Genomic DNA, 144,179 nt, shown 5'->3' on the forward strand with positions numbered 1-144,179 from the left:
GGTGACTGGGTTGTTGTTAAGAAACACATGAGGAAATCGTGTTTGGAGTCACGTTGGAAGGGGTCGTATCAAGTAATACTGACAACTACAACTGCTGTGAAATGTGCGGGAGTTCCAAACTGGATCCATGCCAGTCACACCAAGAAGGCGACGTGTCCAACTGATGAGGAACTTGAGTTGTCGAAAATAACAACTACAGAAAAGGAAGTCTCAGGGCCGGAGAGTAATCAAAGGGGAACTGAGACAGAAGGAGAGCCCGTTGAGGACGGCTTGGTCACTCCAGCAAGAGCTGAGACCCAGAGGGGTGACAGTGGGCCTATCTCAACTGAGGCACCAGGGGAACCTATGCAAAGAGAGGTTCTCCCAAAAGCAGACGGACACAGGCTTGAAGTTGAGCCCGTGACAGACCCAGAAGGCGAAGGGGAAGAGTCAGGAGAGAAGCAAAGCAGTCAGACTCCTCCTGAGCAAATTGCAGGTCCATCAAGAGAAGACACCATAGCACAAGAGGAGGGTGGAGAACAGCCACAAGAAAGACGAAAAGTCGGAACTGAAAGGAGATAAGTGGCCAGAACTGCAAACTGCAAAAGAGAAAGTAGTCGTCAGCGAAACGATAGAGGAGGAGGTAGATACCACAAGGAAGGAAGATTTGAGTGAAGGAGAAGTGCAGGGTGACCGCAAATTAAAAAGAAAGAGAATAGCAAACAGAAGATACGCGGGTCCTGAATGGGCTTATGCAGCATCAGCTGAGTGGCAACAAGAATTCTAGGCATTCTGTTTTGATCAAGAGATTCCAGGTCAATACTATGGTACCTGAAATTTACCACAGAAAAGAGAGATTGTGTTACATTTAAAGTAAAGCTGAAAAGCTGAGAGAAAAAGAGACTGATAAATTACCGGATGTGATGCTGTTAACCTGAATTGACCCGAGAAAAATGATTTTGACAAGCTGCTAACCTGATTTGACAAGTATCCTGGGAGTGAGTGAAATGCTATAAATACTTGCTAAAGAAAGACTTTGCTTGATAAAAAAAAAAAAAAGAGAAGAGCTTTAGACCTTCCTCAGTTGATTGTTTGCCTTTATATTGTTCTGCTTTCTGATTCTTTACAGATCATGATTAATACTAGAGATACTAATCAGAGGAGTAGGATTTGTAGATGGTTGAGTATTACTTTGGGTGTTGTGAGTGCGATAGTAATCATAGCTGTGATTGTGGGAATGCCGTTGGTGGATAAGAGTGAGACTAACAATGCTTCAATTCCTGAGCCTGCTACACTAACACCATGGGAGAGATTTGAACAGGATACAAAATATTTGCATGAGGAAACTAACACAAAAGGGGAACTATCTACTAATGTTTTCTATCGCTTGTTGAATGAGTATGTTGAAACAATGGATGCGAAGAATTGTTCTGTGTGTACGAAAATTCCTTTGTCAGTACAAGAAGGGGTTATCTATCATAGTTTGCCATTAACCTACGGGATAAGTTGTAGTTTGTTATTAACAAGGCTTTATGATCAAGAATATATTCAGTACTTCTATTCTAATGTAGATGTAGTGTTTTCTTTTGTGCCTATAAATGAATATTTGAGTAAGATAGCTAGAGATCATACTATAAAAATAGTTAGGGGTTTCTTTGAGCCTACACTGACATTTGGTACAGCTTATGCGCAATTGCAATAATCTAACCTGCTTACTAATGCTGTAGAAAAGAGCTTTTTAGATCACACTGAGGATAGAAGAAAAGCATTAAAGGAAAAGCTAGAAAAGGGATTAGAGAAACTAATGTTTGCAAATGATTATGCTTCTAGTGCAATAAAGACACAAGGCAAATTAGCTTTAGATGCATTACATGTGGGAAAGCTTTCTATATATAGGCCAAAATCTGACCATGACACTTTATTTGTGGGAACGAGTGAGTGCAGACATGTGTTTTTGTTTCAGAGTAAGTGGACGTTCATGTTAAATGGACAGGATCCAGCGATCCCAGGGATCTATTACATATGTGGACTTAATGCTTATTACCGTCTTCCAAAGGGATGGTATGGGACATGTTATTTGGGAATAGTTTTTCCAAAGATTTACCAATTTGATGACTTAAGGAAGTTTCCTAAAATGTCTGAATTACATCATACGAGACAGAAAAGAGAGACAGCGGCTGCTGTTGTGGATGATATATTTGGAGCAATAATTCCTTCAGTGGGAGTTATCTTGAATTCCATAAAGATTTGAAAGTTGTATACTATTGTGGATAACATGCTGACAAACTTCACAGAGGCTATACTCCTGCTGGATACTGAACTTGCTGCGGAGAGGGCTATGACTCTTCAAAACCGCCTTGCTTTAGACATTCTTTTAGCGAAAAGTGGCGGAGTCTGTAGGATGCTTCATGAGAGGCATTGTTGTGCCTATATACCCGATAATAGGAATAAGATTAGAAGTACGCTTACTAAGCTAACAAGAGATAGTACAGATTTGAAGGAGTTGAAAGAACCTGGAGTTTGGGAAAAGGTTGGAAAAGGGACTTGCTAAAGTGGGAAGTTGGTTTAGTAATATTTGGCATGGGATATTTGAAAAAATAATACAGGGAATATTGATTGTTTTATTCGGACTATGGTTATCATGTACAATTAGTAAAAGAATTAGAGAAAAATTGGCAAAACGCAATATGAGGAGGGAAGAAAAGAAAAGGGAGAAAATATTAAAAGCAAAATACGAAAGATCAAAAATGGGGGAACAAATTGAAATGAAGGAACTAAGAAAGTGAAAGAAAAGTAAAGAAAGGATTTGTGTGATGACAAGAGTCATCAGAGGAGGGATTGATGGAGTGTGATTAAAATCTAATAATTAACATGAGAAGCTTGCAATATAATGCTTAGTGAAATCGCATAGAAAATGTAAATGTTAACGCATGTGTATACAATGTGCCCATGGGGAGTGGCCATCATTGTATTAGATGATTAATGAAATTGACTAATAATGAAATATTAATGTACTAATGTATGAATTTGAATTAGTATTAAGAGTTATATGTATTAGAATTGCTAATTAATCACTAGGCCTTAGTTAGCATGAGTCGGGGCCTAGCTGCCCGGTTTCATATTAAATGTGTTTTTCTAACGTGCAATGTGCTAACTTGCTGAAGGACATGAAGCCGTACTTTTCCAGAAGTTAGAGGTGTGTGTGTAACCGTAGTAAATCTTCTCATGAGAACCCGACTTGCTCAAGGAGACATTCTTGTGGAGCGCAACAGTGTAATTCGCAACAGGTACAAGGTCATTTAGACTAGGGAAGACAATGGGACTACTGACTTGAGTAACAAATGTCACTTATTCCTCACCTGACATTCTACCTGTTGGAGGCGTCAAACCCAGGAACCAATAAACTACGTGAGAACTGTTATGGGGTGACAATCGTAATGAGGTGACCGATGGACTATTGGATGGAGACAATGATGCACCAAAACTTGACTAATTGGAAATTAGAGACTTGTTCGACAATTTTAATATAACCTCATCACCCGAGGATAAATCAGCTTTTCCCAGAGCCATTACATGCCAATTCCGGAGCCATTCTCTGCCATTTCGAGCTATTATATGCCATTCCTATGCCTCAGCCATTACGTGCCTTTGCTATGGCCTAGACACTTTGTTACTCTGCTTAAAGACTTTGCTGTTTGATTCTTCAAAACATCCTTACTTTGTCTAGCACGTTCTATACTTTTCCTCCTTATGAGGGAAGGTTACCTTATTATCTGTCCTGATGAACTTTGCTGTGTTTCCTGGCTGAGGGCGAATTAACTGATGTGTTGAGGACGAAGACTGACTCTGTATGCTGACTCATTACGGAGGGTAACTATATGATGATGAAATTGTAATTGTCTATTTGCCTTTTCTTTCTAGGTACCAACTGCTCTTGTGATAGAGACCATAGTTAGATGTTTTCTAAATTTGTGTTGCTAAATTGTTTCGCATGAAGCCCAACATGCTAATGCTAATTCGAGGGTAGTTAAGGAGTTCACTAAACGGACGCAAATAGACAAATGACTGAATCTATGCTTTGTTGAATAATGCGCTAATGATACTCTGCTAAGATTAATCCATGTTGACGTCGTGCTATGTTCTAAGGTTTATGATCTTTGCTTTGCTGAAATCGTATTCGAGTTGCCATATTATGACATTGTTGATGTGTTTTCTGGTTTTGAGACTAATAAACTTGCTAGTAGAATTGTAACCAATAGGGAATAAATATCATAAATCGTACAAAATTCTGTGTGGTTATTCATGACTGAAAGGTCATGGCGTGTTTCAAATTTGATTGATGTTATTGATTAATTATTAATTATTGATTAATTTGATTGATTTTCTATTGTGAATATTGATGGGGTTATTGATCTATTGATTGACATGTTGATTAGTTATCTCGTCGTAAGGAGACTTCAATCAGGGTCAAAAGATTAATCGGCCTAAAACGAGTCCCAGGGTGAATAAATTATCTAGATTGGGACGCGTTATCACGTCTCCCAGACTTAAAATCAGTTTTTGAAATAATCACTTAGACCATACTCCACATTTGCATGTACATTATGAAGGAGTGTGACGGAACAACATCGTGTGAGACTTATATTCAACAGTACCAGTCAAAACATGTCAGCAACATTACCCAGAAAATGTGCTTATTCAAGATGAATGAAACTCTGAGGAGATCAGCAAATGATTTCGAATTTTGAGCAGCCTCCTTTCTGCTAGGTCAAACTTAAAAAATAGCATGTTGTTTGAAAATAGGCACAAGACAAGCGTGTCCTCTCACCATTTCTATGTGTAAGCATCTCCCTCAGTTCTTCATGGTCACATGGATGAGTGAAATCAAAGACGTTCTGGCCAGTCAGATCAACTGTGGGAAAATATAAAAAAAATGTTTTACAGCTTTATGCCAAGGTAGCCAGAGTGTTTGTAAAAATGAAACACTTTCCCAGAACCTTGGTTTCCTCCCGTCAACTGTTTTGAATGGTGGCGCTAACAAATATGTTCTCAATGCCATATTTTATTCAGAACAGCATTTTAACGTCCAGGTGCGACAAGTGAAAAGCGGCTTGCAAAATTTCTTGCTCTCTGAAAGTTAGTCACAAGGCCATCCTGCATTGCGTGGACTTCAAAGAAAAAGTACATTTGCTTTCCTTCTAAACACTTCTGCAAAAGGACATGGTCAGTATCTGAAATAGCAACATAGGGAGCTGCGCAGGAGTATTTCCTTTCCTCTCCATTGGGCTTTTTCCCCTTAGTGCGCTTTATTCACTTGTTTATCAGTGAATAGCAGTGTGTTTTTTGTTTGTCCCAACTGGAATGCAACAGAATGTTTGGGAGACATAACGTGTAGTTGGGGAATCTAGGGATTGTGGTGTGGGACATACTTTGTATAGCATTTAAGGATGGCTGTCAACACAATTGGATGGGGGGACCAGCACAATGGAGTGTATTCAGATAGCAGACACGCCCGTCAAAATTATGGAGGCATAAATCAACTTATCATGCTCACCTGCATCTTATACTACGAAATCCTCTTCTCTAAACATACTAGCCATTTATCACTCTTCAATTTTTTCCTAATTATCACCAAAATGTCTGTTAGAATTTCTAGATTTTTTAAAAAGAAGTCAACCATCATAGAGCCCAATTCATAAAGGTTAACTTAGACTTATGTTCTAAATTTACACTAAAAGTTTAAGTTTACGACTTTGCAGCATTCACAAAGGTAAATTACGAGGATTATCTTTACATCCGCACTTTGGACGGATTTTTTGCACTCGGATGGATCATCCAAACTCGGGGCAGATCATCTGCATTCGTGGCAATCGGGCTGGAGGATGTAATCTTTCATACTGATGCACCTGTGTCAGTGCCTACCATCCCCCCACCCAGCTCCAGCTGAAACTCCTTAGCCCAACAGCCAATCCCAGCCTTGCTGCACACATAAAAGCAGAGCTGCCACAAACAAACCACTTCAGTCCTTCTAACATGTCGCTGAATGTGGTTTTTGGTTTGCCCCTTGCCACGCAACAGCAGGATTTGAGGAGAAGGAGGAGGAGAGTAGAGAGGATTTTCAGATGAAGGATAAACCTCTTTGGGATGTCCAGCCAAGATGTCAGGGCCAGATACCGTTTTCTCCCTGATGTCATCTTGGAGATGGTTTGTGAGTGGGTGCAGGATCTTGACTCTGTGACCTGCCACTCCCATGTCATACCAGCCTATGTCAAGATCCTAGCAGTTCTCTATTTTTTGCTATGGGGTAATTCCAGAGGGTCTCAGCTGGCCTTGTAGGCATCCTAGGCCACCTAGACCCAATATTTGTAACAGGTACTGCTCTGTATCAATAGGAGAGCCCATCTCCGTATCCAAATGCCCCATACACTGGCCAGAAGGTAAAAGGAAGCTAGGGATTTCTACCTCATGTCCCACTTCCCAAATGTCCTGGGTGCTATTGATTGCACTCATGTGGCTCTTCAGCCACCTCGCCACAATGCACACATCTTCTGCAACAGACAGTGCTTGTATTCTATCAACATGCAGGGTGTCTGTGATGCCAGTGGTAGCTTCATTGATGTGCATGCAGTGTTCCCAGGCAGTACCTATGATAGCTATGTATTCATCAAGTCACCTCTTGCCCGGCACATTGCAGCAGTAGAATCTGGCAACATGTGGCTACTGGGTAAGTACCAAGCACCACACAAGTATGATATGCATAATTGTTTTGTAATATACACAACCATTATACAACACTAACCCTCATGCCACATACATGCCCCCATCAGACATAGCATGTACCATTTCATACATCATGTGCTATACAGATGCAAGAGGGACATGAACAAATATTACTCCATTTCCCTCTTCTGTTGATGCTGCATATGCACTCTCCCCTCATCTCCTCATACCATACAGATGTACAACCACTGTACTTCCGCCGAGGTACAATAGGGCACACAGATGCATACAAGCCATCAATGAGCACAGTTTTGGTCTTCAGAAGTCAAGATTTAGATGTCTTGACTGTACATGGGGTGCTTTACTTCCGTCAAGTTGTGTGCAAGATTATAGTAGCCTGTTGTGTTCTGGACAACATAGCATTAAATAATGGCTTACACATACCTCTGGACCCTCATCTAGGTCTACATCTGGGCAACTGGGTCACTGTACAGAACAGAGGGCAGGGTATGCAGGTGTGAGACCACCTTGTTGACACATTTTTTACCTGATCAAACTGTTGTGTCGTGGCCCTCATGTGATTTGCAGTCTGTTGTCAATGATGATAGTTTAACTTTTAACACTCTGTCCACAAATTCCATCCTGAGACTACTTTGTAAACCATACATGTTGTCGGTAAACAACAGTCATTGACAAGAGTCAAAAGATTAGCAATGCAATAAGTTATGTGCACATGTCAGTGATGAGTGTGGACAACGTCTCCAAGGGCTCCAGTGACTCAGGGGATTAAATGTCAGTGCATGTGTGAGACTTCCCTGGGCAGTTTCACAAGAGGGGTCCGATTAACAGAGGGCCTCTGCCCTCTGGGGGGAGGTGCCACTTTAGGGGGTGGATTTCTGTACTCAAGGGGGAATTGCTGCAATGAGATTTCGTAGTTTAGTGATCCAGTCCCAAGTATGGAGACTCCCCCACATCTGGGGCGCCTCCGCCATGAGTATAGAGGCCCTTTGAGAATCAGGCCCTTGTATGTGTGTGTGATGCAAATCATGTGACAGTGTGTCATATGGTGGTCATATGTACACCATTTTATAAGTGGACCAGTGTAAAGACATGGATGGTCCATGCTTATAGCTGCCATGTTTGGCAGCTGCTCATGTGATGTGCCACTCTAGGCCTGTGGTAAAATATAATGGAAACTGGGACTTGTGTTCCTGTTTCACTGTGGAATGACAAAGATTACAAATCCCAGAATTCATCCTGATCATCTGGTCTGGATCAGCACATCATGAATAGACCTGGGAAACTAGGCAGGGCTGTGTGACTAGAAACAGTCTTCCTCATGAATCAGACTAAACAAACTGGTCACATTAAAAAATGTCTAGGCAGTTTGTATTGTGTGTAATGGATAATGCTTCATACATGCAGGTCTAATATACCCCTATGATGGTATGTTGCTGTCTCATGTTAATTTAACAGGTGCCTTGCAAGATATATGACTTGGAGTAGCTGCCACTGTCTGAGCTGGTAATTTTGTACTAACACACACCCTGCTGTAATGACATATCTAGGCCCATCACAGGTACATAGACATACTACTCTGTAACATGCAGTGAATAAACTCCATTGACTGTATTCTACAAAGTGCCTCAGGTGCGCAATGTGAATGTGCACCTGCTCTGTGCACTCCCAAGGCACTTCTATACCACAGAAAGGGCCGCAGATGCATGTGCTGCCCCTTCTGTAACACAGATAGCACTGGTGTACAAATAGGGGGTCATTATGACCCTGGCAGTCCTGCACCGCCACGCCGGTGATGGCGGCCAGACCGCCAACAGCGTGGCGGTGGAAGACTGCCAAATTATGAAAATGGAAGTGAACTGGCGGTATTGCAGCCAGTTTACCACCTGTACCACTGGGGGGTAGGACCGCCTGGCCAAAGGTGGAGCACCTTCGACCCGGCGGGCCACCTGACACCACCCACGGTATTGTGAGCATCCTTACCACCAGGGATTCCGTGGTGGCAGCCCTGCCACAGAATCCCTGGCGGTAACGATACTGGCGACAGGAATGCTCATTCCTGTCGCCACTGCAGTACTCCCCAACCCCCCCTCCATGTAGAACCATCCCCCCACCCCCGACCCCATCAGAAGACCCCCACCTCCTCAAGCAGTGACAGCCCCCGCCCCTGATCCCCATTCAGAACCCCTCCCCGATCCCCATTTAGAACCCCTCCTCCCCCTGTACATCCACGCAGGCACATACATACATGCACACATACACGCACACTCATTCACACACACACGTACACAAGGCCACCACACCCCCGCATACACAAATTCACGCATGCACGCATACACTTGCATACACACGCACACAAACACATACAACACCCCCCACCCCTCCTCCATTCACACAAACACACACCCCCATTCACGCACACAACACTCAACCCCTCCCTCACCCTTCCCTGTCGGTCAATCAAGTTACTTGGTGGTCACAGTGGTCACCAGCACCCTGCCAAGACAACACCGCCACACCTATTACTAAGTCGTGATAGGTGTGGTGGTGTTGTGTTGACTTGATGATGCCAGAGGAGCAACCTCCACTGCACCTCCAACCGCCAGTATGGCTGCTGGCGGTTCTATGCCCAATTTATGGTGGAGAGCCGCCAGCAGTCATAATATGGCGGTCTCATGACCCACATCACTGGCGGTCTTGTGGCTGGCGGGACTTCAACGGTCTACATTGTAGACCGCCAAAGTCATACTGAGGGCCTTAGTGACTGCATTATCACCAGCAGGTGTCCACTCATTAACATTGGGGCATAGCCCCATGAAAATGAGGGAATCCCTTTGTCACTGCGCCCATTCCATATATTAGATGTGGGTGCAGAGGCAAAGAAGCTGTCAGGTTGCGCACTGATGGTGAGCAACGTAAAAGGTGAGACACTGTCAGCGCATCCCCTAATGCCAGCCCTTTGTAGGGGAGAACGCTGATCCTACAGAACCGCAGACATACCTTTGCTGGCGGGTGTAGTCACTCACTGTACCTGCATGCAAGGTCATCTCTAACCCCCCTCAAACGTGCATGTGGGTTGACAACTGCACAGTGCTACACAAAGCGGCTTCTATAAGACTGATCTGTTTTACACTTGACTGTGCTTCCCTGGGGGCAGTGCAAGTTTGCGGCTGCCCTGGGGGCTGCACAATCAATGTCATAGGGTGCACATTCTCTGTTTGTACATGGCACACCTTTTTTAAGATCCACTGTGGCACAAATAGATAAACTATCTGTCCAATGTGTAATAAGGCCCCCAGTCTCATTGTGTGCAGCAGCACTCATCTGTTTCTATGGGCCCACACAATGCAGAGACAAGCACCCCCTCAATTAGTATGTTCATATCAGTTTCTTAGAATGTGTGGATGCCTTGTCCTCAGGTCCTGCAGCCATGTTAGGTGAGGTGGGTCCACAAGTGCAGCAGGATGGCAGAGGATCCTGCTTAGAGACTCCGGATTACCATAAAATGGATGTCTGCCCATCCTTGTTTCGAAGGGGGTTAAGAGTGCTGCTCCCTACTGATGAAGGACAAAATCCAGAAACACATATAGGGGCCTGACTCACAGTGGGCCCTCACACTTGGAATTCTCATTGTGGGAAATCTGCCCTGAGTACAATGACTGAGGGGCCTCTGCAACTAGTGCTGAGTCTTTTTGCATTGGGCATTTCCCCAAGAGGCTGGAGGGGTGGAGGCTGGTTCTGAAATGGTGCAGCAATATCGGCCCCCAGTAACAAAAACAGCAATCCTGCATAATACACTCACTCTTGTTAACAGCCTCCATGTGGGGGCTGGTCTGACAAATTTGTGGGCTGTTTTGGGTTCATAATCTGGCCCTGGTCATTTGAGAAACAGGACTTATTTGTCTAGTGATAAACAGCACTACCTACCTCAACTTTAGTGAAATACTACAGTCTACTTTGCTGTAAATGCCAAATTTGGACCACAAATGCAAAGGGTCAAACTGTGCTCGGATGTGATGTAGCTTGTACCTATACACTCTTCCCTTCCTGAATTGGTCTTCCTGACCTTTCACATGTTTCATATTTTACACTTCTTGGACCTTGTTTTCTGTCCCCAGTGCAGAATCTCCAAACCGAGTGCTGAGTCCACGCCTTGGTACAGAGAGTACACCCTGAGTGCGGATACTCTGCAAACAGGTGGAGATTCTGAATATGGGCCCAATTTGTTAAGACAGGAAATGACACAAAGGAAGTACAAGGCAGGCAGGTCATGACAGGAAGTTACAGGCAGCCATTTTATTGTCATTGTGAGTTATTCCCACCTCCACATAAGATTCTCTGCTATCCTGCTGTCCGTGTTTTTCCAAACTGCCCCAACATGGCTAAGGGACCTGATGTAATGGCATACCCCGTCAGTAAAGCCGAATTGGACATTTTAGCTGGGTGAGTGATTGAAAATTACCCTAATCTTTATGGAGGTCCAGAGGACCAGCTGAGCAATGCAGCGCATGCACCAACATTGTACAGTGCTGCAGTGCAGTGGGCGTGTACCATCGGTGGTCCAAAACATGCGCAAGCGCTGGGAGGACCTGAAATGCTGGGCCTGTCTCAAGGTCCAGAAATTATTGGGACAGTCCTCCCATCCCCATGTGCACAGGCCCTGCCTTATGTCACTGTACAAGGAGGGTCCTGAGGACAGCCTGCCCATCCCTCCAGGCCCAGCTGGAGAAGTTGGAGCAGCAGAGACCTGGTAAGTGCATGGCCTTCATTATGTGTCTGGTAGTATGATGTGAGTGGTAACAGAGCTGTACCATCATGTGTATACAGTCAAGGTTCACATAATCTGAGCAACTGCTGCAGTAGTCACAAGGCCAGTGCCTCATTGGATTCACTAACCATGTGCTTCCTGGGAATTGTAGTGTTCTGAACACTACTGGGGAAACAAGCCTCACACTTGCATTTGAATAAATAACTGTGATGCCAACACCATGACTGGTAAACCAAGGGCCTTATAACTGCTGTGTGCAATGCCAAATAAATGGCCCAGACAATGTCCAGTGTAGGGAGAAGTAGCTTCTAGGTGTGGAATGTTATACCATGCATATCTTTTGTGTTTTCCTTATATCTCCTTTCACATAATCTGGGCAACTTCTGCAGTAGTCATAAGGGCAATGCCTCATTAGAGCACATTGGATGCACTAGCCAGATTGCATCCTGGGACTTGTAGTGTTCTGATAACTACTGGGGAAATGAGCCTCACACATGCATTTGAATGAATAAATGCAATGTCAGCACAATGACTGGTGAACCACAGGCCTTATAACTGCTGTGTGCAATGCCTAAGGAATAGGTCAGACAATGACCAGTGTGTGTACAAGGAGCTTTTGAGTGTGGGATGCTGCATCATGCATGCTTGCTTTTTGTGTGTGTTTTATCAGTGTAAAATATTATTTCATGTGCCTTGGAGTAAAGGCTGACTTTAAGATACTTGTTTCCCACAAAATGGTACTAACATTTCCAAGACAACCCAAATGCACACATCTTGCCAACAGTGGCTCGTATGTCAATGTCTAGCTAACTGTACTAACTATGCACAAATGCCAACTAGTGTACAGCACCAACAAGCAGTCTTGACATGCCAAATGCGGCACTTGTCATGTATATTGTCTGATGTTGTCAGAGATAATCCAATACACAGATTCACATATTGGCAAAGGTCATATCCAAGGCCTGGTTTGTATATGTACACCCAATAAAGCATTTGTTTGGAATCAGACCATGCTACAGTTGACTTTCGATAGTCAGTGTAAACAGGGGTGGCTCCTACGTAATGGCAGAGGATCTTCGCACCACTGGCTAAGAGCCAGCAGCTAAAAAATAAAACAATATTTCATTATCGTTTTATTTTTCAGCTGCTGGCTCAGCCAGAATGTGCAGGGAGGGGCGGGCTGGGCCATCTAACGAGGGTGGGAGGAAGAGCAGTAGAGTGCACTAAGTGCACATGTCATTTCGGCCTGCGTCTTAGGCCGGCCAAACTTACATGCGCATTTAGATTTCTCCAACTTGGCTGTGCAACGCAGCCAGGTTGGAGAAACTACACAGACCCCAGTGCACTGTCTAAGAGGCAGACCAAGCCACTCAGACCAATCCTAGGCATAGCATGAGAGCAGCACCAGGATTGTGTAGGGGTGGCCTGTGCTGGTGCCCCAGGGACTGCAGGGACACCAGAAGAGCAGTGGACCAATGCGATTTCAGAACTATAGCTTTTTAAAAATTATTTGTGTTTCCACCACCCGTCGTTGCCCCCCTCCTTTCACATGTGCGGTAGTCGCCGCTGAGTGTAAGACTATCAAGACTGCACATTACAGGATGATCATAGATACTTGCTTAGCTGTGGACATATCCATCTAGGCTGTGTCCCATCTCCACTTGTAGACTGACATTTGAAGATGACTATGAAGCAAGGGCAGGAAACACTGTGCCTTATTCACAAAGGTAAACGTAAACATTTTATGAAAGTTTACAACAAACATTTTTGTTTATCTTTGTGATTAGGGCCCAATGATTGCAATAATGCTGAAAGTGAAGATTGGTCACTACAGAAGTGTATACTTTCCACAATTGTGATGAGTGTCAATGTGAGTTATATCAGGACAACACAGTGATAGTACACATGTATTTTGGCTCCAAGTCACATCTAATTTTTTAGTGAGATCTAAGAAGAACAAAGTCAACACTTGCTTTATGTACTTATGTGCCTTGCCCTGAATTGTACATCAACTACATAATGTTCTTACTTCTATTTCAGTGGACCAGGCTGGACAGGAACACCAGGGAGAGGACGATTGCCAGAGAAGGGCATCCTCAGTACGTCAGTGGGAACAGACTCTTTCATCCACCGAAGAGGAGAAGGGACCGGGTACTTCATCAGGCAGGGGAAATTAGCCCACCTGGAAAGATGCTACAGACCAGTTGGAGGCTGAGGACACTGTAGGGGAGGCACTGAACTGGACACCTCTGATTGGGGGGGTGGGATTTTAATTCTCCCCTTGACACACAAGACCAGGACACAGCTGAGGTATCCCCAGAGCAGGCCTATACATCATATGGGCCTGCCACCGACCCCTCCCTACCTCTTGAGGCCCCCATCCCATTGGAGCCCACGTCTACACCTCCTGCCACTAGTCTCCTCCAAGTGACTGCCCAGTTAACCTGAGGAACATTCTTGTCCCCGATACACCACACCCCTCATTTGCCACCCATACCCCTCCCTATCTTGTCACCCTTGTGGATGCATCCCAGGAAGGAATGGTGGCATCTGAGGGGGAGACAGGTGTGCCCTCCCAGACCCTACTGTGGATCCATGATGAACTGCATAGATCCCGAGAGAAACGTGCTCAAGACACCCTCAATGCCATCCTTGCTTCCATGGGTGCAGCCATTATACCTGCCTTGTTCCAGTGTCCATCCCGTACCTGCCTCCATGTGTTTCCCTGTCCATCAACCCACACTGTTTCCCTTGTACCCCTTGTACCACTAGGATGTTACAGTCCCGTGGGGTGTCTGGTCCTTCAGCGGCCAGTCAGGAGGACGCCACACAGGCAGAGGATCTGATCACTGTGCAGAAGGAGGATGACCAAGATGAGGAGTGACAGGACAATGTTTGGACACTGGACTTTTTTAACCCTTGTATATAGACTGATTTTCCTGGCTTTTCTTGATGTGTTTTATGCATTTTGTCCAACCCCCTCCAAGTCCCCTGCCCATTCTGCATGAAGACCATTATTTGATTTCTTTTTTCCCTTTCCAATGGACAGTAATATTAAGGTATAATTTTCCTCAATTTTATATAAAAAAAATATATTAATCACAACTCACTGTTTTGTGTAGTTAACTGTATTTGCTGGAATCAAAGTATCGAAGTATACGTCTGGAGTGGTTTATCTCAGCTTTCAACATAATACCTTTGTACACAGATGGTTCTAATAATAAACATGTCTTACCCATGATTACCAACACAAATATGGCCTACAACAACTTTAAGCAATTGACCATCATCATTATTACTCCCTCGATTTAAATGTGGAATATGTCTTTTATTTACATAGTTCTGTGAAAACATATCTTACAGTGCCCATGTGGGATCTCCCTTATGACTTGGACATGGGGTGGTGGTGCCTGTAGAGAGAGGAAGTACCTGGACAGGGAGTGGTAGTGCCTGTACGGAGGGGGTTACATGACTGTGCAATGGGGGATATGTGTTCCAGTTGAAGTCATGTCAGAATGTGGCATGGTGCAGGTAGATATGTTGGCTCCCCTCCATGTTTTGACTGTGAAGACTGATTTGGTACCAGTTTGAGTATGCCCTCCACCATCTTCATAGCCAATGTATAGTGTCTTGCACTCTCCTCCCTCTGTATGGCCATGATATCATTTAGCCTCTTTCTCATGTCTTGCCAAGATGTATCCAGCCTCTCCAATACCTGGGCCATTCTGTGGACCAACTGTGAGAGTTTGGGCATGTCCTCTAGTGAGTCTGACATCCCAGACAGTGTAGTCCCTATGACACAAATGTCCTGTCTCACATCAGACTGTTGTTAGAAGAAATCCTCCTCCCACTCTCCACCATAAACATCTGCAAGCGCTTTCTACCTGGGATGGCCTTGGATACGATTGTCTGGTCTACCAGCAGAGGGGTGGCAGGTAGAAGGTTGTGGGGAAGAAATTTGTGCCAAGGGTCTACCGCTCCTCATCAGGGTTGGTATGTACCTCAGATGTTGGAGAGAAGGCCTGGGAGGCACTATCAGGGTAGGAGTATGTAGGGGAACCAACACATCTGACCTGGATGTTAGGGCTGTGAGGATGTGGTGTATGTGTTGTGGTATGTGAGGAATGGGCAATCTTTTGGGGTGTAGTAGGAGGCACTATGCTGACCAGAGAGCAGGTGTAGGCTCAGATGGTATGCCACGTGGGCCAACAATAGTGGGCAGGAAAACAGCCTCAACATCCATTGAAAACAGGTTCTGCTCTTCATCCCCCTTCACTTCCTCATCCTCCTGCTGTACATTACTGACAAGGCAGCTTGGAAAAGAAATGGGTTCTCTCTTTAGATTGCCCATCACCTGCCACTGGTGCATGGTCCTTCCTCCTGACTCAAATCATTGTCCTCAGCACCTGTAAGACAGAGGTTGCAACAGGCTAAGGGGCATTTTAGGAGCCCCAGCGCCATTCTAATGCCACATTGGCATTATTTCTTTTACGCTAATGTGGCGTTAGAAGGCCAAAAACCCAGCGCCATATCTACAAAGTGCACAATGCACACATTGCGCCGCTTTGTAACCCTTTGTGTCACATTATGCCTGCACCAGGCATATTGTATGCAAAAGGGGCATTCCCCCATTGGGGGGGGCAAAACAAATGGTGCAAAGAAATCTAAGGGATTTCTTTGCATCATTTTATTAGCACTTTTAGGCCCATATTTATACTTCTTTAGCGCCGCTTTTTGACACAAAAGCGGGGCAAACTTACAAAATACAACAGTATTTTGTAAGTTTGCGCTGCTTTTGCGTCAAAAAGCAGCACAAATGCGGCGCTAAAAAGTAGAAATATGGGCCTAAACGTCTACTCACAGCAGGCATTAAAAGGAGGCTTCTATTGGTTACAAGATTTTTTACGATAATCCTGCAAAGCGCAAGTCCTGTAGTGAGTCTGACATGCCAGGCAGTGTAGTCCCTATGGCCCAAATGTCCTGCCTCACATCAGACTGCTGTTGGAAGAAATCCTCCTCCCACTCTCCACCATGAACATCTGCCAGCACAAGTCTACCTATATGGGGGCCAATATAAAGACTTAGGTGCCTACTGTACACATACATTTTGAGTCAGCCTTTCATTAGCCAACATGTTAGGATGAGGTATGCTTTCATGAGCCATATGCGAGCATATGGAGATGAGTGACACAACCCGTACATATAGCAGAGATCACCGTAGGCTGTGTAATTCTGGGCAACGTCACAAGGCCTACAATGATATGTGTGTTTCAGTTCACATTCTAGTTAACACGTGGTGCACAACATTTCCTAGTTCATTTCACAGGTTTGGCACTGTTTATGGATTCCATGTAATGTATCAATCAGTTGACTAATCACAAGGTAAGAGTTAGGACCCTCTTCTGTCCACATTTACATACCAGTTTGTGCTGATGGTATGGGTTGATGTGATTCATCACATTGCCTCCTTGATGGTGCAGGGACCTCTGCTCCAGTGTGTGACTATAATCTGACTTTAAGTGGCAACAAAATTGAAAGGTCATCAGACTCAACCAATGTATTTGAATTAGTGCAACCTGTCACATATTGACACAATTGGATCTACATGCCAACAGCAGTGGTAAGTGAATGAGGGACATTATTTATTGCCATTTATCAGTGTCACTGTTTGGGACTGAGGAACTGTAAGATGTCATTGCCATCACAAAGGATTTTGGGGCTTATAGTGCAATGGAATATATGAGACACATGAGGGTCTTACTCACCATGCAAATTGCACATACTTGGGACAACATTCATGGTCACATTTGTAGAGTATCACAGATATTGATATAAATGTCATTGTTAGTATCATGACATATTTACCTGGCACCACGTTGAGGTCATCACTCACAGGAATCCCATGGAGCAGGTAAGGGTTCATGGTGGGGAGGAAGACCCTCTCAAGTGGGGTGAGTTGGAGGCGGAGTCTAATGTGCACACCTGCAAGAGCTCTGGCCACCACTATTCTGCTGTATTTCTTATCCTGCCACATCTTTTTAATTTTTAATATTAGTGACAGTCCATATATCCTACCCCAATGTAGTGACAGATGTGGTCAACTTCAGCCATACGGCTGCCTTCTGTGAGGAATTGCTGTTGTAGGGGGGAAGACCATGTAGTCTTTTCTAGTTCCTCACTATGAATTTGAGGATCATGGTGCTTTCTCCTCAGTGTAATTTCTTTCTCCTGAGAACTAGCATGTCTTCAAAGCAATCAGAGCAGACAGGTGCAGTGCTGTTGTGGAGAAATACAGAGCCTTGAATGTGTGGTGCTGTTATCTGGTTTTTGGTGCAGGGTTGCAGGTGGTATTGATAGTGTGCAGGTGTGTGTGTGTAATTGCAATGATTACTGCTCGAGTGCAGGTAATCCACCCTGAGTGCGGATGATCCGCTAAAAATGCAGATAATCCAGCCCAAGTGCGGATGTAAAGATACTACTAGTAACTTACTGTTGTGACTACCAAAAAGTTGTAAACTTAGACTTTAGATCTAAACTCAGTCTAAGTGCCTCATTACGAGAGTGACAGTTCGAGGACCGCCACATTCACTATGACAGTCAGACCGCTGCACTCCGGGTGGTCCAACCACCCAATTATGACCCTGATGGGTGGACCCGACAGGCGACCGCCGTTGCCGCCGAGTACATTCCTGATGGGCTGACAGCAGTCTTAGTTGCAGTCAGCCAGGGCAACGCTACTCAGCACCACATGTCTGATTATAACCTTGTTCTCCACCAGCCTCTTCATGGCGGTTTCCCCACTATGAAAAGGCTGGCATAGAATAGGGCTCCTGCACTGCCCATGTCAAGCAGACTTTGTGCATTCCGATGGTGTAGGGGCCCCCTGCCCAACACCATCAGAAGTGCATAATGTCTGCTTTGTAGACAGTGCACATTCCAAGGGTGCCTGACGGCCCACTCTGTGCTGCGATATAGCACTCAGCCTCCTTAAGGGATCCTTTTGCTATATCATTGAACGGTTCCCGCCAGACTGACCGGCGGGAACGTGTATTGCAATGTTTCTGCTGGTCATCCGGGCAAGAACATTGTAATACACTTGGGGGGGGGTGTGGACATCACTGCCATGGCGGCGGCATCCTCCCTGTGAGTTTGGCGGTCCCGTGGTGGGACCAAAGGTTTCGTAATGAGGGGCTACGTTTATCTTTGTGAATCTGGTCCATAGTGGTAAAGATACAGGGAGAATAACACAAATATCGATTCAAAACTATCCTGTGATATGAATATCATGTCAAAAATATCAGAACCACCTGAATATTGTGGAACAGAATATTGAAGGTAAGAATATTGCTTTTATGGTATATAATATTGCTGTATTTAATATTGTTTACTTTAATATATTCGCACTGAATAACAACTTTAGGTGTTAGTATTGTTATTATCATTGTAATTAGTTTCTTAAAATATATTTTGTAATTTTTAATGTGTATTTTTTGTAATCTAATTAGTAAATTACAATGCAGTAACAAGTTGTTGACTTTGTAGGGGAAAAGGGGGAGGTTTATTAAATAGTAATACATTTATTTTATGTTAAATGCATTTTATTAATGATTAAATTGGTTATTATTTATGTTATGTCTTTATCTGCTTAACTGTTGTTATGTTTGTGAGCTTAATGTGTTACATTTTATGTATATTTTAAGTTTTTTAATTTTTGTTAGTAATTTATATTTTCATAGCAGTTGATGGTTTTTCTATTAATGTGTTATTGTACATTAAATATTAATGGAATAATATTTATGTGCTGTGTTTAATTGTTTGCAGCAGTTTATTGGGTTCCCATGGGAATAAGGTGGGAAGCTATTTTAGTAATAACAGGTTTTGAATGCATTGATACTGTTCATTAATTGTCAAAATGACAACTCATAATGTATATGTAATAATGTATATAATTTTGTTGTTCTATTTGAATAGTTTATTATTTATTGGTAGGTATTTTACCCATAATACTTGTAAATAAGTGATTTCCTAATTTTATTTGCTTAATTTAAGTAACATTTTCATTTAATTTTTATTCTTTTGCTTTATAGTTTTTTTGGTGTTTGTATATTTTTTGGTTGTGGGTAGGGAAGTAATTTGTTTTTAGGTCATTGAATGTTTTTATTATATTTATTTTATATTTTTAATTATTGTAATCCTATTTACTGTTGCTTGGAATGGAATGAGAATAGTAAACCCCTACTGTTGCTTAGAGAAGAGTGGAAATAGCAGATTTAACTCTCTGAAGACCAACACTCTCCCTAAGTTTTGTTAGACTGGAGTGGGAACTGTACATTTAACCTCTCCAAAGCCCAATACTTTCTGTATTGTTTCTTAGGTTGGAGATATAGTAAATTTAACCCCCCCCCTTCAAAGCCCAATGATTTTTGGCCAGGTATACAGATTTGAATGAAAATAGTAAATTTAACAACGTCAAAGTCAAACAGTTTTCCGAATGTTGCTTAAACTGGAGTGACAATACTAAATCGAAGTCTTCTGAAGTAAATCACTTTTCCTTCTGTTGCTTTTGTTGCGTGGGAATAATAAATGTTACCGCAAAGCTTTCCATACTGTTGCTTAACCTAGAAGGGAAACAGTAAATCTAACACCTTTGAAGTCCAGCACATTTCCTACTGTTGTTTAGACTGTAGTGAGAATTGTAAATGTAAATCCTCTGAAATCCAGAAATCTATCAAATATTGCATATATTGTAGGGTTGTCTCTTTGCACAAAAAGTGCAGCATATCACAGTTGGAGTTCCAGTTTCTCTTTCCTTTCCATGGATTTATTGAAAGGAACCTGCATTCATTTTGGACGGCCGGAGGTAGATGTAATTGAAGAAGTGTGGCATGCTGCTTCGATTTCCGCTGCCTAAAATGTTGGCTGCATCCTACATATACATATAAAGGTGAGTTCCTAGTGTGTCCCACTGCACGGATGCTCTTTGTTGCTGCACAGCTGCTGTTGGAGTGGGACCACATCCCCAGTAGCCATCAAGGAGCCTGTAGCCAGGAGGTGGGACTCTGGCCAATCTCTTGCTCTTAAGCGCCCAGTGTGTCCCACTTTGTGGGATGTACCTGGACACGTGTCCGGGCAAAGACGGGGCCAAGAGCAGGCCATCTGCACCCATCTGTGGCTGGCTGACACCGACGGAGCTTTTTGGTTTTGGCCTCAGCGATTCTTGTTACCCCATCACTGGGGAGCATAAATTAAATCTTACTTCTGGGGAAGTCGAGCATCCTTGTAATGGGCGTAACATTATGACACTCTTTCTGCATTGGGGGATATTACAGAGGAAATCAGCACTGTGGAGGGTGAACTTGGCCGTGGCACTCAAGTTTCTACACAGCCTGAGCTAGGAATTGATTCTGGTGCAGTTGCCAAAGACCTTGGTAGTTTGTTTGTCTCAATGGGTCCTCCCTTTTCTCATGGTTTCAAGGATTCTCATATTGGTCCCCCCCCCAGTTCTTCCAGTACTGCAGAAGGGCAAGCTACACTCAGCAGACATTTAGTTGCCCCCTCCATAACTGTCAGGAAAAATGTTCCACCCGGTCCTGTGAGCAAATTATATACCAAACATTCTTCCTGTGCTCTTCTAGCCTGCCCATTATCAATCAATCAATCAATCAATCAAGGATTTTTAGAGTGCACTACTTACCCGTTAGGGTCTCAAGGCGCCGGGGGGGAGTGCTACTGGTCGAAAAGCCAAGTCTTGAGGCGTTTCCTGAATGATAGAAGGTCTTGGGTCAAGCGGAAGTGGAGCGGAAGGGAGTTCCATTACACATGGACAATTGCAATGTAACAATTGACAGACTTATGGACAAATTGTCTGCAAGACTAGAATCTTTGATTGTCTCTACTTTCCAAACATGTGAACAAAGACTTGCTGTTCTAGAGGATACTATTAATAAGCTCATGGTCTCTTTAATGTTCCTTTGTCCAGTGAAACCAGTAAAGGGGAAGTCTCTTGTCTCTAAGCCTACTGTGCAGAGTACTAGTTCAGTGGTGGCTGCTGCATTGACCCAACCTGTGGGTACTCTGCCCCATTCTAGGGCACCTGGCCACCTCGAGCCCTGTCTTTTACCAGCTAGTCAGTCCATAAGTAGCTATGATCAGAGATTTTACTCTGTTTTGGGGTCACAGTCCACCGTACTCCTGGCTAATACCACCTTACATATCTCAAGCGTGCGTCCCAATGTAGCTCTCCCTCCTGCTACGGTGCCTGGCAGTAGTCCCATTGAGTCCCATAATAATGAGGGTTCTGTTTCAGAACTTCAGATATGGTGCCTAATAACCTTGGTCAGCCTCCTGCAGCTACTCCGTAAGTTATTATTTTGGCCAATGTTCCAACACTTGCCCTAATGTTGTGGAACATTTCTCACAGCTAAAAAACAAAGTTGTTCACTGGGTAAATAAGCAATTGGGGTGTGATATGTCTTTGTTTAGGCCTATTATGATGGCCAGGAGGGTACCTTGGGGAGGATGCCAACCAAAAACTTTGGGTCTCACTACGAGTTTGGCGGTCAGACCGCCAGACTGCCATGTTGGCATCCCAAAAAGACTGCCATGTTGGTGGTATAAAAGACCGCCCTATTATGAGTCACACAGGCAGGTCCACTAACGGCCAACCAAAAAAGGCAGACCGGCAGTGGCTCTGAGGCCCAGAAATAGGCGCTTTGAACTCCAACCCAGACAGCCTCCCAACCAACCACTGACCATATTACAAGTCCAAAGTCGAGGTGGAGGGTACCCATGGTAGTCAGCCAATTGTGGTCTGAACCAATTCAGTCTGCAGTCACCAAAGTAATCCACAACTGCACATTGGATGGATTTGAAAACAATTCAGCTGACACACATTGCCACACTCGACACTCCTGCAAAGGACACTATGAAACACACCCCTCCGCACACCACAAACCTCTGCATTGTCACAGCAAGACACAGCTAGAGTGCATACAAAATTTAACTCCATAGAATAGGCACCCCTTCACTTTTTACAAACATCACATACTGCACAAACTTTTGTCCAGGCACACCCTTTTGCACTGCCCCTCTTAAGTAAGTCACTGTCACCTTTCATAATTTTGTCCCACCATGGCACGTTTAAAAAATCCCTGTTTCGCTGATGAGGAGTTCAGAGTCATGGTGGATTAAATCAGAAGATTAGAGCCACAATTGTTCGGAGCCTAAGTCCAGCACACTCCTCTCAGCAGGAAAATCGAAATGTGGGACAGGATTGTTGACAGAGTGAATGTTGTAGGTACCTCCTTGTGCACATGGGAGGACATCAGGAAAATATGGAACAACCTCAGGGGCAAGATCCTTTCCCTGGTTTCCAGGCACCAGCTGAAGGCCAAGAAGACCGGCAGTGGCACTTCCACTCCCCCATTACAACTCTATCCCTGGGAGGAGAAGGTCTTGGCCATCCTGCATCCTGAGGGCTTGACGGGAATACATGGGGGAGTGGAGTCTGGTAAGTTAGACCAAGAACAATTTACCAAATTGCAAGGTCATGCATGCTCACTCTACAATCTTTGCCACCTTCACTGTCACTCTACTTACCAGCCCAGTGTCAACCTGTCCAAAGACTGCTGTCTGGCATCACACAATTGAAGTAGACTCACCTGGAGAACAACATCTGTGAATAGTGTGTGTGGTGCAGGGACTGACATGACTATACCTCCCAGCAGGCACCATTCTATAACTCCAAAAGGCAGACAAGTGTTTCATTCTCCAAAGACCTGTGTTTGTCAACTCCCAATTGACGTATACTCAGCTGGCAGGATAACATTTGTATTCTGTGTTTAGTACAGGGACTGACATGACTACAACTTCCAGAAGGCACTGTTACTGTTACTCCAAGCACCAGATGAGTGGTCACTTGCTCAAATACATCTGTTACTGAATTCTCAGTTGAAGTGTGCTTACTAGGGGGAGATTTAGGGAGCTGGCCTGGTCTATAGAGGGCACCACAGGTACTTACACCTTATACCAGGCCCAGTTATCCCTTATCAGTGAAAGGTAGTCAGTGTCTAGAAGCCAGGCTTTCTAGAGGTAGCTACAGGCAGAGCATCCAAGGCTGAACTAGGAGTCATGCAAAGTTCTTGCAATACCACTGTACTTACACACAAGAAAGGAAATACTCAGTGTTACCAAAAATAAAGATACTTTATTTTAGTAACACAAGGCCAACAATATCTTAGAGGCTATACTCCCTTCAGAGGAAAGTATTATACATAAAATATACACTAGTAACCAAAATCCGGTAAGTAAATAGTCATAAAATAGTGCAAATAGTGAAAGTCACAGTAGGCTTTAATGGGCCTAGGGACAACACAAACCATATACTAAAATAGTGGAATGCGAAAGTCAGTTTCACACCTAGGCAAGAGTGGTGTGTAGGGGGGTGTTGGGAGTGTAAGAAACCACCAAAGGTAAGTGAATTACCCCACCCCCAGAGCACAGGAAAACAGGAGTAAAGTACAGCCAGTTTCCTCAGAACACACTAGAAGTTGTGATAAAGAATTATGCAAAAACCAAGCAAGACTGCAAGACACCAACGATGGATTCCTAGACCTGAAGATCTGCAGAGAGAGGAGACCAAGTGCAAAAACAGCTGAAGAGTCCAGGAGTAACAGGACCCCCTGCTAACCTGGATGAAGTTGCAAAAGTGGATTTGCCGGTTAAAAGTAAAAGTCAGAAAAGCACCAAAGAAGACAGCTGTGGGTTCCTGCTTGGTGCAAGAGATGTCCCACGTCGAATGGATGGATGCAGGCTGATTTTCGTCATTGGATTCTGCCAACAAGCCTTGGCTCATGCAAAAGATGTATTAGGTGGCAAAAGGCACTACCTGGACCCAGGAGAGGCTTGAGGGTCTCAACTCAGACTGAGGAGACAGAGGGGGCTCTCAGCACTTCAGAGAGCCCTCACAAGACCAGGCAGCACCCACCGGAGTCCCAGGACACGGGGACAAAGGAGTTGCAAATTGTGGTCATTGCAGCCCTACACAAAGGGATCCCACGCCATCGGAGAACAACTCAGGGAGCTGAGGATCGCAGGATAGAGTGCTAGGGACCTGGGCTATGTTGTGCATGAAGGATTCCTTGGAGGAGTGCACAGAAGCCCTAGCAGCGGCAAAACATGCGATGCAGAGGGGTACTGTCTGGTTTGGGGAAGCAATCTCTTGCCTCCACCAAATTTGGGCAGTTGGACCTTTGGACAGCCTGTGTTACTTTGGTCTACCACCTGTGTTCCAGGATCCACGCTTGTCATCAGGAGAGGGGTTCCAGAGTACCGGTTGTTGCTGCAGAAGCAGGGAAGTGACTCCGTCACTCCACTGGAGATTCCTTCGGTCCTTCCAGTGCGGGATGAAGAGAGGCAGTCCTCGGAGTGTGCACGACCTGGAAACCGTTGCATATGCTGGCAGGAATAGAATTTACAGAGTTGCAGTAGCCAACGTGGCAGTCTGGATGCTTTGTTGCAGTTGTAGAGTTCCTGCAGCAGTTCTGCGTTGATCGGACGGTAGAAGGTGAGGCGTAAGTTGCAGAGGAGTCCTGCTGGAATCTTGCAAAACCGAATCTGAGGAAACACCTAGAGGGGAGACCCTAAATAGCCCTGAGAGGGGGATTGGTCCCCCTAACCAGGTAAGCACCTATCAGGAGGGGTCTCTGACGTCACCTGCTGGCACTGGCCACTCAGATGCTCCCAGAGTTCCCTGACCATCCTGAAAACAAGATGGCAGAACCCAGGGACACTCTGGGGGAGCTCTGGGCACCACCCCTCGGGTGGTGATGGATAGGGGAGTGGTCACTCCCTTTTCCTTTGTCCAGTTTCGCGCCAGAGCAGGGGCTGGGGGTCCCTCAAATGGTGTAGACTGGATTATGCAAAGAGGGCACCGTTTATGCCCTTCAACGCATTTCCAGAGGCTCTGGGAGGATACCCCTACCATGCCTGTAACGCCTATTTCCAAAGGGAGAGGGTGTAACACCCCTGTCCCAAGGGAAATGCTTTGTTCTGCCTTCCTGTGATTGGGCTGTCCAAGCCCCAGGAGGGCAGAAGCCTGTCTGTGAGGTGGCAGCAGCTGGGGCTGCAGTGGAAACATCAGAGAGCTGGTTTGGCAGTACTGGGGGTCCATGGTGGAGCCCCCAGGGTGCATGGAATTGGCTCCCCAATACCAGAATCAGATTGGGGGTACAATTTCTCAAACTTGTACAACTTACATGGCTATATTCGGGGTTACCATTGTGAAGCTACATAAATGTATTGACCTATATGTAGTGCATGCTTCTAATGGCATCACCGCACTCATGAAGTTTGGGAAATTGGTCCTGGACAATGAGGGGTACCTCTGCTAGTGCAGGGGTGCCCTCACACACAGTAACTTTGCACCTAGCCTTCAGGAACTGAAGGTTAGACATATAGGTGACTTATAAGTTACCTGGTGCAGTGAAAATGGCTGTGAAATAGTGCGTACACTATTTCACTCAGGCTGCAATGGCAGCCCTGAAGAAGTGTTTGAATGAGCTCCTTATAGGTGGCAAAAAAATGCTGCAGCCCATAAGGATCTCAAGGAACCCCAATGCCCTGAGTACCTAGGTACCATGTACTAGAGACTTATAAGGGGGTCCAGTATGCCAATTTGGAGTAAAATATGGGGTCACTAGACTATAGTGACAAATTTAGGAACAGAGAGAGCGTGAGCACTGGAGTTCTGGTTAGCAGGACTCCAGTGACACAGTTAAGCATACTAACAATACAGTAAAACATACTGACATATAGGTCACAAACTATAAGCACTGGGGTCCTGACTAGCAGGATCCCAGTGAGACAGTATAAACATAATGACACACAGGCAGAAATTGGGGGTAGCATGCCAATAAAGATGGTACTTTCCTACAGGAGAACATTGATTGAATGTGTGCACTAGAGTGAGTGACATGACTGCAACTCGCAGAAGGCCCTGTCTCTGTGACTACAAACACCAGCACAGCTTTCTCTTCTCCAAAGACCACTGTTTGTCAATTACAACATGAAGTTTACTCATCTGGGGGATAGCATTTATCAAATATTGGAGAGTAGTTATAGTGATAGGACTGCAACTCACAGCAGGCACTGTTCTTCCAACTTCAAACACCAGACCAATGTGATCCCCTCAAAGGACCCCTGTGTCCCAACTCTCTATTGAAGTGCACTCACCTGGGAGGAAACCATTTGTATAGTGTGTGCAGTACAGGAGTTACATGACTGCTAATGCCAGGAGGCCCTGTTTCTAGGAAACCAAACACCAAAACACTGTTCTCTCGTCCAAGGACCCCTGTGTCTTAACTCTCAATTTAAGTGTACTAACTTGTGAGGATACCATTTGTAAAGTGTGTGTAGTACGGGGAGTTACATGACTGCAACCCACAGGAGGGTCTCTAACTGTCACTCTAACCACCAGTTCGGTGTCCTCTCCTCAAAAGACACTTTTTTGGGAAATCACAAAATAAGTGTACTCAACTGGGACAATGAGATTTCTCAAGTGTATGAAGTAGGGGTAGTGACATGACTGCTAAGGCAATGAGGCTCCTACTCTCCAACTCCAGACACAAGCCCAGTGTACACTTGTCCAAATACTCTTGTTCGTCAACTCTCAAAGGAAGTTTACTCACCTGGGAGGACACCATTTGTCTATTGTTGGAAACTGGGGGAATGACCTGAATGCAACTCCCAGGAGGCACTGTTCATGTGACTCCAAATAGCAGGACAGTGGTCACTTGTCCAAAACCCCTTGCCTGATCACTCTCAAATGATGTTTACCCATCTGGGGGGGATCAAGATACAGAAAATGCTTAACTCAGAGATGTGACTGGCCACCTAGCTCTACATTGAACTGGTAAGACAGGATGAAACTATTGAGGGCAGGAAGGACAGCTCACCCAGTGTGCAACATAAATGATCAACAAGGCCTCAAGATGCATCAACAGAATGGTATTGCCTGCAGATACATTCACAATGAACTGACCAGATGATGACTCCTATCACATACACAACAACCCCCTGGTTCGGACTGCATAACAATCAACTCGGCCTCAAAATGGCCAAAGCCACATCCTGCCCAGCCACTGTAATGCCAGCACTGGTAGCAAGATGTAAATCTCTGCTCATCCTCCCAAGTGCTATAGAACTGCTAAATTCAGCAGCTGCAGGACTCAAGTGGAATTGACATGCTTCAAACATGTTAGCTCAATACAACCAATACCAGAGGTACCTGTCACAATAGGATAACCTGCAAGTCAAATATATACGGGTTTTGTAATATGTCACTGTAAACTTTTGGAGGTAGATGCCACAATACAACCAGTAACATTATGGGCCTGATTGCGATTTTGGCAGAGGGGATTACTCCATCCCAATTGTGACGGATATCCCGCCCACCGTATTACGAGTTTCATAGCATATAATGGACTCGTAATTCGGCGGGAGGGATATCGGTCACATTTGGGATAGAGTAATCCCCTCCGCCAAAGTCATAATCAGGCCCAATATCTTTCACATCAACAGGTCGAGCTGCCACTTGCCACACAGAGGTCACAGAAGAAATTGCCACTACCCCCATAGAGGAAGCCCTCAGTGATGACGACACTCCTGGACGTCTGGACGTGGAGGACAGTTCAGGCCCATCTGGACAACCTGGTCAGACCCCTACTGTGAGTCTCACTGTGCCCACATCAAGACCTCCTGGCTCAGTTGCCTCAAGCTCACAGGCTGCCATTCGCCCCCCAAACCTGTGTCCCTTGGACAGTGGGAACCATCTCATGCCCCCCAGTCAAGGATCCTGAGTCGCAGCACAACACCTAAGACAATGATGGTCCTGGAGCCAGTAGTAGGGGGGCACCCTGTGGCAATGGCACATGCCTGTGGTGGTATGGTTCATGGGAGGGATGTTGTGGGCCATCAGGGTGAGGCCATTGGGGATGCTCCTGGCCAGTTCACCATTAGCCAAGTTTTGGGGTTCTATCAGGAGTCCCAAGGAATGATGGGCCTGGAACTTTCTGAACCCGGGGAGATGAAGCAGCTGAAGAGGGACATCCACAGGGATATGCTTCAACAGTGGGAGGCCACCAATACCAACCTGGCCTCACTAACAGGGGTGTCGAGGGAAATTAGCAGTACCCTGATCAGGGATCGTCAGCAACACTCTTTATCAGTGCCAGCTGCTGGAAGAGAGGACCTCTCGGGGAAAGAACCCAACCCAGATACCCCAGCCTCTGTAGCAGCAGCTCCCCCACCACACAAGCAGGGATGTTCAGCTAAGAATCCAGGGGATGCAGATGGCCAGACACCGACCACTGCCAGCAACTGACCACTTCCTGAAGGAACTTCTTTGTGTGCCACATATTCACTCTGTTGACTGTTCTACAGCCACCTTCCATTTCCTATGGGAGGAGTACACTTGACTTTGGACTTACAATGCTGTGGCATCTAGTACAATGATTTCTTCCACCATGACTGAAACCTTCACTTTCCTGATCCGTCATGTCCCTTATTTCTATTCTATGCACAAATTCATACTAAATGCCACCTATCCCAAAGTTTGAGTCTGCTTGCTTCTGTTTCAATTGTTGCTATGTAGAGATGTAAGAACATGTGAAGAAATTGATGAAGACACAAGATACTAGTGCAAGGAGGGAAGTGTTACAGGTACAGTGCCCTGATAAAGCTTACAACCAACACACACAAACACATTGCTACAAGTGTCTGGTCACATGAAACATTTTATATCACTATACAGCATGTAGGCTGTTGAAATGTCTGGACTGTCATAGCAAAGAATGGTTGACTCATATTATGTCAAGGCACACATGCCAAGGTGAAGCCTGCCAGACCATTGAAGAAAGGGCCTTGTCAGACGTTGTCCTGTAAAATAGGTAAACAGAATAGTGGATGGTGTCACCAGCTTGAGCCTTATCACATACCACACAAAAGAATTCCAACATCACATAAACCAAGATACGGACAGAGGGAAGTACAACAGTCACTGATCACAGGTCCATCATTATCCAATTACCATGCATCTGGTGGTATGACACAAACATATATAAGAGTTGTGGCACGGGCACTGTGGCCTGCACTGATGAAACATATCTACAGCAACATACAGGCCACACAAGAATAGTGTTTAGCCCTTGTGAAGGGTGAATGCCTTGCTTGTAATTGATGACAACATTTTTCATGCCCACATGATCACGCACATGATGACCTTCCACCCAAACACTGTTCAAGCTGCCTTGGCACAGGTCTCATACACCCCAAATCTGTGAACTACACTACCTGGAACAATCTATGTCCATTTTGTTAGGAATGGGGTCTCTAGTTGGCAGTCTGTTTGCATCCTGTCCAAGTAGGGACCCTCGCTGTAGTTAGGATAAGGGAGATACCCACTCAGATAACCCCTGCTCACCCCCTTGGTAGCTTGGCACAAGCAGTCAGGCTTACCTCAGAAGAAATTTGTGAAGCATTTGCACATAACATATAGTAATAAATGAAGACACTACAAAAGGACACCACAACAGTTTTAGAAAAATAGTCAATATTCATCTATATAAAACAAGACCAAATACCATAAAAATACACCATACAGTGATAAATATATGAATTCTGCAAGATTTATAGCTCATTGAAGTCAATAGCTCCACCTTTGGGCTATCACAGGGTCGTGATCAAAAATATCCACAGTTCAGGCCAGCCGTGGCGTCACAGGCTAGCTATGGTGTAGGGAAGACCCACAAACAGTACCTTTGGAATTGCAGGGTGTCGTGATCCTCGCAGTAAGCTCCGGAGAGTGATGTCGCTGATGTTGCGTTGTCGATTCCAGAGTCGGTGCAGGAGTCATCAGGCACTTGAAGTCATATGCCTTGGGGATCGAACTCTGGGCTGATGAAGACAGGAGCGCTGGAGTGGATGGCGGCGGGGCTGTGCTGCAAAGCGGGACGACACAACATGCGGTGCCCACAGGTCACGGTGCAAGCAGCGGTTCAGTGACGGCATCTAGCGGCATCGGTGAGACCAGGGCTGTGGTGTGAAGTGGTGCGATGTGCGGTGTCACCAGGTCACAGTGCAGACAGCGGCGGCTTTGTTGCAGAAGTGCTGTCGTCGGTAGGCCGAAGCCAAAGGGACGGTGCTTCGTGACCCTCACGAGCAGTGTCCAGAGGCCATGGTGCAGGCAGGATGCCTGGTGACAACACTGGAGTCGATGATGCTGGTGTCGGTGGACCGGGGCTGCTGTGCGGCACGGGTAGGTGGTTTGTGTACCTCACAATCGGTGTCCACAGGCCACGATGCAGGCAGCGGCTCAGTGAAGTTGTCCGAGGATGGCATTGGCGAGACCAGGGTTGCGGTGCGAAGCGGGGCAATGCGACTCCGTGTGGCGTGGCAGCTCATGGTGCAGGCCAGTGGCTTAATTGGCGGCGGCACAGTGGTTGCTTCTCTTGAACAGCGCAAAACACAGTTCCCAGTGCTGCAGGTCGAGGAAACTGAAGTCTTTGGTGTCCCTCAGACTTCCAACAGGAAGTTCTACTCCAAGCCTGTGGAAAACTTTCTCAAGCAGGACACACAGCAAAGTTCACCCTTTGCACTCTTTTTAGACAGAAGTAGCAACTGGAGGCCAGTCCAGCAAAGCAACACAGCAAAAGGACAGTACTCCTCCTCCAGCTCTTCAGCTCTTCTCCTTGGCAGAGGTTCCTCTTGATTCCAAAAAGATTCTAAAAGTCTTGGGTTTTGGGCATTCTTCCCATACCCCGTTCTGCCTTTAAAGTTGCCAGACTTCAAAGCAAAGTCTCAAGTGTTTACAAGATCCTTCCTTTTCCAGGCCAGGCCCCAGATGCACACCAGGGGGTTGGAGACTGCATTGTGTGAGGGCAGGCACAGTCCTTTCAGGTGTAAGCTACCACTCCTCTCTCCACTCTAGCTCAGATGGCCCATCAGGGTATGCAGGCTACACCCCAGACCCCTTTGTGTCAATGTCTAGAGGGAATTCACAACAGCCTACTTTCTAAAAGTGGCTTTTTCAAATCCACAATCTAAAAACCAACTACACTAAAAGATGTATTTTTCAATTGTGAGTTCAGAGACCATAAATTCCTTATTTCTATCTGCCCTCAAAGGGAATCTGCACTTTAAAGTTATTTAAAGGCAGCCCCATGTACCTATGAGGGAGATAGACCTCACAACAGTGAAACCCGAGTTTGGCAGTATTTCACTGTTGGGACATGTATAACACACCAGTACATGTCCTACCTTTTAAATACACTGCACCTTGCCCATGGGGCTACCTCGGGCCCACTTTAGGGGTGCCTTACATGTACCAAAATGGAAGGTTTGGGCCTGGCAAGTGGGTACACTTGCCAGGTTGAATAGTCAGTTTAAAACTGCACATACAGACATTGTGGTAACAGGTCTGAGCCACGTTTAAAGGGCTACTTTTGTTGGTGGCGCAACTAGTGCTGCAGGCCCACTAGTAGCATTTGATTTACAGGCCCTTTGCACCTCTGGTGCACTTTACCAGGGACTTACCAACAAATCAAATCTGTCAATTACGGATAAACCAATCAACAGTACAATTTCCCTAGGGAGCACTTGCACTTTACCACTGATCAGCAGTAGTAAAGTGAGCAGAGACAACAAACCAGCAAAAACAGAGTCCAGTAAACCATAAAAGCAGGAGGTCAGAAGGCAAAAAGACAGGGGAGACACACCAAAAAGCTGCCAGGTCTAACACACTTCATATGTCAGAACTGCATCAGATACCTGCCAATGTCACAACTCTGAAATGCCCACATAAGGATGTCATGGTGAAGGTACCTGTAAAAGACAAAACAAAAAGTTTAGGCTTGAAAACATAGCTATTACATAAATCACATAGCAGGCATATGGAAAAGAAATTGCATTGCAATGAGACTGACACAAACACAGCAGTTACATCAAGGTGGGGATATGCCAAAGGCTAACTCTTCAAGCACCCTTTGGCTGAATATTGCAGAGTATCAGCTCCCTAGTTCTTTCCAAAACACTCAACTCCACACATTCTCACAACTAAGGTTCTTTGTACAGTCAGAGTCATTACATCACATTACGTACACTCATGAAAAGTAGCTATTGATGAGATCTTCCTGCAAGTCAGCTCCTTCTTCTTCACCACTGTCATCCTCACTTTGCATTTCATAAGTCTCTCCCATTGGCACAGCAGGCTCCCCGTCCTCTGGGGTGTATGAAATATTCCTCTGCAAGGTGATATTGTGGAGCATGCAGCATGCCACAGAGATATGACACACTTACCCAGTTGACTAGAGGAGAGTTCCATCTGTGTGGTCCAGACATCTAAATCTGGTCTTTAGGTGTCCAAAAGCCCGCTCCACTACCTGCTGTGTTCTTCCATGGGTCTCAATGAAGCAGACTTCCCCAAATGTCTTGGCTTCCTTAGTGGCGTCAAAAACTAAGGACAGTTTGGCTATGCGGATCTCCTGTTAAGGAAAGAAACATATATGCAACAAGTCACTCACTTCATGATTGGAGCACCAGACATTGCACAAACACAAACAGGACAAATGTGACATACCAACCAGCCAGGCCCTCTCTGGGTATATGTGACATCAGCTGGGGTATGGTGCTATTCTGCATAATGAAGAAATCATGGGATAAACCTGGATAACGGGCACACACATTTGAAATGTAAAGATCTGCAAAACAGACAACTTGCACATTGAAGGAATGGAAGTTCTTTCTGTAGCGATAGACTTGTTCATTGGAGTGCAGTGGGACCAAGCCAACATGTGTGCCATCAATGGCCTCCACCACATGTGGGATGCGTGCAAACCCATAAAACTCACCCTTCACAGGGGCTAAATCCTAATGTTGGGGAAACTGGATGTAGCTGTACAGGTGTTTCAACATGGCTGAGAGGACATCCTTCAACAGCATGCTGAACATAAGTGGGGACATGCCAGCTGATAGGGTCACGGTTTGTTGGAAGGACCCTGTGGCTAGGAAGTGCAATACTGACATGATTTGTATAATTGGTGGTATGCTAGTTGGATAACTAATAGCTGGCATCAGATCTGGCTCTAACTAACAACATAAGTCCACTATTGTTTGCCTATTCAGGTGTTAAAGAAGGATAATGTGGTGTTCTTCCATGGTCTGAAGGTCTGGCAGTGGACGATAGGCAGGAGGTTATCGCATCCTCCCTCTCCCTGGATACCTATATATGACAAGAAATCATTTCTAACATTAGTCATTGTGTCCACAGCAACATACATGATGCATGTCAATGATATCATGTGACAAGACATTTCTGAATGGATATACGTGGCAACCAGGACACGTCCCAGCTGCATATAATACAAGGGTCACATGTGACCCCCATGGTTTTCCACACATGTGTCCACAACATATATCTGGACCAAACTCAAAGATGTACAACACAATTGCCCCTTGAACAGTGACTGGATATCATTACCACCAAAATGACCATTGGCGGGGGTGGACTGTGCCCCACTGTTAAATGTCATCTGTGCCCTCCAACATACTACAATGGTGTTTGAGCAGTGAGACCTACATGACAGGACAGGTAAGCATGTTTGTGAGCTCAAAAAACATTTTTGGAGGTGTGATGCAGTTTCTAAAGCACAATACAGCATTTCAGGCCAACAAAATGGTAGCTGCCTGACCTACTCAACTGGACATTAGAAACCACTGACGACAACCGGTGGATGTCATCATGGTGGTAGGTGGTTGCAACCATGTTGGACACAGCCATAAGCTAACGATGTTGCCAGTGCCGGTCACGGGCCAATGGCTATGTCCGCCTGTGGTGATAACCGCGGACCTGGTGGACGTGACCACAGTGTTCTGCAAATTCACTCACTTGACTTCTGACACTGCTGCCTGCAACACCTCCACTACCTGAATGGCTGTCTATCACCTGTGGGAGCAATTATGCCATGTCCCGCAGGTGATAGCGCCACTGCCTTCTCTCTAGAGGAGCTGGAGAGGTTAGTGGACAGTTCAATGTTGCACCATAGGAGCAGGTAAGTACCTCGAGTGCACAGGTTTCTCTGTACTCCACAATCCTTTCCCTCCTCACAGGCTACAATGTGGCCATGTGTGCCAGTTTGACTTCTCATTTGCCTGATGTTGCAGTCTCTGTGGCATCAATGGGACATAGAATGTGCAGGTATTGGTGGCTCATGCCATATGCAAAGATCAGTCACATTGTGTTGTGTGATGTTTTTGGGGTCCTTGATCCTTCTTGTGTTGGATGCACATAACTAGGTGAGGAGACATTACTGCCATCTACTGACATAATTTCCCTCATGATTGTTGTAAATGTCAGATAACATGCATGTGCAAGACAGCATGAGCTGAGTATGCATGTTGTATGAGTCAGTTGAGAGTAATGTGAGCAATGTTTATGGTGCCACAGATATTTATTAGCACATCTATCCTTGCTAAACTGTTTTTTGGAAAGGATAAAATGAGTCACTCTGGCCTTCAGGTTGCCACACACACCACATGCCAAATAGCTGTTGGCTACATGATGTACTGTCATGCATACAATTGATGGGAATGGAATTTCATGTAGCTTCTGTCAGCTCAGCTTGCAGAGATCAGGGCCTGTCACATGTATCTGCCACTATGTGTCCTAGTCTAGGGTGGGGTAGAGTCACTGTGGCTCTGCAACTGTGGCACTGTGCCCACTCTCTGTACCCCAGCAGATCCTGTAATATGGCCAATGTGAGGCTCTGGTGGCATATTTTGTCCAGAATGCCTCATTCCTGTGATTAGATATGAATGGGTACACATCTGGCAGATCGCCCACTGCATGAAAAGGTGGGAGGACATGAGACGCTTGTACCGGAAGATTGCGGAGGTCCTGCTGGGGATGTCCTTCCAATGTGGGCGGGGTGCCTGTCAGACCATGACCCCCCCTAATGGCCCACATTCTGGCAGGGGCCTATCCGGAGCTTGATGGGCGTTTGAGGGCAGCACAGCAGCCAGAAGAGGGTAAGTACAGAGCATGTTCCTGCCTGTCACATTGTCAAGTGAATGACTTAGGTTCTGACAGCTCCCCCTAAGAATTAGGGATGAGCCACATCTCACACAGTAGATGAGTGATTGTGTAGACATTTCATGTGGTGCATATTGTTGTGCCTTGCATATTGGCCCAGGGACCTAGGACACAACTGGGTAGAATCCACAAACCACTTGCCCTACAGAGACGACATATGGCTGTGTACATTGATCAAACAACTACTGTTTGTTGTTGTAGTGTGTGCAATTTCCCTGCAACAGACCAATACTACTAATTGTTACAGGCCAAAGGTAAGTAGATGATGGATCACTGTCCTCAGTCATGTGTCTAGGTAAATGTGTATATAGGCGTCTGCTACCGAGATGATAGTTGTCTTCAGCGTATGATGGCTGCTAGTGCCTCTCTGCAGTCTGTAATGTGAAGAGTCCAACACACATGTGATAGAGCTTATATTGTCCTTTGGATGTAGCTATACCTTAGTAAGTGGGGGATGTTCATTGACATGATTTATGTGCCATCACTGTTGTCAACATTCCTTGTGTCTACATGTCAGCATGTGTCCTTTTCTCTTTAAAACAGCATGCGTAAGCTGCTGTTTCATGTATGGTCTAGCTATGTTGATGGGATGATGTCTATATTCCCTCAAATACATGTGCATTGCAAACTGTGTGTGGAATAGGACATTTTCAATGGGAGTTGATGGAAAGTGGATTATTGGTAAGGGCAGGTAAGTGACTGCACTTAGCAGTAGGCCACTAATCCCCACTTAGGTCCAGTTAAGTCTCAATAAATTAAACCCAGCTCAACCCTTGGTAGCTTGGCAACGAGCGACAAGGCTTAACTTAGGAGTCAAGTGTGTAAAGCATTTCGAAAATCACACCAGTAAATAAGTAAAACACAAAACACAATAAAAATAAAACGCAAAACATCAGTTTATAAAACTAGAGTATATGTTTATCTTTAAAATGACACCAAAATTATTAAAATTGGATAAGGGGAACCAGAGATATGAATTTTTAAGAAATAAATGTTTTCTAGTGCATAAAAGCATATAGGGGGTCATTCTGACCCTGGCGGTAAATACCGCCATGGCGGAGGTTGGCGGTAGCACCGCCAACAGGCTGGCGGTGCTCCGCCGGGCCTTCTGACCGCGGCGGTACAGCCGCGGCCAGAAGCGGAAAGCCGGCGGTGTACCTCCGACTTTCCGCTGCCCATGGGAATCCGCCATGGGGATTCTGACACCCCATACCGCCATCCTGTTCCTGGCGGTTCTCCCGCCAGGAACAGGATGGCAGTATGGGGTGTCGTGGGGCCCCTGGGGGCCCCTGCAGTGCCCATGCCAATGGCATGGGCACTGCAGGGGCCCCCGTAAGAGGGCCCCACAAAGAATTTCAGTGTCTGCTTTGCAGACACTGAAATTCGCGACGGGTGCAACTGCATCCGTCGCACCTTCCCACTCCGCCGGCTCCATTCTGAGCCGGCTTCCTCGTGGGAAGGGTGTTTCCCGCTGGGCTGGCGGGCGGACTTTCGGCGGTCGCCTGCCAGCCCAGTGGGAAACCCAGAATGACCGCCGCGGTCTTTTGACCGCGGTACGGTCTTCTGGCGGATCCCGCTTGGCGGGCGGCTACCGCCGCCCGCCAAGCTTAGAATCAGGGCCATAGTGCTTAAAGGGTTAAAAAAAAAAGGTCACACTGGACAATGCCAAAGTCCAGAGTTCAGGCCACCCACGATGTAACACTGTTACACTTACTTTCAGAAGTGTTCCACAGCACCAGCCATGGGTTCAGAGGCTTTGGTTTGCCTTTTGGGGTCTGGGACTACACCTCCCACAAGCGCACCTCTTCAATTTATAGTACAGTTTACAACAGTTGTTCCAAATGCCTCCAAACTTCTAGATCTTTTTCCAGGGGTCCTTTCTGGGTCCTTGAAGTGTCCACTACTTGATCAAAGGTTCCAGAAGCTCTGAGTTGCTCCTTAGGAGTTGGGACTACAATTCCCAGAATGCATCTGGCCAGAATCTTCAAATTGCTACTGGACGCTGGTCAGCTGGGCTCTGCTTGCAGGACTTTATGCAGGGGACTCTGGGCAGCTCCTTTGTACCTGTAGCTTACAGGGAGTCCACTCCTGGAGTTGCAGAAGCAAGGCAAAGTTTTTGTTCTTATTGAAGCCCAGAGTGTGCAGCTGGTGCATTCTTTGTGAGTGCGGTGTCCAGGTGCAGGCCAGGGGTCCAAGAGGGCAGTCCTTCTTCTGCAGTATCTTCTTCCAGCAGGGATCTGAGGTATGGGTGCAGCTCTGCCATTTTTATCCTTGTTCCTGGGGTGAAAAGCTGGAGGGGAGGGGGTGCCTGTCCAGTCAGAGGCAGGTCACTACCTCCTTGGATGACCACGTCCGGGGAAGAGTAGCAAAAATCAATCCCAGGTAGTAACATTCTTTAAAAATCCAACATGGCCGACACTGAAGTTTGGAGGTTATGGCCGGACTGAGCCCACCCACAGGTATGGCTAAAAATCCTTAACTCACCCCTCTCCTGCCCCCTCCTATTCTAATCAAGAGGGCACCTAATTGCCTGGGGTTGCAGGAAATGGTGGAGGTCCTGAGCTGCTTCAAATGTCCTTCCATCCTTTGAAGACCAGTGTGACTGCTCTCCCCGAATCTGTCCAATCAGAAAAGGGCACTACAGAGCTGAAGTTGACAACTTTCAGGTAGAGTTTTATAACTCTTTCCCTGAACTAGTTATATTAAATCCATCAATGACAAGTTGTGGGATTTACTATATCAATTAGTTTGATAGCAAACTCAAAATATCTGGCTCCTATAGAGACGCTATTAATTAAAATGAAGTCTCCCCATTTTAGCCTCTGGAGCCCTTTCACTACAGTGAGGTAAAAAACAAGTTTGGCTATTTTACGTCATTTGGGCTTATAAAGCGATTTTATACAGTCACTGCTTATAGTTACATGGCACCCAACCCTAGGGGCATTTGGGGCACACCTTAGGGATGACATATGTAAATATAAGGAAGTTTAATACTTGGAGGTACTTTTAATTCCAAACTCAAATTTGCATGTAACTTTAATTTAAAAGCAGCCAGCAAGGCAGGCCTGTCTTTAAAATGACCCTGGACACCTTAGCAGTGCACCTATAGGGACACTATCTATGCTGGGGTCCCTAAACCTACATGCCCCACCATATACTAGGGACTTATAGGTAGGTTGATACTGTCAATTATAATTAGCCTAATTTGCATACTTCTTTTACACAGAGCACACGGCCTGGGAATGGTTAGCAGTAGCCAGAGTTAGGAAAACACCAAAAGAGTAGGAAAATACCATCAAGAAGTAAAAATGGGGGCAAAAAGTAAGGGGAGCTCTGCAATCAGCCCCGTTTCTCACAGGGGTACATTTCCTGTTGTGCCACAGACAGGAGTGTGTCACCATTGTTTATTGGCTGGCACCTACCCTCACCCGTAATAGCATGTACAACTGCAGTAGCTGTGAGGGACATGACAGGTATACTTAGAGTTTAGAGACACAGGCCCATATTTATACTTTTTTAGCGCCGCATTTGCACCGCTTTTTAACGCAAAAGCGGCGCAAACTTACAAAAATACAATTGTACTTTGTAAGTTTGAGCTGCTTTTGCGTCAAAAAAATGACACAAATGCAGCGCTAAAAAAGTATAAATATGGGCCACAATGTGAATATCTATGCCCTTGATGTGTCATCATGTGCAAAATATCACTGCACAAGTGTAATGGGTAAGGTTTGTGACCTGACTGTTGGCCAGCATAATGGAGTGACTTGCAGTTATGTTGGAATCACTTGTGTGATCAGAGTTAGGAATATGGCTATTGTGATTGCACAAATGTAGCCATGCAACTGTAGCTGTCTGAGCTGTCTGAGATCCTGAATTTCCTATGGGCACGTGCTGACAGTTTAGATGGCATGCATGCAATGGTATGGTACATATATGGGCACTTAGGTGGAGTTTGTAGCTGGGGCCTACTTGATATCACGGTAATGTTTGCTAATCAGAGCTGTTGTTCAAGTGTGATCATGGACATGTGATGTGTCTCTTTGTATTTGCAGCATCAGCACCAGCAATTGAAGGAGACAGAGCACAGCCGAGTGGGGAAGCATCTTGCCAAGAGAACTCGGGCAAGACACCACCGACACAGAGGGACCCAGTGACCTCGAGGGCAAGGGGAGTGCCACGGGAGAGACCGGAACATCCTCATCATCATAGGATTCTTCCTCCAGTAACCACTGCGTAGTGGTGGCGGACCCATCGGGACATGTCCCTTTATCACCTTTGTCCACCTGTTGTGTCATCGCCCTTCCTATTCCTTTACACCCAGTTGGCCATGCCTACTCACCCAAGAGGGTGACGTCTCCTTTGCCACAGGCATCTCCGCTCCAGTCCCTGTTACCCCTGCTGCCCTCAGTGAGGAGGCTATTGACCACCTGAGAAGTATCTCTGTGGGTCAGTTAGCCAATGTGAATGCCATCCAGGGACTGGCAAGTCAACTACAACAAACAAATGCATTCCTGGAGGGCATTCATGGTGCAGTGGTTGGCCTACATAGATCTTTTCAGGCTTTGGCCTCCTCACTGACGGCAGCCAGTCATCCCCACCTTCCGTCTTCCCTCCACTTTCCTTTTCCCATTCCAAATTCCCACTTCCTCTACCTACCCAAATCACACAGACAAGAACAGCACACACCAACTCAAGCACCACAAAACACACTGGCACACAAGCAAACAACAGCCACTCATAGATACAGCAACAGTCACCACTTCCCCAGATTCCCCCATTATCACCAGTATTACACACACATCATTCAGCACACACAGGCACCACCACAACAGTCAGTGACACACTCACCACATCCAGCATACCCGCAGTCACCAGCCCAACAGGCACACATCCACTTCTCTATCCCCCAGCACCTCCACCTCACAGGCCTCCAAGACACACAAACGCTCTCACTCACCCACCCAACATACACCAATCAAACATACGCATACTTCCAAGAGGCACGCACCCCGCAACCATGACAACCACTCCCTCAACCTCCAAATCACAACCCCCTTCTGATGACCTTCCCCGTGTCCCTAAGAAACTTTATTTGTTTGATCTGGACCTTCCCCTGTTCCCTTTCCTTGTCCCAAACCCAAGAGGCCCCACCCACCTCCCAGCTCCAAGGCCTCCCCTGCCCCCTGAAAGCTCCCAGATGTCTCCCCCAAGATAAGACTACCCCTCCCAAAAGGCAGACCACCCCTCACAAACCCCCCTCCCAAATCCGATCCCCCTCAAGGATGATCCCTGAGGTGCATGCCTGCCTACTTGATGCTCCTTCCTGTGGAGGTTCCCTGGCTTTTAGGTGTCAAGTGCTGGCACAATACTGTGCTATGATGGGTAATGTATGGACCGGCAAATGGCCTTGGATTATTTGAATTGGGCTTTGAAATAAACCCAAACAATTGTCGTTTTTGGGGTACACACTTGTCTTGCAATTCCCGTTTTATCTTTATGTTGTTCCTGAGTAAATTATGTTGCGTGCCAACAGTTGTGTGTATTTCAGGCTGCTTGCTGATCCATTTGCTGTTGTTTGCAGTATCTAACTATGTGGGCAGTGATGGTGTCCCCCAAGACAAAGGTATATGTTGACTGTTTGGATATGTGGGTGTAAATGCAATGGTCGTGTCATAGCATTGTGTTCTGTTTGGTATGTTAAGTATTTCATCTTGTGTTATCCAATGTGAGCATGTATGGTGTTAGACTTGTCCCCCTGATAAGGACTATGTATTCATCTGATGTTTGTCAGCTTGAGTTTTGTTTGTGCAGAAATGGAGTGTGTTCAGTTTTTATACCTTTGTTTGCAATTGACTGTGCATGTATCCAATTAGCTGTGTGTACCTCACAGCTAGTTCCTGTAGAGGTATGTCCAATGAAGTTGCAGTTTTGTGTACTTTGTTGACTTGCACTGCCACAATGTGCAGATTGGCATGTCATTTGGGTCTAGTATTCTTTGTCCTGGAGATACCAGAGGGGCCAGTTCCTGTGCAATAGTTGTTTTATGGGTAGTTGCAAGGTGACATGTGTCCCTGTGCAACCTCCTTCCCTGAGTGCTTCTGCTGGCCCCATCCCTATTGTGCAGGTATTGTTTGCATAGTGATCTTTCTGTTTTATATTTGTCTCTCTGTCTACTGTGCATGCCATTGTCCTTCCACTGTGTTGAAATGTGTGTGATGTGTGTGTCCATTGCATGGCTGATTACTGGGAGTGTTGTTTGTATTCCATTCCACATCCATAGATGTGTGTTGAATGTGACAACAGTCTATGGCATGTGAGGAATGTGAGTATGTAAGTTGTATTTGTAGATGTGATGTTGGTGTGTTGGTATTGTGTGAGACAATGGTGTGTATTCTTCACTGTCACTGTACCTGAGATGGGCAGACATGTGTTTTTGTGTAGTATTGCAGTGCTGTGTGAGTGACCAAACCAAAAGGAGCGTATTGTGGCTATGAATGTGTCCTTCTTAATGTATGATTTTGACTGTGTACACAATGAGACGTGTACTTGGTGCCCGTTGAGTGACTCCCATATCATGTGGACAACGGTGCAACAATCTGTTGTTATGGTTAATCATGCAGGTATGTGTGTGTACTTATGGTGGGTTCACCCTCGGCAGCATGGATCTTGTGCACCTGAGATAAGCAGGAGCAGCGGCAGGATGTGTGTGATGGGCTCCATGGCAGCACTGGACGTGTGAGGCTACCTGCAGGTGAGTGTCTCCCTTTACAATATCCATTACTGCCTACTGGGACGTGGAGTATGAACCATCACGGTCACATGGGCGCTGTGCAACCTCATAATGTGTCTCACAACAACACGGAGTCTGCTGGCACGGTTGTGCAGCTTCGTGACCATGGTAGTCTGTGCTGCCTGGCGGTGTTGGCAGGACCGCAGCGGTCTTTGCTCCATAGGCCAGCTTGACTCGTAATCTGGCGGTCCAATCATCAACCCAACGGTGGTCAGACCAACCCCCCGCCACGGCGGTCAATAGACCGCCAAACCTGTAATGAGGCTTTTATATTTGATGTGTCATCGGCTGCCAAGCTTCTCCAAGATGTCTTTTGAAGTATCAAATGGCCTGTTGAGAATGCGTTCAACTACAGCAATCACACATTAGATTTTAGAGCTACACAAAATTAGCACAATAGAGCTCTCACACAAGTATGTTGTTTACTTTCTGATGCAGGTTTGACTTTGAATGCAGACAAGTGTGAGTTCCACAAAATGAAGCTAAACTTCTTTTGCCATATCTTTTCTGATGGGGGTATGACACCTGATCCTGCGAAAGTACAAGCACTGTCAAATGCTGATCATCCACAAGATGTTTGCATTATACGTTCATTTCTTGGCATGACCAGTTACTGTGATACATATGGGACTTTGCCACTGCCACAAGCCTATTATGAGAGTTGGCAAAGAATAATGTTTCATTTCAGTGGTCACAAGAATGTGAGAGACTTTTCAAGAGAATCAAGCATGCCATTGAAAATGCTGCTGAACTGCCATTCTTCAGTCTGAAGCTGTATACAGAGGTTGTTGTTGATGCCAGCCCAGTCAAATTAGGCACTATCCTTGCACAACACAATAGGCACCCACATGCTTGAAGGCACATTGTGGCATATGCTAGTAGAAATTTGTCCTAAAAAGAGAGTACTTACTAGCAACCTGAGAAGGCAAGTGGTATGGGCTTCTGAACATTTTCATGTCTTGCTCTATGGAAAGCAGTTTAAGCTGGTAACTGACCATCAAGCTTTACTGACTATCTTTGGCAATCCAAAAGCCAAGATGCCTCCTCGCATTGAACGATGGGGACTAAAATTGCAAAAGTATGATTATACCATTGTGCATCATTCAGGGAAGGATGAAAACCTTGCTGACTACTTCTCCAGACTGCCTACACAAGGTCAAGGTATGACATCCAAGACGGCTGACGCCTACATTAATTTCATTGTAAAATAAAATATGCCAGTTGCTATCTCATTAGCCCAGATTATCACTGCCATGAGCAGTCATGGAAGCGACACGCTCAACCTCTCACCAATGATGGTGAATATCAAAAATATAAAAATGTCATAGATGAACTGTCCATAATTCAGGAAGGAGTTACACTGTGCGGGTCAAGAATCCTGATTCCAGAGAGTCTGCAACAGAAAATAATTGAAGTGGCTCACAAAGGACATCAGGGTATCTTTGCCACAAAAAGAGCTCTCCAAGACTGAGTTTGGTTTCTGTATTTAGATGAGAGGGTTCGAAAAGAACTCAAGGCCTGTTGTCTATACAACTGCCTTTCTACACATGTTACTCACCATACTTTGAATATTTCAGAAACTCCTTAAGCATGGATTGGAGGGAATCGCTATCAACGTTTTCGCCAACTCGATAATGGATATCACCTGGTGGTGACTGTGGATGAACAATCACGCTTTCCATTAGTTGAAGATCTCTCATCCACAACTCGTGAACAAGTCATTGAGACACTAGCTGGCATCTTTGCAACATGGGGCTTTCAAGCCATTTTGAAGTCTGATAATGGTCCGGCTTCTAACAGTTGCAATTCAAAGAATTCCTGGAGCATCTGAAGATAAAGCATCAACAAGTACACTTTTGTGGCTACGTTAAAGAAAGCAGAACAGTGTGCAACTCTTGAGAAGCTCAGTTTGAAAACTGTATTAAATTCTACCCAACAAGCTTATTGTTCAACACCTCACTCAATCACAGGTGAAAGTACTGCAACTTTGATGTACAGGAGAGCAATGACAACCAACATACCTCAATGGACTAATAGGAGAGAAAGAAGTGAGAACATGATTTGTACAAAGGACTCGGTTAACAAGCAGAAAATGAAAGCATATGCGAACAAGAGGCGACATGCAAAGAATTTTAATTTTAAGAGAGGATATTTTGGGGGTCATTCTGACCCCGGCCGGCGGCGGTAGCCGCCGGCCTGGCTGGGACCGCCAGAAGACCGTCCCGCGGTCAAAAGACCGTCCCGCGGTCAAAAGACCGCGGCGGTAATTCTGGGTTTCCCACTGGGCTGGCTGGCGACCGCCAAAAGGCCGCCCGCCAGCCCAGTGGGAAACACCCTTCCACGAGGAATCCGGCTCCGAATGGAGCCGGCGGAGTGGAAGGTGTGCGACGGGTGCAGTAGCACCCGTCGCGAATTTCAGTGTCTGCTAAGCAGACACTGAAATTCAAAGTGGGGCCCTCTTACGGGGGCCCCTGCAGTGCCCATGCCATTGGCATGGGCACTGCAGGGGCCCCCAGGGGCCCCACGACACCCCTCACCGCCTTCCTGTTCCTGGCCGTCGAAACCGCCAGGAACAGGATGGCGGTGAGGGGGTCGGAATCCCCCATGGCGGCGCAGCAAGCTGCGCCGCCATGGAGGATTCCTCAGGGCAGCGGAAAACCGGCGGGAGACCGCCGGTTTTCCAGTTCTGACCACGGCCATACCGCCGCAGTCAGAATGCCCTCAGGAGCACCGCCAGCCTGTTGGCGGTGCTCCCGCCGACCCCGGCCCCGGCGGTCAAGGACCGCCGGGGTCGGAATGACCCCCTTAGTGATCACCCAACAGATGCAAAGAAGGAAATCTGATGCTCCATATGATGCTGAACCTTTCCACATGGTGTCTACCAAGGGACACATGGTGACTACCCAGCACACTGGGAAATCTGTTACCAGAGACTCTTTTCACTTAGGGCCTTTGAGTCATCGGTCTTCAAATTGAGATGGTGAAGGAAAGACTGAACCTGAGAACTCAGTGACTCATGTTATCTCTTTGACGTTGTCAAAAATCTCTGACACTGAAGATGACAAATCCCAGCTTTGCAGCCTTCAATATATATATATCAAACCAAGGCCCTTTCAGGGTTAGAGTGACACATAAATTATGCAAAAAACAAAGGAGAACTCTGGGAAGTTCCCAATTTTAGGTGGAGAGCTGCTCCAGTAAGGAGCACCTTGCAACACCAGCGACACTCTAGATTTGTTCACCTCAAATGTCTGCTTATCTAGCAAAGTTTTTAAGCATAGGATCAGCACAGTGCTATCCTCGCCAAGCTAGATAATGACAAAGTCTTTTGCCATTTATACAGCAAAATCTTTAAGCATAGGCTCAGCACAGTGCTATCCTCGCCGAGCTGTAAAATGACAAAAGCCATTTACCACTCCAGGCACAGTATTGCAGCTTTGGACTGATCAAATACCGTCCAAGCCAACCTGGAATGAGTAAAGCAACCCCTGACACGTGTTTCACTCTCATTAGAGCTCTTCAGAGGGGTATAGCTTTGTCCAGACACAAGGGAGCACCCAGTATACGTCAAACCAAGGCCCTTTCAGGGTTAGAGTGACACATAAATTATGCAAAAAACAAAGGAGAACTCTGGGAAGTTCCCAAATTTAGGTGGAGAGCTGCTCTAGTAAGGAGCACCCTGCAACACCAGCGACACTCTAGATTTGCTCACCTCAAATGTCTGCTTATCTAGCAAAGTTTTTAAGCATAGGATCAGCACAGCGCCATCCTCGCCGAGCTAGATAATGACAAAGTCTTTTGCCATTTATACAGCAAAATCTTTAAGCATAGGATCAGCACAGTGCTATCCTCGCCGAGCTGTACAATGACAAAAGCCATTTACCTGGAGTGGTGTATATATATATATACATATATATATATATGTGTGTGTGTGTGTGTGTGTGTGTGTGTGTGTGTGTGTGTATGTGTGTAAATATATATTTATATCTGACTATATCTATCTATGTATATATATATATATATACTTAGGTTAGGCTCATATTTTAAATGTAGAAAACCATAGAAATTCATCTGTTATAGCTAGAGTGCCCTAAGGTAACTATAACATGCACGCCATGCGCAGCTTTTGGTCAAAATTATACTGCAAATATTACATTGATATCAATGATGTTATCAAAAGTGTCATGAGTGCCTTGTTTGTGGGGTAATTAGCAGTGCATGGTGAGGGCACGAGTTATAGTTCCTTTAGGGCACGATTTATAGTTACTTGAGATAACTTTATCTATAACAGGTGAAATTCTTTGTGTTAGAAATGAGGTCTCTAGTTGGCAGAGGTATACACCCTTGTCCAAATAGGGACCACAGCCCTAGTCAGGGTAAGTCACACACAATCCAAATTATCCTGTGCCCCCCCTCTGGTAGCTTAGCACAGAGCAGTCAGGCTTAACTTGGAAGGCAATGTGTGAAGTATTTGTGCAATAAATCATACAATAACACAGTGAGAACACTACAAAAGGACACCACAGGTTTAGAAAAATATAAGATATTTATCTGATTAAATGCAGGTCAAAACGATCAAGATTTGATAAGTATGTGTTGAAAAATCACTTTTGCAATGATAAATAGATCCTTAAGTTCTTAAAAGCAACAACTGTCTCTTGCAAGCACAAAGTATCCTGGTTTGCGTCAAAATTACATGCTCGAAGACCACAGAGGAGGACATGCGTGGAAAACGAAGGGTGTGCGTCAGATTTCCGGGCGCCCACAGAAGATGCTTTGATTCCTTTCCACGCGGCAATGGCTTTGCGTTGTATTCCAGCAGGCAGGCCTGAATCTTCTTTGCGATGTGGGGTCTTTTGAGGCCCAGGGGCAATGCTTGGAAATCCTGCGTTGATCCTGTGGGCGATGCGTGGAAGTTTCTATCGCACAGTTGGTGCTGCATCGATTCTTCTCACAGGAAGTTGGGCTGCGTCGTTCTGGCTCGACGATGCGTCGAAGTTCCAGTCGCAACGCTGGCCCTGCGTTGGTCTCCACTCAGGGAACCGGGCTGCATCTTTCTAGGTCAGCGAAGCAGTGATTTTCTCACCGCTTGTCAGGCTGTGCATCGATTGTTGGCAGGCTGTGTGTCGATTTTCACTGCACAATGAGTTTCTTTGCAGAGATTAAGCATTTTTGGCCCTGAGAGAGCAGTCCAGGTGAGTCCTTTGGACAGCCAGGCAGCTTCTCTAGGCAGGTTGCAGGTTCTGGTGCAGAGTTTCTTTCTCAGGCAGTGTCTGAGTTGGTAGGGTCAGGTACCCAGTTAATATACCCAAATATGCCTTTGAAGTGGGGGAGACTCCAAAGCGTGTCTTAGAAGTGCACAAGGTCCCCTTTCAATGCAATCCTGTCTGCCAGGGTCCCAGTAGGGGGTTTGGCAGTCCATTGTGTGAGGGCAGGCCACTGTCCTTTGAAATGTAAGTGTCAGGCCCTCCACCCTTTCAGCCTAGGAAGACCCATTCAGTATGCAGATGTGTGCAGGTGTGACTGAGCATCCTGTGTTTGTGGTTGTCTGGGTGAAATGCACCAGAGATTTGTCAACCAGCCCAGCCCAGATGTGGATAGGAGACAGACTGTAAGGCACAGAAGGCTTTTAAGTGCAGAGAAATGCTCACTTTCTAAAAGTGGCGTTCCTTAAAATAGTAATAATAAATCCAACTTCACCAGTCAGTAGGATTTTGTATTTCGATTCTGGCCATACTAAATATGACCTGTTTACCCCTTTCTAATCAGAATCTACCACTCAAACAGTTTAGGAGGGTATCCCTAATGTTAGCCAATGAAAGGTGCAGGCTTCACAACAGAGGAAAACACATTTAGGAGTTTTCCACTAGCAGGACATATAAAATACACAGATATATGTCCTGCCTTTTACCTACACAGCACCCTTCCCTCTAGGCTACCTAGGGCCTACCTTAGGGGTGACTTATATGTAGAAAAAGGCAAGTTTAAGGCTTGGCAAGTACTTTTAAATCCCAAGTCGAAGTGGCAGTGGAACTGTACACACAGGCCTTGCAATAGAAGGCCTCAGACATGGTTAAGAGGCTACTTATGTGGGTGGCACAACCAGTGCTGTAGGCCCACTAGTAGCATTCAATCTAAAGGCCCTAGGCATATGTAGTGCACTTTTACTGGGGACTTACAAGTAGATCAAATATGCCAATTGGGTGTGGACCAATGTTACCATGTTTTAGGGAGCAATCATATGCACTTTAGCACTGATTAGCAGTGGTAAAGTGTGCAGAGTACTAAAGCCAGCAAAAAAGTGGAGGGAGTCAGGCAAAAGTTAGGGGTGACCACCCTAAGGCTGTCAGGTCTAACACTATGGTTTTGTAAATTTAAAATGTGAGTCTAACTATAATGTCCCTGTCACCTATATTTTTTTATGTGAATTTCTATGTTTTTTTAAAAATTCGATTTCCTAACTATAACTTCCTTGTAACCTTTTAACATTAATTAATTTTTATTACCATATGTTAATCTAACCACCACTGCAAACAGCCTCTGGCCAGGCCGTGCAGCCAACCCCTTGTAACCATCCAACTGTGCGTGGTGGAGTTGGCCACAGGGCCTGGCTTCTGGACAGACCCTGTGCTCAACCTTCCTAATCGCTCAACCCCACACTACGGATGGTCTTTGGCCATGCATAGTGGGAGTCGGTCGCAGGTCTGTGTGGCGCCCTTACCCAGCCATTTTCGGACACGGAGCTCCAGAAAAATGACCACAGACATACATACACTTGAACCCTCAACTTTCATTGTCCACATGAACGTTTAGTTCCTGGTGAGTCCTCTGCTTTTGTTGTCTTCTCCTACAAGGAGCAAATAAGTCCCCTGGCCCGGGTGCAGGCCCTAATGAGGTTTTTAAGTTCAGTGTAGCATATCTTAATGCGGTTTCTAGCCAGCCAATACCTCAGTTGTGCTCTCACTCGGTTACAGCACCTGTCTTCAAAAGTGGAAATCATGCTTATCCTAAGTGCTACTGACCTATTTCTTTGGTCTGTTCTGTGGTCGGGGTTTTCATCTGGGTAGTTTTGAATAGGCTAGTAAATTGGGCTTGTGAAAATAGTGGCATATCTGAGATCTAATCTGGGTTTTGGCCTAATCTAAGGACAGTTGACCAATGTCTCAATCTTTATCTTATCATCAACAAATATACAGTGCCAAAGCAAGATGCCCTATATTTTGCTTTTATGGATATGAACACCCCATTTGATAGTGTCAATAGAGAGAAAGTATGGAATATTATGCTGGAACCCAACCTAGTTTTACTCTTGCGTGACCTTCATTTTAATATGTCCACTTCTGTTCGATTTGTGTCACTTGGGGAATGCACCAAATACTTTAAATTAATTTGAGGTGTCCAGCGAGGCTATATCCTGGCCCTGTTCCTGTTTATCCTTTATATTAATAACTTACAAACGGTTCTCATCGAGGGTGGTTCAGATATGCCCAGGATCGGGAACCATTCAATCCCTGTGCTACTCTATGTAGACAACGCTGTCCTTATTTCTAGAACAGCATTGGTGCTGGATGATTTGCTCAACTCTTTTGAAGACTTTATGGAAAGCCTTGGCCTTAGTACTATTTTTTCAAAATCTCAGATTATGATGATTGGCCCCAGTATTACTAAATCAAGGACCAATTGGATACCTGGCAATCTTGTCAGCCGTGTCCCTACATTTCCCTATTTAGGTATTTTATTTGATTCACCCATGACCTGGTCTCGCTTGGTTACAAGTAGAAGTTCAATGCTCACTAGGAGTATTGCCTCTGTTTTGACTTCTCAAATAGATTCTGGCACAAATTCATCAAGGTCATGGTTGACATCTACAAAGCAAAGTGTGTCCCCATCACTGATAAGCAATATTTATGGTTATTCTAACCTCTCTGCTTTAATGGTTGTAGAGAATACATTTTGGAGAAGGCTTTTATGCCTTCTTCAAAGCTTTTTATTATCCACAAACAAATTGATCCAGGGTTTTTAGATGATATCTTGCAGATGAGGCCCCTTCTATGGTTATCGGTCTGAAAACATTTTAACCATCTTGTTCTTAAAGATTGTCCGGCTTTTGATCGTGTGACTAGCATACCTTGTTTAAACTACATAAAAGAAAGTTTTAGTAAGTTAGGTCGACCTGAAATTGTTAATAATCCCAAGTGAATAGCAACAGGTGATATTGTCTGGACTTAAGATATTGTGTCTCAGGCTGCTAGAGGCTGACCAATCAGGAAAGGGCACTACAAGGCTGAATTTGGTAACTTTTGGAAAGAGTTCTAAAACTTTTTCCCTGTACTTGTTATATTAATTAAATTCAGCATTGGCAATTTGTTGGATTTATTATACCATTTACTTTGATACCAGATTTGCTATATTTAGCTCATATCTATTGAAAATAAGGCTTTATTATTTTAAAATAAAGTCTCCCAATGTTAGCCTATGGAGCCCATTGTCTACAATGGGGAAAAACAAATTTGGCTGTTTTCCCCCACTAGGGCTTATACAATATCTTTTATAAGCCCTGTGGGCACCTGTGGCAGACTCTAGGGTGACATATATGCAGAAATAAAGTAGTTTGAGACTTTGGAAGAGCTTAAAATTCCAAAGTCGAATTTGAGGTTAATTTTGACTTAAAAGTAGCCAGCAAGGCAGGTCTGCCTTTACTATGACACCAGGGACCACAGCAGTGCACCCAGGCATACCTTATTTATCTTAGGTTCCCTAACCTACATGTCCTACCATATACTAGAGTCTTATAGGTAGGTTGTCAGAGCCATTTATAATTAGGTCTAATTTGCACACACCATTTTACACAGAGCACTGACACTGGGACTGGTTAGCAGTTCCCATGGCACAGTCAGAGTCAGTACCACCAGTATCAGTCAAACAGTTTTGGTGGGACCAGTGCAAAAAGGATGACTCTCCCACACATGTTGAATGGATGATTAGTGCACACTTGTGCGTGATAACATGTCTGCCACTCAACATATACCTGAGCAGATTTAATATCTGAAAGCATTAGGATGGATGAATGCATACACCATCGTCAGCATTTATGCTTAAAGACAAATTTCAACAGGAGAATTTATGTATAAACTTTCCTAATTGTGCACACAACATTTATACAACCTAATTATTACATCCAATATTTCCATTCTCAGTTATGTTGTATTCTACTCATAGTTCCCTGCCTATTATGGACATGTACATTGTATGTGGATCAATCCACCTATCATACTATAAAATACACCTACTCCGTACACCATAATGATGTACTATTTCTGGTATGGAAAGTGTTTGCACATGTAACCAACATCATATTGTTTCACATTTTTAGCAAAGTTAATGTAAGCCTAAATTATGCTCTAAAACTAAATATCATGTGCTACATAACATATAAATGTCATACACCAGTCTATTTCTTAACATCAGGATCAACATATTTTGTGTTTGTTTAAGGGTGTAGTGGCAATCTTCATATAATAGACATAAAAGCCATTGGAAGATATAGGTTACTGCTTGATAGGCGGAAGTTATGTTGTCATTATGAGCTCCATTTCTCTTTCAATTAAGTCACTTCATGTTTCAAAGCCTAATAATATTTGAAATCCCTACCAACTATACATTGGGCCTCTCTTCAGGAAATCTTAATTACACAGTTGCTATACTAGTGCGACCCAGAAGGCTAATCACAAATATAGTTGCCTTCATCTCTTCATTGGTCATAATCCATTCATATAGGTGTCATGGGGTTGTGCAAATTAGGACCACTAATCAATGCTAAAGTGTTTAAGTACTCTCCTTGAAACCTGCAAAAATAAGCTTATACACAATTGATACATATTTCAGAAATGAATTTCTATTAAAGTCAGTGTACATGTATCTAGACACTCTATAAATTAATTACAGTAGTGGTCCTTCAAAACTTATAAGGCCACCCACCACAGTAGAATGTTCAGCAATACCTGAGGCCTTCATGTCATGCCTGTGTTGACCCTTTCAATGTGAAACCTACTTGGCATATGTAACTTTTGCCAAAGCATAATCCTTCATTTTTTATGGATTTAAGTCACCCCTGAGGGAGAAAAGTAGCACGCTACAGCCCAGGGTGATGTATTATTAAAAGGTTGGACATGTAACAACCACATTATTGGATATTATCTGAAATATATGGAAATGTTACTCAATGAGAATTTACAATAAAATACAAGAGACAAGAGGTGTCTGGCAAAACAAGAAATGGTTTGTTTAATTAAACCTTACGAGCAGGGAGAGCAGTTACAGAATCAGGGTCTGAGGACTGTCTCTTCTGGTACATCAAACTCAAGCATGTTTTATACATTTCTCTGGGTGCAATAAAACCAAAAATGTTAACATTTGTCATGGAGTCATGGATAAAAATTCCAGATAAGGAATGCAGGTGGGTCTCTACCTGGTGTGTACACAATGTGGGCCAGCGAGTACGTGTCCAGATGTCCAGCCTGAGGGTTGCATGGCTACTGTATGTGCTGTGTGTGCTATTCCCGATTAGCTAAGTATACCTAACAACATGTAGCATCTAACTCTATGGTGCTTTGGGAATACATGTGTTCCTCTGGCCATGTGTGCTTTATTGGGGCCAATCTCCAGGGACCATTGTAGTGTTGCTGCCTATCTGTGGCATCTGAAATAAGGTCTCCTGTTTCTGTGTTTGGCTACCGGCTAAGTGTTAACCCACCTGTGACCTGTCAATCAATAACCTTCAGGCCTAGGTCTCAGATCCTGCATGACCATGAACCTACCTGCTGTGGTTGAGGGAGAGATCACGAAGGGGGAATCTAACAGTGGTGATGCGACCTCATTCATGTATAAAATGTATTGTTTGGGTATAAAAATGTCTTGTTGTGCATCGTTACTGATCAATCCAATATCAACCAATATCAACACAATGTGTATCAAAAAATGAAACATTATTAAAGATATTTAAAGATAACCATTTGTGTGAGTGGGTCTCTGAGTGGGTACGTGAATATCTGAGTGGGTCTGTGTATGGCTGCATGAGAGTCCGTGTGGGTGTGTTAGTAGCTGTGTGAGTTACTCCTCCAAAAAGTAACCTCACCTGTCCTTTCATCCAACAGGAGTCCACAGTTTTGCACAAAATATCTATCAAAGTGGAATTCTTTCTGCATCCTTGTGTAATTGTCTAGTAGATATTCTACACTACAGCTGGGTAATGGAGCACAAGGAATTGTCACCAGTAACCTTGTGTGTGTTTTGGCAATATGATTGTTCCTGGTAAATCTCTATCCAGAAATATATGATAACATGAATCCTCCTAAAGAGAGTATAAAGTAGTAAATCTCCACCAAACTAGGGTCCTTCCTCTTCACTATATGACTTAAGTGCTTCTTTGTTTGGTGGAGATGTCTTCATACTCCTCAGCATCAAGAGCGCCACACAAGAATTGACGGGTAATGCACTGGGAGGCTACTTGTTAGGCTCTCCATCAACCTGGCAAAATGCAGAAAGACCTTGGGATACTGCTAAGGTGGGTGGGCGGGACTAAATAGGCAAAGCTTCCAGGTGATTTGCACTTTTGCATACTCCTAGACACTTAAACGGAGAATCATGGCTCTGCTCTTACCAGGAGAGAACAAGAAAGAACCCACCCATCACAGTCACGTACAGATTGCACTCCTATAGATCAACAATGCATTCACCTACACAGTGGCTTTCAGACCATTTATCAATATGGACTCGCAGAGGAAATACACCTGCTTTGCCTTTGCCAAGCCCAGGAGTTAGGATCATCTGTCCTTTCCAGAAGTGGAGCTTCAACAGGGGCACTTGTTATGTTTATATTTGTAATGCGTCCTGTTGAGTTTTACTTCCAGTAAAATGAGCATTATGGACAGAATGGCCCAGGGACCCCATCATCAGTGGCCCGGCCTTAAAATATACACATTTTTAATAGAGGAGGGAGCCGATTTTGGTCCGAGGTGCCCTATCCCGTGGGTCCCAGCCATGTCTCCTAGGTACCCCCAGGGCACCTAGTGTGCAACAGAACCATGAGGGGAGCCTCAAGCCCCATGGTCCCAGCCAGCGCCCCGCCCCCTGTGGGAGCCGGCATTGCTATTGCATATAGGGATCTGCTAAGCATGCAGCTCCCAGTGTGCAAGAACAATAGTTATATCTCTTTTTCTGCCCACGTGTCTATGGGCAGGGAAACAGATGAAACCTCTGCTTCTAGAGGGTAAGAGCACTTTGACAGCTCCTGCCCGCTAGCACCAGAGTGCTTTCTTGGTGGGAGCTGGTGGTCTCCTGTACAGCAAAAGCAACATCTATATCCCAGGGGTGGGCACCCGGGACATAACAGGAGCCGGCCCAGTGGGTGGTGGTCCCTAAGGCTGTTATTGGCTCCAGGACGGGTTTCGCAACGTCCCCTCCTTCTTACAGAAACAAAGCCTCGATGAGGTTGAGGTCACAGGGGCATAGGTGGGTCCACGCCCCCCCAGCTCCATATTAAAATAAGAACCCTGCATAATTTTTACAATTAAAGCCCCAGGGAGGTAGTTGACCCAGGGGCCTGGGCTGTCCGTGAGGTCCCCGTAATAATTTGCATGAGAGGTGGTTTTCCCAGAGCATATAAAATGCCCTAGGACGGGAGCCCTCTGTGTCCCCCCTTTATTTTTTAAATATGTTTATATGCCACTGGCCAACTGTAAAGCTGCAGCCAAGCAACAGCAAACTGCTATGCCCCAGGGGTGGGCACCCCAGGACATAGCAGGAGCTTTCCCTGTGAGGTGGTGGTCCCCAGGGCCATCAATGGCTCCTTGAGGGGGGCCATGCAGCCCCCACTCCCAAGAAAATAGCCCCTGGGAGGTGGTGGTTTCCAGGGCTATGGGGATCAGAAACTGCCCCCCTTTCTATTTTGTAATATTTTCCCTGGGGAGGTGGTCGTCCCCGGGATATGGAAGAGGTTGTGAACCCCTCACACTGAATTTATTCCATGCCCCAGGATGTGGTGGTCCTAGGACTGTGGGAGGGCCATGTGGCCCCCCATTTCCAAATTGCTTAATGCCCTGGGAGTTGGTGTTCCCAGGGGCTGCTGGGAGCCACACAGCCCCTGCACACAATTTACTCATTGTCCCAGGAAGTGGAGGTCCCTAGATTTGCGGGGGGGCAATCGGCCCCCCCACTTCAATAAAATCTGTGCCCCGAGGAAGTGGTGGTACCTGGGTCTGTTGGGGGCTAGGTGGCCTCCCCACATTACGAATTACAATGCCCCCAGGACCGAAGCATGGGAGCCCGCGTTTCAATTTTGTTCATTTTTGCTGTTGATTTGTGACCCCATTGCGATTCTGCTACAAAATCTCTTAAAAGAAGTGTTTTTTTAGCCCTGCAGGGGTCCCACTGGGACCTCAGCACCAGAGCTAAGGGGTCAGGGTGTCCCTACCCTGGTCCCTTTCCTTTTTTTGCAATCTTTTTTCTGGGACTCGGCTCAACATGAGATCGGCAGGGGTCGAGAATCCTTCACATCCCTATTTATACAAATTTGGATTTTCTCTAATTTCTCAAAAACTACTGAATGGATTTACATTAAATAACATAAATGTTTCTTTCTGGACCAAGTGATGCCTTTCTGTCAAATTTGGTGTAATTCCATCCAGTGGTTTCGGGCTATCGCTGTTCAAAATCCCCTATGGAAAAATGAATGGGGAAAATGCATTTTGGGCCCCCCTTTTTTCTCGGCCCCTGCTTGACAGATCACACTGAAACTTTCCAGACAGCAGTTGACGTAGCTGGCAAATTATTTTGGAAAATTTCATGAAGATTAATAAAACAGCATCAAAGATATAGACAAGTAAGAAAGCGCTTTTTCCATAGAAACTGCTTAGATGGCACAAGCCAATTAGTTGCTTTTTAAACTATATATGTGAGAAAACTGGTCTGCTTGTAGAAGCCCCTTAACTTTTTCCCTCCATTTTTCATTTTTTGCTGGTGTTTTCCTGACTCTGATGGTGCCATGGGTAATGCTAACCAGTCCCAGGGCCTGTGCTCCTATTAAAATGAGTATGCAAATTAGTCTAATGATAATTGGCAGTATCAACCTACCTATACTTCCCTAGTATATGGTAAGGCATGTAGGTTTGGGGACCCCAGAATAGGCAGTGCCCTCCTAGGTGCACTGCTGAGGTGCCCAAGGTCCTTTGAAAGGCAGGACTGCCTTGCTGGCTGCTTTTAACTTAAAGTTACATGCAAATTCAACTGTGGAATTGAAAGTACTTTCAAAGTTATACTCTTATTGTTACATATAGACCACCCCTAAGGTGTGCCATTGGTGCCCACGGGGTTGGGTGCGATGTAACTATAAGCAGGAACCTTATAAAATATGTCTTATAAGCCCTGGTGAGGAAAAATAGCCACATTCGTTTTCCCTCATTGTAGTGAATAGGCTCCATAGGCTAAAATGGGGAGACTTTATTTTAATTAATAAAGTCTCCAAAGGAGCTAGATATTGCAAGTTTATAAATGCAACAGCTTGCCATTGTTGGATTTAATAAAACTAGTTCAGGGAAAATGTTTTAGAACTCTTCCTAAAAGTTATCAGTTTCAGCTCTGTAGAGCCCTTCTCTGATTGGCCAGCCTCTGGAAGCCAGGCCAGGCTGCCTTGATGACGCGTGAAGTGGCCTGGGCTGAACACAAAGGAAGTGCCTGGGGGAGGAGATCTGCCTCAGCAGATGGTGAAACAGGATGGGGGAGAGCAGCCAGATTGATCTTCAAAGGAGTGAAGGACATTTGGAGCAGCTCAGGACCTCCCCCATTTACTACAAACCCAGACAACCAGTTGTCCTCTCAATTAGATTAGGAGAGAGCAGGAGAGGGGTGTTATTTTAGCCACACCAGTGGGTGGGCTCAGCCAGACCTAAACTCCAAAATTCAGTTTCTGCCACTTTGGATTTTTAAGGAATGTTACTCCCCGGGATTGATTTTTGACACACTCCCCAGAAAGTGGTCATCCAAGGGGGTAGTGACCTGCCTTTGATTGGACAGTTAGCCCCCTCTGATTTTCACCTCAGGAGCAAGTATAAACATGGTAGAGCTGCACCCACCTCAGATCCCTACAAGGAACAAAGACAGAAGAAGGCCTGCACCTGGACACTCCACTATGAAGGACTGCACCAGCTGCACTCTTAGGCTTCACCACTACAAGGGCATTCCCTGTCTTCCACTGGTTCAAGAGGGACTCCCTGCTTGCTACAGGTGGAAAATAGCTAACCAGAGTCCCCTGCATCAAAACCTGAAGGGACTGACCAGCTGACCAGTGGCTAGTTGTCATTTTTGTATTTGAACCAGGCACATCCTAGGAGTTGGAGTCTTAACCCTCAAGGAGAAACTTAGAGCTTCTGGAAACTTGGGGTGGGCTGTGGACTCCTGAAGGACCTTCAAAGACCTTCTGGAAGAAGATCTAGAAGTGTTGAGAAGTTTGGAGAACTTTTGGAAAAAAGCTCCATAAAGGGACCGACCCGCCATGGTGAGTCAAACCGGCTCACCTCAACCGCGACCTGGCCTGATTTGCAGGTTTGTCCTGCTAAAAAGCTACGGAGTCCCAGACTTCCAGGATTTCACGGGGGCTCCTGGAAAGGTGATTCAATGACCTTGCATCAAAATCGGCTTGCTGTGGAGGGTTGAAACCCGTCAGACGGAAAAAGCTCCGTAAAAGTGACAAAGTCTGAACATAAAAAGTTGACCGGGAATTCCCACGTACAGTATCCGAGGAGGGCTCCAGGGACGTCGGACCAAGATTCAGCTTTGTTCCGGACGAATATTTCCATCCTAAAAAAATCATCTAAGTCCAAAGGTAGAATTCTTCACCGAGGTCTCCTGCGATGCGTATCTGAAGAGGGCTCCATGGAGGTCAGAATGGGATTGGTGTATTCACCCCACTGAAGAAAGTGTTCAAGAAAAAGACTAAGGTCCTCATTACGACTTTGGCAGTCTTTTCGGAAGACTGCCACGGAGGAGGCTGACAAAAGACCGCCATGTTGGCAGTAATCCGATCGCTGCAGTACGACTCACACCATGAAAACAGCCAAACTAAACCTGATTGACACCAACCTAAATGGAGTATGCTACACATGCCACAGACCACTACTTAACCTAATGCCATGCTGTGCAGCAACTGCCATAGTAATTGCTGAGAATCATGGCAAGCCACTGTATGCACACGATGAAGAGTTAACCAAACACATCTTCAATATGTAACTCCCCCTCTCACTCCATCCACAGGTACCCCTGCCAGTACCATCATGGAAAGGATACCAGAGACTGCCAGCCCACCACAGGATGAAGGTCCCAATCAGGACAACATGCCTAGATGTCTGGACACTGATGACCTTTCTGGCCCATCTGGGACACCAGGTCAGTCTACCACTCCCTGTCTCTCCCTGCCCACATCAATCACCCCCAACTCTGTGGCCTCAACATCATAGCTTACCCTTCATCCCCAACCCTGTGTCCCAAGGACAGATCAAACTATTGTGTGCCTCACAGTACAGGGACCAGAGCCGACCCCTAACATCCCAGACAATGAAGGTCCTGTAAACACTGGGATTGGGCACACCATGCCAGGGGCACAGGCACAGGGGGGCAGGGGGTTTGGCAGGGAAGCTGTGGGCCAGAAGATGGGGTCCCCAAGGGACTCTACTGACCACTCTACCACCTCGCAAGTCTGGGTAGCATACCAACAATCCCAGGACCGGGTGGGCCAGATCATAACCATGTTGGGGGAAAACAAAAGTCAGCAGAGGGAATACCACCAGGAGGTCATACAGCAGTGGCAGCCCCACAATGCCACCATGGCTTCCATTGCAGGGGTGCCGAGGGATATTAACACCACCCTGCATTATCCCTCCAACCACCGTCAGGCCTCTTCCACTAACAACATAACATCAGACCCATCCACATCAGTAGTACCCAGAGGAATGGAGGCCCTGCCAGGGGAACCACAGCCCTCAGGCACCCATCCCTCTGTAGCTGAAGAGCCCCCCCAGACGTGGATGTCCATCTAGATATCTGACTGCAGCAGATGCAAAGACCACACCCACTGCCAGGAAGTGACCCTTACCTGATTTATCTCCCTTGTGTGCCACTAAAAATACCCTATTGACCGTTCAATGGCATAACTCCATCTCCCCATAGGCAACTAGACAATGGACCTTTGCAACCAACAGCTGTACCACCTAATCTGATGATTCTGTCTACCATGACCCCACTCATCACCTCTTGGACAATGTTTGCACCATATATGTGTGTCAGAATTTCAATATATGCACAATTAACACCAATGGAACACAGCTACTGTATGTGTGTGCTCATTACAACATCAACAAAAGTCATGATTGTTATATGTGAGATGGCTATGCACCCCTACGTCCAACAAGCAGTGTAATGGACAGGAAAGAGAGGCATCCTCAGCAGGAGACACAGTACAACAGATATGGTCCAAAGAGTATCGTCAGCATGAAAACCTGCAAAAAGACAGTGGCAGAGAGTACCATTAGAATGGAAGGCATGGAGCCAAACAAAGCTCAAATGCAGCACATAGAGGTTGTCCCCCAGATACTACTATCTGGCATTCTTTTTGGGCTGAGTAGAAGAGGGCTCCTCCAGATAGGTCCAGACACCTGAATTTGGCTTTCAGGAGGCCAAATGTCCTTTCGATTACATGACTTGTCCTCCCGTGGCCTTCATTGAAACGGACTTTCCCATCCATGGCAGGGTACCTCACTGGTGTCAACAGCCAGGGAAATTTAGGATATCCAGAGTCAACTGTGTGAATAAATTGTAGGGCCAGTGACATGACAGCTACAGCGACAGGGAAGATTTTAATGACTGATGCAATAACAACGATCGATCCACAATGCATACATACCAAGGAGCTAAGCCCACTCTGTGTGTAGTCGTGCCATCATGTGTGGGGAATTGCTGTTCCTCAAAATGAAGGAGTCATAGACATATCCAGGAAACGTGGCTGTGATCTGTGGGATGTACTGGTCTGCCAGACACACTAGCTGAACATTAACGGGGTGGTAGTTCTTCCTGCTCCTATACACCTGTTAATTGGCACGGGGAGGCACCAGAGCTATATGGGTCCCATCAATGGCCCCTATCACATGAGGGCTGTGTCCCATTTCATGAAAGTCTTCCTTCACATAGGCCAAATCCACATGTTAGGGTAACCTGATGTAGCTGTCCATGTGTTTTAACAATGCAAACGGGACATCCTTCAACACTAGACTGAACATTGGCTGTGACATCCCTGCTGCCAAGCCCACTGTGTTCTGAAAGGAGCATATGGCAAGAAAGTATAGCAATGACAGTACTTGTACTGTGGGAGGGATGGCATAGGGATTGTGTATGGCTGGTAACAGGTCTGGCTCCAACTGTGTATGTAGATCCACCTGCATGGGTGGCAAAAAAACGATGGATTTTGGCCCTGATCTCTGTACTGGGGGTTAATGGTTGACATTGTTCAGCATTCCGTCCATCACTTGTTCTTTTTGCATTTGTTGCCCCAAGTGGGAAGGGTATGTCCAGACATGGGTCCCTTGCTCCCCATGCCACTGAAGTCAAGCTAACGTGGCTGATGAAGGGTGATACCCTGAAACCGGTCCTAGGATGCTTGTTTCCAGTCCAGGGAGGACCTGGCTTGGCAGTTTGGGCTCGACTGTTCCCATACGGAACAGGGTCAAGACTGATTTGCGTATGGCTGGGTCCAAACTGGAATGGCATGGGTGGCAAAAAAACTGTGGATTTAGGCCCACATCTCTGTACTGGGGGTGAATGTTTGACATTGTTCAGCATTCTGTCCATCACTTGTTCTTTTTGCATTTGATAGATCCATTATGGTCTGATGAATCAGACGATAGGTTTGTATGATATGCCTGTCATCCAGGGCTGCAAGGTCAACTAGTGGACGGTGCACTGGTAGTTCTCTCAATCTGTTCATGGCAGGATATCTAGGTAGAAAGGAGAGAATGTGCACTCAGAAATACACTTGACACGTATGGTAACCATGTCAAAAGCGTACACACCTAACACTGTTGGAGATGCATAGCACTGCTGTCATATACAAAAATGGGCATGCAGAAGTACTTTGGACACCAGCCTTGCAGCACAATGCTAAACCTGTCAATCGTTTAGGACACATGTGTGAGAGGAGGCCTCTTTTTGCATGGTTAGCCCCCACCTTTCGCCTGATGTTGATGTGTTCTAGAAGTTGGTAGTGCCCAGGGCCCCTGCTAACCAGGGGCCACATGTACGAAAATCCGGTTTTGCGACTCGCAAACTGCGATTCTTGGCGACTCGCAATTGGCGACTCGCAATTTGCGACTCGCAAAACCAGATCTACAAAAGTGTCAATGACACTGTCTGCGTTTCGCAATGGGGTCGCAAATGACCTACCTCATGAATATTCATGAGGTAGGTTGCAATTTGCGATCCCATTGGGAATGGCGGCACTCACAGGGATGGTGGCCTGCTGGTGTCAGCAGACCACCATGTCTGTGACTGCTTTTAAATAAAGCAGTATTTATTTTTTAATGCAGGCCATTTTCCTTAAAGGAAAATGGAATGCATTTCGAAAACCAAAATGAAAAGTTTTCTTTTCATTTTTTCAGAGCAGGCAGTGGTCTGTGGGACCACTGCCTGCTCTGAAAAAATTTTGTGCATGCATTCACAAAGGGGAAGGGGACCCAGGAGGACCCCTTCTCATTTGCGAATGGGTTAGCAATTGGTGCTAACTGCGATTGTTTTGCAACCGCATTAGCAGTCACAAAACAATCATACATACCATTTAGATTCGGTATTAGGAAGGGACGCCCTTGACACTCCCCTTCCTAATACCGAATCACAAAACCTAAACTGCGATTCAATAACAAGTTACCGAATCGCAGTTTGGGCTTTGTAAATCCCAAAAAGCATTTTTCTAGTCGCAAACGGGTCATATCTGCGAATCTGCCCATTTGCTACTAGAGAAATGCTTCGGACATCTGGCCCCAGGTTCCCTGGGACAGAGCTCTTTCCATAAATCTGTTGTGATGCTTGGCACAATTGGATACACTCTTACATATCACTGTAAGGCCCTAGTAAATGGGTACTCCAGTACCCAGGGTATGAGATAGTAGGAGTAGGACCCTGAGGGCAGCAGCACTGATTGTACCACCCTCTAGGGCCTTGTACCCAGATACCCCAGCACTGCCAGTGCAGGCTGAGTGTACTAGAGCAAACCTAAAAACTCAAACTCGACATGGCACACTTCCTATGTGCCCTGTCCACCCTACACTGCATATGTTAAGGGTAAGTAAGGCCTTACAGCCCTAAGATAGGGTGCACCATACTATATGTGAGGGCATAATTGCATGAGCAATATGCCCTCACTGTGTCCTTGCCACACCTGGGACATAGTGAGTGAACAGAGCAGCCATTTTAAGTACATGTGCTGGACACTGGTCAAACACGGGGTACCCAGCTACATGATGGCCACTATGTACCCTGGGTTGTTTGGTATCAAACAACTCATAATATTAAATCAAAACTGGTACCAGTGTTGGATTTAACCCTAAATGTACCTTGGAGGTCCCCCCTGCAAAAGCTAACCCTAACTGCCATGGTTGCTGACTTGTTTCATCCACCCCCCCCACACACTCCAGATGGCCAATATACAAACCTGGGGGAGAACCATGGCTTTCTGGTTTGTAAGACAATGCACTTCCTGGGTGGAGGAGCTAACACCCCCTCCTTCAGGAATGTGTAACACCCTGGCGGTGAGTTTCAAAGGGCTACTGCCCCTGAAACTTGAGCCACCAGGAATGCTGCTAGCAGCAGATGGCTTCCCCATTTGCAAACTCCCAATTTTGGTGGGAGCAAAGACGTGAATCCAGAAAAATAGGGTAGGAGGAGTGGCCTCACTGAGCATGCACCACCCCTAGGGGCTTGCAGGCGAAGTGGACCCTCCATCTCATATTCCTTCATGTTGGATGGTAGGAAGATATCCAATAGGGTTTAGTGAAGTGCCCCATCTGACAGGAAGTGGTCACTGTAGTGGGTGTAGCCACCGAAGAATAAGTGTCCCATTGGACACTGCCAGGTTCCTCCTAAAACGCCCACTAAATTCAGTATTTAGAATAGACCAATAGATTAAATTCATCTGGAAGAACAGAAGACAGCACCAAAGAACCCGACAGGATGAGAACAGAGGACCTGCTGCACCAGAAGAGGCTCCAAGACCCCTGCTTGTTGTACCAGAGTCCTGACAATGGCTTCTGCAGAGGAGCTGACCACCTGACCAACCTAAAAAAAAAGACCCCAGGGACCTCCCGGCTTTGCAAATTTCCCAAGAACTCCATTCTGAGTGGAGGAACCACTCAAGAAACCACAGGAACCTGCAAGTAACCTTCAAACTGGTGAGGGACACTTAAGCAACCTGGATGATATCTCTGCAACTGGAAGTCGCTGCGGGAGCCAATGACACACTAATGACAGCCCAGACGAGACCTGCAACTGTGCTGCATTTGGCAAAGCACTCTCCTGTGGCTGAGTTGTGGCAATACCCCAGGTACTTACCAGTGCACATCGGACATCACCAACAACAGCTCCCCCAGAGCTGCAACTGGACCAGGAGGAAGCCCCAGTCAAGGGATTTTAGTGACATCCCAGACCCCCCACCAGAGTGCCCGCAACATCCTGTGAGAACCCAAGTAGAAGATTTACCTCCAGCTCGAAAGGGTCCTTTTGCGCACAGCATCCAAGACCTCTAAAATGCCCTGCACATGGCCACCCTAAGTCTTGCATTGAAGGATTTGCTGTGTGCCCTGGGTCTCCAACCCCTTGTGCCCTCGACAGCCCAAGGGGACCCCCCAAGCACCCACTTTAAATTTGCAAATCAGCTCCTTTTCGAAGTGGCCCGTCCATGCAGCACTGTGCCTGTGCCAAGAGGTTTTCCAACACTGCTACCGCTGGAACCGGGAACCGCCCAAGGCTCTCTAGCTGGAACAGTGTGCTCACTGACCACTCCGCCCACCGTGCAAGAGAAGTGACTGGAAACCCAACTGTACGATTTTTAATGCATTTTTAAAGGTGACTATGTATTGCTTCCAATGGTGCGTAATTACACACAGAAAGACTAACTTTATATAAAACTCTGAAGTATTTTTATAAATTCTGGTCATGAGGTATTTATTGAGTATGTGTGGTGCATGATTGGATTTTTGAGTCCAGCAAATAATTAGCACATCTCCTGGATTAGCCTAACTGCTCGACCAGCTACCTTAAAAATTGGAGCATTAGGTGGTCTAATTTCTACCTCTGGAAACAAACATGTGGTTGTCTGGACCCCCTGCACAGTGTGCCTAGTTTTGCACACTACATAGAGGGCCAGCCTCCTACAACATGTCACATGTGTAATGTACCATATGTTGCAGACTGGGCTGTCATGCACTGATCATTACAAAAGTATTTGGATACATCAAAATCGTGCCACCACCTCTGTGCCACTGAGTCTCTAAGCAAGGCCATCAACAGATATACTGGTACATCACGTCCCTGTGTCATGCATCTCAGATGTGTCAGCACTACCATGATGGCATAACATGGGTTACTCCCCAATTTGTCCTAATATGTGTATGACACACTTATATTGACACATCAAAGCATGAGATATGCACAAAATGGCAGCCGTCTGTCCTCCAGCACTGGAAAGATGGAAGTGACTTAAGTCCTCCCGCCTATGTCATATTGGCGGTAGGCGGTGGCTACCGCAGTGTAACTTGTTCTTGGTTAACATTGCTGCCTATGGGGGATTGGGGCCAGTGGCGATGACCACTGGCGGTGACGGCCCTGTGCGTGGTGGCCGTGACCGCCAATTTCTGCAGCCTTGCTCACTTGACTCCTAGCACTGTTGCAAGCAAGACCTCCACGGCATGAGCTGCTGTGTACTGTCTCTGGGAGCCACCATGCCACGTCCTGCAGGAAATAGGGCCTTCACACCCAAAGAGCTAGAGAAGCTTGTGGATGGGGTCCTACCCCTGTATGAACAGCTATATGGGACACCAGAGGAACAGGTGAGCCCAATCCCATGGTCATGTGTGATAGGGGTGCATGTGACAGTGAATGGGGTAAGTGTACTGGTTAGGGAGTATAGATGCATGCAGAGGGCTGAAAGTGAAGGTGTGTGTGCAGATAGGATGGTTATGTGTGGGCACTTGGTGAGTCTGATGTGTATAGGCCCTTCCTGTTAGTAAAGTGCCAGTGTGCATGACTTTCTTCTTTTGTTTGCGTCATCCATGCAGGTGAACGCCCATCAGAAGAATGGGATCTGGCGAGCCATTGCTGAGGAAGTGCGGACCCTGGGGGTCCATAGCCGGTGGAGGACCCATTGTCACAAGCAGTGGGAGGACCTGAGATGCTGGGCCCGGAGGACTGCAGAGGCCTAGCTGGGGATGTGCTCCCAATGAGGGCGGGGTACCCATCCGACCTGGCCCACCTCATATCCCCCATTTTAGCGGTGACCTACCCTGAGGTGGATGGGCGTTTGAGAGCAACACAGCAGTGGTGAGTATGTATGGGATTAGCTGCCTCACTGTTGCTTATGTGAAAATGTAGTCAATGTACCATGTATGTAGACTTGGGGGGAACAGGTAGTAACCACTCGGCATGAGCATTAGTTGTAGATGTGTCTTGATGGTTTGCTGTCAGTGGATGTGTAGCTCCCATATCCAGTATTCTACGTATCTGTACTGTGGAGCTGGTCTAATCACATTGGCACATGTGACTCCATCCTGCCTTTACTATGGATGTGAGGTTGTGTACCACCCTATCCATTGAGTATGACCTGCTCCATCCATCTCCATTTGGGCATTTGTGGCTCTATGGTGTCAGTCCACTCCCATCTGTATGGCACACCTGTAAATGCAACTGTGTGACTCTTCTTTTATCATTGGGACAATAGAAATCAGGTACTGGTAATGGTTTTGACTCTATATGAGTTAGCTATTATGTTTTAACCACAGATATGGCTTGTGTATGAATGGACTAACTGCTTGACAGTTGCATCCCCAAATATTGGTGATCTGCTATCTATTGGTTTTGTGAATGTTGGTCAAGTAGGCTAATTTTAAATGTAGCATTGAAAAGGTTTGATTGCAAACATCATGCATTTCTAGTGCGTGACTTGTGGGAATGAAACCTTGAACATAATGGGATGGTACTAGAGGTGGTAAGTGCCTAGACAGACCTCGTCATTCACAATGTATAATGTTAATGCCATGTATGCCAATGCCCTAGCAAGTTCAGCGCTACTTATTGGCTACCTACATCATGTCCCAATTGTTTCTGGGGGGCACATCTGATGAAGTGTGAAAATGTCAGCTACCCTTAGCCTAGTTGAAGTAGATAATAAGGACAGTATTGGGTGTTGTATGACTAATGATGTTGATGTTAAATTAATGTTGTATTTCCTCTGCTGAGGCAGCCCATTGTAGTAGTGTGATGTGTTGTCAGTGCCAAGGTGGTGGTGTTGGACCATATACGCATATTGCACACATGTATTGACCGTCACAAATGTGTGTTGTCAGCACTTAGGTACAGGTATTTTCAAATCTGGAATGGTGTGATTGAGGGTGGTGTTATAATGCTGTAACGTCCTACTGGTGAAAATGTATGTGTGGTGGTTTTGTATGTGGACCATTATGTCATATGTGTGTTCCTGATGTTCATTAGTTGTGACACTGCACTCAGTGATTGGGTATGGATGTGTAATATGTGCAGTATGGGCCATTGTGGATGCACTTAAATGTATAATTAGTTGTGATATATATGTGCATGATGTCTGCAGATCTTCCTCTGTGATTGGGTTAGACTAATCACATTCCTGTACCCATTACTTGTATTGTACACATCAGATATCAGCTGTGTGGCTGTCTAACTTGTAGTGGCTTAAGCAGTTCTTAGGTACAAATTGTCATTATTGTACAGAGTGTTATGTCAGCCATGTAATGTGACAGGCAGATGCTGTGTACTGTGTGAGTATAGTAGTATTCACTGTCATGGATATCTCACAAAGGACATGGACTGATCAGCTGTTGTGACTGTACAGGCCCGATGTGCTTGGTGCAGTCAGCTCAACTTCCAGTGGGTGACAGGAGTATGGAGAGGTATGATGTGAATTCAGGGAGAAATGTGTACTTTATTCAGGGCATGATGTGCATGCACACATGGCTATGGTGGTGATCATGTGGATGACTCCAGTCGTGCAGACTTACAAGGATGTAGATGTAGGTGTGAGGGTTGGCATACATGGATGGGTAGTGGTGACATGTTGTGACATGATGTAGAACATGTGCTTTGGCATCTGAGATAGCCTAGGCAGGATATTTATTCTCACAGATGTGCATGTTTTCAAGTGTGTATGTGGGATATGTGTGAACCCTCTCTCTCCCTTCCCTCTCCTTCCCTCCTTGTCTCTCTGTATTTGTGTACATCAGCATCAGCAGGCAGAGGAGAAGGGGCACAGGCAAGTGGGGATGTTGAAGGCCACAAGACCCGGAGTGCTGTTACCAGCGACAGCGAAGGACCCAGTGGCACGGAGGGTGAAGGGAGTGCCACAAGGGAAATCAGATCATCTACTCATCTTCAGAATCCTCCTCCAGTGGACATTCCCTGGCAGTGGCAGACCCTTCTGGGACCACCCAAGCACTATCAATGTCCGCCCTCCCTGTAGCTCCCCACCCAGTTGCCCGTGCATGCTCACCCAAGAAGGTGGGCATTTCCTTCGTCGCAGGCACCTTTCTCCCTGCCCCAGTCAGCCCTGCTGCCCTCGGTGAGGAGGCTATTGACCTACTGAGGTCGATCTCTGTGGGTCATATGACCTTCCTGAATGCCACCCAGGAACTGGCAGCTCAAGTCCAGCAGAGCAATGCATTCCTGGAGGGGATTCACAGGGTACTGGTTGGCCTACAGAGATCCTTTAAGGTTCTGGCCTCCACCCTGATGGCAGCCAGTCACCCTTTGTCTACCGCCCCCCCACCTACCTCTTCTTAAACCCAAACCCTTCTTCCCAAACCCAGTCAAAGCACGCAGACACACAAGCATACATCCACCTTAACAGCCAAAAGTACCACTGACAAACACAAGCACCACAAGACCCACCACTGGCATGCACACAAAAAACACCCACCTGCAGACACACCAACATCCACTACCTGCACTGACTGCCCACCGCCCCCTCCTTCACAGCTACTACATCAGACACACCTGCAGGCACCACAACAACATTGACAGATCCAGCCACAACTCCTTTCTTACCCACGGTCAGCACAATAGCAGATCCACAGACATCCACCCCAGTCACTACAACCACCAACACACCCACATGCAGCACATCTACCATACCTGCAGACACCACCCCAACAGACAGTCACCCATCCAGCATGGCATCTCCCTGAACCTCCTCTCCCCTCCTCCCCAGACACATAAACGCCCACACTCACCAACCCAACAGACACCCAGCACCCACAAGCATTCCTCACACGCATTTGCACCCAAGACATCCACAACACCTCCTACAACCACTCCCTCTACCTCCACTCCCCAAACCTTTTTGCCATGACCGTCCCGTGTGTCTAAAAAGCATTTCCTCTCTGAGTTTTCCCTGTTCCCTACTCCTCTCCCACCCCATGATACCCCCAAATGGTCTGTGTCCCTCCCTTCTACCTCCAAGACCTCCCCTGCACCCCCTGCCCCTGCCAGGAAGTCAACCCCTCCCAAGCCCAAGGACCCCCTTCCCAAGCCCAAAGACCCTCCTCACAAACCCAAGCCCAAACACCCCCTCCACTCCCCTACCCATGAGGTACCTGCCTGCCCCCTTATGCCCCTACCCTGTGGAGATCATTTGGCAGTCAGGAGTCAAGTAGGGTCACACAGAGGTACCATTTATGCCTTTGGCACATTGGACATTGGAATGGCCAATGGCCTTATTGTATGTAGGCATTTATTTTCTTGCCTAAATAACTAATTTATGACATCTGGCCCAACCTGTTGTTGGACTTGATGATACCATACTTGCCTTGCCTTTCTTTCCACTTGGCTGCATTGTATTTGGTGCCTTTGGTTTGTTTGTGTGTGACGTGTGTGTGTTGGTTGTGCTAGCTGTAGTGTCTGGCCTGCATGTGTGTGTGTGGCCCTTCCATTTGCCTCGCTGTGATGGCTGTGTATTGTGTGTAGGATATGTTTGTGTTTGGTACATGCATGTATGTGGATTTATTGTGTATTGTTTGTGTTGAGATATGTGATGGTGGTGTTGTGTGCCCTGGTGTGGTTGTTGTGTGTGGTGATGGATATGTCAGATGCATAGTGTGTTGTGTTAGCGTGGTATGACATATGTTGTGTTGTATGGCTGCATGATTGTGTATCTTGGTTGTCAGGTGTTATTACGTGTTGTACTATGTATGTGGTGTCATGTCGAGGTGTGTACTGAAATTGGTTAATGAAGCGTTTGTGTTGTTACGGTTGTGGTCTTATTGTGTGATTTGATGCTGTTGTGTATTGCTGTGTTCAACTGTTCCGGTGCTGTGTTTCCATGAGATTTATTTACCCACAATGCTCTGCAAACTTCAAACTTTGCCCGAGACAACGCATTTTCCTTCCATTTCTGTGATATAAACTTTCAGAATCCACAGGCCTCTGCAATTCCTACTACACATCGTTACCCCACATGTTCCAGTAAAAGCCCTGCCTTACTTGCATGGCAGGGCCTAGTACCCGCAATGGAAACAGATCAAATAATGATCAATGGGAGTCCCCTGGCAATTGATATCTGGGAACGTGGATGAGGGGTAGGTGAATCAGCGCTGGAAAGCTCTAAAATATGATCCTGAGACCGGGCTGTCTACGTGCTCCAAAGAGCCCATTTCGTTATTTATTTCACGTTCAACCACACAAGTATGATCCACACATACAAAGAAGATAAGGTGTTTCTTGATAGGTCATGATGAAATGCCACATGATCCTACAGGACAGCAGAGGCATGAAACATGATGACCAATACCTACTGCTTCACATATTTCTAGGACCAGAGATTAGGTATTTGCAGTAGAAACTGGAATCATTATTTCTCCTAGTTTCTAAAATTTCTTTTAATCTCCACATAAATACTTTATCGCCTGTTAATCAGACTGCAGAGTCTATAGTCAATTTTAACCATCTTCAATACAAACTCTCTACATAGGCTTCGTAATCACTAATATATCCAGTCCTTTTTAGGCGAATCAAAAGATTCCAGCAAAGTGCCCCCGTAGGGTCTATTGGGCAGTGCAGTGCCAGTCCAACGAGGAGCAGGCCTGATGATTACGCATGACATCTTCAGTTGGGAGAGGGCTTTTGATTCTATGAGCAGACAGTCCTGGTGACATATGTTGTTCTTGGTCCTTAATATATTACACTGAAGCCATTGTCAGAACAGTATACCCTATTGAATTTGTTCTATTCTGCAGAATATTATATCCTGGACCATCTTAAATCTCAGTGTCCTCTCATTTCTGATTGATCTTGATTTGATACATTGTTGTAGCGGGAACAACTGCATTGTCTGCTCTAATTTTGACACTTACTGAAATGAATATTGTCCTTATACTAAACATGTGTAAATCATCATCATGCAAGATAGTGTGTTCTGCATCATTTTTCAATAACACTGAATATGATACATGTTGCTAATTGAGTTTAAAAGTGGATGTGTTGTGAATGTGACCTAGGACATTTGTTTGACTTATTACACTTACTCTGATTTTCATGGGCAATCAGGGGTGGGGGGTCAATGTGTTATATACATCAGTTCCCAAACGAGCACTGAAAAAAAATAGTCAAGACTCTATGTTTTTGCCACACACTCTGTGACAATGTGGGTTATGTTCTGTCCACCATAATGTGCAGTGTGGGGTATATAATGCGCTTCACAATCAGCTAACAGAATATCTACCACGTTCTGATGGCAAATAAAGGTGTCAAGCAGACCACAAGCAAGTTCATGATTTTCTCAAGTAGAGGAAAGAAATTGTACAGCTTCTTGCCTAGTGAGGTAGAGACCCATGGACGGTAGATATCCATGCACAGTAATTGAAAGTTTTAACTTCTAGCAGCTCCACCTCAGTCAATCTCCCAATACTTCACTTTGGTAGGGTACAACACAAAGCAAGTAGGAAAACACAGGGCTGGCTGAGCTGGGCACTGAGGACAGTAAACATAACTCTCCTGCCTCTTTCCTTGCTTGCTTGCTCTGGGGCAGGGGAGGCACGATATTCCCCCAGGGAAAATACACATTCCAAAAGATAAATGTGTGCCCAACTGGGGGTCACCCCGTATGTCAGGAGGACTAACCCCTGACAATGTAATTTTTTTTAAATAAAAAATATTGTGTTACTTCTTCTGGGAAAAACACTTTTTTTTTTTTTTTTGCCCCCAAGGGGGCTCGGCCTACTTACCAAGGGGGCTGACCCCCCTGAATAATTTCACTTATTACAAAAAATACTATTTACATCCCCTAAGGGCATTGTAAGAAATGGGGTCTTTGGTTGACAGTCAGGTTACCCCTGTTCAAGCAAGGACCCTCACTCTAGTCAGGGTAAAAGAGAATCACCCTCAGCTAACCCCTGCTTACCCCCTTGGTAACTTTGCAGAGCAGTAGGCTTAACTTCAGAGTGCTAGGTGTAAAGTATTTGTACCAACACACACAGTAACTTAATGAAAACACTACAAAATGACACAACACCAGTTTAGAAAAATAGGAAATATTTATCTAAACGTAACAAGACCAAAACGACAAAAATCCACAATACACAAGTCAAGTTATCAATAAAAATGCGAAAAGAGTCTTTAAGTAGTTTTAAACACACACTAGCGCTGCTAGAGTGAAAATGTACCTGGTGCGCGTCAAAAATACCTCGGCACGTGCGGGTGTGCATCAAAAATAACTCCTCGCGGCGGTATGTGAGTCGAAAATCCAGCCAAACGATGATCCAAAAATCCCGCAGCGCAGGTTGTGATCTCCCAGCCTCCGTCAGCGATGCTGCACATTGTTTCTCCTGCTCCGTGCGTCGATTCTTCGGTCGCGTTTCCTGTGAGCGTTGTTTTTCAGCTGCGGAGCCGGCGGCGCGTCGCTTTTTTAGCCGCAGATCGGATTTGCGTCAATCTTTTCCCCGCACAGCGCTCTGTGTGTGGATTTTCTTCTCTTTAAGCTACCAGCTTCTTGTTAGACCTGACATGCCTTAGGGTGGTCACCCCTAACTTTTTGCCTGCCTCCCTCCACTTTTTGGACCCTGTTTTGCTGGCTTTTAGACTCTGCGCACTTTACCACTGCTAACCAGTGCTAAAGTGCATATGCTCTCTTCCTTTTTAAACATGGTAACTCTGGCTCATACCTGATTGGACTATTTAATCTACTTATAAGTCCCTAGTAATGTGCACTACATGTGCCTAGGGCATGTAGATTAAATGCTACTAGTGGACCTGCAGCACTGGTTGTGCCACCCACTTAAGTAGCCCCCTTAACCTTGTCTCAGCCTTGCCATTGCAAGGCCTGTGTGTGCAGTTTCACTGCCACCTCGACTTGGCATTTAAAAGTACTTGCCAAGCCTAGAACTCCCCTTTTTCTACATATAAGTCACCCTTAATGTGGGCCCTAGGTAATCCCTAGGGCAGGGTGCTGTGTAGGTAAAAGGCAGGACATGTACCTGTGTAGTTATATGTCCTGGTAGTGTAAAACTCCTAAATTCGTTTTTACACTACTGTGAGGCCTGCTCCCTTCATAGGCTAACATTGGGGCTGCCCTCATACACTGTTGAAGTGGCAGCTGCTGATCGGAAAGGAGCAGGAAGGTCATATTTAGTATGGCCAGAATGGTAATACAAAATCCTGCTGACTGGTGAAGTCGGATTTAATATTACTATTCTAGAAATGCCACTTTTAGAAAGTGAGCATTTCTTTGCACTTAAATCTTTCTGTGCCTTACAATCCACGTCTGGCTGGGCTTGGTTGACAGCTCCTTGTGCATTCACTCAGACACACCCCAAACACAGGGTACTCAGCCTCACTTGCATACATCTGCATTTTGAATGGGTCTTCCTGGGCTGGGAGGGTGGAGGGCCTGCTCTCACACAAAGGACTGCCACACCCCCTACTGGGACCCTGGCAGACAGGATTGAACTGAAAGGGGACCTGGTGCACTTCTTAGCCACTCTTTGAAGTCTCCCCCACTTCAAAGGCACATTTGGGTATAAAACAGGGCCTCTGCCCTACCTCATCAGACACTTGCTGGAGAAGAAACCTGAACCAGAAACTACATCCTGCCAAGAAGAACTGCCTGGCTTCTCAAAGGACTCACCTGTCTGCTTTCTACAAAGGACTGCTGCCTTGCTGTTGCCCTGCTGCCTTGCTGAACTCTTGTCTGGCTGTGAAAGTGCTCTCCAAGGGCTTGGATAGAGCTTGCCTCCTGTTCCCTGAAGTCTCAGGACCAAAAAGACTTCTCTTTTTCACTTAGACGCTCCGTGCGCCGAAAATTTCGATGCACAGCTTGTTCCGCGGCGAGAAAAACGCTGCACACCGACGCCGATCGACGCGACGCTCTTGGGACGACCGAAAATCTGACGCACGGCTTCGCAAGGACAATGCCGCCCTACCTCTAGAGGAGAAATCGACGCGACGCCTGCCGTGAGATTGTAATTTTAACGCGCAGCCCCGCAGACCGACGTCTAGAGGAGAAATCGATGCGACGCCTGCCGTGAGATCGTAATTTTGACGCGCAGCCCCGCAGACCGACGCACAGCCAGAGAACAAGCAGGAAAATCCACGCACAGACCCGGGACATCTGGTAATCCCCGCGATCCACAGAAAGAGACTGTCCGCGCGCCGGAAAACGACGCACGACTTCCCCGCGTGGAAAATAACTACGCAAGTCCGTGTGTGCTGGGGAGAAATCAACGCACACATCCTTTTTCCACGCACCTCTTCCTCTGTGGCCCTCTGAGGAGATTTTTCTACTCTAAACCAGGTACTTGTGCTTAAAAGAGACTTTGTTTATATTCTAAAGACTTAAGACACTTTATATCACTTTTCAGTGATATCTCTACAATTTTCCATTGCAACTTTATTCTTTTTGACCTACAATTATCCTGATAAATATTATATATTTTTCTAAACACTGTGTGGTGTATTTTTGTGGTGCTATATGGCGGTATTGTATGATTTATTGCACAAATACTTTACACATTGCCTTCTAAGTTAAGCCTGACTGCTCGTGCCAAGCTACCAGAGGGTGGGCACATGATAATCTTGGATTGTGTGTGACTTACCCTGACTAGAGTTGGGGCTTTTGCTTGGATAGGGGGTAACCTGACTGACAACCAAAAACCCCATTTCTAACACTTCTCCTTTCAGGGTCCCAGGAACTGGATGGGCACCACAGGGCAGAGTAGGAGTCTCTCCAGAGACTCCAGGTGCTGGCAGAGAGAAGTCGTTGCTGTCCCTGAGACTTCAAACAACAGGAGGCAAGCTCTAGATCAAGCCCTTGGAGATTTTTTCTCAAGATGGAAGGCACACAAAGTCCAGTCTTTGCCCTCTTACTCTGGCAGAAACAGCAACTGCAGGATAGCTCCACAAATCACAGTCACTGGCAGGGCAGCTTTTCTTCCTCAGCTATTCAGCTCTTCTCCAGGCAGAGGTTCTCTTGGTTCCAGAAGTGTTTCTCAAGTCTGTGGTTTGGGTGCCCTTCTTATACACAATTTCTCCTTTGAAGTAGGCCTACTTCAAAGTAAAGTCTCTTTTGAATGTGAAATCCTTCCTTGCCCAGGCCAAGCCCCAGACACTCACCAGGGGGTCGAAGACTGCATTGTGTGAGGACAGGCACAGCCCTTTCAGGTGTAAGTGACCACTCCTCCCCTCCCTCCTATAACAGATGGCTCATCAGGATATGCAGGCTACACCCCAGCTCCCTTTGTGTCACTGTCTAGTGTGAGGTGCAACCAGCCCAACTGTCAAACTGACCCAGACAGGGAATCCACAAACAGGGAGAGTCACAGGAATTGTATAACCAAGAAAATGCCCACTTTCTAAAAGTGCCATTTTAAACACACAATCTTAAAATCAACTTTACTAAAAGATGTATATTTAAATTGTGCGCTCAGAGACCCCAAACTCCACATGTCCATCCGCTCCCAAAGGGAATCTACCCTTTAATCAGATTGAAAGGTAGCCCCCATGTTAACCTATGAGAATGACAGGCCTTGCAACAGTGAAAAACAAATTTAGCAATATTTCACTGTCAGGACATATAAAACACATTACTATGGTGGTCATTACAACCCTGGCGGACGGTGTTAAAGCGGTGGTAAGACCGCCAACAGGCCGGCGGTAAAAAAAATTGGAATTATGACCGTGGCGGAAACTGCCAACAAAGACAGCCACTTTAACACTCCGACCGCCACGGCGGTACAAACAAACAGCGCGGCGGTCACCGCCAACGGACAGGCGGAAGACAATGTACCGCCCACACTATTATGACAGGCCAATCCGCCACCTTTTCCGGGGCGGATTCACCGCGGATAAAAACACGGCGGAAACAGGAATCCCGAAGGTAAAACGCTCACCTCTACACACTCCACGAGGAACGAGAACACCATGGAACCGGAACTCCAAATTCTCCCTGCGATAGTCTTCCTGCTCCTCTACCAGGAGCACGAACGCCAGCGGCGAAGACCACAGTGAGTACTGCACCTACGACACAGGGGAGGGGGGAGGGAAAAACAGGGACACACACACGCAACACCCCCACCCTCACACACTACAACACACACACTAATACATCATGATACAATATAGTTACACCCCCCAAGCCTCCTGGAAGAATGCAAAGACCAAAGAAAATGAGTGTAACCATCGGAATATATTAAAAACAAGTAGGCAGAAATATATACATACACAATGTACAAAATATATACCAGGCATAGTAGTCCAGGTACTGCACAAAGAAAGTCCGTGGAACACTGGGACCACACGGTATGGGCGAGGCCCACACAAGATCCCTGACCATGACGGAGAGAACACTGCAGGGGCATCAGAGAGCAACAAAACAGGCACCTCAGGGGGAGGGAAAGGGGGGCACCTCAGGCGCTTGAGTGCACAATGCCAAATCCACGAGGGGGCCACATGCCCACTGTTCAATCCTGGGGAGTGCAAAGCCACAGTCTCACAAGTCTATACAGTGGGTGGTCTGCCCACTGTTCAATCCTGGGGAGTGCAAAGCCACAGTCTCACAAGTCTATACAGTGGGTGGTCTGCCCACTGTTCAATCCTGGGGAGTGCAAAGCCACAGTCTCTCAAGTGGATGACAGTCTCCACTGGTTCTGGAGGGGGACTGGTGCCCAGAGTGCTTCATCCTGTTAAGGACAGAGGTAGTGGATGACAGTCTCCACTGGTTCTGGAGGGGGACTGGTGCCCAGAGTGCTTCATCCTGTTAAGGACAGAGGTAGTGGATGGATCTCTCCACTGGTTCTGGAGGGGGACTGGTGCCCAGAGTGCATCATTCACCCCGTGACGGACCCAGTTGCGTCAGTGCCCCTGCCGCTCATGGACTACGGGTGCTTCAGATGGCGGTGCCCTGTTCAGCGGTGCTTCAGATGGCGGTGCCCTGTTCAGCGGTGCTTCAGTTATTACATCTGTGTGTGTCATGGTGTGCAATGGGTGGGTGACCGTGTACCCCAGTGCTTGCATTCCTGTGTGGGACCTTGTGTGATGATGGTTTAGGGGGTTGTATGGGTATGTGCAGTGGGCATGCTTTAGTGATGGGTGTCCATGCTTTGTTGTTGCATGCAGGGCTTGGTGTTGGGATGGGTGGTTTGTGATGTTGGGACATATGTGAGGAGTTGGGGTGCTGGGGGTGAGGGTGGGGGTATGTGCTGGCATGCAGGTAGGGTGGGGGGTGTAATAATTGAGATTTGACTTACCAGAGTCCATTCCTCCAGCTACTCCTGCGAGGCCCTCAGGATGCAGAATCGCCAAGACCTGCTCCTCCCATGTTGTTAGTTGTGGGGGAGGAGGTGGGGGTCCGCCGCCAGTCCGCTGAACCGCCAGGTGGTGTCTGGAGACCACGGAACGCACCTTCTCCCGTAGGTCGTTCCACCTCTTCCTGATGTCCTCCCGATTTCTTGGGTGCTGTCCCACTGCGTTTACCCTGTCCACGATTCTTCGCCATAGCTCCATCTTCCTTGCAATGGAGGTGTGCTGCACCTGTGATCCGAATAGCTGTGGCTCTACCCGGACGATTTCCTCCACCATGACCCTGAGCTCCTCCTCCGAGAACCTGGGGTGTCTTTGCCTTGCCATAGGGTGGTGTAGGTGATGTGTGGGGTGGAGTGTGTGGTGATAAGTGTGGTGATATGTAGTGGTGTGTTGTGTGAGGTGCGTGGAAGTTGTGTGGGTGATGGTGTTGTGTGCCTGTGGATGCTAGTTTGTTGATGGTGGTGTCTCTCTCTGGCCTTCTCTCTTTGATTCTGGTCGTGGGGGTTTGTGGGTGATGTGGGTGTGTGTTTTATATTGTAATGGGTGTGTGGGAGTGGTGTGTGTATGTGTATCAGGTGTGTGTATTTTGAATTGTCCAATGTGGCTGTGTTTTGTATATGTGTGTGTATTTTGAGCGCGGCGGTGTGTACCGTCAATGGAATACCGCGGTTTTAAGACCGCCGCGTGGATTCGTGTGTCGTGATAATGTGGGCGTATTTCTGTTGGCGTGATGGTGGAGGATTTGTTTTCGCCAGTTTATCACTGACCTTTGGTGTGGCGGACTTGTGTGGGTGTCTGAATTTTGGCGGATTCCGAAATGTGGGTCATAATAGCTGTGGGGGATTTCCGCCGCCACAGCGGTGTGTTGGCGGTCTTCTGCATGGCGGTAAGCGGCTTTTACCGCCAATGTTGTAATGAGGGCCTATATGTCCTACCTTAACCATACACTGCACCCGCCCTTTGGGGCTACCTAGGGCCTACCTCAGGGGTGTCTGACATGTAAGGAAAGGGAAGGTTTAGGCCTGGCAAGTGGGTACACTTGCCAAGTCGAATTTACAGTTAAAACTGCACACACAGACACTGCAGTGGCAGGTCTGAGACATGATTACAGAGCTACTTATGTGGGTGGCACAACCAGTGCTGCAGGCCCACTAGTAGCATTTGATTTACAGGCCCTGGGACCTCTAGTGCACTGTACTAGAGACTTACTAATAAATCAAATATGCCAATCATGGATAAGCCAATTACCAATACAATTTACACAGAGAGCATATGCACTTTATCACTGGTTAGCAGTGGTGAAGTGCTCAGAGTTAAAAAACCAACAGCAACAGGTCAGAAAAAATAGGAGGCAGGAGGCAAAAAGATTGGGGATGACCCTGCATAAGCAAAAAAGTCCAACAGGCATGATCGCAGCCCCAGGGGAAAAACATTTCTTTTTTTGCCAAGGAGGGTCAGCCCCTGTTAACCATGCAGGCTGACCACTCACCACTCCCCTCCACCACCAATCACTTTCCCTGATGGTCCAGAGGGTTTCAGCATGTCTGCCATACACAGCCAGGAAACTCTTTCAAGAAGGCCTCATTAGAAAGGAGATACTCTTCCCTTACCAATGAGACCTCCCTGAAGGCCTTTTTAGACTTTTTTCTCTACCAAAGCAGGGGAGAGCACTTACCTTGCTGCTTTCGCCACGCCGTTGGGGAATCTGTGACTCCGTACACCTCAGGGTGCACCAACGCCACAGATGGTTAGAAGAGGACTGACATGGAAGTGATTCTTCACCTCCCTCAGCCCTTTGAAAGAGGGGAAAAAAAAGATACTACAGTGCAAGATGGAAGATTCTTTTCAGCACTCCCCTTTTGTCCACCAATGGCTCACAGATGCACTAAAGGGGTTACTCAAGCTGTGTACCTGTTACTGTGGCGAGCCATTCAGCTGGCTGGCTGGGAACAGGCCTTCACCTGTGAGTATTTCCAACTCCTCAAGTGTGAAGCTAGTGGCCAAGTATCCAGTATTGTCTGCCATGACAGCTGGCAAATCAGCAAAATTTGTGGATGTCTGTACACTACAACGGCTAGGAGGCAAGTGAGAAACCGTTACAGAAATGCAGATGTCACTGTGATGTAGACATCCGTCATCGGGCACCTACACTATCCTCTGAATAGTCTCTTATCCATTGGTCTATTCTTACCTATGGGTCTGTATGTCATTGACAGATGAAACACCTAGCAGACCTACAAGTTCCGCCTGTCATGAGTGAAAAGTCAGGTAGTCACCATTTATAGGATGGAGCACGTGTAGCTTGCTACAAAGTTTGCCAAAACCTCTCAAATGGCTGTTTATGTGTTGGAAACACCATAAACAGCATGAATACTGCATTTATAATAGTAACATTTATGCATAAGGGTAGAAGTAGTTGACAATACACCTATATTGTATGCAGTTCAATGAAAACCTCCATCTGCAAATTTTAAATTAAAAAATAAGATTATACATAGTTGCCGTGTTTCCCTAGTCCACGCCTGATGCTCATTTGCAGTGCATGTTTCCTTGTTGCATTCTGAGAGTTGCAGTCTTCTTTATAAAAGTAGACTACAAGTTACAGATCGTATAAGATACATGTTATTTGTAAAAAGATCACACACTGATCAGAATACCTTCACATGTTGCTATGTGTTTATGCTAATGTGAGATGACACATCAATAACTGTATTAGTTTCCATAATGTATAGAGTGTATTGATTTGACATATATGTACATAATGATATTAGAAAGTAAATGTTTAATTTGATTTAAAAAATATTTTTCAGACACATCTTGATGGTGAAAATTATGGTAGTCCACCATTTTGCCACCACCAGATCTTTTCAATCACAGTAGAGGAAAGCAATGGGATGTCACAATCAACTTTCAGTTGTGTCCTACGGGAGTTCCTGATAGTGATGATGACCCACAGGAACAGCTTTATTCAATTGTCACAAAATGCAGAAGTAATCAACATTGTGAATGCTGAGTTATATGCATTGGGTTGCATGCCACATGTTGCTGATGCCATTGATGACACATTCTTTGCCTTGGTTCCACTGCACAACAGAGAACAATTGTACTGTAATAGAAAAAAATCTATTCTTTAAACATTCAATTTGTTTGTATTTCCGATATGTATATCACAATCTTCTGTGAGCGCTTCCCTGGATCCACTCCTAACTCATTTGTGCTATGCGATAGCAGCATACAACAGCAAATGCCACAACCTGGAAATCCGAAGGCCTAACTTGTTCGTAAATGCTATGTTTCAATGCATGTCAAAATGTAAAACTGTTGTTCTCTCAAAATTACAATCTCAAATATTCATCTTACATGTTTTTTTTTCCTTTAGGAGACTTAGGCCCATATTTATACTTTTGGCGCAAACTAGCACCGGCGCTGGTTTGCGTCAAAAATTTTACCGCCGGCTAAAAGCTTCATTCGCAATGTGTTGAAATATGCTATAAGCCCAAGATGATTGTTATATGTAATAAATCTCTTTATGAGCTCAATTACATAAATTTTTATTTTTGGTGAGCTACACCCTCAACATCTAAGGAAATAAAAATATTTTAGATGCATTTTCAATGATGGTGTCTGTGTACTTGCTTTATAACATTTGCCTCAATACATGTGTTTACTTACAGGAAATATTAATAACCCAACAAATAGCAGAACAAAAATGGTTTAAATGTATTGAAATATAAAATGTATTTTGAATAAAAAATGTTTTAACTAAGGTGTTAGAAGGTAATATGTAAGAAAACACAATATAAAGAAATAAGAAATACTATAACAATCACGAGCATGACAATGATGATAAATGAGATTTATAAGGGTAAAACCACAATTATTTATTGTCCTTGTCAAAATAGATGCTTCTATCAGGTGACAACTGTGTAGAAAAAAACTGATCCAAGAATGAATGGTACTGTTTTACAGAAGGAAATTAGGACTTCCACATTTTGGCTGTGGCTTTGGTGGGGTCCTCTCCCACTGGTCCAAATAAACAACCCCTCCTCAGGGATACTGATGGCTCCACTTTTGCAGGGTAAAGCTGAGCAAGCTGGCTCTTGAGGATGCAAGGCATCCCTTTCTGTGGAGGAGCCTGGTGAATTTTTGCCAGGTATTGAAGGTACATGAAACACTTAAAAGCTTATGGGAGTAATGCTTGAATGTGTCACACCACTGGCGACTGCTTGGGGCAGCATCCCAACCATCATTGTTTTACTCATCATGCAACCTCCATTTGGACCCAGTCATATGTAAATCAATCGTGCTCCTGATCCTCATGGGAACAGTTCACCCTGAACTACCAGGCCAGGTCCTCCTTGAACCTGAACACAAGCCACCCAGGACCAGCTTTGCCTTAGTGATGGGCTTATTAGCCAGGTACAGCTTGGTTAAAGTGACCCAGTGAGCAGCGGACCAATGTCTCAGCATACCCATGCCACTTAGGGTGAAACACACATTGTAGTGTAGTGGGTTGTTGGGTTTATAGGGGATAGGGTGGGAAGATGATTAAGTCATAATTAAGAATTCACTATTAATGGTCAAGTAAGTATGTGATTGATATTGACTTACTGATTACATGATCCTGAATACTGAATACTGAATACTGAATACCGAGTACTGAATACTGATTACATGTGCTTATATTTTACGTGCGGGTTACTACATTTGTGGGGGTGTAGGGTGGGAAGTTAATTAGTGTTAGAAAGTGGGCTATTGGTAAGGACAGCTAAGTACCTACACTTAGCAATAGGCCACCAACCCTAACTAGGTCCAGTCAAGGTCTCAATAAATTAATCCTGGCTCAACCCTTGGTAGCTTGGCCACCATTCGTTTGGCTTAGTTTAGGAGACAGGGGTGTAAAACATTTAATATCCACAAAACAGTAAATAAGTAAAAACTCGGCCAGAGTTTTACCTTCACACTTAGACAAATTTTGTAAGATTTGTCACCGGCCAGGACGAAGTTGAGGCCAACCTCGCTGGAGCCCTAATTGAATACACGTCACGGGAGGCCTCAGTCCAGGTTCCTAAGTTCAGACTTAAAAACTTTTTTAGAACAGAAATCTTTGTCCAAAACCAAGTTGAAAGTTGAAGTTGACCTTGATGGAGCCCTCCTCGGACACACTGCGCGGGAAGCCGGGGTCACAATTTTACCTTTGGACTTAGAAACTTTTTGGGAGCTTTTCTTTCCTAATGTTGGACGACCCTTCTCAGCAAGCCGATTTCGATGCAATATCATCAGGTTGCCCTTCCACAAGCCTCTGGTGCAATCCTGGAAGTCTGGGGCTCTCAAGCTTCTCAGCCGGATGACCCTGCAAGTCACGCCAGGTCGCGGTCGACGTTGGCTGACTTGATCCACATCGGGTCGGTCCACTTATAGAGCTTTTTTCCAAAGTTGCTCCACACTTCTCCAAACACCTGAAGTACTTTTAAGGTCCTTTAGGTGTCCACAACTCACACCAAGGACCAGAAGCTCTGAGTTGCTCCTTTAGGGTTCGGACTCCAACTCCCAGAATTCACATAGTTCAAATCCTTAAATAATCACTGGTCAGCTTGTCAGTTTCTGCAGGGCTTGAAGCAGGGGACTCTAAGTCAGCTCTTTTTTTTCCCTGTAGCTTACAGAAGCCAGGCAAAGTCCTATTCTTGGTGAAGCCCAAAGTGTGCAACCGATGCAGTCCTTCTGAGTGAAGCAGGGCAGTCCTTCTTCTTCTGTCTTGTTCCAGTAGGGATTTGAAGTGTGGGGCCCCTCTGCCGTATTTATCTTTGCTCCTGGGGTGGCAAGCAGTAGGGTGCTCCTGTTCAATCACATGTAGGCCACCACACTCTTGGGTGACCACCTTCTGGGAAGTATGGCAAAAATCAATCCCAGGGAACAACATTCCTCAAAAATCCAAGGTGGCAAAAATTCTATCTTAGAGTTTACATCTGGTTGAGTCCACTCACTATGTGGCTAGGTTTCCCTTAACACACCCCTTTCCAGCCGCCCTCTCTGAATCTAATCAGGAGGCACATAGCTGTCTGGGGCTGCAGGAAATGGGGGAGGTCCAGTTGCTGTCCCAAATGTCCAGTTTGGCTTCTCTCCCCCATCCTGTTCTATGACCTGCTGAGGCGGATCTCCTCCCACCAGATGCTTCCTTTGTTTCAGCCCAGGCCTCTTCACACCTCACCAAGGCAGCCTAGCTCAGGCTGCCAGAGGTTGACCATTCAGAGAAGGGCACTGCAGTGCTGAAGCTGGTAACTTTTAGCAAGATTTCAAAATCTCTTTCCCTGTTCAAGTTATATTCAATTCAACAGTGGCAGGTTATTGGATGTTTTATAACATTTAATTTGATACTAAATTTGCTATATTTAGTTCCTTCCTATGGAAAATAAGACTATATTATTTTAAAATAAAGTCTCTCCACGTTAGCCTATTCACTACAATGGGGAAAAAACAAATGTGTCTATTCTTCCCTCACCAGGGCTTATAAAACATCTTTTATAAAGTCCCTCCTTATAGTTACACTGCACCCAACCCTGGGGACACATAGGGCATACCTTAGGGGTATCCTATATATTAAAATAAGGTAGCTTAGGCAGGGACAGATCCTCCGCAATGGACGAGGAACATCGTCCCCCTGGCCAAGAGCCACCAGCAGAAAAATAAAGCAATATTTTAATATTGTTTCATTTTTCTGCTGCTGGCTCAGCAAGCAGGTGCATTGAGGGGTGGGGCTGGGCAGCAGGAGGTGGGATGGGGAGGAGGAGGGGGAGTGGAGTGCACTAAGTGTGCATGTGTGTTTGGCCAGCCGCCTTAGGCCTGCCAAACACACATGCCCACTCTGTAGCTCTTAGGCCGTCTTAGACCAACCAAATACACATGAGCACTATGCAAGTGGTTTTTTCCCTTTGTTTCCCTTGCCCCTATCGTCCCTCCCTCTCACCCCCCTTGACATTTGCGGCAGCTGCCACCAAGCTTAGAACTTTGGAAGTACTTTTAATTCCAAAGTCAAATTTGGCTTGGCCTGCTTTTAAAATGACATATGACCTATGATGTACTACCTATGCTGGGGCACCTAGACTTACATGCCCTACCCCATAACAGGGACCTATAGGTAGGTTGGTACAGCCAATTATAATTAGCCTAATTTGCATATACCATTTTCTTTAGAGCACAGGCCCTGGAACTCTTTAGCAGTGCCCAGGGCACCATCAGAGTCAGAAAAACACCAATATGAGTGAAAAATGGGTGCAAACAGTTAGGGGTCTACTGCAATCAGCTTGGTTTTCCCACAATTAGGTAATAATTAATTAGCAATGATTGTTCAGTTTATTATTGATTATTTAATTGATTATTATGTAAATTGTGAAATAATCATCATGCATTTTAGCTAAATATAAGGTGCAGGCAGCTGGGTTTTTAGGGATATATGGTGAAGGTTAATTAAGTAAAAATTAACAATTATTTATCAATGTATTAGTAATTACTGAATTGATTATTAATTATGTACATTATGTAATAGGGATTCATTTTAGCTATATCTTAGTTGTGGTTTACTAGGTTTCCAGGGGTATATGGTGGGAAGTCATTAAGTAATGAAGAAAAAAAATATGAATGTATAATTAAATATTTAAATGATTATAACAATAACTTTTATTCGGTATGAAAAAATTCATCCATTACAACAAATAATCACCAATACATTTGTTAAAAATAGCAATAAAACCATATATAATAAAAACACCCATCAAAAATATAAACATATAAAACCTCATTCATGGAAAACAGTAAAATAGAAAAATTAATTCTAAAAACTCAACATTATTACGCCAAGTAATAGCTCCCTTCAGGAATGATCCCAGGCCCTTCCATACCAATACATCTGAGGCCATTTGCAACCACATAAAAGCAGGACATTTAAATGATTAATAATTATCTAAATTGTGTAATAATTATATATGTTGGCTATATTTTAGGTGTGGGCAGCTGGGTTTGTAGGGAGGTTAATTGAGTAAAGCAATTACCAGTTAATTATTCATTAGTTAATTCATTTCTATATAATGGCTTTGAGAAGTAAGTACACAACATTTTTAATGACTATCACACTTGACTATGAGTGTGATATATATTATGAGGAAAGTGAAACATGACATATATCAAAATTATCCATAATGTTGTTTTATGGGATTTGTAGTCATTCACCACTAGAAGTGTAGATATAGGGGGTGATTCCAAGCTTGGCGGGCGGCGGGAGCCGCCCGCCAAGCGGGAACCGCCAGAAGACCGTACCGCGGTCAAAAGACCGCGGCGGTCATTCTGGGTTTCCCACTGGGCTGGCGGGCGACTGCCAAAAGGCCGCCCGCCAGCCCAGCGGGAAACACCCTTCCACGAGGAAGCCGGCTCCGAATGGAGCCGGCGGAGTGGAAGGGGTGCGACGGGTGCAGTAGCCCCCGTCGCGAATTTCAGTGTCTGCTAAGCAGACACTGAAATTCTAAGTGGGGCCCTCTTACGGGGGCCCCTGCAGTGCCCATGCCATGCAGGGGCCCCCAGAGGCCCCACGACACCTGTTCCCGCCAGCCTGGTTCTGGCGGTCAAAACCGCCAGAACCAGGCTGGCGGGAAGGGGGTCAGAATCCCCATGGCGGAGCTGACTGCAGCGCCGCCATGGAGGATTCTGCAGGCGGTTTCCCTTTTCTGACCGCGGCTTTACCGCCGCGGTCAGAATGGGCCTGGCTGCACCGCCAGCCTGTTGCCGGTGCATCCGCGGTCCCCTACCCTGGCGGTCTCGGACCGCCAGGGTAGGAATGACCCCCATAGTTTGGTACTGCTCTTTAACCACTTGTGGGCCACCGAGGTAATGGTTACGTCAGTGGCTGCGCCTCTCAGACGCCATGGACGTCCGATTACCCTGAGGGCCGTCCCCCCACCCCCCAAGTCAGGTTTGGAAGGGAAATCGCTTCCCCTTCCACCCCCTTCCCCCTCAGGGTTTTCCTTTCCCTCTATGTCTCTTTAAGCATTCCTGCTGCCCGATCACGAGGTGATCGGGCAGCAGGAATACCCATTAGACCCCAGGGAATTAGTGTCTGTATGTGTGTTATTTTTGTGTGGAATAGCGACCCCTTGGGTAAGGGTCACTCTCCTTTTGGGGGCATTGTATTTTTTACCATTTCTTCCCCCCATTCGGGGCAGATTGGCAGAAGCCACTAGAAACCATAGATTGTTTTTTTGCAGATTTGTTTGTGTTGGTGGCAAGGGTCGCCCCCAAGGGGTGAAAAGCACTAATGGGTAGTTCTGCCCCCCTTGGGCAAGGGTCGCCCCCAAGGGGTGAAAAGCACTAATGGGTAGTTCTGCCCCCCTTGTGGGCAGATCGGCCTATTTATTTTTAGGCCCATCTGCCCCAGGGGGGCAGAATCCACTTAGCACCAGGGATCATGTGTGTGCTTTGTGTGGAGGGGTGGCCCCTCGGGCAAGGGTCGCCCCCCAAAGGGGGCAATATAGTCTATGCCATTTCTGTCCCCTTGGGGGCAAATTGGCCTATTTGTTTAGGCCCTTATGCCCCCTGGGGGGCAGAAACCATGAAGACCCCAGGGATTTTTTCTTTCTTTTGATTTTTTTGTGTTGGGGGCACCCCCTTGGGCAAGGGTCACCCCCAAGGGCCAAAAAGCACTATTGGGCAGTTCTGCCCCCCTTGGGGGCTGATCGGCTTTTTTTTTTTTCGGCCCATCTGCCCCAAGGGGGGCAGAATCCACTTAGCACCAGGGATCATGTGTGTGCTTTGTGTGGGGGGGTGGCCCCTTAGGCAAGGGTCGCGCTCCAAATGGGATAATATATTCTATGGCATTTCTGCTTCCTTTGTGGGCAGATTGGCCTATTTTTTTAGGCCCATCTGCCCCCAAACAGAGAACACAAGACACAAGGGAAAATTAAAAAATGGTTGGTGGCGGGGTGTATGTCAACTGGCAAAGTATTTGCATTTATGATAACAACAGTTTATTTCTCCTTTTTGTTCTAGTTCAAAGCATTTGTTTCCTTTGCTGTGGCTTGTTGCAGTTTTGGCAGTGGTTGTCCTGCGGTTCGCATAGCTCCATGTTTTAGGTAAGTAAATAAATTTACTCCAAAGGACTATTGTTGCCATGCATGAATGACATGTTTGTAGGTGGTGTACTGAATGCAGGATTGTGTGTGAAATTGTCCTTAGATTTATGCACAATGATTATTGTGTTGTCTTATGTCTAATTTGTTTTTTTTCACTTTTTAGTGGGATATCATTGGTGATTGCTGTGGCTGTGCAGAGTAGTGCTACACTTTGTTTGTTACTTATCTTATACAGTGCTGGTTGTTGCTGGTGCATTTGCCCAGTTAATTTTTGTAGGAAGGATCATGGCTAGCCGTAGGATGACCGCTCAGTAGGTTGTTGGTGTGCTTTTTGAGTTGTCTTCTGACCATGATTATGAAACTTACTCTGCATCTGAGGCAGAGGAGGAAGTGCAAGATTCTGGAAGTGAATTTTCTGTCAGGGAGGAATCATCTGATGATGAAGCCACTCTCAGTGCTGATGAAGGGCCTGTTTTAGAGGAGGACACTGATGTGCCAATGGAGCAGCAGCCAGTGGCTGAAAGGCTTCCCATTGGAAGACCTGACATGTGGGTTGCACCAAACATGGAGCAGCCACAGTTGCGTGCGTTTACTGGTTTCCCAGGGTGTCGAGTTAATACGGAAAACTTTTTGCTTGTCAACATTTTTGAGTTGGTTATGGACACTATATTTTTGAAGAGATTGTTGAGCAGACTAATTTGTATGCAGAGAAGTATTTGAGGGACAACGCTGCCAGACTTAGGCCACACTCTAGAGCTAGCCAGTGGAGTCCCACAAATCTGGAAGAGTTGAAAAAGTTCTTGGGTTTAACTCTTTTGATGGGGCTGATAAGAAAGCCATCACTGTCATCATATTGGTCTACTAGTCCCTTGATGGCAACTGCTATATTTCCTGCAATCATCAGTCGTAACCGGTATGAGCTTCTTCTTCGGATGTTGCATTTTGTAGATAATGCTTTAGCCTTGCCACAAGATCACCCTGATTCTGACCGTCTTTTTAAGATTAGACCTGTCCTTGATCTTTTTCAGAGATCTATGTTCCAGGCAAAGAAATATTTCTAGATGAGTCTTTGGTCCTGTTTAAGGGTCGTTTGGTTTTTAAGGGTTGTTTGGTTTTTAAGCAGTAGATTCCTAGCAAGAGGGCATGGTATGGAATTAAGATGTATATGCTGTTTGAAAGTAGTACAGGATATGTTTATAGTTTCCAGGTCTACACTGGTAGGGATTCTAATATTGACCCCCCTGATTGTCCACCCACTTTTGGAGTTAGTGAGAAAATTGTTTGGGAACTTAATAGACGACTGTTTAACAAAAGTGACCATTTATATGTAGATAACTTCTCCACTGGAGTTCAGTTATTCAATGAGTTGTTCAGAGTGGACACTGTTGCTTGTGGCACAATCCGCTCTAATCGGAAAGGCTATCCAAGAGAGCTTGTCTGTAAAAAACCTGAGAAGGGACAGTGCAGTGCCTTGTGGAATGATGAGCTGCTAGCTCTGAAATTTGTAGACAGGAGGGATGTGTACATGTTAACTACCATCCATGATGAGAGTACTTCACCTGTGGCTGTTTGGGGTCAAGTTGATGAAGTGCGCAAACCTGTGAGCATTTTATACTATAATAGGCACATGGGTGGTGTTGATAGAGTAGATCAGAGGTTGGAACCTTACACTGCTGCTCGTAAGTCCTATGTTTGGTATAAGAAATTAGTGGTTCACCTGTTCTACTTGGCAACTTTAAATGCTTTTGTTGTGTTCAAGGATAGTTCTCCAGAGTCAAGGATGACATTTGTGAAATTTCAGTAGTATATCCTTGTGCTGGAACAGGCAAGAGTTCCTAGAGAAGCAGTGGTGGAGGATGTGGCTAGATTAAAGGATCATCACTTTGCTCAGTACATTCTTCCCACAGCCAAAAAAAGCTTTCCTGCTAAGAGATGTAGAGTCTGTGCTCGAAGAGGTACCAGGAAGGAGACTAGGATGTACTGCCCTGATTGTCCTTCAAAACCTGGGCTGTGTGTGGGTGGCTGTTTCAGTAGGTACCACACACAGAAGAATTATTGGGAAATACCGTGAGAGTAAAGTGCTGTTTTATATTTTCATATGTTCAGTTTCACGGTTGACATTACTGTCATGTATTCAGTTAGAGCTTTTTATGTTTGTAGTTTTGTACTTATTTATAATTAGTAGTTTATTTGTTGTTTAAAAACAAAAAAGTGATGGTGGTGTGCGTGGGGTGGCGTTTGGCTGGTGGTGTGCATGGGGTGGCGCTGGGCTGGAGGTGCGTGTGGGGTGGCGCTTGGCTGGCGGTGTGTGTGGGGTGGCGCTTGGCTGGCGGTGTGTGTGGCGTGGCGCTTGGCTGGTGGTGTGAGTGGGGTGGCGCTTGACTGGCAGTGTACGTAGGGTGAGGGTTGGCTGGTGGTGTATGTGGGGTGGCGCTTGGCTGGCAGTGTGAGTGGGGTGGCGCTTGGTTGCAGTGTGAGTGGGGTGGTGCTTGGCTGGCAGTGTGCGTGGAGTGGCGCTTGGCTGGCGGTGTAAATATTGACTTGCTGTTGGCTACTGCAACACACTGCCAGGCAAACGCCAGTCCACACACTCCCACCAGCTGGTGTGATTGCTATATCAGGCATGACGGCATAGGTAAGTGATGGACCCTTGAGTGGCGCTGTCTGTCGACCCGAGTGTTGTAATGTGCAGGGCCCGTGGCTGGCGGTGTGAATGGTCTTGTGCATGTCATATGAAAGGTGTGTGAATAGACCTTAAAGCTGTTGGTGCCTTGATGTGGCTTTACAGCTCACGAGCTTTGAGTCATTGGTTAAATTTTTTTGCCTTTCAGTTATTAACAGTGCATTTAATTTTTGTGAAATGTCTTGTTAATAAAATTTGATCTACTGAACCATCACTCACCTTCGTGCCAAATCAAACCAGTATGTGGGGTAAAAATAACAAAACCTGCTCTGCTGTAATCAGGCGTCGCAGCACACCCGTGACACGCTAGGTGTCTCGGGTGGGACCTCGATGATGAAGCATGCCAACAACTTTGGTTGGTGGGTGAGGGGTCTTTTTAACATAACCTAAGTGTGTTTCTTTTCACAATGTTAGTGTTTGGAACATCACATAAGTAGGTGGACACATCAATATGATGTATTGCAAAACTACCTGTGTTTTGGGGAGGCACCTATGTTTTTGGGTCCGGGTGCGGCCTTCATCTAGGGAAACCTACCAAACCCAGACATGTTTTAAAACTAGACACCCCAAGGAGGAGGTGTGGCATGCCTGGATCTCCCAACATTTTCTTACCCAGACTCTTCTGCAAACCTCAAAATTTGCTTAAAACAGCATATTTTCCTCACTTTTCTTTGTAGGATCACTGCTCCGGCACAAATTCCCTACCACCCAGCGTTTTCCTCAGTCTCCCAAGTAAAATGATACCTCACTTGTGTGGGTCCCCAAAGCAGAGTCAGCCTAAAAAGATGTATAAGATAAAAATATGTGCTTATCAACTCGCTGTGCTAACCCCTCAATCTCTACAGGTTATTGGCATTTTTATGTTGCAGGCACCTGGGCAACCCGCATAAGTGAGGTATAATTTTAATTAGGAGACTTGGGGGAACGCTGGGTGGAAGAAAATTTGTGGCTCCTCTCAGATACCAGAACTTTCTGTTACTGAAATGTGAGGAAAAAGTGTTTTTTTAGCCACATTTTGAGGTTTGCAAAGGATTCTGGGTAACAGAACCTGGTGAGAGCCCCCTAAGTCACCACATCTTGGATTCCCCTGGGTGTCTAGTTTTAAAAAATGCACAGGTTTGGTAGGTTTCCCTAGGTGCCGGCTGAACTAGAGGCCAAAGTTCACAGGTAGGCACTTTGCAAAAAAAGCTCTGTTTTCTTTGGGAAAATGTGATGTGTCCATGTTGTGTTTTGGGGCATTTCCAGCCGCGGGCACTAGGCCTACCTACACAAGTGAGATATAATTTTTATCGGGAGACCTGGGGGCACGCTGGGTGGAAGGAAATTTGCGACTCCTCTCAGATTCCAGAACTTTCTGTCACCGAAATGTGAAGAGAAAGTGTTTTTTTAGCCAAATGTTGATGTTTGCAAAGGATTCTGGGTAATAAAACCTGGTGAGAGCCCCACAAGTCACCCCATCTTGGATTCCCCTAGGTGTCTGGTTTTAAAAAATGCACAGGTTTGGTAGGTTTTCCTAGGTGCCGGCTGAGCTAGAGGCAAAAATCCACATGTAGGCAGTTTGCAAAAAACAGCTCTGTTTTATTTGGGAAAATGTGATGTGTCCACATCGTGTTTTGGGGCATTTCCTGTCGCGGGCACTAGGCCTACCCACACAAGTGAGGTATCATTTTTATAGGGAGACTTGGGGGCACACTGGGTGGAAGGAAATGTGTGGCTCCTCTCAGATTCCAGAACTTTCTGTCACCAAAATCTGAGGAAAAAGTGTTTTTTTAGCCACATTTTGAGGTTTGCCAAGGATTCTGGGTAACAGAGCCTGGTGAGAGCCCCACAACTCACCCCATCTTGGATTCCCCTTGGTGTCTCCTTTTAAAAAATGCACAGGTTTGGTAGGTTTCCCTGGGTGCCGGTTGAACTAAAGGCTAAAATCTACAGCAAGGCACTTTGCAAAAAAACACGTTGATTTTAATGTAAAAATGTGATGCTTCCATGTTGCCTTTCCTGTCGCGAGCATTAGGCCTTCCCATGCAAGTGAGGTACCATTTTTATCGGGAGTCTTGGGGGAACAAAGAATAGCAAAACAAGTGTTATTGCCTCTTGTCTTTCTCTTAATTTTTTCGTCCAAATGTAAGACAGTGTGTAAAAAAGATGTCTAATTGAGAAATGCCCTGTAATTCACATGCTAGTATGGGCACCCCGGAATTCAGGGATGTGCAAATAACCACTGCTTCTCAACACCTTATCTTGTGCCCATTTTGGAAATACAAAGTTTTTCTTGATACCTATTTTTCACTCTTTATATTTCAACAAATGAATTGCTGTATACCCGGTATAGAATGAAACCCCAGCAAGGTGCAGCTCATTTATTGGTTCTGGGTACCTTGGGTTCTTGATGAACCTACAAGTTCTATATATCTCCACAAACAGAAGGGTCCAGCAGATGTAACGGTATATTACTTTAAAAAATCTAACATCGGAGGAAAAGGTTACAGAGTAAAACATTGAGAAAAATGGCTGTTTTTTTCATCTCAATTTCATTATTTCTTTTATTTCAGCTGTTATTTTCTGTAGGAAACCCTTGTGGGATCTACACAAATTACCCCTTGCTCAATTTAGAATTTTGTCTACTTTTCAGAAATGTTTAGCTTTCTGGGATCCAGCATTGGTTTCACACCCATTTCTGTCCCTAACTGGAAGGAGGCTGAAAGCACAAATGTAAAAATTGGGTAAGTCCCAGTAAAATGCCAAAATTAGGTTGAAAAATTGGGTTTTCTGATTCAAGTCTGCCTGTTCCTGAAAGCTGGGAAGGTGGTGATTTTAGCACCGCAAACCCTTTGTTGATGCCATTTTCAGGGAAAAAATCACAAGCCTTCTTCTGCAGCCCTTTTTTTCCAATTTTTTGAAAAAAATGAAATTGTTGCTATATTTTGGCTAATTTCTTGGTCTCCTTCAGGGGAACTCACAAAGTCTGTGTACCTCTGGAGTTCCTAGGATGTTGGAAAAAAGGACACAAATTTGGCATGGGTAGCTTATGTGGACAAAAGTTATTAGGGCCTAAGCGCACTGCCCCAAACAGCCAAAAAAAGGCTTGGCACCTGAGGGGGAAAGGCCTGGCAGCGAAAGTGTTAAAATGACCCATGCTATAAATTAAGATGTCTTAGCAGCAAATTTACATTTCACAATATATTAATTACAACTGTCAAGGTGTTGGCCAACCCCATACAAAGAGAATTACATGCAGTATCTTAAGTTTAATGTAGGTGCAGCAAAATAATACTCACACATATTTAAATTTTAAATGTATTTATTGTGAACATATTAAATAAAATTGAATAGTTTGCCATGTCTGATTATACTGTTGTGGTAACTTCTTGAGTTGTGGGTATAGTTGCATGTGGGTAAGAGCCAGCTTTTTACTAATCTTTTGAAGTAGAGGTTCAATGGCTGCTTGAACAGATAAATATGTTCCTCCTATGTTTTCTTTTTTCGTACATATCGAAATTATGAGGCAAGGAGCCATTCTTAATCATAGGTTCCTTTATTGTATGTGTTTCTTGATTTTCTTCCTGATGAAGAGTGGTTGTTTGCCAGGTACTGCTTTATGTATTGTACAAAGTAACTAATGCAGTGCCCTCAAGGCAGGAGAGATGTGTTCTTGTGGCCTTACATGTAGGAGGAGTCTAGCTGCAGTGTTCTGAATTCTTTATAGTTTTCTCATACTTGACAAGATTGAAACCATGATGTAGATTATTTGTGTAGTACAGTTTTGAAAGGACAAGAGAAAAGGTAGCTTGAATCCTAGGTGCAGAAGGATGCATCACAATGTTTTCATAGTGAGAAACCTTGATTTCACTACTTTATTCACTTGTGGATCCATTGACAGTTTGGCGGCCATGGTAATTCTAAAGTTATTGTGCCTACTTAGATATTGTTTGATGTAGTTTGGCGGCCATGGTAATTCCAAAGTTTTTTACCTCCTTAGATTTTTTTTTATGTAGTCAGGCCAGGCACAGACAGGGTGTAGGTTTTCTAGTAGCCACAAATAAGTATCTCGGTGTTGGATGTATTCAATTTGAGGTGGCTCCATGTCATTCATTGGTTTTGATGTGATAATGTCCTTTGGGCTTTCCAATTTCAGAAGTATCTGTGTGTCATGCGCGGAGTTATAGCAGGTGATGTCAAACCCACTGATCAGACAGATCTGGTAGTGATTTGATGTAGATGTTAAAAAGCATGGGTGAGATGATTGAGCCTTGAGGGTCTCCTTCTTAAATGTTTTATGGTTAAGAAGAGAATGGAGGGGTATGTATAATATTTGTTCTATTGTGTATGTAGGATATGATCCAAATGAGAGCTGTGCCCTCTATTCCAGCTTCCTCAGGTCTTTGAATGTGTGTATAATGATCAACTGTGTCAAAGGCCGCTGAAAGGTCCAAGACAAAAAGGGCAGCAACTCTACTGCGGTCCATTATGATTTTCAAGATATCCCAGATAGAGATTAAGCCTGATTCACTGTCTCTTCCTGGATGAAAACCAGTATGAAAGCCAGAAACTATTGAACTATCATCAATGAATTGTTATATTTGGGTGAAAGCTACTCTTTTTATAGGTTTGCCAAGGAATGGTCCATTTTTTTAAAAGGGACGCATGTATGGCTTTTTTAGGTGTTCTGGGAAAACTCCTGTCATTACCAGTTGTTGATGAATATTTGGGATGGCAACTAAAGCTGATAGTAGGATATTTTTGAGGACTTGAGGTGAATAAGGGTCGAAAGGACAGCCAGCTGGCTTTCTAGCTTTGACAAGATCCAGAAATTCCGTTGGTCATAGTTCTTTGAAGGAGTATAGTTGCTGTCTTCACCTTTGTCTGGAGGATATTATTGGAAAAGGGTTAAGGCTTCTGTTTTTTTTTGTTATTTACGTAGGTATCCAACATATGTAGCTCAGATTTGTGATGGTTAGTCAGTTTGTCACAAAATTCTGGCAAAATATGATTGCTAGCTTCTGTGCATTTTTGCTTATGGAATTCATGAGTATTTTACAAAATTCTTTATTGGCACACTTTGCTTTGTGGATTTGGTTTGAATTGTATACTTTTTGTTTGCTTTTTTGGGTGTGACTTGTATATTTTGTTGTGTCTGTGTTGGCATATCTTGTCTTCAAGGTTATTGGATTAAGCAAGTTAAATTGAAGTTTAACATTTTGTTGTTTGATCTTTTTTAATTCTGTATTCATTCAAGGGATGTGTTTCCTTTTGTTATGCTTAGATGTCTGCAGAGGAATTAAGAAATCAAAAGCTCTCTGAAGCAACCCATGGAGTGCTTGTACTGAATTATGATAAACAGATCTGTGTTAGAGGTAAACAGATTTTTCAGTTCCTACAAATTCAGCTTGTTACATGGTGGGTATGAGGCTGAGAGTAAGATGGTTTAAGTTGTGGTGGGTTGGGCGATCCTGCGTTGGAAGGCAATGATGTAGTTATGTGAACATGTGACAGGAGTAATTATTTGCAGTGTGACTAGATTGTCAAAAAATATATCTAATGTGTGTCTAGCAATGTGTGTGGGTTTAGAAATGAGTTGCTGTAGGTTGTGTATGTAGGCCAATTAGGATACGTCACAAAAGAGACTCTTTAAATTCAGAATGCTGCCTTGATGACTAAATGAGCTTCCACTCTAGTCCACACTATTCCTGAAGTCTAAAATGAAGAACAAAGAAACAATTAAAATAGAAGGAGGACAGGATTGAGATGAAACAGAAAAACATCAGAAAAAAAGAAAGGGCTGTTATGTTTATAGGAAGAAAAGACAGAAAACAGTGAAGAAGGACAAAACAAGGGAACAGAGGAAGTGACAAAAAAGGTGGAGCTGGACCCCATGGAGGATTCAAAAAGCCTTCAGAGAGGAGAGATTGATAAGAGGAAGACGCGGAAAGACATATTGCGTGCCAAAAAGCTACCCAGTGGTGGAGCTCGAGGAGAGGAGACACAGTGTGGGAGAGCATAAACAGAAGAAACTTTTCACTGCTGTGACTGCCCAAGAGGTCCTTGTGCATCCCTAGAGTAGGTGTATTCTCAGGTACAGGGGTGGAGGCATAGGGAAAAACAGCTAATATAACAGAAAAGAGAACTCTCTAATGCATTGTATCAAAGCAAAGGGAAGTCTAAAAGAAAGGGAGTTGATTTTTCCCATTTGGGCTGTGTTTTTTTCTTTTTGGATGAAATGTTCTGAACTTGATTGTTTGCTTAGCTAGATTTTGAGTTTGCAAAGTAAGATGTGCTGAATATGACTCTCTGTATACAAGTCAGACACCAGATAGGCCAAAGCAGGATTTACAACTGAATCTACATCACAAGCAGAGAACAAGAATTAAAAGACAGTCACAAAACAAGGAGAGAAGAAAAGAACCAGAAATAAAGAAAGGGGTGAAGAACCAGAAAAAAGAAACATTAAAGAGGAAAGAAGTAGGGAAGAAAGGAGAGATTCATAATTAGCAGTAGATCACAACACTTACCTGTGCCTCTCCTCTTCTGAGGGCTCTGGGCGGAATTGCCAGCTCTCAACAGAAAAGAGAAGAGAGAGGAGAAACAATTAAAATCCACAATTAAAACCAAGGAGTTTCTACCCCACCAGAAGCCACTAATCTTGGAAAGAGGATAATACTGGTTCTTCAACCAATATAAGAACTGTGATCATATACGACAGAAGAAATAAATAAAATATCATACCTCTACAGTAAGTCAACAACTTTTTTGGACGGTTCAAAGATTACAGGATCGTTCTAGGGTGTGACATATTAGCTTTTTTAAACCATATGATGAGGTCACTAAGGATGCATAGGTTTGAGTATATAGTGAGAATGTTAGGGATTGTGTCTAACAGTGTGTCTGGGAATGTTCCATTACTAGATGGTGGTCTGTAGAGAAGGCCAAAGTAACATGTAAATATTGGTGGGGCTTGCATCTAATAGGGAGGGTCTCACAACCTTGTATTGAAACATACTCAACTATGGTATGATTTGTTGTTTCTTTGAATATGATGGCTAGGCTGTCTTCTCTTTTGCCCATGTTAGAACAGCTTCATGCAAAATTGGTGCTATATCTTTTCCCAGGCATGATTTTGTAATGAAAAGTAGGTCTGCCTGTGTGTGTCTCAATATGATAAAATGTGGTCCTTGTGGTGTATATGTAAAACGCATTGGCTGCCTGGTTTTATTCCATGAAGAAAATTGAAGAGCCTCTCTATCTTGATAGTGTCATGATGTATGGCTTTGAATTAAGCAATGGAATCAGAACTCAACCCCTAAGCCCTAGGCTCAATTCAAATCTTAGCAGCCAATCAGAACCCTTGCCTATCAACCAATCAGAGCACAAACCCTACGCCTTAGGCCCAATACAAACCCTAGCCCTAATAGCCACTCAGAACCATAGCCCTATCAACCAATCAGAACACAAATACTAAGCTGTAGGTTCAATTCAAATCTCAACAGCCAATCGGAACCCTCGCCTGTCAACCAATCAGAGCACAAACCCTAAGCCCTAGGCTCAATACAAACCCTAGCCCTAACAACCAATCAGAACCCTAGGTCTATCAACCAATCGGAACACAAATGCTAGTCCACAGAACCAACCAGAACCCTAGACCTATACACTAGGGGCATATTTATGAGCCCCTTGCACCACTGCTGCATCACTTTTTGTGACACAATGGAAGTGCAGTCCGTGGGACCATATCTATGAGGCCACAAAAAGCTACTTTATGTGGCTTTGAATGACCTCATAGATATGGAGCAAGGCAAGGCAACGCAAATCACTGCATTGCTTTCCTCTGTGCAAGGGAGGCATTCCATGGGCATTGGGATGGGTGTTCCCACATAACCGCCGGCTGATTTTTACCCATCCCCAGGTTTACCAACCCTGGTAAACCTGAGGATGCACCAAAACCTCACGCCTCCCCATGTGAGGCACAATGATGGGAAATATCTCTATTTCTCCTCATTTGTTTCCTCTCTCTGTGTGTTGGAAGGTGGGTCATTAGTTGTGTGGCCTGCACAAGTAACGAGTCCGCACACAACCGCTACTGGGAACCAAACACCCCATTGTAGCGCTTGACTCTCATAGGGTAGCGTTGCAGACCAGTCCAAGGCTTACTCAAGGGAGGTGGTGTGGGCTAGTAATCCCCATTCACAAGCACACAAGCATGACTCTCAATAAATGAATGTCCAGTCTGTGCTTTTTCTTTTGATAAATTAAAAGTACATTTATTATTCACACACACTACTCAATACTATGCAACAATCTACAAATATATACAAAGTGATAGAATCACTCTGGGCAAACATTATGTAATCTCTCAGGTCGCCTCAAGCAAAAATATAATCCAACAATCCACATGGCAAAACAATCCCAGTGCCCTCCTGGCAACATTGGAACATTTTGACAGTATTCAACAGTACAATGCAATGATGACACCTACATTTGTGATTAAATACTTCCATCTTGCCAATGCAATAACAACACCTACATTTGCAATTAAATACTGCCATTTTACCAAGAGATGGCTGTCAGTATCATTATTCAAATTAGCATAAGCAGGCAACATATGAGACGAAATTCTAGCATTATAATCATCAAGATTACTTTAAGATTACTTTTGGATTACTACTAATTAACCATAAAATAACAGTAGAATACATGGGGCCATATCAACCTATGGTAGGCATCCTTGCATAAACAGGAACAAAAGTTCACTGAAGCTTGTGCTTTAAATATCAATCCAACCCTTGAGGGGTTATCTCTCATGTGTCCCACCCTACCTAGGGTGGGGACACCAACAGATGTTGGGGGGAGGCTGCGCTGCTCCTGCAGCTCCCCCGGTCTCCTGGTACTCCTTTGGTGGTGGCCCCATCTCCCTGGGACCACAACAGGCATTTTGGGGGCTCAAATAGCAGCCCCCTGCCCTGCAAAGCATGCTGGGGCGGCTGCATAATTGATGAGCGTCTCTCCCGCTGCGCTGGGGAGAGCCTCTGTGCCCTTTTCCTCATGCCTTTCCTCCTGGGGGTGCCGGTCCCACCCGGACACCCCCGCACCACAGAGAGGATCCCTCGTTGGAGGGCGGCCCAGGGAGCCCACCCCTGGCTGCCCCCGCACGGCCAGCACCTCCGGGTGCTGCCGCAGGAGCCGGCCTGCTGCTGTGGAGTCTGCCCGCTCCAGCGGGCAGACACAGAGATGCTCGCGGCCGCTCGGGCCGCGTGGGGGGAGTGCAGCGGCACTCCCCCTTCCTCCTTGCGTCTTTGGGGCCCCGGGATAGAGTCAGGGGCCCCTCCTCTCTTTGGTGGGGAGCGCGACAGAGCTCCCCCAGGCCCTCTTCTGCTCGGGATGTGGTCCGGGGCCCCTGCTGGCCACTTTAACGGGGAGCGCAACGGCGCTCCCTGACTTCCGCTTCGGCTGGGGGTGGGCGACGGCGCACCCCCACTCCTGCCTTTTCACGGGGCCCCGGGATGAGGTCCGGGGCCCCATTTCACCATCTTCACGGGGAGCTTGTCTTTGCCGCCGGGGGCCCCGGGATGGGGTTCGGGGTCCCTTTCCACAGCGGCAGGGGGGTGCGCGATGGCGCGCCCCCCCCATTTGATAAGAAAAAATGAACCAGGCTTCATGGGGCCCCGGGATGGGGTCCGGGGCCCCTTCCTCTTCTGCAAGGAGGAGTGCGACGGCACCCCCCCTTGCTCCTCTTCCTCTTGGGCAGCCCCCAGGCCCTGGCCCACCCTGGGGGCACAGTCTCAAGCAGCTGTGGAGCTCCACACGCTTCGTAGCTGCTTTCCCGAAGGTCAAAGGTCACCATAATTTGTCCTGTGATATCTCGGGCCCCCAAGGGATGATTTTCATCATTCTTGTGTCGTTCCGCTCCTGGTGACAAGCCCTTGCCACCAGAAGCACTCTCCTTGGGCCTCCTGGCCTGGAAGGGTCCCAGATCATCAGGGAGCCAGTCCCACTGACTCCCTGTGCCAATCTTTCCTCTGGGTTCCCTCTTTTCCTTCTGGGCAGCGCGCTCTCCTTGCGCTAGCCCAGTCCTTCCCCCCAACTAGTCCTCTGGGGGGTAAGGGGGCCAGCTTGCCTGGCCCTGGCATTCGCCTCGCTGGCCTGGAATCCTTCAGGGGCAGAGTCCCTGCCCCAAGGGCAGTCAGGAGGTTCTTCCTTCCAGTTGTCCATGACGCCCGTCTGCAGTCCCAGTGTCCAGCAGTGAAGCACAGCCAAGAAAGCGAGCTCTCCCCTGAGCAGGACCTTTTAAGTGGGGGCAGAAGTGTCCAGCAGGTCTGCACCTCTGGCCTATCCAGATGTGCCACATCACTATCTTGCCCCCGTCCCCTCCTTCTTGCACAGTCTTCTGGGATAGCTCAAGATGGCATCCTCCAGGAGTTAGTTGCCACATGTGCTCTGAAAGTCTCAGCCCCTCCTCCCTGACGTTCCTCGCAGGGCTTCTCCAGCCTGCTCCTGGCACGGAATGACAGCTGGCTGATTGATGCTAGGCCCTGCTCCAGCAACTGGACAGAGCAGTAATTGGCCCTAATCCTGAGCTGACTCAGAGAAAGATGACATCCCTGGATGACCCATAAGTTGTACAACTATGCTCTTGTAACCTACTGCATCATTCTTTTCTTACAGGTTACAGTGTACTTTGGGGTGACTCTGGTCTCGGTGGACCCCAGAGAACTGGAGTTGCACCCTAGGCCCTCCTTTCCCATTGACATTCAATGGAGTATCCCCCCAATGCAAATATCTTAAGCACCCTGACATTGGCATTGAACTGGGAGACCCTACAGTGAAAAGACAGTAAGCACACTGACTCTCCCTCACATGTATACACCCCTCTCATGACACCTACTCCAGGTCACCACCCACTCTGCATAGTTCCTCCTGCACCAGGACTACCTAAGCGCAGTTCTTGGGCTGCGCACACTAGGAATCCTCCTCCCACAGCCCTCACATGGGTGCACATCCATGCGCACACATGATCACATGTAACCTGCCCGGGGCCTCCTGCCCTTGCTGCGCCACAGAAGCCTTTCCTTAGCACGGCGACACCATCGGTAAACACGCGCAGTCCATTTTACCATGTGTTTATTGTGCGGGAGTCACCTCATAGGAGGCTTCCTCACAGTAAACAGTCAAAAACCAGGTGGTCAAAAATCGAAAAATCAGGGCAGACCTGATGGTCAGAACCGTTCTCTAACACTGTGTGCGTTGGCTTCTGCAGCACACATGGAAATAATAAAAAATCTCTCAGGAGTGTTTTTTATGCAGGAAGGCTTCCCTTCCTGGACAAAAACAATCATGCATTTAATGCAGACACCCTTGTACCATGGTGCAAGGGTTCCTGAATTGGCGATAGGCAGCCCATTGTGCACCAGCACAGGGTGAAAGGACTGGAATGCAACGTATTCCTTAAATATGGTGCATTCTTTCCCTTTCCAAGTGACTCAGTGAAGCACACAAGGTGACTTGCTGCACTGCGCCACTTTTTTGTAAATATGGCCCTTATTGTATCCAACTTGCGCTACATTGCGAACAGCCGGAAATCGTGCCTATCTCCCAGTCAACCACTGTTTTTCAATAGCACTTTATGTTTTTTAGGTGCTATTGCATTGAAAATTTGATGTAATTTTGCTTATTACATCTTTCTCTCTTTATCTCTTTATCTAAAATAATTTGGCTATTTTATTGTGATGTTTTTTTTCATTTTAAAGTTGTTGGTGCTACTTGAGTTTAATACATTTCTCTGAAAAATTGGCTGTGGCTTGTGACACAGCTACAAGTGTCAAGTAGTTTCTCTGAGGTTTGTGTTCAAACCTAACAAGGATGCGTTAATTAATTTGGTAAAAGTCCTCCCTTCCCAAGTTAGCAATCCACTTTCCAACACTATTGTTCAGCTGTGTGATAGGACCTTGGCCAGCAATTACCATTCAGTTTTAAAGGGTAAAAATTAGAAATACCCCATTCCAGATTTAGAGGCAAATATTTGTTTTTGATTTGGAAAATATATTTTCAAGGCATTTTTTAACAAGCCATATATTTTCAATTTTGTGATCAGATGTCTGCACTGTGATTTCTGGGGGGGAGGAAAAAAGGAGATTTATCTAGTCTGCCGGATTTTACTTTTGTTGAGATGACGGCCCTGTGCAAGATGAGGGGGTTGAATCAGATATATGCTTTGAAAAGGTGAGATTATGAGAGAGCCATCACGGTGTAAGAAGAGGCACCATCAGGCACAGATCACCACAGAGGAAAATGAGGATGAAGTTGTTGCAGTACTGTTGCAAGAGGAGGATTTTCCCTGTGGACTAATTTCACCTCTTTTGTCCAGCCCTCTGAGCAGTATGTTTCTAGCAGCTGGCTTCTGTTGGAACTGGAGGTTCACAAGTGGGAACTGGTGTATAAAAAGACTGAGAGAGATTTGAAATAGAAATTGACCTGGATTCTAAGGAGGAAAGGCTGCCCTGGCTGCTGAAGAGAAAATGGATGCCCCTGAATTAATGAAACTGCCAGCTGAGGAGAAGAAGGCAGGCGCTGCTTTGGCTGTTGAAGACAAACAAGCAGAAGTGGGATCTTCCACTAGAAGAGGAAAGGTTGATCTAGGAGGCGGAGAAGGCCATGCTGGCCCAGAAGAGAGGTCAATGCCAGACAGATGTGAGAGCCTGAAGGAATTAGAGTGCAGTGAGGATGGTGGCAGGAACACTTAGGGGCAGATTTAAGAAAGGTGGTGCGGCACCCAATGCAGCGCCACCTTTCTTACACCCCTTAGCACCTCTCTACTGCCATGTGTGCGCCGTATTTAAAATACGGTGCACCATGGCGCAGAGTAGGGGGTAATAGCGTCATTTTCTTTACTTTATTGATGCACTGTTCAGGTTTAGCACCAACATTTTGGTGCTAACCCTGAACAGTACATTTGCATGCATTGCGCCACATTGTAAATCTGACACATCGATTTTGGCCTCATTGGGCCACATTAACGTAAAGAAAATTACGTTACTGTGGTGCAAGGAGGCACTAGGCTCTCTTAAATTTGGGCCTTAGGTACCCGTGAACAGTTATCAAGGCGTAATTCTACCTAATGTTCTTATGCCAAACCATTTGGCTGAGGAAGACACATATAAGTTGCTTTTGAGTGTGACTTATGAGGCTGTCTCGCAAAGGCACAAAGTATATATGAAGGCTTGTGGGGGGGGGTCCTTTGTAGAAGCATATGCTTGACTAGGAGAGGGGCACTCTTTTGAAACCAGAAGAGCCAGAGGAAGTTCAGTAGCAACACATGAAGGCCACCCTCATTCTCAAGTTTGGTTTCACTTCTGAAAAGTATAAAATAAGGTTTAGGTACCCCACAAAGTAGTCACAGACATTTTGTGAAGAGCTTATTGATGTCTCATTAAAGACAATGGAAAGTTCTGTGAAGAGCACAAAGGGAAGAGCCTTAAGGGGCTGTGTGATTTATTTATCCACGAGTACATTTTGAGGCATTGTTTTACACAGTGGTGCCAGCATTTGATTGATTCCGAGCTGATTTATCCCAGAATGATTGGAAAAGAGCCTGACCTTTGGCTAAGCACTAGAGTTACCAAAGAAGTACCCAGCTGATGGCCTCAAAAAGACTGAAAATGAAAAGCCCTTAGGGCCCCACACTTCTGACCACAGAAAAGACTCCCATTCCACATCAAAGAAACAGTAAATCATGAACCAGGGGGAAAAGAAGCCTTTTGAGTGAAACACACAATTTACCTCATACTGCTTCCTGCTACTATTTTTTTCTTCTTGTGAGGCTGGGGGCAAAGGAGAGAAAAAAGAGCACTGGATATCATCAAAACACCTTGTTACATGGCTTGGCTAAATCTGCACTGCAGGAACAATTCATGCATCAAAATGATTCGTATTCTTTTTTCGGCATTATTCTGAATTGTTACACGATTTGGAGCAAGATGCCTTTTTGCAGAATAGGGTTTCATCAAGGAGATATGAAACACAGGATGAATATTTATGGACTGGGACAACATTAAATAGACAGTTGCAGGATTCACAACGTGTTCAATGGTAAATGGACCAACAAACTTGCATTGCAACTAAGAATCTTTCTTTAAAAGAAAGATTTGAGTGTGTTACCAGACCTTTTAACCTACTCTTTACTTAGCTGCTTAAATTATTTTCTTATCAGCATATAGCTTATAAAAATCCTTTGCTTTCTCAAATGGTTTGTGTGCTGCCTACTGAATTTCTTGGAGTTTATTTAAATGTTATTGTACTGAAAGCAATGATCCAGAAAAGGGTAAATATAATGGTAAAATCCTTGGCTGCTGACCACTCATACAAAAGAAAGGTGACACGTCTGTTGCAGGAAGCTTAGTGTTGTTTTATGTTAATTATTACTCCTATTCTATTCTTGAATCGAGGCCGATGTCTCAAATATTATTCAACATACTGAGTCAAATGTTCGGTCAGTATGAGAATTAAATTATTCAACAACTTAACTAAGGTATATAGGCCCGTATTTATACTCCGTTTGCGCCGAATTAGCGTCGTTTTTTTCGACGCAAATTCGGCGCAAAACTAACGCCATATTTATACTTTGGCGTTAGACGCGTCTAGCGCCAAAGTATTGGCAAAGAGCGTCATTTTTTAGCGTGAACGCCTTCCTTGCGTTAATGAGATGCAAGGAAGGCGTTCCCGTCTAAAAAAATGACGGCGACGCAAATGCGTCGTATTTATACTCCTGGGCAAAAATCACGCCCGGGAGGTGGCGGGTCAAAAAACCCTGCATTTGCGCCACATTTTAACGCCTGGGTCAGGGTAGGCGTTAAGGGGCCTGTGGGCTCAAAATGAGCCCACAGGTGCCCTCCCCTGCCCCCAGGGACCCCCCCTGCCACCCCTGCCCACCCCAGGAGGACACCCAAGGATGGAGGGACCCACCCCAGGGACATTCAGGTAAGTTCACGTAAGTATAATTTTTGTTATTTTTCAATTTTTTTTGGGTGGCATAGGGGGGCCTTATTTGTGCCCCCCTACATGCCACTATGCCCAATGACCATGCCCAGGGGACATAAGTCCCCTGGGCATGGCCATTGGGCAAGGGGGCATGACTCCTGTCTTTACTAAGACAGGAGTCATTTAAATGGCGTCTGGGCGTCGAAAAAATGGCGCTAATCGGGTTAAGACGATTTTTTAGCGTCAACCCGACTTGCGCCATTTTAAGACGCCCTAGCGCCATTTTCCCCCTACGCCGGCGCTGCCTGGTCTACGTGTTTTTTTTCCACGCACACCAGGCAGCGCCGGTCTGATTGCGCCGTCTAACGCCATTCCATAAATACGGCGCCCGCATGGCGCTTCAGAATGGCGTTAGACGGCGCAAAATTTTTTGACGCTAAACTGCGTTAGCGCAGTTTAGCGTCAAAAAGTATAAATATGGGCCATAGTTGCTAAAACAAAGCAGACCAGAAGATGTAAACTGAGAACACCTGTCAGTTACCAAAACCTGTGGAATTCCATGCAAATAAATTATATGATGTGTTCAAATGTGTGCTAACACCTTACAAGAAGTTAATCCAAAGAAGTGCCCCAATTTTTTTAAATGATCAACAGCTGCCAGAATTACAGAACAATTTTGACTAATAGGCAATTTCACAATAATGTTCATGTATTCTGTATGACATGCCTAAGGTGGAACAGGCAAAGGTTTTAAAATGCCATAGGCAAAACTACCTTTCAACTGCAGCTAAGGTTTTTGCTATTCAAGTATGCTTGACATTTTTTGAATCAAGGTGCCACTTTACAGATTCTCTCCTCAATACAATTCATCTGTCTAACTTCCATCTTCTTTTTCTTCTTTTTCTCAAAGCCACGCTTCCTTGTCGTGAGAAAACCGGGCTTTTTGCAAATGTCCCTCATTTGTTGTCCCACTTTTGAATGATACTAGTGTTTTCTGACTCTGATTGGGCCCTTGGCTCTGCTAACCAGGTCCAGGCCATTGCTCTGATTAAAAAGATATATGGTAAGTAGGTATAATTACAATTGGTACTGACAATCTACCTGTAAGTTCCTAGTATATGGTAGGGCATGTGCGTTTAGAGGCCCAGTAGATTTATTGCACTTAAGTGTGCACTGCTGTGACCTGCTGTCGTTTTAAAAGTCATCCCTGATATACATTCTGCTTTTAAATTAACATTATATGCAAATTCGACTTTGGAATTAAAGGTACTTCCAAAGTCTTAAACTACCTTATTTTTAGGTGCCCCAAGGGTAGTGTGCACTATAATCATAAGCAGAGAATTATAAAAGTTGCTTGATAAGCCAGGGTGAGGGAAACACTGCCAATTGTGTTTTTACCAATTGTAGTACATTAGCTCCTTTAGTCTAACACAGGAAGGTTTTTATTTTAAAGTAATAAAATATTATTTTTCATAGGAGTGAGCAAAAAATATCATTCAATGTATCAAATTAATAGTTAGAATATATCCAACAACTTGCCAACAGGGAAAGAACTCTTTCCGATAGTTACCTAAAATCAGCCCTGTAGTAGCCTTTCCTGATTTGTCAGCCTTTGACAGGCTGAGCCAAGCTACCTTGATGAGGTGTGAAGTGGCCTGGGCTGAGACAAAGGAACCATCTGGTGGGAGAAGAACTAAAGCAGCAGATACCAGAGCAGGAAGGGGGCTAGTTGGCAAAACTGGTCTAAAAAGGAGGGAAAAACACTTGGGACAGAAACCAGACCTCACTCTTTTCCTGCATGTTGGAAACTGGATTATTGGTAAGGACAGGTAAGTACCTACACTTAGCAATAGATCTCAAACCCCCACTAGGTTCAGTAAGGTCTCAATAAATTAATCCCAACTGAACCCTGGGTAGCTTGCCAATGAGCAGTTAGGCTTAATTTAGGAGGCAGGTGTGTAAAGCATGTAAAAATCACAAAACAGCAAATAAGTTAAACACTAAACACAATAAAAATCCATCTCCATATTATAAAAATAGATTATATTTTTATCTTTAAAATGACATTAAAACAATTAAAATCCAATGTAGGGAAACAGAGATATGTTTTTTTAAAGATTAAAAGTAACTCTAGTGCTTAGAAGCAAATAGCGCTCAAAGGGTTTAAAAGGGTCACACTGGACAGGGACAAAGACGGTCATTATGAACATGCCGGTTTGGCCCGCCATGACGGCGTTGTCGGGTGAAACCACCAGCCGACATGGCGGGCCAAACCGCCACATAATGAACCCGGTGAGGGCCGCCATCGGCAGCCCATACTCACTGCCAGGATTCCTCCGTCAGGCAGCCTGGCAACGGGCGAAAACATTATCCGACAGGGCAGTGGTGCTAACCCTCGGATAATGTTTTCTCAGCCTGGCAGAAGGGGTGCACCGGGGCACCCCTGGGGGCCCTTGCACCGCCCATGCACTTGTCAAGGGCCCCGGTGAAGGGTCCCATCGCGCAGGGCACTGCAAGGCTCTTTATGCAGCCAACGGGGATCCGGGGACGCTGGCGGTCAGTGTTTTGACCGCCAGCATGAACACGGCGGTCATTACCGCCGTGTTCATAATGAGGGCCAAAGTCCAGAGTTCAGGCCACTCATGATGTAACACTGTTACACTTACTTTCAGAAGTGTTTCTCGATACAGGAAAGTGGGCCACAGCACAAGCCAAGAGTTCAGAGACTCTGGTTTGCCTCTTGGGGTCTGGGACTACAACTCCCACAATGCACCACTTCAACTTATGGGGCGGTTTACAACAGTTGCTCCAAATGTCTCCAAACTTCTAGATATTCTTCCTGAGGTCCTTTTTCGATCATTGAAGTGTCCGCAACTTGATCCAAGGTTCCAGAAGCTCTGAGTTGCTCCTTGGGAGTTGGGACTGCAATTCCCAGAATATATCTGGTCTGAATCATCAAATGGCCACTGGACGCTGGTCATCTGAGCTACACCTTGATGCAGGGGACTCTGTGCAGCTCCTTTGTATCTGTAGCTTACAGTGAGTCCACTCCTGGAGTTGCAGATGCAAGGCAAAGTCATTTCCTTGCTGAAGCCCAAAGTATGCAGCTGGTGCAGCCCTTGTGAATGCAGTGTCCAGGTGCAGGCCAGGGATCCAGCAGGGCAGTCCTTCTTTTCCAGTATCTTCTTCCAGCATGTCATATTTATCCTTGCTCCTGGGGTGGAAAGCATGGGATGTGGGGGAAATTGTCCAATCGCAATCAGGCCACCACCCTCTTGGATGACCACTTCCTAGGAAGTGTAGCAAAAATCAATCCTAGGGAGCAACATTCCTTAAAAATCCAAAATGGCAGAAATTCAATTTTGGAGGTTAGGCTGAGTCTGTCCACTGGTGTGGCAAAAATTCCTTAACACACCCCTCCCCTACCCTCTACTAATCTAATCAAGGGGGCACCTGGTTGTCTGGGTTTGCAGGAAATGGGTGAGGTAATGAGCTGCTCCAAATGTCCTTCTCTGCTTTGAAGTCCAGTTTGGCTGCTCTCCCCCTTGCTGTTTCACCATCTGCTGAGGCAGATCTCCTCCCCCAGGCACTTATTTTGCCCTCACCCCAGGCCACTTCACACCTCATCAAGGCAGCCTGAACAGTTTGCCAGAGGCTGACCAATCAGAGAAGGGCACTACAGAGCTGAAGTTGGCAATTTTCAGGTAGAGTTATAAAACTCTTTCCCTGAACTAGTTATATTAAATTCAACAATGGAAAGTTGTTGGATTTATTATAACAATAAGTTCGATACCAAACGTGACATATCTAGCTCATTTTAAGGCTCTATTAACTAAAATAAAGTCTCCCCATGTTAACCTACGGATCACATTCACACACAATGGGGGAAAATTAATGTGGCTATTTTTCCCTTGTTAGGGCTTATAAAACATCTTTTATAAGATCCCTGCTTATAGTTACACTGTACCCAAGCCTGGGGGCACCTAGGGCACAGGCATATATGTACAAATTAGGTACTTTAAGACTATGGAAGTACTTTAAATTACAAAGTTGAATTTGGGGTTAACTTTATGTTAAAAGCAGCCAGCAAGCCAGGCCTGTCTTTACAATGGTACTGGGCACCTTAGCAGTGCACCTATGGGTGTACTACCTATGCTGGAGTCCCTAAACCTACATGCCATATCATATAATAGGGACTTATAGGTAGGTCAATATAGCCAATTATATTTAGCCTAATTTGCATAATCATTTTGATCAGAGAACAGGCCCTGGAACTGTTTAGCAGTGCCCAGGGCAAAATCAGAGTCAGGAAGACACCAGCAAAAAGTGGAAAAATGGGGGCAAACCGTTAGGGGGCTTCTGCAATCAGCCCATTTTTCTCACACTGCACCACCAGCCGGATGGGAGTCCCTGTAATCAGATTAGGAGAGGGGCTGGAATGTAAGTGTAGTGAAAAGAAAGCCACACCTGTGGGTGGGCTTAGCCAACCCTGAACCTCCAGGAGAGATTTTCTCCAGCTTAATTTTTTTTAGGACCAGTGCTTTCTGGGGGTGAAATGTGCCACACTTCACAGGAAGTGGTCATCACTGAAGGTCGCAATCCACACCCCATTGGTCAGGGGTGACACCCTGCTTGCCAGCCGTCAAACCTGCACAAATGGAACAGCTGCCCAGCAACTCCTGCTGGAAGAAATCAGAAGAAAAAAATATTGTTCTACTGACCCCTGGTCTACACTAAGAAGGACTGCACCCACAAGGACTGCACCTTCTGCACACTCCGAGCTTCACCCCAAAAATGACTTTGCCTTGCTTCTAAAGATTCAACTCCCTGTAAGCAACAGATACAAAGGAGCTACCAAGAGTCCCCTGCATCAAGTCCCGCAAGAAGAGTCCAGCTGACCAGAGTCCTGTGGACTTTGAAGGATTTGACCAGGTGTATTGTGGGAATATAGTCCCAACTCCCAAGGAGCAACTCAGAGCTTCTGAAATTTTGGATCACGTTTGTGAACAGTTCAAGACACAAAAAGACCTTCTGGAACATCCAGAAGTTTGGAGTACTTTTGGAAAAAAAGCTCCATAAGGTAACCGACCCATCATCGAGAGCCAAGCTGATGACATTGAACCGTTACCCAGCCTGAATTTCTGGTTTCTGCCGCTGAAGCTCCAGAGCTTTATGCTGTTGACAAGACCTCCAGGAGCTGACCTGGTCATTGTGCTGAGCCAAGCCGCCATCATCAATCCACAAGCTTCCCTAAGGCAGAGCCCCACTTTACATTGAGAGAAAAAGCTCAGAAAAAAAGACTGTGGGCCTGATTTAGATGTTGGTGGAGGATAATACTTCATCACAAAAGTGACGGATATCCCGCTGCCGTTTTACAATGCCATTATATCCTATGCGAATCATAATACAGTGGACGGGATATCCGTCACATTAGTGACAGAGTATTACATCTGCTGCGATCTAAATCAGGCCCTAGTTCCAAAGGTAAAATTTTGACTGGGTCCCGGTCAGGTGCGACCAGATGGCCGCAGATGCCGCTTTTTGCTTTTGAGCACTAGAAAGTGTATATTTTGATTTAATCTTTAAAAATCGACATCTACCGTTCTCTACATTGGATTTTGTCCTTTTGGTGTCATTTTTATGATAGAAATTTTCCAGATTTGTATAAATTGGATTGTTTTTTGTGTGCTGTGTCATTCATATTTACTGTATTGTTCATAATAAATGGTTTACACACCTGTCTCGTAAGTTAAGCCTAACTGCTCATGGGCCAAGCTACCAAGTTACTCTTCATCCACTGGCACACAACAACAATACTTAATAAATGATTGTCTTGTAGTCAATCCATAAACATTGCCTCCTTAAATTTATGCATCAGAATGCTGTGTACTTCATAATCATTTTCAATCAATCAATCAATAATTTATAAAGCGCGCTATGTACCCGTTAGGGGTTCGAGGCGCTAGAGGTGGGGGGGTGGTGCTGCTATCGTTCGAAGAGCCATGTCTTGAGGAGTCTCCTGAAGGTGAGGAGGTCCTGGGTCTGGCGTAGTGAGGTTGGGAGTGCGTTCCAGGTCTTGGCGGCGAGGTAGGAGAAGGATCTGCCGCCAGAGGTCTTGCGCTGGATTCGGGGGACGATGGCGAGGGCAAGGTTGGCAGAGCGTAGTTGACGTGAGGGAACGTAGAAGTTGAGTCTGGTGTTCAGGTAGGTGGGTCCGGTGTCGTGTAGAGCCTTGTGTGCGTGGGTGAGGAGTTTAAAGGTGATCCTCTTGTCCACGGGGAGCCAGTGGAGGTCCCTCAGGTGAGGGGAGATGTGACATCGGCGGGGTATGTCGAGGATCAGGCGGGCGGATGCGTTCTGGATGCGTTGGAGTCATTTGATGTCTTTTGTTGGGATGCCTGTGTAGAGTGCGTTGCCGTAGTCGAGTCTGCTACTGACGAGGGCTTGGGTTACCGTCTTTCTGGTTCCTGTTGGAATCCACTTGAAGATCCTGCGGAGCATACGGAGGGTGTTAAAACAGGAGGATGAGACTGCGTTGACCTGTTTGGACATGGTGAGGGCGGAGTCGAGGATGAAGCCGAGATTTCATGCGTGGTTGGCTGGGGTGGGTGGAGGGCCCAGGGCGGTGGGCCACCACGAGTCTTTCCAGGCCGAGGGGGTGCGCCCGAGGATGAGGACTTCCGTCTTGTCGGAGTTAAGTTTTAGGCGGCTGTTGCTCATCCATTCGGCGATGGATTTCAGTCCCTCGTGAAGGTTGGCTTTGGCGGTGTGAGGATCTTTGGTCAGGGAGAGGACGAGCTGGGTGTCGTCGGCGTAGGAGAGGATGCTGAGGTTGTGCTGGCGGGCCAGTTGTGCGAGGGGGGCCATGTAGACGTTGAATAGCATTGGGCTTAGTGAGGAGCCTTGGGGGACGTCGCAGATGAGGTTGGTGGCTTTGGAGTGGAAAGGTGAGAGTCGGACCCTCTGGGTTCTGCCGGAGAGAAAGGAGGAGATCCAGTTGAGGGCTTTGTCTTGGATGCCGGCTTCGTGTAGATGGGTTAGTAGGGTGCAGTGGCAGACTGTATCGAAGGCGGCTGATAGGTCTAAGAGGATCAGGGCTGAGGTTTTGCCGTTGTCCATTTGTAGTCTGATGTCATCTGTGGCGGCGAGGAGTGCAGTCTCTGTGCTGTGGTTTCGTCTGAACCCGGATTGGGAGGGGTCTAGGATGGAGTTGTCTTCAAGGTAGTGGGCGAGCTGTGTGTTGACGATCTTCTCGATGACTTTTGCTGGGAAAGGGAGGAGGGAGATTGGTCGGAAGTTTTTGAGATCGTTGAGGCCAGCCTTAGGTTTCTTGAGGAGAGGTTGGATTTCTGCGTGCTTCCAGCTGTCTGGGAAGGTAGCGGTATTGAAGGAAAGGTTGATGATCTTGCGGAGTATGGGGGCGATGGCGACGTCGGCTTTGTTGAAAACGTGATGTGGGCAGGGGTCAGAAGGAGATCCTGAGTGGATGGAGTTCATGGTTTTTAGGGTTTTGGCGTCGTCTACTTGGGTCCAGGTGGTGATGTGGTCGGCATGGGAGGAGTTGTTGGGTGTGGGGTCTGGCGGAGGTGAGGTGTTGAAGCTGTCGTGGATGGCTGCGATTTTCTGGTAGAAGAAGGTGGAGAGATCGTTGCAGAGTTTCTGGGATGGAGGGATGTCGTTGACGTTGGCGTTGGGGTTGGAGAGTTCCTTCACGATGCTGAAGAGTTCCTTGCAGTCGTGAGCGTTGTTGTTAAGGGGTTCTGTGAAGTGGGAGCGCTTGGCGAGTCGGATCAGTTGGTGGTGTTTACGGTTGGCTTCCTTGAGGGTAGCAAGGTTCTCGGGTTTGCGCTGGAGGATCCATTTTTTCTTGAGTTTCTGGCAGGTGCGTTTGGAGGTGGTTAGTTCGTCTGTGAACCAGGCTGTTTTTTTCTTTTCTTGGTTGGCGGTGGGTCTCTTGAGTGGGGCTAGGATGTTGGCGCAGTTGAGGATCCATTGTTGGAGGTTGATGGCGGCGGAGTCCGGGTCGGTGGGGTAGGGTGGTGGCTTTTTGGCGAGGGTGTTGGTGAGTTGGTCTTCGGTGACTTTTCCCCAGCGGCGGTGAGGCGGCAGAGGGGTGCGGTGGTGTTCGGTGTTTTTCTTGAAGGAGAAATGGACGCAGTGATGGTCGGTCCAGTGGAGTTCGGAGGTGTGGCTGAAAGAGATGTGGTTGCTTGAAGTGAAGAGTGGGTCAAGGGTGTGGCCAGCGATGTGGGTGGGAGTGTTGACCAGTTGACGGAGTCCGAGGTTGGAGAGGTTGGTGGTCAGTGATGCTGTCTTGACGTCATTGTTGTTCTCCAGGTGGAAGTTTAGGTCTCCCAGGAGGATGTAGTCTGAAGAGGCGAGGGCGTGGGCGCTTGCGAGGTCGGAGACGGTGTCGCTGAAGAGGGCTCTTGGTCCTGGAGGACGGTATATGAGGGTTCCTCTGAGGGTAGTGTTGGGGTCCGTGTGAATCTGGAAGTGGAGGTGTTCGGCTGTTTTGAGGGTGTCGTCCGTGTGGGTATGGATCTTGAGGGTAGCTTTGTGGGCAATGGCTATTCCTCCGCCGATTCCATTGGTGCGATCTCTTCTGGTGATCTTGTAGCCGTCAGGGATGGCGAATGCGATGTCAGGGGCTGAGGAGTCGTTCCCCCAGGTATCGGTCAGGAAGGCTACGTCTGGGGCGGTGCTGTCGAGCAGGTCCCAGAGTTCGATGGCGTGCTTTCGGGCAGAGCGTGTGTTGAGGAGGATGCAGTGCAGGTGGCTTGTGTTGGTTGTTGCTGGCTTCGTTGTTCTGTTGCAGGTGAAGTTGCAGGTGCGGCAGGAAAAAGGTCCTTTGGTGTGCTTCGGGCTGGCCTGGAAGCACTCTGTGGAGGGGCAAGGGTTGAAGGCGAGGAGTTCGCTGGCCGAGTAACGAAGGCATGGGGCGCGGGTGGCGCGAGGACCAGGGGGGGTGGCGCTGGGCGCGGTCCAGGCGCGGACGGGCGCAGACGGGCTTGCCTCTGGCGTACATCCGGCGCGCCAGCGGCGCGGACGCACAGCGCCAGCCATTAAGAAGGGAGGGGGGAGGGAGGAGCAGCTGGGAGGCGGGAGGCGGGAGGGAGCGGCGAATGGGGGCGTGAGGGGGGCGGGGCCGCAGGGAGGCAGCGGCAGGGAGAGAACTGCAAGGGGGAGCGCCCAAGGGGAGAAAACAAGAAAAACAAGGCACAAAAAAGTCGGGCACAATTTGAAAAACAGTCACAAAAATACACTAATGGCACAAAATACAATCGGGGTACAGCAATCAGAGGGGCACAACGGGGGCAGATGCGCAGGAGGCAAGGCGCTTGAAAAAACAATAGAAAAGCACTTACAAGACGGCGAAAAGTGGCAAAGTCAGAAGGGGCACGACGGGGGCAGAAGCGCAAGGAGGCAAGGCGCTGAAAATATAGAAAAACACTTACAGGACGGCGGAAAGCGGCACACAGGTCAAGTGAAGCTTACTAGAGCCCACTAGACACCAGGGATGAGGCGCAGGAGGATGCCTGCGGGTGGAGGAGGGCCTCGAACACGCTAGCAGCAGCGTGGGCGGGGGTCAGAGGCAGGAGACAGCAGGTTGGTGCTGCGGACGTGGGGGGCGAGCTCTAGACCTAAGGCAGGTCAGAGGTCGCTCACTCGCGACGCGCAGCGCCAGCCATTAAGAAGGGAGGGGGGAGGGAGGAGCAGCTGGGAGGCGGGAGGCGGGAGGGAGCGGCGAATGGGGGCACGAGGGGGGCGGGCCGCAGGGAGGCAGCAGCAGGGAGAGAACTGCAAGGGGGAGCGCCCAAGGGGCGAAAACAAGAAAAACAAGGCACAAAAAAGTCGGGCACAATTTGAAAAACAGTCACAAAAATACACTAATGGCACAAAATACAATCGGGGTACAGCAATCAGAGGGGCACAACGGGGGCAGATGCGCAGGAGGCAAGGCGCTTGAAAAAACAATAGAAAAGCACTTACAGGACGGCGAAAAGTGGCACAATCAGAAGGGGCACGACGGGGCAGAAGCGCAAGGAGGCAAGGCGCTGAAAATATAGAAAAACACTTACAGGACGGCGGAAAGCGGCACACGGGTCAAGTGAAGCTTACTAGAGCCCACTAGACACCAGGGATGAGGCGCAGGAGGATGCCTGCGGGTGGAGGAGGGCCTCGAACACGCTAGCAGCAGCGTGGGCGGGGGTCAGAGGAAGGAGACAGCAGGTTGGTGCTGCGGACGTGGGGGGCGAGCTCTAGACCTAAGGCAGGTCAGAGGTCGCTCACTCGCGACGCGCAGCGCCAGCCATTAAGAAGGGAGGGAGGAGCAGCTGGGAGGCGGGAGGCGGGAGGGAGCGGCGAATGGGGGCGCGAGGGGGGCGGGGCCGCAGGGAGGCAGCGGCAGGGAGAGAACTGCAAGGGGGAGCGCCCAAGGGGCGAAAACAAGAAAAACAAGGCACAAAAAAGTCAGGCACAATTTGAAAAACAGTCACAAAAATACACTAATGGCACAAAATACAATCGGGGTACAGCAATCAGAGGGGCACAACTGGGGCAGATGCGCAGGAGGCAAGGCGCTTGAAAAAACAATAGAAAAGCACTTACAGGACGGCGAAAAGTGGCACAATCAGAAGGGGCACGACGGGGGCAGAAGCGCAAGGAGGCAAGTCGCTGAAAATATAGAAAAACACTTACAGGACGGCGGAAAGCGGCACACGGGTCAAGTGAAGCTTACTAGAGCCCACTAGACACCAGGGATGAGGCGCAGGAGGATGCCTGCGGGTGGAGGAGGGCCTCGAACACGCTAGCAGCAGCGTGGGCGGAGGTCAGAGGCAGGAGACAGCAGGTTGGTGCTGCGGACGTGGGGGGCGAGCTCTAGACCTAAGGCAGGTCAGAGGTTGCTCACTCACGACGCGCAGCGCCAGCCATTAAGAAGGGAGGGGGGAGGGAGGAGCAGCTGGGAGGCGGGAGGGAGCGGCGAATGGGGGCGCGAGGGGGGCGGGGGCGCAGCGAGGCAGCGGGAGGGAGAGAACTGCCAGGGGGAGCGCCCAAGGGGCGAAAACAAGAAAAACAAGGCACAAAAAAGTCGGGCACAATTTGAAAAATAGTCACAAAAATACACTAATGGCACAAAATACAATTGGGGTACAGCAATCAGAGGGGCACAACGGGGCAGATGCGCAGGAGGCAAGGCGCTTGAAAAAACAATAGAAAAGCACTTACAGGACGGTGAAAAGTGGCACAATCAGAAGGGGCACGACGGGGGCAGAAGCGCAAGGAGGCAAGGTGCTGAAAATATAGAAAAACACTTACAGGACTGCGGAAAGCGGCACACGGGTCAAGTGAAGCTTACTAGAGCCCACTAGACACCAGGGATGAGGCGCAGGAGTATGCCTGCGGGTGGAGGAGGGCCTCAAACACGCTACCAGCAGCGTGGGCGGGGGTCAGAGGCAGGAGACAGCAGGTTGGTGCTGCGGACGTGGGAGGCGAGCTCTAGACCTAAGGCAGGTCAGAGGTCGCTCACTCGCGACGCGCAGCGCCAGCCATTAAGAAGGGAGGGGGGAGGAAGGAGCAGCTGGGAGGCGGGAGGCGGGAGGGAGCGGCGAATGGGGGCGCGAGGGGGGCGGGCCGCAGGGAGGCAGCGGCAGGGAGAGAACTGCAAGGGGGAGCGCCCAAGGGGCGAAAACAAGAAAAACAAGGCACAAAAAAGTCAGGCACAATTTGAAAAACAGTCACAAAAATACACTAATGGCACAAAATACAATCGGGGTACAGCAATCAGAGGGGCACAACGGGGGCAGATGCGCAGGAGGCAAGGCGCTTGAAAAAACAATAGAAAAGCACTTACAGGACGGCGAAAAGTGGCACAATCAGAAGGGGCACGATGGGGGCAGAAGCGCAAGGAGGCAAGGCGCTGAAAATGTAGAAAAACACTTACAGGACGGCGGAAAGCGGCACACGGGTCAAGTGAAGCTTACTAGAGCCCACTAGACACCAGGGATGAGGCGCAGGAGGATGCCTGCGGGTGGAGGAGGGCCTCGAACACGCTAGCAGCAGCGTGGGCGGGGGTCAGAGGCAGGAGACAGCAGGTTGGTGCTGCGGACGTGGGGGGCGAGCTCTAGACCTAAGGCAGGTCAGAGGTCGCTCACTCGCGACGCGCAGCGCCAGCCATTAAGAAGGGAGGGGGAGGGAGGAGCAGCTGGGAGGCGGGAGGCGGGAGGGCACGGCGAATGGGGGCGCGAGGGGGGCAGGGCCGCAGGGAGGCAGCAGCAGGGAGAGAACTGCAAGGGGGAGCGCCCAAGGGGCGAAAACAAGAAAAACAAGGCACAAAAAGTTGGGCACAATTTGAAAAACAGTCACAAAAATACACTAATGGCACAAAATACAATCGGGGTACAGCAATCAGAGGGGCACAACGGGGGCAGATGCACAGGAGGCAAGGCGCTTGAAAAAACAATAGAAAAGCACTTACAGGACGGCGAAAAGTGGCACAATCAGAAGGGGCACGACGGGGGCAGAAGCGCAAGGAGGCAAGGCGCTGAAAATATAGAAAAACACTTACAGGATGGCGGAAAGCGGCACCCGGGTCAAGTGAAGCTTACTAGAGCCCACTAGACACCAGGGAAGAGGCGCAGGAGGATGCCTGCGGGTGGAGGAGGGCCTCGAACACGCTAGCAGCATCGTGGGCAAGGGTCAGAGGCAGGAGACAGCAGGTTGGTGCTGCGGACGTGGGGGGCGAGCTCTAGACCTAAGGCAGGTCAGAGGTCGCTCACTCGCGACGCGCAGTGCCAGCCATTAAGAAGGGAGGGGGGAGGGAGGAGCAGCTGGGAGGCGGGAGGCGGGAGGGAGCGGCGAATGGTGGTACGAGGGGGGCAGGGAGGCAGCGGCACGGAGAGAACTGCCAGGGGGAGCGCCCAAGGGGCGAAAACAAGAAAAACAAGGCACAAAAAAGTCGGGCACAATTTGAAAAACAGTCACAAAAATACACTAATGGCACAAAATACAATCGGGGTACAGCAATCAGAGGGGCACAATGGGGGCAGATGCGCAGGAGGCAAGGCGCTTGAAAAAACAATAGAAAAGCACTTACAGGACGGCGAAAAGTGGCACAATCAGAAGGTGCACGACGGGGGCAGAAGCTCAAGGAGGCAAGGCGCTGAGAATATAGAAAAACACTTACAGGACGGCGGAAAGCGGCACACGGGTCAAGTGAAGCTTACTAGAGCCCACTAGACACCAGGGATGAGGCGCAGGAGGATGCCTGCGTGTGGAGGAGGGCCTCGAACATACTAGCAGCAGCGAGGGTGGGGGTCAGAGGCAGGAGACAGCAGGTTGGTGCTGCGGACGTGGGAGGCGAGCTATAGACCTAAGGCAGGTCAGAGGTCGCTCACTCGCGACGGGCAGCGCCAGCCATTAAGAAGGGAGGGGGGAGTGAGGAGCAGCTGGGAGGCGGGAGGTGGGAGGGAGCGGCGAAAGGGGGCACGAGGGGGGCGGGGCGCAGGGAGGCAGCGGAAGGGAGAGAACTGCAAGGGGGAGCGCCCAAGGGGCGAAAACAAGAAAAACAAGGCACAAAAAAGTCGGGCACAATTTGAAAAACAGTCACAAAAATACAGTAATGGCACAAAATACAATCGGGGTACAGCAATCAGAGGGGGACAACGGGACAGATGCGCAGGAGGCAAGGCGCTTGAAAAAACAATAGAAAAGCACTTACAGGACGGCGAAAAGTGGCACAATCAGAAGGGGCACGACGGGGGCAGAAGCGCAAGGAGGCAAGGCGCTGAAAATATAGAAAAACACTTACAGGATGGCGGAAAGCGGCACACCGGTCAAGTGAAGCTTACTAGAGCCCACTAGACACCAGGGATGAGGCGCAGGAGGATGCCTGCGGGTGGAGGAGGGCCTCGAACACGCTAGCAGCAGCGTGGGCGGGGGTCAGAGGCAGGAGACAGCAGGTTGGTGCTGCAGACGTTGGGGGCGAGCTCTAGACCTAAGGCAGGTCAGAGGTCGCTCACTCGCGACGCGCAGCGCCAGCCATTAAGAAGGGAGTGGGGAGGGAGGAGCAGCTCGGAGGCGGGAGGCGGGAGGGAGCGGCGAATGGGGGCGCGAGGGGGGCGGGCCGCAGGGAGGCAGCGGCAGGGAGAGAACTGCAAGGGGGAGCGCCCAAGGGGCGAAAACAAGAAAAACAAGGCACAAAAAAGTCGGGCACAATTTGAAAAACAGTCACAAAAATACACTAATGGCACAAAATACAATCGGGTTACAGCAATCAGAGGGGCACAACGGGGGCAGATGCGCAGGAGGCAAGGCGCTTGAAAAAACAATAGAAAAGCACTTACAGGACGGCGAAAAGTGGCATAATCAGAAGGGGCACGACGGGGGCAGAAGCGCAAGGAGGCAAGGCGCTGAAAATATAGAAAAACACTTACAGGATGGCGGAAAGCGGCACACAGGTCAAGTGAAGCTTACTAGAGCCCACTAGACACCAGGGATGAGGCGCAGGAGGATGCCTGCGGGTGGAGGAGGGACTCGAACACGCTAGCAGCAGCGTGGGCGGGGGTCAGAGGCAGGAGACAGCAGGTTAGTGCTGTGGACGTGGGGGGCGAGCTCTAGACCTAAGGCAGGTCAGAGGTCGCTCACTCGCGACGCGCAGCGCCAGCTATTAAGAAGGGAGGGGGGAGGGAGGAGCAGCTGGGAGGCGGGAGGCGGGAGTGAGCGGCGAATGGGGGCGCGAGGGGGGCGGGGGCGCAGGGAGGCAGTGGCAGGGAGCGCCCAAGGGGCGAAAACAAGAAAAACAAGGCACAAAAACGTCGGGCACAATTTGAAAAACAGTCACAAAAATACACTAATGGCACAAAATACAATCGGGGTACAGCAATCAGAGGGGCACAACGGGGGCAGATGTGCAGGAGGCAAGGCGCTTGAAAAACAATAGAAAAGCACTTACAGGACGGCGAAAAGTGGCACAATCACAAGGGGCACGACGGGGGCAGAAGCGCAAGGAGGCAAAGCGCTGAAAATATAGAAAAACACTTACAGGACGGCGGAAAGCGGCACACGGGTCAAGTGAAGCTTACTAGAGCCCACTAGACACCAGGGATGAGGCGCAGGAGGATGCCTGCGGGTGGAGGAGGGCCTCGAACACGCTAGCAGCAGCATGGGTGGGGGTCAGAGGCAGGAGACAGCAGGTTGGTGCTGCGGACGTGGGGGGCGAGCTCTAGACCTAAGGCAGGTCAGAGGTCGCTCACTCGCGACGCGCAGCGCCAGCCATTAAGAAGGGAGGGGGAGGGAGGAGCAGCTGGGAGGCGGGAGGGCACGGCGAATGGGGGCGCGAGGGGGGCAGGGCCGCAGGGAGGCAGCAGCAGGGAGAGAACTGCAAGGGGGAGCGCCCAAGGGGCGAAAACAAGAAAAACAAGGCACAAAAAGTTGGGCACAATTTGAAAAACAGTCACAAAAATACACTAATGGCACAAAATACAATCGGGGTACAGCAATCAGAGGGGCACAACGGGGGCAGATGCACAGGAGGCAAGGCGCTTGAAAAAACAATAGAAAAGCACTTACAGGACGGCGAAAAGTGGCACAATCAGAAGGGGCACGACGGGGGCAGAAGCGCAAGGAGGCAAGGCGCTGAAAATATAGAAAAACACTTACAGGATGGCGGAAAACGCCACACGGGTCAAGTGAAGCTTACTAGAGCCCACTAGACACCAGGGATGAGGCGCAGGAGGATGCCTGCGGGTGGAGGAGGGCCTCGAACACGCTAGCAGCATCGTGGGCAAGGGTCAGAGGCAGGAGACAGCAGGTTGGTGCTGCGGACGTGGGGGGCGAGCTCTAGACCTAAGGCAGGTCAGAGGTCGCTCACTCGCGACGCGCAGCGCCAGCCATTAAGAAGGGAGGGGGGAGGGAGGAGCAGCTGGGAGGCGGGAGACGGGAGGGAGCAGCGAATGGGGGTACGAGTGGGGCAGGGAGGCAGCGGCAGGGAGAGAACTGCCAGGGGGAGCGCCCAAGGGGCGAAAACAAGAAAAACAAGGCACAAAAAAGTCGGGCACAATTTGAAAAACAGTCACAAAAATACACTAATGGCACAAAATACAATCGGGGTACAGCAATCAGAGGGGCACAATGGGGGCAGATGCGCAGGAGGCAAGGCGCTTGAAAAAACAATAGAAAAGCACTTACAGGACGGTGAAAAGTGGCACAATCAGAAGGTGCACGACGGGGGCAGAAGCTCAAGGAGGCAAGGCGCTGAAAATATAGAAAAACACTTACAGGACGGCGGAAAGCGGCACACGGGTCAAGTGAAGCTTACTAGAGCCCACTAGACACCAGGGATGAGGCGCAGGAGGATGCCTGCGGGTGGAGGAGGGCCTCGAACATACTAGCAGCAGCGTGGGTGGGGGTCAGAGGCAGGAGACAGCAGGTTGGTGCTGCGGACATGGGAGGCGAGCTCTAGACCTAAGGCAGGTCAGAGGTCGCTCACTCGCGACGGGCAGCGCCAGCCATTAAGAAGGGAGGGGGGAGGGAGGAGCAGCTGGGAGGCGGGAGGCGGGAGGGAGCGGCGAAAGGGGGCACGAGGGGGGCGGGGCGCAGGGAGGCAGCGGAAGGGAGAGAACTGCAAGGGGGAGCGCCCAAGGGGCGAAAACAAGGCACAAAAAAGTCGGGCACAATTTGAAAAACAGTCACAAAAATACACTAATGGCACAAAATACAATCGGGGTACAGCAATCAGAGGGGGACAACGGGGCAGCTGCGCAGGAGGCAAGGCGCTTGAAAAAACAATAGAAAAGCACTTACAGGACGGCGAAAAGTGGCACAATCAGAAGGGGCACGACGGGGGCAGAAGCGCAAGGAGGCAAGGCGCTGAAAATATAGAAAAACACTTACAGGATGGCGGAAAGCGGCACACCGGTCAAGTGAAGCTTACTAGAGCCCACTAGACACCAGGGATGAGGCGCAGGAGGATGCCTGCGGGTGGAGGAGGGCCTCGAACACGCTAGCAGCAGCCTGGGCGGGGGTCAGAGGCGGGAGACAGCAGGTTGGTGCTGCAGACGTTGGGGGCGAGCTCTAGACCTAAGGCAGGTCAGAGGTCGCTCACTCGCGACGCGCAGCGCCAGCCATTAAGAAGGGAGTGGGGAGGGAGGAGCAGCTCGGAGGCGGGACGCGGGAGGGAGCGGCGAATGGGGGCGCGAGGGGGGCGGGCCGCAGGGAGGCAGCGGCAGGGAGAGAACTGCAAGGGGGAGCGCCCAAGGGGCGAAAACAAGAAAAACAAGGCACAAAAAAGTCGGGCACAATTTGAAAAACAGTCACAAAAATACACTAATGGCACAAAATACAATCGGGTTACAGCAATCAGAGGGGCACAACGGGGGCAGATGCGCAGGAGGCAAGGCGCTTGAAAAAACAATAGAAAAGCACTTACAGGACGGCGAAAAGTGGCATAATCAGAAGGGGCACGACGGGGGCAGAAGCGCAAGGAGGCAAGGCGCTGAAAATATAGAAAAACACTTACAGGATGGCGGAAAGCGGCACACAGGTCAAGTGAAGCTTACTAGAGCCCACTAGACACCAGGGATGAGGCGCAGGAGGATGCCTGCGGGTGGAGGAGGGCCTCGAACACGCTAGCAGCAGCGTGGGCGGGGGTCAGAGGCAGGAGACAGCAGGTTAGTGCTGTGGACGTGGGGGGCGAGCTCTAGACCTAAGGCAGGTCAGAGGTCGCTCACTCGCGACGCGCAGCGCCAGCTATTAAGAAGGGAGGGGGGAGGGAGGAGCAGCTGGGAGGCGGGAGGCGGGAGTGAGCGGCGAATGGGGGCGCGAGGGGGGCGGGGGCGCAGGGAGGCAGTGGCAGGGAGCGCCCAAGGGGCGAAAACAAGAAAAACAAGGCACAAAAAAGTCGGGCACAATTTGAAAAACAGTCACAAAAATACACTAATGGCACAAAATACAATCGGGGTACAGCAATCAGAGGGGCACAACGGGGGCAGATGTGCAGGAGGCAAGGCGCTTGAAAAACAATAGAAAAGCACTTACAGGACGGCGAAAAGTGGCACAATCACAAGGGGCACGACGGGGGCAGAAGCGCAAGGAGGCAAAGCGCTGAAAATATAGAAAAACACTTACAGGACGGCGGAAAGCGGCACACGGGTCAAGTGAAGCTTACTAGAGCCCACTAGACACCAGGGATGAGGCGCAGGAGGATGCCTGCGGGTGGAGGAGGGCCTCGAACACGCTAGCAGCAGCGTGGGCGGGGGTCAGAGGCAGGAGACAGCAGGTTGGTGCTGCGGACGTGGGGGGCGAGCTCTAGACCTAAGGCAGGTCAGAGGTCGCTCACTCGCGACGCGCAGCGCCAGCCATTAAGAAGGGAGGGGGAGGGAGGAGCAGCTGGGAGGCGGGAGGGCACGGCGAATGGGGGCGCGAGGGGGGCAGGGCCGCAGGGAGGCAGCAGCAGGGAGAGAACTGCAAGGGGGAGCGCCCAAGGGGCGAAAACAAGAAAAACAAGGCACAAAAAGTTGGGCACAATTTGAAAAACAGTCACAAAAATACACTAATGGCACAAAATACAATCGGGGTACAGCAATCAGAGGGGCACAACGGGGGCAGATGCACAGGAGGCAAGGCGCTTGAAAAAACAATAGAAAAGCACTTACAGGACGGCGAAAAGTGGCACAATCAGAAGGGGCACGACGGGGGCAGAAGCGCAAGGAGGCAAGGCGCTGAAAATATAGAAAAACACTTACAGGATGGCGGAAAGCGGCACACGGGTCAAGTGAAGCTTACTAGAGCCCACTAGACACCAGGGATGAGGCGCAGGAGGATGCCTGCGGGTGGAGGAGGGCCTCGAACACGCTAGCAGCATCGTGGGCAAGGGTCAGAGGCAGGAGACAGCAGGTTGGTGCTGCGGACGTGGGGGGCGAGCTCTAGACCTAAGGCAGGTCAGAGGTCGCTCACTCGCGACGCGCAGCGCCAGCCATTAAGAAGGGAGTGGGGAGGGAGGAGCAGCTCGGAGGCGGGAGGCGGGAGGGAGCGGCGAATGGGGGTGCGAGGGGGGCGGGCCGCAGGGAGGCAGCGGCAGGGAGAGAACTGCAAGGGGGAGCGCCCAAGGGGCGAAAACAAGAAAAACAAGGCACAAAAAAGTCGGGCACAATTTGAAAAACAGTCACAAAAATACACTAATGGCACAAAATACAATCGGGTTACAGCAATCAGAGGGGCACAACGGGGGCAGATGCGCAGGAGGCAAGGCGCTTGAAAAAACAATAGAAAAGCACTTACAGGACGGCGAAAAGTGGCATAATCAGAAGGGGCACGACGGGGGCAGAAGCGCAAGGAGGCAAGGCGCTGAAAATATAGAAAAACACTTACAGGATGGCGGAAAGCGGCACACAGGTCAAGTGAAGCTTACTAGAGCCCACTAGACACCAGGGATGAGGCGCAGGAGGATGCCTGCGGGTGGAGGAGGGACTCGAACACGCTAGCAGCAGCGTGGGCGGGGGTCAGAGGCAGGAGACAGCAGGTTAGTGCTGTGGACGTGGGGGGCGAGCTCTAGACCTAAGGCAGGTCAGAGGTCGCTCACTCGCGACGCGCAGCGCCAGCTATTAAGAAGGGAGGGGGGAGGGAGGAGCAGCTGGGAGGCGGGAGGCGGGAGTGAGCGGCGAATGGGGGCGCGAGGGGGGCGGGGGCGCAGGGAGGCAGTGGCAGGGAGCGCCCAAGGGGCGAAAACAAGAAAAACAAGGCACAAAAAAGTCGGGCACAATTTGAAAAACAGTCACAAAAATACACTAATGGCACAAAATACAATCGGGGTACAGCAATCAGAGGGGCACAACGGGGGCAGATGTGCAGGAGGCAAGGCGCTTGAAAAACAATAGAAAAGCACTTACAGGACGGCGAAAAGTGGCACAATCACAAGGGGCACGACGGGGGCAGAAGCGCAAGGAGGCAAAGCGCTGAAAATATAGAAAAACACTTACAGGACGGCGGAAAGCGGCACACGGGTCAAGTGAAGCTTACTAGAGCCCACTAGACACCAGGGATGAGGCGCAGGAGGATGCCTGCGGGTGGAGGAGGGCCTCGAACACGCTAGCAGCAGCGTGGGCGGGGGTCAGAGGCAGGAGACAGCAGGTTGGTGCTGCGGACGTGGGGGGCGAGCTCTAGACCTAAGGCAGGTCAGAGGTCGCTCACTCGCGACGCGCAGCGCCAGCCATTAAGAAGGGAGGGGGAGGGAGGAGCAGCTGGGAGGCGGGAGGGCACGGCGAATGGGGGCGCGAGGGGGGCAGGGCCGCAGGGAGGCAGCAGCAGGGAGAGAACTGCAAGGGGGAGCGCCCAAGGGGCGAAAACAAGAAAAACAAGGCACAAAAAGTTGGGCACAATTTGAAAAACAGTCACAAAAATACACTAATGGCACAAAATACAATCGGGGTACAGCAATCAGAGGGGCACAACGGGGGCAGATGCACAGGAGGCAAGGCGCTTGAAAAAACAATAGAAAAGCACTTACAGGACGGCGAAAAGTGGCACAATCAGAAGGGGCACGACGGGGGCAGAAGCGCAAGGAGGCAAGGCGCTGAAAATATAGAAAAACACTTACAGGATGGCGGAAAACGCCACACGGGTCAAGTGAAGCTTACTAGAGCCCACTAGACACCAGGGATGAGGCGCAGGAGGATGCCTGCGGGTGGAGGAGGGCCTCGAACACGCTAGCAGCATCGTGGGCAAGGGTCAGAGGCAGGAGACAGCAGGTTGGTGCTGCGGACGTGGGGGGCGAGCTCTAGACCTAAGGCAGGTCAGAGGTCGCTCACTCGCGACGCGCAGCGCCAGCCATTAAGAAGGGAGGGGGGAGGGAGGAGCAGCTGGGAGGCGGGAGACGGGAGGGAGCGGCGAATGGGGGTACGAGGGGGGCAGGGAGGCAGCGGCAGGGAGAGAACTGCCAGGGGGAGCGCCCAAGGGGCGAAAACAAGAAAAACAAGGCACAAAAAAGTCGGGCACAATTTGAAAAACAGTCACAAAAATACACTAATGGCACAAAATACAATCGGGGTACAGCAATCAGAGGGGCACAATGGGGGCAGATGCGCAGGAGGCAAGGCGCTTGAAAAAACAATAGAAAAGCACTTACAGGACGGCGAAAAGTGGCACAATCAGAAGGTGCACGACGGGGGCAGAAGCTCAAGGAGGCAAGGCGCTGAAAATATAGAAAAACACTTACAGGACGGCGGAAAGCGGCACACGGGTCAAGTGAAGCTTACTAGAGCCCACTAGACACCAGGGATGAGGCGCAGGAGGATGCCTGCGGGTGGAGGAGGGCCTCGAACATACTAGCAGCAGCGTGGGTGGGGGTCAGAGGCAGGAGACAGCAGGTTGGTGCTGCGGACGTGGGAGGCGAGCTCTAGACCTAAGGCAGGTCAGAGGTCGCTCACTCGCGACGGGCAGCGCCAGCCATTAAGAAGGGAGGGGGGAGGGAGGAGCAGCTGGGAGGCGGGAGGGAGCGGCGAAAGGGGGCACGAGGGGGGCGGGGGCGCAGGGAAGCAGCGGAAGGGAGAGAACTGCAAGGGGGAGCGCCCAAGGGGCGAAAACAAGAAAAACAAGGCACAAAAAAGTTGGGCACAATTTGAAAAACAGTCACAAAAATACACTAATGGCACAAAATACAATCGGGGTACAGCAATCAGAGGGGGACAACGGGGCAGATGCGCAGGAGGCAAGGCGCTTGAAAAAACAATAGAAAAGCACTTACAGGACGGCGAAAAGTGGCACAATCAGAAGGGGCACGACGGGGGCAGAAGCGCAAGGAGGCAAGGCGCTGAAAATATAGAAAAACACTTACAGGATGGCGGAAAGCGGCACACCGGTCAAGTGAAGCTTACTAGAGCCCACTAGACACCAGGGATGAGGCGCAGGAGGATGCCTGCGGGTGGAGGAGGGCCTCGAACACGCTAGCAGCAGCGTGGGCGGGGGTCAGAGGCAGGAGACAGAAGGTTGGTGCTGCAGACGTTGGGGGCGAGCTCTAGACCTAAGGCAGGTCAGAGGTCGCTCACTCGCGACGCTCAGCGCCAGCCATTAAGAAGGGAGTGGGGAGGGAGGAGCAGCTCGGAGGCGGGAGGCGGGAGGGAGCGGCGAATGGGGGTGCGAGGGGGGCGGGCCGCAGGGAGGCAGCGGCAGGGAGAGAACTGCAAGGGGGAGCGCCCAAGGGGCGAAAACAAGAAAAACAAGGCACAAAAAAGTCGGGCACAATTTGAAAAACAGTCACAAAAATACACTAATGGCACAAAATACAATCGGGTTACAGCAATCAGAGGGGCACAACGGGGGCAGATGCGCAGGAGGCAAGGCGCTTGAAAAAACAATAGAAAAGCACTTACAGGACGGCGAAAAGTGGCATAATCAGAAGGGGCACGACGGGGGCAGAAGCGCAAGGAGGCAAGGCGCTGAAAATATAGAAAAACACTTACAGGATGGCGGAAAGCGGCACACAGGTCAATTGAAGCTTACTAGAGCCCACTAGACACCAGGGATGAGGCGCAGGAGGATGCCTGCGGGTGGAGGAGGGCCTCGAACACGCTAGCAGCAGCGTGGGCGGGGGTCAGAGGCAGGAGACAGCAGGTTAGTGCTGTGGACGTGGGGGGCGAGCTCTAGACCTAAGGCAGGTCAGAGGTCGCTCACTCGCGACGCGCAGCGCCAGCTATTAAGAAGGGAGGGGGGAGGGAGGAGCAGCTGGGAGGCGGGAGGCGGGAGTGAGCGGCGAATGGGGGCGCGAGGGGGGCGGGGGCGCAGGGAGGCAGTGGCAGGGAGCGCCCAAGGGGCGAAAACAAGAAAAACAAGGCACAAAAAAGTCGGGCACAATTTGAAAAACAGTCACAAAAATACACTAATGGCACAAAATACAATCGGGGTACAGCAATCAGAGGGGCACAACGGGGGCAGATGTGCAGGAGGCAAGGCGCTTGAAAAACAATAGAAAAGCACTTACAGGATGGCGAAAAGTGGCACAATCACAAGGGGCACGACGGGGGCAGAAGCGCAAGGAGGCAAAGCGCTGAAAATATAGAAAAACACTTACAGGACGGCGGAAAGCGGCACACGGGTCAAGTGAAGCTTACTAGAGCCCACTAGACACCAGGGATGAGGCGCAGGAGGATGCCTGCGGGTGGAGGAGGGCCTCGAACACGCTAGCAGCAGCGTGGGCGGGGGTCAGAGGCAGGAGACAGCAGGTTGGTGCTGCAGACGTGGGGGGCGAGCTCTAGACCTAAGGCAGGTCAGAGGTCGCTCACTCGCGACGCGCAGCGCCAGCCATTAAGAAGGGAGGGCGAGGGAGGAGCAGCTGGGAGGCGGGAGGGCACGGCGAATGGGGGCGCGAGGGGGGCAGGGCCGCAGGGAGGCAGCAGCAGGGAGAGAACTGCAAGGGGGAGCGCCCAAGGGGCGAAAACAAGAAAAACAAGGCACAAAAAGTTGGGCACAATTTGAAAAACAGTCACAAAAATACACTAATGGCACAAAATACAATCGGGGTACAGCAATCAGAGGGGCACAACGGGGGCAGATGCACAGGAGGCAAGGCGCTTGAAAAAACAATAGAAAAGCACTTACAGGACGGCGAAAAGTGGCACAATCAGAAGGGGCACGACGGGGGCAGAAGCGCAAGGAGGCAAGGCGCTGAAAATATAGAAAAACACTTACAGGATGGCGGAAAGCGGCACACGGGTCAAGTGAAGCTTACTAGAGCCCACTAGACACCAGGGATGAGGCGCAGGAGGATGCCTGCGGGTGGAGGAGGGCCTCGAACACGCTAGCAGCATCGTGGGCAAGGGTCAGAGGCAGGAGACAGCAGGTTGGTGCTGCGGACGTGGGGGGCGAGCTCTAGACCTAAGGCAGGTCAGAGGTCGCTCACTCGCGACGCGCAGCGCCAGCCATTAAGAAGGGAGGGGGGAGGGAGGAGCAGCTGGGAGGCGGGAGGCGGGAGGGAGCGGCGAATGGGGGTACGAGGGGGGCAGGGAGGCAGCGGCAGGGAGAGAACTGCCAGGGGGAGCGCCCAAGGGGCGAAAACAAGAAAAACAAGGCACAAAAAAGTCGGGCACAATTTGAAAAACAGTCACAAAAATACACTAATGGCACAAAATACAATCGGGGTACAGCAATCAGAGGGGCACAATGGGGGCAGATGCGCAGGAGGGAAGGCGCTTGAAAAAACAATAGAAAAGCACTTACAGGACGGCGAAAAGTGGCACAATCAGAAGGGGCACGACGGGGGCAGAAGCTCAAGGAGGCAAGGCGCTGAAAATATAGAAAAACACTTACAGGACGGCGGAAAGCGGCACACGGGTCAAGTGAAGCTTACTAGAGCCCACTAGACACCAGGGATGAGGCGCAGGAGGATGCCTGCGGGTGGAGGAGGGCCTCGAACATACTAGCAGCAGCGTGGGTGGGGGTCAGAGGCAGGAGACAGCAGGTTGGTGCTGCGGACGTGGGAGGCGAGCTCTAGACCTAAGGCAGGTCAGAGGTCGCTCACTCGCGACGGGCAGCGCCAGCCATTAAGAAGGGAGGGGGGAGGGAGGAGCAGCTGGGAGGCGGGAGGGAGCGGCGAAAGGGGGCACGAGGGGGGCGGGGGCGCAGGGAAGCAGCGGAAGGGAGAGAACTGCAAGGGGGAGCGCCCAAGGGGCGAAAACAAGAAAAACAAGGCACAAAAAAGTTGGGCACAATTTGAAAAACAGTCACAAAAATACACTAATGGCACAAAATACAATCGGGGTACAGCAATCAGAGGGGGACAACGGGGCAGATGCGCAGGAGGCAAGGCGCTTGAAAAAACAATAGAAAAGCACTTACAGGACGGCGAAAAGTGGCACAATCAGAAGGGGCACGACGGGGGCAGAAGCGCAAGGAGGCAAGGCGCTGAAAATATAGAAAAACACTTACAGGATGGCGGAAAGCGGCACACCGGTCAAGTGAAGCTTACTAGAGCCCACTAGACACCAGGGATGAGGCGCAGGAGGATGCCTGCGGGTGGAGGAGGGCCTCGAACACGCTAGCAGCAGCGTGGGCGGGGGTCAGAGGCAGGAGACAGCAGGTTGGTGCTGCAGACGTTGGGGGCGAGCTCTAGACCTAAGGCAGGTCAGAGGTCGCTCACTCGCGACGCTCAGCGCCAGCCATTAAGAAGGGAGTGGGGAGGGAGGAGCAGCTCGGAGGCGGGAGGCGGGAGGGAGCGGCGAATGGGGGTGCGAGGGGGGCGGGCCGCAGGGAGGCAGCGGCAGGGAGAGAACTGCAAGGGGGAGCGCCCAAGGGGCGAAAACAAGAAAAACAAGGCACAAAAAAGTCGGGCACAATTTGAAAAACGGTCACAAAAATACACTAATGGCACAAAATACAATCGGGTTACAGCAATCAGAGGGGCACAACGGGGGCAGATGCGCAGGAGGCAAGGCGCTTGAAAAAACAATAGAAAAGCACTTACAGGACGGCGAAAAGTGGCATAATCAGAAGGGGCACGACGGGGGCAGAAGCGCAAGGAGGCAAGGCGCTGAAAATATAGAAAAACACTTACAGGATGGCGGAAAGCGGCACACAGGTCAATTGAAGCTTACTAGAGCCCACTAGACACCAGGGATGAGGCGCAGGAGGATGCCTGCGGGTGGAGGAGGGCCTCGAACACGCTAGCAGCAGCGTGGGCGGGGGTCAGAGGCAGGAGACAGCAGGTTAGTGCTGTGGACGTGGGGGGCGAGCTCTAGACCTAAGGCAGGTCAGAGGTCGCTCACTCGCGACGCGCAGCGCCAGCTATTAAGAAGGGAGGGGGGAGGGAGGAGCAGCTGGGAGGCAGGAGGCGGGAGTGAGCGGCGAATGGGGGCGCGAGGGGGGCGGGGGCGCAGGGAGGCAGTGGCAGGGAGCGCCCAAGGGGCGAAAACAAGAAAAACAAGGCACAAAAAAGTCGGGCACAATTTGAAAAACAGTCACAAAAATACACTAATGGCACAAAATACAATCGGGGTACAGCAATCAGAGGGGCACAACGGGGGCAGATGTGCAGGAGGCAAGGCGCTTGAAAAACAATAGAAAAGCACTTACAGGACGGCGAAAAGTGGCACAATCACAAGGGGCACGACGGGGGCAGAAGCGCAAGGAGGCAAAGCGCTGAAAATATAGAAAAACACTTACAGGACGGCGGAAAGCGGCACACGGGTCAAGTGAAGCTTACTAGAGCCCACTAGACACCAGGGATGAGGCGCAGGAGGATGCCTGCGGGTGGAGGAGGGCCTCGAACATGCTAGCAGCAGCGTGGGCGGGGGTCAGAGGCAGGAGACAGCAGGTTGGTGCTGCGGACGTGGGGGGAAAGCTCTAAACCTAAGGCAGGTCAGAGGTCGCTCACTCGCGACGCGCAGCGCCAGCCATTAAGAAGGGAGGGGGGAGGGAGGAGTGGCTGGGAGGCGGGAGGGAGCGGCGAATGGGGGCACGAGGGGGGCGGGGCCGCAGGGAGGCAGCTGCAGGGAGAGAACTGCAAAGGGGAGCGCCCAAGGGGCGAAAACAAGAAAAACAAGGCACAAAAAAGTGCCAAAATACACAAAAATGTGCCATTAGTGTCACAAAAATACACTAATGTCACAAAATACAATTGGGGTACAGCAATCAGAGGGGCACGACGGGGGCAGAAGCGCAAGGAGGCAAGGCGCTGAAAATATAGAAAAACACTTACAGGACGGCGGAAAGCGGCACACGGGTCAAGTGAAGCTTACTAGAGCCCACTAGACACCAGGGATGAGGCGCAGGAGGATGCCTGCGGGTGGAGGAGGGCCTCGAACACGCTAGCAGCAGTGTGGGCGGGGGTCAGAGGCAGGAGACAGCAGGTTGGTGCTGCGGACGTGGGGGGAAAGCTCTAGACCTAAGGCAGGTCAGAGGTCGCTCACTCGCGACGCGCAGCGCCAGCCATTAAGAAGGGAGGGGGAGAGAGGAGGAGCTGGGAGGCGGAGGTGGGAGGGAGCGGCGAATGGGGGCGCGAGGGGGGCGGGGCCGCAGGGAGGCAGCGGCAGGGAGAGAACTGCAAGGGGGAGCGCCCAAGGGGCGAAAACAAGAAAAACAAGGCACAAAAAAGTCAGGCACAATTTGAAAAACAGTCACAAAAATACACTAATGGCACAAAATACAATCGGGTTACAGCAATCAGAGGGGCACAACGGGGGCAGATGCGCAGGAGGCAAGGCGCTTGAAAAAACAATAGAAAAGCACTTACAGGACGGCGAAAAGTGGCATAATCAGAAGGGGCACGACGGGGGCAGAAGCGCAAGGAGGCAAGGCGCTGAAAATATAGAAAAACACTTACAGGACGGCGGAAAGCGGCACACGGGTCAAGTGAAGCTTACTAGAGCCCACTAGACACCAGGGATGAGGCGCAGGAGGATGTCTGCGGGTGGAGTAGGGCCTCGAACACGCTAGCAGCAGCGTGGGCTGGGGTCAGAGGCAGGAGACAGCAGGTTGGTGCTGCGGACGTGGGGGGCGAGCTCTAGACCTAAGGCAGGTCAGAGGTCGCTCACTCGCGACGCGCAGCGCCAGCCATTAAGAAGGGAGGGGGAGGGAGGAGCAGCTGGGAGGCGGGAGGGCACGGCGAATGGGGGCGCGAGGGGGGCAGGGCCGCAGGGAGGCAGCAGCAGGGAGAGAACTGCAAGGGGGAGCGCCCAAGGGGCGAAAACAAGAAAAACAAGGCACAAAAAGTTGGGCACAATTTGAAAAACAGTCACAAAAATACACTAATGGCACAAAATACAATCGGGGTACAGCAATCAGAGGGGCACAACGGGGGCAGATGCACAGGAGGCAAGGCGCTTGAAAAAACAATAGAAAAGCACTTACAGGACGGCGAAAAGTGGCACAATCAGAAGGGGCACGACGGTGGCAGAAGCGCAAGGAGGCAAGGCGCTGAAAATATAGAAAAACACTTACAGGATGGCGGAAAGCGGCACACGGGTCAAGTGAAGCTTACTAGAGCCCACTAGACACCAGGGATGAGGCGCAGGAGGATGCCTGCGGGTGGAGGAGGGCCTCGAACACGCTAGCAGCATCGTGGGCAAGGGTCAGAGGCAGGAGACAGCAGGTTGGTGCTGCGGACGTGGGGGGCGAGCTCTAGACCTAAGGCAGGTCAGAGGTCGCTCACTCGCGACGCGCAGCGCCAGCCATTAAGAAGGGAGGGGGGAGGGAGGAGCAGCTGGGAGGCGGGAGGCGGGAGGGAGCGGCGAATGGGGGTACGAGGGGGGCAGGGAGGCAGCGGCAGGGAGAGAACTGCCAGGGGGAGCGCCCAAGGGGCGAAAACAAGAAAAACAAGGCACAAAAAAGTCGGGCACAATTTGAAAAACAGTCACAAAAATACACTAATGGCACAAAATACAATCGGGGTACAGCAATCAGAGGGGCACAATGGGGGCAGATGCGCAGGAGGCAAGGCGCTTGAAAAAACAATAGAAAAGCACTTACAGGACGGCGAAAAGTGGCACAATCAGAAGGGGCACGACGGGGGCAGAAGCTCAAGGAGGCAAGGCGCTGAAAATATAGAAAAACACTTACAGGACGGCGGAAAGCGGCACACGGGTCAAGTGAAGCTTACTAGAGCCCACTAGACACCAGGGATGAGGCGCAGGAGGATGCCTGCGGGTGGAGGAGGGCCTCGAACATACTAGCAGCAGCGTGGGTGGGGGTCAGAGGCAGGAGACAGCAGGTTGGTGCTGCGGACGTGGGAGGCGAGCTCTAGACCTAAGGCAGGTCAGAGGTCGCTCACTCGCGACGGGCAGCGCCAGCCATTAAGAAGGGAGGGGGGAGGGAGGAGCAGCTGGGAGGCGGGAGGGAGCGGCGAAAGGGGGCACGAGGGGGGCAGGGCCGCAGGGAGGCAGCAGCAGGGAGAGAACTGCAAGGGGGAGCGCCCAAGGTGCGAAAACAAGAAAAACAAGGCACAAAAAAGTCAGGCACAATTTGAAAAACAGTCACAAAAATACACTAATGGCACAAAATACAATCGGGTTACAGCAATCAGAGGGGCACAACGGGGGCAGATGCGCAGGAGGCAAGGCGCTTGAAAAAACAATAGAAAAGCACTTACAGGACGGCGAAAAGTGGCATAATCAGAAGGGGCACGACGGGGGCAGAAGCGCAAGGAGGCAAGGCGCTGAAAATATAGAAAAACACTTACAGGACGGCGGAAAGCGGCACACGGGTCAAGTGAAGCTTACTAGAGCCCACTAGACACCAGGGATGAGGCGCAGGAGGATGTCTGCGGGTGGAGTAGGGCCTCGAACACGCTAGCAGCAGCGTGGGCGGGGGTCAGAGGCAGGAGACAGCAGGTTGGTGCTGCGGACGTGGGGGGCGAGCTCTAGACCTAAGGCAGGTGAGAGGTCGCTCACTCGCGACGCGCAGCGCCAGCCATTAAGAAGGGAGGGGGAGGGAGGAGCAGCTGGGAGGCGGGAGGGCACGGCGAATGGGGGCGCGAGGGGGGCAGGGCCGCAGGGAGGCAGCAGCAGGGAGAGAACTGCAAGGGGGAGCGCCCAAGGGGCGAAAACAAGAAAAACAAGGCACAAAAAGTTGGGCACAATTTGAAAAACAGTCACAAAAATACACTAATGGCACAAAATACAATCGGGGTACAGCAATCAGAGGGGCACAACGGGGGCAGATGCACAGGAGGCAAGGCGCTTGAAAAAACAATAGAAAAGCACTTACAGGACGGCGAAAAGTGGCACAATCAGAAGGGGCACGACGGGGGCAGAAGCGCAAGGAGGCAAGGCGCTGAAAATATAGAAAAACACTTACAGGATGGCGGAAAGCGGCACACGGGTCAAGTGAAGCTTACTAGAGCCCACTAGACACCAGGGATGAGGCGCAGGAGGATGCCTGCGGGTGGAGGAGGGCCTCGAACACGCTAGCAGCATCGTGGGCAAGGGTCAGAGGCAGGAGACAGCAGGTTGGTGCTGCGGACGTGGGGGGCGAGCTCTAGACCTAAGGCAGGTCAGAGGTCGCTCACTCGCGACGCGCAGCGCCAGCCATTAAGAAGGGAGGGGGGAGGGAGGAGCAGCTGGGAGGCGGGAGGCGGGAGGGAGCAGCGAATGGGGGTACGAGGGGGGCAGGGAGGCAGCGGCAGGGAGAGAACTGCCAGGGGGAGCGCCCAAGGGGCGAAAACAAGAAAAACAAGGCACAAAAAAGTCGGGCACAATTTGAAAAACAGTCACAAAAATACACTAATGGCACAAAATACAATCGGGGTACAGCAATCAGAGGGGCACAATGGGGGCAGATGCGCAGGAGGCAAGGCGCTTGAAAAAACAATAGAAAAGCACTTACAGGACGGCGAAAAGTGGCACAATCAGAAGGGGCACGACGGGGGCAGAAGCTCAAGGAGGCAAGGCGCTGAAAATATAGAAAAACACTTACAGGACGGCGGAAAGCGGCACACGGGTCAAGTGAAGCTTACTAGAGCCCACTAGACACCAGGGATGAGGCGCAGGAGGATGCCTGCGGGTGGAGGAGGGCCTCGAACATACTAGCAGCAGCGTGGGTGGGGGTCAGAGGCAGGAGACAGCAGGTTGGTGCTGCGGACGTGGGAGGCGAGCTCTAGACCTAAGGCAGGTCAGAGGTCGCTCACTCGCGACGGGCAGCGCCAGCCATTAAGAAGGGAGGGGGGAGGGAGGAGCAGCTGGGAGGCGGGAGGGAGCGGCGAAAGGGGGCACGAGGGGGGCGGGGGCGCAGGGAAGCAGCGGAAGGGAGAGAACTGCAAGGGGGAGCGCCCAAGGGGCGAAAACAAGAAAAACAAGGCACAAAAAAGTTGGGCACAATTTGAAAAACAGTCACAAAAATACACTAATGGCACAAAATACAATCGGGGTACAGCAATCAGAGGGGGACAACGGGGCAGATGCGCAGGAGGCAAGGCGCTTGAAAAAACAATAGAAAAGCACTTACAGGACGGCGAAAAGTGGCACAATCAGAAGGGGCACGACGGGGGCAGAAGCGCAAGGAGGCAAGGCGCTGAAAATATAGAAAAACACTTACAGGATGGCGGAAAGCGGCACACCGGTCAAGTGAAGCTTACTAGAGCCCACTAGACACCAGGGATGAGGTGCAGGAGGATGCCTGCGGGTGGAGGAGGGCCTCGAACACGCTAGCAGCAGCGTGGGCGGGGGTCAGAGGCGGGAGACAGCAGGTTGGTGCTGCAGACGTTGGGGGCGAGCTCTAGACCTAAGGCAGGTCAGAGGTTGCTCACTCGCGACGCGCAGCGCCAGCCATTAAGAAGGGAGTGGGGAGGGAGGAGCAGCTCGGAGGCGGGACGCGGGAGGGAGCGGCGAATGGGGGCGCGAGGGGGGCGGGCCGCAGGGAGGCAGCGGCAGGGAGAGAACTGCAAGGGGGAGCGCCCAAGGGGCGAAAACAAGAAAAACAAGGCACAAAAAAGTCGGGCACAATTTGAAAAACAGTCACAAAAATACACTAATGGCACAAAATACAATCGGGTTACAGCAATCAGAGGGGCACAACGGGGGCAGATGCGCAGAAGGCAAGGCGCTTGAAAAAACAATAGAAAAGCAATTACAGGACGGCGAAAAGTGGCATAATCAGAAGGGGCACGACGGGGGCAGAAGCGCAAGGAGGCAAGGCGCTGAAAATATAGAAAAACACTTACAGGATGGCGGAAAGCGGCACACAGGTCAAGTGAAGCTTACTAGAGCCCACTAGACACCAGGGATGAGGCGCAGGAGGATGCCTGCGGGTGGAGGAGGGCCTCGAACACGCTAGCAGCAGCGTGGGCGGGGGTCAGAGGCAGGAGACAGCAGGTTAGTGCTGTGGACGTGGGGGGCGAGCTCTAGACCTAAGGCAGGTCAGAGGTCGCTCACTCGCGACGCGCAGCGCCAGCTATTAAGAAGGGAGGGGGAGGGAGGAGCAGCTGGGAGGCGGGAGGCGGGAGTGAGCGGCGAATGGGGGCGCGAGGGGGGCGGGGGCGCAGGGAGGCAGTGGCAGGGAGCGCCCAAGGGGCGAAAACAAGAAAAACAAGGCACAAAAAAGTCGGGCACAATTTGAAAAACAGTCACAAAAATACACTAATGGCACAAAATACAATCGGGGTACAGCAATCAGAGGGGCACAACGGGGGCAGATGTGCAGGAGGCAAGGCGCTTGAAAAACAATAGAAAAGCACTTACAGGACGGCGAAAAGTGGCACAATCACAAGGGGCACGACGGGGGCAGAAGCGCAAGGAGGCAAAGCGCTGAAAATATAGAAAAACACTTACAGGACGGCGGAAAGCGGCACACGGGTCAAGTGAAGCTTACTAGAGCCCACTAGACACCAGGGATGAGGCGCAGGAGGATGCCTGCGGGTGGAGGAGGGCCTCGAACACGCTAGCAGCAGCGTGGGTGGGGGTCAGAGGCAGGAGACAGCAGGTTGGTGCTGCGGACGTGGGGGGCGAGCTCTAGACCTAAGGCAGGTCAGAGGTCGCTCACTCGCGACGCGCAGCGCCAGCCATTAAGAAGGGAGGGGGAGGGAGGAGCAGCTGGGAGGCGGGAGGGCACGGCGAATGGGGGCGCGAGGGGGGCAGGGCAGCAGGGAGGCAGCAGCAGGGAGAGAACTGCAAGGGGGAGCGCCCAAGGGGCGAAAACAAGAAAAACAAGGCACAAAAAGTTGGGCACAATTTGAAAAACAGTCACAAAAATACACTAATGGCACAAAATACAATCGGGGTACAGCAATCAGAGGGGCACAACGGGGGCAGATGCACAGGAGGCAAGGCGCTTGAAAAAACAATAGAAAAGCACTTACAGGACGGCGAAAAGTGGCACAATCAGAAGGGGCACGACGGGGGCAGAAGCGCAAGGAGGCAAGGCGCTGAAAATATAGAAAAACACTTACAGGATGGCGGAAAGCGGCACACGGGTCAAGTGAAGCTTACTAGAGCCCACTAGACACCAGGGATGAGGCGCAGGAGGATGCCTGCGGGTGGAGGAGGGCCTCGAACACGCTAGCAGCATCGTGGGCAAGGGTCAGAGGCAGGAGACAGCAGGTTGGTGCTGCGGACGTGGGGGGCGAGCTCTAGACCTAAGGCAGGTCAGAGGTCGCTCACTTGCGACGCGCAGCGCCAGCCATTAAGAAGGGAGGGGGGAGGGAGGAGCAGCTGGGAGGCAGGAGGCGGGAGGGAGCGGCGAATGGGGGTACGAGGGGGGCAGGGAGGCAGCGGCAGGGAGAGAACTGCCAGGGGGAGCGCCCAAGGGGCGAAAACAAGAAAAACAAGGCACAAAAAAGTCGGGCACAATTTGAAAAACAGTCACAAAAATACACTAATGGCACAAAATACAATCGGGGTACAGCAATCAGAGGGGCACAATGGGGGCAGATGCGCAGGAGGCAAGGCGCTTGAAAAAACAATAGAAAAGCACTTACAGGACGGCGAAAAGTGGCACAATCAGAAGGGGCACGACGGGGGCAGAAGCTCAAGGAGGCAAGGCGCTGAAAATATAGAAAAACACTTACAGGACGGCGGAAAGCGGCACACGGGTCAAGTGAAGCTTACTAGAGCCCACTAGACACCAGGGATGAGGCGCAGGAGGATGCCTGCGGGTGGAGGAGGGCCTCGAACATACTAGCAGCAGCGTGGGTGGGGGTCAGAGGCAGGAGACAGCAGGTTGGTGCTGCGGACGTGGGAGGCGAGCTCTAGACCTAAGGCAGGTCAGAGGTCGCTCACTCGCGACGGGCAGCGCCAGCCATTAAGAAGGGAGGGGGGAGGGAGGAGCAGCTGGGAGGCGGGAGGGAGCGGCGAAAGGGGGCACGAGGGGGGCGGGGCGCAGGGAAGCAGCGGAAGGGAGAGAACTGCAAGGGGGAGCGCCCAAGGGGCGAAAACAAGAAAAACAAGGCACAAAAAAGTTGGGCACAATTTGAAAAACAGTCACAAAAATACACTAATGGCACAAAATACAATCGGGGTACAGCAATCAGAGGGGGACAACGGGGCAGATGCGCAGGAGGCAAGGCGCTTGAAAAAACAATAGAAAAGCACTTACAGGACGGCGAAAAGTGGCACAATCAGAAGGGGCACGACGGGGGCAGAAGCGCAAGGAGGCAAGGCGCTGAAAATATAGAAAAACACTTACAGGATGGCGGAAAGCGGCACACCGGTCAAGTGAAGCTTACTAGAGCCCACTAGACACCAGGGATGAGGCGCAGGAGGATGCCTGCGGGTGGAGGAGGGCCTCGAACACGCTAGCAGCAGCGTGGGCGGGGGTCAGAGGCAGGAGACAGCAGGTTGGTGCTGCAGACGTTGGGGGCGAGCTCTAGACCTAAGGCAGGTCAGAGGTCGCTCACTCGCGACGCGCAGCGCCAGCCATTAAGAAGGGAGTGGGGAGGGAGGAGCAGCTCGGAGGCGGGAGGCGGGAGGGAGCGGCGAATGGGGGTGCGAGGGGGGCGGGCCGCAGGGAGGCAGCGGCAGGGAGAGAACTGCAAGGGGGAGCGCCCAAGGGGCGAAAACAAGAAAAACAAGGCACAAAAAAGTCGGGCACAATTTGAAAAACAGTCACAAAAATACACTAATGGCACAAAATACAATCGGGTTACAGCAATCAGAGGGGCACAACGGGGGCAGATGCGCAGGAGGCAAGGCGCTTGAAAAAACAATAGAAAAGCACTTACAGGACGGCGAAAAGTGGCATAATCAGAAGGGGCACGACGGGGGCAGAAGCGCAAGGAGGCAAGGCGCTGAAAATATAGAAAAACACTTACAGGATGGCGGAAAGCGGCACACAGGTCAATTGAAGCTTACTAGAGCCCACTAGACACCAGGGATGAGGCGTAGGAGGATGCCTGCGGGTGGAGGAGGGCCTCGAACACGCTAGCAGCAGCGTGGGCGGGGGTCAGAGGCAGGAGACAGCAGGTTAGTGCTGTGGACGTGGGGGGCGAGCTCTAGACCTAAGGCAGGTCAGAGGTCGCTCACTCGCGACGCGCAGCGCCAGCTATTAAGAAGGGAGGGGGGAGGGAGGAGCAGCTGGGAGGCAGGAGGCGGGAGTGAGCGGCGAATGGGGGCGCGAGGGGGGCGGGGGCGCAGGGAGGCAGTGGCAGGGAGCGCCCAAGGGGCGAAAACAAGAAAAACAAGGCACAAAAAAGTCGGGCACAATTTGAAAAACAGTCACAAAAATACACTAATGGCACAAAATACAATCGGGGTACAGCAATCAGAGGGGCACAACGGGGGCAGATGTGCAGGAGGCAAGGCGCTTGAAAAACAATAGAAAAGCACTTACAGGACGGCGAAAAGTGGCACAATCACAAGGGGCACGACGGGGGCAGAAGCGCAAGGAGGCAAAGCGCTGAAAATATAGAAAAACACTTACAGGACGGCGGAAAGCGGCACACGGGTCAAGTGAAGCTTACTAGAGCCCACTAGACACCAGGGATGAGGCGCAGGAGGATGCCTGCGGGTGGAGGAGGGCCTCGAACATGCTAGCAGCAGCGTGGGCGGGGGTCAGAGGCAGGAGACAGCAGGTTGGTGCTGCGGACGTGGGGGGAAAGCTCTAAACCTAAGGCAGGTCAGAGGTCGCTCACTCGCGACGCGCAGCGCCAGCCATTAAGAAGGGAGGGGGAGGGAGGAGTGGCTGGGAGGCGGGAGGGAGCGGCGAATGGGGGCACGAGGGGGGCGGGGCCGCAGGGAGGCAGCTGCAGGGAGAGAACTGCAAAGGGGAGCGCCCAAGGGGCGAAAACAAGAAAAACAAGGCACAAAAAAGTGCCAAAATACACAAAAATGTGCCATTAGTGTCACAAAAATACACTAATGGCACAAAATACAATTGGGGTACAGCAATCAGAGGGGCACGACGGGGGCAGAAGCGCAAGGAGGCAAGGCGCTGAAAATATAGAAAAACACTTACAGGACGGCGGAAAGCGGCACACGGGTCAAGTGAAGCTTACTAGAGCCCACTAGACACCAGGGATGAGGCGCAGGAGGATGCCTGCGGGTGGAGGAGGGCCTCGAACACGCTAGCAGCAGTGTGGGCGGGGGTCAGAGGCAGGAGACAGCAGGTTGGTGCTGCGGACGTGGGGGGAAAGCTCTAGACCTAAGGCAGGTCAGAGGTCGCTCACTCGCGACGCGCAGCGCCAGCCATTAAGAAGGGAGGGGGAGAGAGGAGGAGCTGGGAGGCGGAGGTGGGAGGGAGCGGCGAATGGGGGCGCGAGGGGGGCGGGGCCGCAGGGAGGCAGCGGCAGGGAGAGAACTGCAAGGGGGAGCGCCCAAGGGGCGAAAACAAGAAAAACAAGGCACAAAAAAGTCAGGCACAATTTGAAAAACAGTCACAAAAATACACTAATGGCACAAAATACAATCGGGTTACAGCAATCAGAGGGGCACAACGGGGGCAGATGCGCAGGAGGCAAGGCGCTTGAAAAAACAATAGAAAAGCACTTACAGGACGGCGAAAAGTGGCATAATCAGAAGGGGCACGACGGGGGCAGAAGCGCAAGGAGGCAAGGCGCTGAAAATATAGAAAAACACTTACAGGACGGCGGAAAGCGGCACACGGGTCAAGTGAAGCTTACTAGAGCCCACTAGACACCAGGGATGAGGCGCAGGAGGATGTCTGCGGGTGGAGTAGGGCCTCGAACACGCTAGCAGCAGCGTGGGCGGGGGTCAGAGGCAGGAGACAGCAGGTTGGTGCTGCGGACGTGGGGGGCGAGCTCTAGACCTAAGGCAGGTCAGAGGTCGCTCACTCGCGACGCGCAGCGCCAGCCATTAAGAAGGGAGGGGGAGGGAGGAGCAGCTGGGAGGCGGGAGGGCACGGCGAATGGGGGCGCGAGGGGGGCAGGGCCGCAGGGAGGCAGCAGCAGGGAGAGAACTGCAAGGGGGAGCGCCCAAGGGGCGAAAACAAGAAAAACAAGGCACAAAAAGTTGGGCACAATTTGAAAAACAGTCACAAAAATACACTAATGGCACAAAATACAATCGGGGTACAGCAATCAGAGGGGCACAACGGGGGCAGATGCACAGGAGGCAAGGCGCTTGAAAAAACAATAGAAAAGCACTTACAGGACGGCGAAAAGTGGCACAATCAGAAGGGGCACGACGGGGGCAGAAGCGCAAGGAGGCAAGGCGCTGAAAATATAGAAAAACACTTACAGGATGGCGGAAAGCGGCACACGGGTCAAGTGAAGCTTACTAGAGCCCACTAGACACCAGGGATGAGGCGCAGGAGGATGCCTGCGGGTGGAGGAGGGCCTCGAACACGCTAGCAGCATCGTGGGCAAGGGTCAGAGGCAGGAGACAGCAGGTTGGTGCTGCGGACGTGGGGGGCGAGCTCTAGACCTAAGGCAGGTCAGAGGTCGCTCACTCGCGACGCGCAGTGCCAGCCATTAAGAAGGGAGGGGGGAGGGAGGAGCAGCTGGGAGGCGGGAGGCGGGAGGGAGCGGCGAATGGGGGTACGAGGGGGGCAGGGAGGCAGCGGCAGGGAGAGAACTGCCAGGGGGAGCGCCCAAGGGGCGAAAACAAGAAAAACAAGGCACAAAAAAGTCGGGCACAATTTGAAAAACAGTCACAAAAATACACTAATGGCACAAAATACAATCGGGGTACAGCAATCAGAGGGGCACAATGGGGGCAGATGCGCAGGAGGCAAGGTGCTTGAAAAAACAATAGAAAAGCACTTACAGGACGGCGAAAAGTGGCACAATCAGAAGGGGCACGACGGGGGCAGAAGCTCAAGGAGGCAAGGCGCTGAAAATATAGAAAAACACTTACAGGACGGCGGAAAGCGGCACACGGGTCAAGTGAAGCTTACTAGAGCCCACTAGACACCAGGGATGAGACGCAGGAGGATGCCTGCGGGTGGAGGAGGGCCTCGAACATACTAGCAGCAGCGTGGGTGGGGGTCAGAGGCAGGAGACAGCAGGTTGGTGCTGCGGACATGGGAGGCGAGCTCTAGACCTAAGGCAGGTCAGAGGTCGCTCACTCGCGACGGGCAGCGCCAGCCATTAAGAAGGGAGGGGGGAGGGAGGAGCAGCTGGGAGGCGGGAGGGAGCGGCGAAAGGGGGCACGAGGGGGGGCGGGGGCGCAGGGAAGCAGCGGAAGGGAGAGAACTGCAAGGGGGAGCGCCCAAGGGGCGAAAACAAGAAAAACAAGGCACAAAAAAGTTGGGCACAATTTGAAAAACAGTCACAAAAATACACTAATGGCACAAAATACAATCGGGGTACAGCAATCAGAGGGGGACAACGGGGCAGATGCGCAGGAGGCAAGGCGCTTGAAAAAACAATAGAAAAGCACGTACAGGACGGCGAAAAGTGGCACAATCAGAAGGGGCACGACGGGGGCAGAAGCGCAAGGAGGCAAGGCGCTGAAAATATAGAAAAACACTTACAGGATGGCGGAAAGCGGCACACCGGTCAAGTGAAGCTTACTAGAGCCCACTAGACACCAGGGATGAGGCGCAGGAGGATGCCTGCGGGTGGAGGAAGGCCTCGAACACGCTAGCAGCAGCGTGGGCGGGGGTCAGAGGCAGGAGACAGCAGGTTGGTGCTGCAGACGTTGGGGGCGAGCTCTAGACCTAAGGCAGGTCAGAGGTCGCTCACTCGCGACGCGCAGCGCCAGCCATTAAGAAGGGAGTGGGGAGGGAGGAGCAGCTCGGAGGCGGGAGGCGGGAGGGAGCGGCGAATGGGGGTGCGAGGGGGGCGGGCCGCAGGGAGGCAGCGGCAGGGAGAGAACTGCAAGGGGGAGCGCCCAAGGGGCGAAAACAAGAAAAACAAGGCACAAAAAAGTCGGGCACAATTTGAAAAACAGTCACAAAAATACACTAATGGCACAAAATACAATCGGGTTACAGCAATCAGAGGGGCACAACGGGGGCAGATGCGCAGGAGGCAAGGCGCTTGAAAAAACAATAGAAAAGCACTTACA

The sequence above is a fragment of the Pleurodeles waltl genome, chromosome 1_2 (genome assembly GCF_031143425.1).
Source record: "Pleurodeles waltl isolate 20211129_DDA chromosome 1_2, aPleWal1.hap1.20221129, whole genome shotgun sequence".
Lineage (NCBI taxonomy): Eukaryota > Metazoa > Chordata > Amphibia > Caudata > Salamandridae > Pleurodeles > Pleurodeles waltl.